Here is a 144,179-nt window from a genome sequence, read left to right as displayed (position 1 = left end):
ATTTTGTTCATTTCCAATATTCTTTCCTCTAATTTTTGGGGGAGAGAGAGGGAACAGAAACCTCTTTTATTTTGATTGATGGCCCCCCCTTTAATGTTTCCAACCTCTTAGCTCAGTGGTTTATAACCTGGTTCATATCAAAACTACCCAAGGGAGTTAAAAATTTTTTTTCAAGTGTCATAAAGCTAAACCACTCTGTGTCTGCCGCTGGGAGTTAGCCAGGGTTAACATGTGTAGAAGACTTATCATGAAAAAGGACACCTACATCCCACACCTCACAGGTAGAAAGTAGCTGTGTCCAGCTGGAGGCCGATCATCCCCCTATTCTTCCCACTTCTCCCATCCCAGAGGAAATAATTCTACTTGGGGGATGCAGCAAGTTTGAGGATGAATGATAATGAATTATATTCAATATAATGCCTTTAATATAATTCATTCTGTTGTGACAATGAATAAAATATCTAATTTCTCAACCACGTGTAGGTTTTTTGATGAGGGATAATGTGTTTTTCTCATGTCTGTTGCACAGTTCAGCATCCTTGGTCTATAATAGATAATAAACCTTTGTAGATCAAATGAATATAAGTAGCTGGCAGATCAGCAACAATTCTTAGAAACCCCAGGCATGCACACATTCCTTAAAATCCCCCAGGAAATACTCATTAAATGAAGGATGGTGGATACCCACTTACTAACACTGAACTTTTCAACGTATCACATTGTGATGTCAGTGAGGGCTTAAAGGTAATAGGTAGCTGGCCAGGGTTGGCTGATTTCACATCCTCCTGTTGCCTTCCTCTTCCACGATTCATAAGAACTTGTTATTCACCCAGTGGTTGTATGAGAGATCCTGAGATGTGTGTGCACAAGTCAGGAGGAAACGGTGTTGGGCAGAAACTTGAGTATTCTCATCTTATGGGCAACATTAGCTAAGGCAAAGAGCAAGAATTTGTAAAAAGAATTTTAGAAATTGATGCTTTGCAAAAGCCATTTTAGATATGATGTACAGATAGAAATATTCTCTGTTCTCCCATTTGACTCTATAGGGTTCCCGACTTCATCCTTCAGGCAAGTAAATGCGTCTTTGGAGATGAGCTCCTTGACCAAATGCTTGGCCAAATAATTAGACCCATTCTTGAAAGCTCTCCTCAAACTCCTTTGACCTGGCATTATGATGGAGGCACTGTTTGCTAAAACCATAAATGTTTCACTATTTTCTATATGAGCACAACGAAAAATACTGGAAAATTTGTATGTGTGCCTGTCAATATGTGGTGATTTAGAATTAACAAATAATATGCTTCATATTGGCAAGATAGAAACTATATATCTTCTAATCTAACATATATATATTTTTGTTATTGGAGATATTTGAGTCATTTGAACTTTCCATGGGAAATAATGAAGTCAGGTTTACCATGACATTTAAAAAAATTGTTATAAGCTAATTGAAGAAACTGGGTAATTCAAGGCAATTACAAACAGATATGAAGCAGCTTCTGGGGTGAGATTCTCTATGCCAGGCACAGGGCTGGGTATTAGAGGAACAAAGGTAAACAAGACACAAACCCTGCCTTCCAAACTCACAGTCTAAATGACATCATTCTGTTGCAAAAGCCCAGGTCCTATTCACTTTCATCATGTCTGTCACAGTGCTGACTCCTTCCCATTTCCATTGCTGCTACCTGATACTAGTTCCTAGTAATTCTATGTGTAGATTGTTGCAATCATTTCCCAATGACCTTCTTTTTACCTTATTATCTTTCCCCTGGCTTATCTTTAATCTAGCCAGCTGGTCCATCCTATATATGGTTGCCATATTAATCTTCCTAAAATGTGATTGTACTTTTTTCACTTCTGACTCAGAAGCTATCAGCAACGACCCTCGCCTTGTATTTCAAGTCTCTTTCTACTTTCCCAAATTTGCCTCTGCTGTTCCTCATGAACCCTGTGCTCTAGCTAGACTGGTCTTATTCACCAATGTCTGCATATGCCTGGTATGTTCCCACCGCTGCTTTTTTGTTGTCAAGCCTTCCTATCCACCTCTTTTCACCCATCTGACTCCTGTGTGTCCTCTGTGAATACGTCCAGATCTTTATGAGGCTCTCTTTGACATCCCAAACCCACAACTACATATCCCACATATAATTCCCTTGAAATCCATTATCCATACCAATTATTTGATTTGGACATTTGCTATTTTATATTTCCACATAGGTTATAAACTCTTTGAAGAGTAGGGCTATGTCTTAATCTCTTTATATCCCCCATGTTACCTAATAACATACAATGTATGTACCTTGTATATAATATCATCTTATATAATACTAAAGCTGAAGCCAATCTTAGAAGTAATTAATCCATGGGGCACCTGGGTGGTTCAGTCGGTTAAGCATCTGACTCCTGGTTTCGGCTCAAGTCATGATCTTCGGGTCCTGGGATTCAGCCCCGTGTTGAGCCCCAAGTCGGGCTCTGTGCTCAGCACGGAGTCTGCTTGTCCCTCTCCCTCTGCTCCTCCTCCTGTGTGTGCTCTCTCTCTCTCTCTCACAAATAAATAAAATCTTTAAAAACAGAAAGGAATAATTAATCCATAATATCATGACATCCAAATTGTTCACTGGCCCTAGGGCTATCTCCCTGACAAGGACCTGGGTTGGGCCCTGGTTCTTCTGGAGATAATATTTCATCTTTTTTTTTCTTTTATCAATTCAACAAAGACTTATTCTGTAGATACTATGTGTACAGAGTAATGCCAAGAACTCATCATTCCTCTTCTTATGTTGATCCTGGATACAGGGGCACAGGAGGAAAAACTGGAAAGTGAGGAAGTTCATTCTGAGAGAAGACCCTGCCTACCTGCACTACTATGACCCTGCTGGGGTGAGAGTCTGTGGTCCACAAACCCATCGCGCTCAAAGCCTCCGCTGTATCTGCTATCTGGGCCTGCCATTCTCCTTTTTGCCTGGTTTCTCTCCCCATTTTCTCTTTAGCCTCCCACTCCTTTTCCTCCTGTTCTCTTCTCCCTTTTCCTCTCCCCTTTCACTGAGAAGATGTGAGGTCTTAGGCTTTGAGACCAGCATAGGCTCAGGGATGAAAGAAAATATCACTATATTGTCACTTACTTGGTCAACTCAACATATTTTTTTTGTTTGTACCAATCTGGTATTTTCAGAGGAATTCAACCAGTCCAATTCATTGTCCTTGGTTTAATATGCACAAAAGTGGTAATTCCTCCTGTGAGCCAATTTGGATGAGAGCATTGAGTAAGTCCAGCCATTTGGGCTGTTGGCTATTCGGAAGAGGGCCTTTTCCTTAATAAAAGGAGCCAAATCTAAAGTGTAAAGACAGCTCCGTTTGGGTTGGGTCGTCAGCCTCTGCTTGTAGTACAGGGTTCTTTGATTCTGTCCTGCGAGGGTTATGCCATTGTGTCAGTTTCAGGGGGGCCAAAGAGCTCTGGAAACGTGCAGCAGTTCTCTCATGGGACATGGTGAGGCGGTCTCTCCGCCTGCCCTGCCACTTTCCTCTAGGACGGAAACTCAGATTGACTTGTGTCTCCTTGTCCAGCCTCCCTGAGTAAAGTGGGGGGTGGAGGCTCTGGAAGGGGTTTTCTTCAGTCTCCTTCTGCTCTTACCCATTTGGGATGCCCTAATCTATACCAGAGAGAGTCAGTGTGGCTTTTGCGCCTATGGGATAAGGCACATTCATACACTGGAAACATAATGAAGGACTCTTCTCTTCTCTAGGGGGAGGATCCTCTGGGAGCAATTCACTTGAGAGGCTGTGTGGTGACTTCAGTGGAGAGCAATCCCGATGGTAAGAATGAATTTTTGTGGGGCGCCTGGGTGGCTCAGATGGTTGAACGTCTGCCTTCGGCTCAGGTCATGATCCCAGGGTCCTGGGATCGAGTCCCATATCCGGCTCTCTGCTCAGCAGAGAGCCTGCTTCTCCCTCTCCCTCTGCACCTCCCCCTGCTCATGCTCTCTCTCTGTCTCAAATGAATAATAAAAAAAAATCTTAAAAAAAAAAGAATGAATTTTTGTTTGACAGAGGTGTGTCTGCTCAGGTTTCCTTCCCACACCTGGGCATCCTGACCAACAGCAATCGATCACTCACTTAATCAATCAAGCTAGGCATGAATGAATTTCTGCCTGAACACCTGGGAGAAACCAAGAGTTATTTTCTCCCAGATGCTGCCCTGGCTCTTTGGGCCTTGGAAAAGAGGAGTGGCTTTCTAGATGCCTTGAGTAAATCTTGGAGCAATGCTGAGAAAAACCTTCCCCTCGGAGCTGGCTTAGATGGAGAGACTTGTTACCTCTTGATGCCTGTAATTGAGCCATGCCATTCCTTAAAGCGGCCCTTTAACATATCCAGACCAGGAAATCTCCCACCGATTTGTGCAGTGAGTCAGGGTAGTGAGTGGAAGGTGCACCTGGTTTATAAGTTATGTCTATGCTAGTCGATTAGTGGCATGGTCTTGTGTGAATCACCTAATGAATCCGGGCCTTAGCTCCTCCTCTGGAATGAGGGGTCACACTAGTGACCTCTGGGTCCCAGATCACAAGTCGAAGATGTGGTGCATGGAATAACCATGCTGGTGTAGGCCAAATTCACAGGTGCGGGAATGAGGGGTGTCCCAGGGGAGAGGTGGTTTAGGCAGCCCCGCCCTGGTTTTGCCATGTCGTTTTGGGCTTATGATGTTATAGAGGCTGCCAGGAAAACACCACAGCTGGAAGAGCTAGATTTTTACTACTCCTGAGATCTATCTGCTCACTGTCCTCTCCTCATAGAATGATGATTTTTGATTTGATGTGGATGCTTTAAGTCACATTATTGGCCAGATTACTATTTTTCGGTCTTTCAGCAGAGACTCTAACTTAGCCTGTGGTAAAAACAAGTTCAGGCTATACTGGTGGTACTGGAAGTGGGTCTGGGTTTTTGGTTTTGTTTTTATTTTTAATATATCAGAGTCAGCTCTTAGTTCATAGTATGAGCAGAGGAAATGTATTCATTAGGCGCTATTAGAGGTACTCATTAGACACAATTGGTGTGCAAAAGTGAGAAATTTAGTTTGCTTGTAAACTATAAAAGAAAATGTTTGTCCTTGAGTATTTTGCTGATTTCTTAAGCACACATACTCATACACATGCATGGAATCATACTATGTACCTATCTATATAAATACTATATATATATATACACATAATTATACAATAAATATATATGATCATACAATGATGGTAAGTTTGAAAACCATATATTTAATTTTCTTAGGACACTAACAAACTTAAAATTGCATTCCTTACAAAAGGAGGGTGAACTGGGCGGTCTTTCCGGTGCACGCGTGCTGTCATTCACTTTCTTTTTCAGCAGTCAGGAAGAGTGAAGAAGAGAACCTCTTTGAGATCATCACTGCTGAGGAAGTTCATTATTTCTTGCAAGCGGCCACCTCCAAGGAGCGTACTGAGTGGATCAAAGCCATCCAGGTGGCCTCCCGGACTGGGAAGTGAGAATATTTCTGCAGCTCATCGTCACTCTCCCAGGGGAACCCCACGGAGAGGCTGGGTCTGGGACCTGTCCACTTCTGGTGACACATCGATGAGAAAGGGCCAGGAGTTGGGAAATTTTCGTCTGCAGAGGTTCTGAAATGTAACTAACCACATGCTGCGTCCTGTTCACCTGCACCGACCACATTGCTCACTGAAGCCTCTCTGTGTCCCCCAAGCAGATATAACAAACTGTGTGGCCGGGCTTCACCGCTTAATCTCTCCAGGCCCGAGCTGCAGAGCCAAAAGCCCTGTGATTCTAATACCCATGGAAGTGAAAATGTCTCTAGTTGCCCAGTAAGGAAGTGTCACTCTTAGGCTCAGTCTTGGCCTTCGGAACCGGATGCATTCTTCCCTTTAAATCTGTTCCCAATCTGTACTGAAGGGGCCAGGCATAAACCTCTTGTTCCCGTTTGCCACGTCCTCTTGCTCATGCATCATGAAGGAGAACTTTCTTCTTCCTTCCTCACTCTGACCAGAAACTTCCTGAAAGCGAGTGCCCCAGTGGCAGCTTTTAGGTTGAAGCCTTCTATCACTTACTAGAGCCTGGAAAGTTCTATGTTCTGAGCAAATGACCCAAGGAAACCAGGCATAGCCGAGGGTCTTTTCCATGCCCTGAAGCCACCTAGAGCTGGCATATTCCCCTCCCACTTGAGGCTGATCTGAGACACATGTATCTTCGTCCCTTTCCGGAGCATTTCTCTATCATTGATTATAATTAGGAGCGGGAACTCCAAATCTTTGAGGTTCTGTTTCAATTGAATGTTTGCAGGAAAAAGTGGTCAGATGGGTTCCCTCCATGGGTGAAGGGCCTGGGGGGCTGGACTGAAGGCAGGCAGACTGAATGATGGGCTTGGACAAAGCACTGAGACGACTTAAGTCCAGACAGAACTCACGGAGGTGGCCGTCTACACTGCAGCGCCTTTAATTCCCCGGTCAATGATACTCTCGTTGTCCCTGAGCTTTAGGCACAAGCTGTAGTTGCCCTTGCTTGGCCTCTGCAGGGCCTCATGAACCCATTACCAACCAGAGTGATCTGACCTAGATTCAAATGGGGCACCTGTTTTCAACTTTGGACCTGTCCACCAACGAATGATTCTAACCCCAGTTTGAGAAAAACCCCAGGTATGTGTGTGGAGGTGCATTTTCCAGTTTTGGGTTTCTAACTTTAAGGCTCTAGTGAGAAAGGAGAGCAGAAAATTCTTCCTGATTTTATCACCTCCTCTCTTTCCCTCCCCCAATTGTACGTAATATCCATGAAGCTACTCCTACTCCCAGGTTGTTTTCTCAATGGCCTAGGGGTAAAACGTTACCTTTCTTCTAATTCTTTAGTAAGTTGTCTTCTTAGAGCATGCACAATAGTTTTTCTACATTCAGTGTTAAACGTATTTATTAATATGGAGTCAACTTTATGTTTTGAAATAACAATGACCATGTTTAGTGTCTCTTTGGTGTGATGGATCTGATGTTTTGCTTCCCGTCGATGACTCTCCTTTTCTACACCCCACTTTCACTTCCTGAGGATAATACCATCTCTCATCTCTCAAGTCATCTCAATGACTTTAGAACATTTTTTTTTTAAAACAAAATCAGGCTATTCCAGAAATAATGCAAATATGGGGACAATAAAAAGTAAGTATCACTAATTTTTTTTTAAAGATTTTTTATTTGTTTGACAGAGAGAGACACAGCGAGAAAGGGAACACAAGCAGGGGGAAAGGGAGAGGGAGAAGCAGGCTTCCTGCTGAGCAAGGAGCCCGATGCAGGGCTCGATCCCAGGACCCTGAGATCATGACCTGAGCCGAAGGCAGACGCTTAATGACTGAGCCACCCAGGCACCCCAGTATCACTAATTTTTAATTCACAAGAACTTGATTGTAATATTCAGGCAAGCAAAATATCTATAAATGGCCATTAACTATTAAGGATACAGAAAACTATTTACATTAAGGGAAAATAAGTTTTCTACTGAAGGGCTGCTATGTATGGTTGAGTGGAATGTGTACTGTTCAACTCCAGAAGGCACTATTCACATTGCAGTCTAGGTGACTGTCACTCCTTGGGATTTGCATTACACCATCCGCAAATGTGTACCCAGTGGTATGTAGAGAATTCAAAGTGTCATTATGGCATTCTAACATGGGTAATTGATTCTTCCTGGAGAAATGAAAGTGTCACTTGCCAAAGTGGATATTTAGAGTTTAGGCATAGATGGTATGTCTGAACCTATTTGGTTAAGAAATCATGTTCAGGTCCTTTCAGGCACTTATAGGAAAATTCTCATGAGACTGAGCCTCAGGCTGATGGACATTTCCCTCAGTGATGTGGATGAAGGAATGCACAACTGGTCAATTCCTTCTGAAGAACATTTAAAGCTGGAAAGAAAAGCTGCTCAGTATTTACCCAGGGTTCCAATTTAGAGTGGGAGAAAAATAAACTGTAAAATAATCAATTGTGAAAGAATTAAGAAAGTATAAAGGGAAGGAAATGTCTTCTTACATCATGTGACTGACAGCAAGTCAGAAAAATTAAGCATTCGATCTGAGAAACTAACACGCTTTTGGGGAAAAAATAGAAAGATGCATTGTAAGGTGAGAATCTTACATGCAGATGGAGAACACAGTACTGATTTAAGATATGAAGTGTCTCTTGGTGACACACACAGACCCATACACACACACAGTGGGTAAAGTTCTACCAGCAGAAGCTCGCTTTCAAAATGAGGAGCTTGCTTAGATTAAAATAATGAGCAGTTTCCTAGTGCTCTAATGTTTAATGGTGGATATTAGAAAAAGCTAAGAGGCCCCTGGGTGGCTCAGTGGGTAAAGTGTCCGACTCTTGATTTCAGCTCAGGTCATCTCAGGGTCGTGAAATTGAGCCCCGTGTCAGGCTCTGTGCTCAATGTGGAGTCTGCTTGAGATTCTCTCTCTTCCTCTCCCTCTGCCCCTCTCCCCACTCTCTCTCTCTAAATAAATAAATAAAATCTTAAAAAAAAAACACAGAAAAAGAAAAAGCTAAACAGAGCATCGACATCATTTCCTTTGGATTTTGTGTGAAGTCTACCGTGGACAAAACCCCCCTGTTGCCACCCTACATCAGCTTTAGGGTAAAAGAAAACCACAAATGGAATTATTTAAGATTTCAGGTTTCATTTTGTGTTCTACTCTGAAAATGAAGAGTTTCAAAACTCTGTAGAGTGGATTAGGGGACATTAGAGAGAAAAGGGTGGGAGAAAGAGAAAGGTAGGAGAAGCCTGCTTTAAAAAATAAACTTAGCTTGAAATGATAGCCCTCAGTGGTTTGGGCTCAGTTTCAGGACACAGGGAAGGTAAAATTTAGATACCACTGGAGGAGAGAAATGAGGGTGGGAGGAGTGTTTATAAGGTGCAGTAAACGTCAAGGGAAAAATGCACTCGGGTGTTTATTGGGAGGTTTATGGGATACGGTGGGAAATGCAGTGGTCCTGGAGCCTGGGACCTGTGTTTGCATGCCTAGTCTGTGACCTTCTGCATTTGCAACGAGTTATCGGCTTTTTTAGGCCTACGGTAAGAATAATGATGTCGTTCTCACAGGATTGTTGTGGGGACTAACTGAAATCATAGCTGTGAGTCACCTGGCATGTGTGGAGCACTCAACAAATCTTCGTTTCCTTTCTTCTGAGCCCTCTGCCATGGAAGGCTCTGCAGCTGTGGGTTTTAGCTTTTGGTCAGTGTCACAATGGCCTGTGGATTCTTTCACTGTACACGTGCCTGAGCCTCAGCTTTAGGGATTCTGACTTCATATGTGTGCAGAGGGGACTCTATGTTTGCACTTCTACTTTTTTTTTTTTTTAATAGATGGGTAATTTTTGTCCACATTAAGGTTTAAAACTACCGGTAAACGATTTGATTCCCCGCTGCCTACAGCTGAGACATTGAGGCACCAGCCCAGGGTGAAGGCCCTTCACAAACTGGCCCCCACCTATTCCCTACCAGATTTTTCCTTTCCTGCCTTCCCTTCCAGACACACAGTACCATCACTGGTCCTTGGGACGACCATCACACAACTGTAACTGCCTCTTGTTTGCATCCTTCCAAGGCCTAGGGCTTTCTGTTTGGTGTCTCTTACTCTTCCTGCAAGAGGCAACTTAATGTTTTCGCTATTCCTTCTCTCTTTGTACTTGCCTCTACTTTCAGGTAGACCCTGTGCCTCTGAATTTCTCACCCATTATTCGTACCATCTAGTCACGTAGCATGTTGGTTGATGTTATTAACCATCCTTCCTGTTTTAGGGTTTGTGGTCTTTGGGGGCAGAAAAGTGTGTTTTCAGTGCCCCCCTAACACCTAGTTCAGTGCTTGTGCTGACAGGTGCTCTATAAATAGCTGGTTAGTAAATGAAGTCATGGCCAGTCACGGTCAGAAGGCTCCTGTTCGCTGACTTGAGAGATCACTGTAGCTATGACAGCAAACTCTTCCAGTCCGTCTGCTATCACCCACCATTCTAAGTACTTCTTAGATAGGAACTGGGTTAATGTTCATAACAACCCTACGAGATTTATGCCACATTATTCCCATTTAATGGAAAAAGAAATTGTGGCCCAGAGAGGTGAAGTGACTTGTCCCAGGTCACATAGCTAGGAATTGTCAGAGTGGGGGTTCTGGCCCAGTTCGGCCAGCCCCAGAGTTCAAGCTCTTTTTTTTAAAGATTTTATTTATTTATTTGACAGAGAGCGACACAGCGAGAAAGGGAACATAAGCAGGGGGAGTGGGAGAGGGAGAAGCAGGCCTCCTGCCGAGCAGGGAGCCCGATGCGGGACTCGATCCCAGGACCCTGAGATCATGACCTGAGCGGAAGGCAGACACTTAACAACTGAGCCACCCAGGCGTCCCTGGAGTTCAAGCTCTTAATTCCCACTTTAAACTTGCCCTTTATAATAAGAGACCGAGTTTAATTAGTGCTGACTCTGAGTGCCAGGAACTTTGCTACATATACACAATTTCCCCCCTTAATTTGTATAACAGTGATGACACAAGGCAGCTTCATCCCCGCTTTGCAAATAAAGAAAACAAGTTTGATCAAATTGCCCAAGACCCTGGGGCCAGTAGCCTAATAAGATTCAAATCCAGGTCTGAATTGCTTCTGAATCCATCTGCTTAAGTGCTCTGCTCTTGTTATCAAGGACATACTTGGTCTGTCTGACTGAGACAGGAACACCCTGCTTACTGCACCCACCACTCCTGTTCTGTCAGCTGCAGTAACATTTCCTGTCAGGCCAGACTACAACCAGCCACAACACTGGGCTCTAGGCCTTTCTTTTTTTTTTTTTTTTAAAGATTTTATTTATTTATTTGAGAGAGAGAGAATGAGAGAGAGCGAGTACATGAGAGGGGGGAGGGTCAGAGGGAGAAGCAGACTCCCCGCCGAGCAGGGAGCCCGATGCGGGACTCGATCCAGGGACTCCAGGATCATGACCTGAGCCGAAGGCAGTCGCCTAACCAACTGAGCCACCCAGGCGCCCTAGGCCTTTCTTTGTTTAAAGGAAAACCTCCACGGTCAGATACAGCAATAGAAATATCTCTGCCCTGCTGATACTGGTTTCAAGGTTTCTGAGGATTTTATGCTCTAACACACACACACACACACACACACACACACGTATTATATGTATACATACATATATGTATTATATACACTTGTGCACTTGTGTATGTACCTAAAACTTTTAAAACCTTGGGGTGCCTGGGTGGCACAGTCAGTTAAGTGTCCGACTCTTGGCTTCGGCTGGGGTTGTGAGATCAAGCCCTGCATCAGGCTCCATGCTCAGTGTGGAGTCTGCTTAAGTTTCTCTCTCTCCCTCTGTCCCTCCCCCTTGCATGCCCTTTCTCTCTCTAAAATCAATCAATCAATCAATCTTTTTAAAAAAGAAAACCTAACTTTACTGATAGCACTGGATGCACGCACAGGAAAAAAAACTTACAAAAGGGTGGTCAAAAGCCAGTTCTGCAACCCTTCACTCTTCTCTCATCTGGAAGGTAAAAAAGAGTTGAAGAGATCCGTTGGCAATTAGGGAGATTGTTTCTTTGGGGAAAACAGCTGCAACGCACCGGAATTTTCCTTTCCACTCCATGGGAGTGGTGCGTGGGTACGTCCCTTCACCCTAAACAAACTGTGAAGGGCTTCAAGAAGGTTCTGACCTTGACCTGTACCCGGTGGAGTCTGTATAGCCCAAAGGCTGGTGGTAGACCATGGCTGGAAAAAGCCTAAAGGCCAGAGGCTATGGTTCGCGGGCGCCCTGGTGGCAGAGGCAAGGAGAGGGGCTGCACCAGAAACAGCCTGTGCTCCTAGTTTGCCGGGGCAAAGGATGCCTGAGGGTTTCCCAGTGTGGGCCCCCAGGGAGAGAGGGCCACATAGGCTTTAGGAGATCCTGCCAAAGAGGATTGCCTGAACAGGGGGGATATGAGCTTGACAAAAACGGGCCATCGGATTCCCAGAGGCTGAAGGGGAACTTGTAGACAGCAGCGCCATAGGAAGTGCATCCTAATATTGTTGGGGTGGGGGGTGTCTCTGGAAACCCACCAGAATCTCCCTGAAGAGGCAGCTTTGAACCTGGGCAAGGTGAGAGGAGACCAACCGGGTAACAGCGAAGTGAAATCTTTCTTGTCCCTTGCCTACCCCCTCCTCGGTCAACTTCTGGAGAAGCTGAAGGAAGTGGAGGCAGAGGCACAGGGCAGGGAAATGGAGAGGCCTTTAGCGTGTGGGCACCCTTTCCCGCTACCGACTTCTCCAGCCTCCTGGGCCTGACCCGTGCGATACAGACTCCCTAACTCTAAATGTGGTTCGGAGCATCACATGGAATGCTACATTTTAATTACTCAGTTGAGATGGTTTTGTGACTTGAAATGACTGAGGATTTTCTATTACCTCAGAAAGACTGGAAAATATGATGGGACCTACCTGAGGGTCCGTGCCAGGATGGGAAAAATCTAGCTCCCCAGAACTGATTCAAATGGATTCTGGGAGGAAAAAAATACAGACTTATTCTGATTGCCTCGAAGGAGTCTGGCTTTTCAACATAATGGTTACACTAGCTATCGTTGTGACAGGGAGGTATTATTCAGGGAGGTCTATGGGACATTCCTGGGGGCTGCTCATGGCACAGTCCCAGCTCCCTCCCAGGAACATGGCTGGATGGCACTTCCCAGCCCGTGGAGTTGGTGTCGCCCTGTGCTCTATGACCCTCCCGAGCTCTCTTTTCTCTGTCAATGTCCACATCCACCCTGCAGCTGCTGTGCAGCCCCTGAGCACTTGCAAATGGCCAGTCCAAACCGAGATGCACTGTTAGTATAGAAGACATTCCAGATTTCAAAGGCTTCGTACCAAAAAAATGCTTATAAGTACTTAAATATAATTAAGATAGATGGTGTTAATATAAAATATTCACAAATTTTTTAAATATTAATATTTTAAAAAATTCATTGCTTGTTGAAAAGATACTATTTTGAATAAAGTGGGTAGAGTAAAAGATATTATTAAAAGTAATTTCATTATTTATTTTTACTGTTTAAAATATGGCTACTAGAAAATTTAAAATTATACATGTGGCTCACATTTGTGGCTTCATTATATTTTTATTGGATAATGTGGTTCCAAAGAGTAGTTCTTCTATCAGTCTGGATGGTTCCTAAAGTGAGGACGTCATGGAGCAGATCCTACCGTCAATTCACGATGGATGTATAATGTGAGCAAGAAATACATGTTAGCTGTTTTAAGCCAATGGGGTTTGGGGTTGTTTGTTACTGCAGTGTTAATGCCCTCACTATCCTGACTGGGTCATTGTGGAAAAAGAAAGGCAGAAGAAGTGAACCTCCTGAATATTCTATCCTCTGAAATCTCCATGAGTGTCTCTTTTGCTTCTTTAGACCCTCATCTCCATGACCAACAAACAGAAATATCAGAATCTTTTAGAATTTTCCTTATCTTTTTTTTTTTTAAGATTTTATTTATTTATATTTGACAGAGAGATACACAGCAAGAGAGGGAACACAAGCAGGGGGAGTGGGAGAGGGAGAAGCAGGCTTCCTGCAGAGCAGGGAGCCCCATGTGGGGCTCGATCCCAGGACCCTGGGATCATGACCTGAGCCGAAGGCTGACGCTTAACGACTAAGCCATCCGGGTGCCCCTTCCTTATCCTTTTAAATGGACTCTGGTCTAGTAGTAACTCAGGAGAATGGCAAATCTGGTATCACTGTGGATTTTTCTTTTTTGTCAATGTCTTGACACTCAAGGAAGATAACTTTCTGGTTGTCTTTGCAAATGAGACCAACATATGGCCAGAAGACTCATGCCCCAGTTTGGTCATTTGCTTCCTGTCACAGTGACCCTTGGATAAACAGCTCACTCTTTCAGGTAAGCCTCCCTTCCTGTTTCTCTTGTTCCCTGGACCTCTCTACAAAGTGTTCACATTAGGGTTTTACAAGGGCATTCTGAGGACTGTGTGAAGGTTATACGGAGATGGACATCTCCGGGAGAATAGTGGCAGTCAAGCTTGTTGTCATAATCCAGGGAAGACATGACAGAGTCATACCAGTGAGGGTGAGGCTGGTAAGAGTCCATTTCAGTCACCAAACAAATATTTACAGAAGGGACATCATATATCAGAAACTGTGCCAGGATAAGAAGTGGCTAAGCCTTACTCTCTACCCTCAAAGAGCTCTTAAGGTGGTATCTTCAACATCCTGTGATTGCTGGGTGCTATGACGCACAAAGAAGGGGAAATGGGCTGTAAAGCCTTCCTAGGAAATGCTGACAGCTGAGCAAAGTTTGTTTTTTTTTTTTTGAGTGAAGTCTTGAAGGATGAATAGGATTTACCAGGCAAAGAGGGTAGGAGAAAGATTTGAAAGATACTTAAGGGGAAGAATCAACAAGAAGAAGGAATCTCAGATGATTTCCAGTTTATGACTTAGCACCTGGAAGATGGTCACTTCATTGATGAGTGTAAGGAATAAAAAAAGAACAGCCTTGTTAGTGGAAAAAAAGGATGCACTTAGATAAAAAAACAAAAACAAAAACTGAGTTTAGAGTTCTAGTTAGGAATCTAAGAGTGACTGCTCACTGGTGGTTAGGGATCTACAGGACTGGAGCAAAGACGAAAGGTCAAAGCTTTTAGATTTCAGAGTCAAGAGCTTGTCTGGGGGGTATTTGAAATGATAATAATGGATGAGAATACCCAGGGAGAGCAAGAGCCCATGCATTCATTCACTCATACATTCAGTATTTACTGAGAGCCCACAATGTGGTAAATGAAGAAATGTGAGATCATCCTGGTAGATGTGTACTTTTGAAAAGAGCAGGAGTGTACTTTTCTTTCAAGGAACTTGATTGTTTAGGGGAAGTGATCAATAGCTGATAATTAGGTGGGATAGAAAACCAAGAGAACACTTTTTAAGGATGAGAGAGACTTTCTGGAATTGAAACTTCAGTTGAATTTTACCTACTTTTCAAAAAAAGCTTTTCATCAATGAGAGAAATATAACAAAAATTTCATTTGATTGTACACATAGCTGTTAATATTAAAATTTGCAGAAGTTTCAATCGTATTTATTAACGTAATTGTTCACTTCTTCCATCTGTTATCTGATTCTACTGCCCTGCAAACAATGAATCTAGGAGTCTGATGCTTCAAAAGAAGTTGATTGGACAAACTTTAATTGACCATCTCCTGAGGGGTTATGCAGGCACAGAAAAGTCAAGACTCGATCATGCCCCCTGGGACTTAGCATCTGTTTATAAAGATTAATGCCCCTGAGCTGCATAGATGATCACTGTGATGAGATTATACTTCCATTTGTAGATAATCTCTTAAAAAATAAGAAAATGGAAAGGTTGAGGAAAGTCTAGAAAACTGACTTGAGGCTCTATTTGTGCCAAATGAAAAGCTAAAGAATTTGAGCTTTTTCTTTTTCCTTGTAAGCAATGGGAGCCATTTAATAAAGGGGGCCAGGACAGAGGGAGCTTATAGGACAGTGACTCAAGGGACAGGGTAATCGGTTGGGGACTATTGTAGTTTATCTGTATGGGTGGTAATAGTATGTAGATAGTAGAGATAAGGATGAGCACAACTATTTCAAAGGAAGAATCCACAGATCGTACCGAGTGAATAAGATGGTAAGCATTAAAAGGTATTCGGGGAGGACTGTAGTGTCTTGATCTTCTGAGGACAGCAGTTCCTTAACAGAAAAAAGAAAGTCATAGAGTGAGGGCAGGTTTGGGACATGAATTTGAAGATAAGGAGTGAGGGGAGATGCAGGGATTTGCTTAGATTCCTGAGCAAAGAAGTTAAGAGCTGAGGTCTAAGGAGATGTGTTCACCAAAGGAGAATATGTGGAATTAAGAGATCAATACAGCTTTATGTCAAACTACTGGGAAGAACCATGGTGGTGATTGGGAGCAGGAAGAGGAGCCAGCAAAGGGATTGATAAAGATGTGGTTTATAGACGATGACTGTTAGAAGCCTAGGGAGAAGGGTGATTCTACAAGAAAAAGGAAGTGGTCAAAAGTGTCAAATGCATAGAGCTTAAGGAGGCTGAGGCCTTAAAAAAGCAGTTGGGTTTGGTGATTAAAGCACCATGGTGACCTTCAAAGGAACAGTTTCAGAAGGAAGTCAAGGGGAAAAGTCACAGCACAGAGAGAGTGGGGTGGGAAGATGTGAAAGGGGGAAGCAGTGGTTGCAGACTATTCATTCTAGAAGTTTGTTACAGTGAATTATAGAGTAGAGAACTGGTTTGTAGCTTCCAGGAATAATATATAACTCATTCATTTGTTTGTTCAGTAGGGCCATATTTATTAGAGCCCACTAGGTGCTTGTTCACTGCTAGGCGAATAAGGCGGGCATGATCCCCGGTATTATGGAGCTTTCATTCTAGTGTGGAGGGACAGTCTGTGAACAATGAAGACAACTTCAGATATTGAAAGTGCCATTAATGAAAATAAAACTAGGCATGAAATAAGCACATTCCCATCTATGGAAAGAAAAAGTGCATAGATCCTGAAGCAGGATTGAGTGCATATTCAAGGAACAAAAAGGACAGTGTGTGTGGTGCTTGATAAATTACAGGGAAAGTGATAGGAGACATCCAAGGGACACAGGGAAGGACTTTGGATTTTATTCTACATGCAAGAGGACAGATACCCTTGTGGATTTTAAACCAGGAAGTGACATGATCAGATTTACAACTTTCAAATTCTCTTTGGCTGCTTTGTGAAGAATGGACTGTAGAAGAAAGCAAGAGTTCCAACTTGGACACATGAGAAGCTGCTGAATAATTCAGGCAAGGGGTAAGCATGGCTTAGACTGGACTGATAACCCTGCAAATGGAGAGAAGAGGTCAGATTTGGGGAATGTGTTGGTGGTAGAATCACAATAGGTTGTGCTAAATGATGTTGAGGATAAGAGAAGACAAATGAAGGATGACTTCTAGGTTTTGGTCTGAGTGCGTAAACAGTAAAACCATTTGCTGATATGGGAAGACAGGAGGAGACGCAGATGTGGGGTGTGGTAGTGGGTAGGAGTCAGGGGTTTCGTTGTGCTCATATGTGATGAGTTTTGAGTAATAGATTGAGGGCAGGAATATGCTGGAGAGAAGAGAGGAGGAAAATGAGGAAGGAGGGTTTTGGAGAGGGTGGGGAAGGATTGGATCATGGGGCCAGACAGAGGGTTGCCATGGAAAGCAGGAGGGACACCATTGATGCAGAAAAGGACATACAGATGCATGTAGCTATATAGTCCTTTAGAGGTTGATGGGAGAGAGAAGACAAAGCTTAGGCTGAATGCCTTCTGACATCTCTCTCTGAAGTGAGTGATAAAGTCACCTGCTCAGGGGGATTTGAGTGAGAGGAACAGTTGGAGCCTGAGGACAGACGAGGTTTGGAGTAGAAATTTTGGAGACTCAGTTGAGAGTAGAAAGCATCAGTCTCGATGTAGTGCAAGGAGTGAGAAAAGCCCTTGACATCTGTCAGAGTCCTTAGTGACCCTAAGGCAGGGACGAGGAACTGGAAGGGAACAAGTCAGGCTGGGGTGGTGGCTCCAGCAGTAGGACCAGGGCATGTGTGGGAGACAGAAGGGCGCTGGTGTACTGAGTGGGGCTAAGGGGTTAGGTTTCTGGTGTAGGCGAAAGGTTGGGTGTGTTAGCAGCAGCATAGAGATGCGGCAGTGCAACTAAAAGTGGAGTCCCCACATCATCAGCATCCCCTGGGAGTCTGTTCCAGAAAGCCGGAGTTCCAACCCAGATCTCTGAGTCAGACCATGAAGTTTAACTAGATCCTGGGTGATGTGCTATGTGTGTTAAAATTTGTAATGAGCTGTTTTAGGGAATGAGGCTTTCAAAAGTTATACACTTTTAAAAATAAGAATGGTGCATTTCTGCCAAAGATCCGAGGATCTTTCTTTCTTTCTTTTTTTTTTTTTTAAAGATTTTATTTATTTATTTGAGACAGAGAGAATGAGAGAGACAGAGAGCACATGAGCGGGGGGAGGGTCAGAGGGAGAAGCAGACTCCCTGCCGAGCAGGGAGCCCTATGCGGGACTCAATCCAGGGACTCCAGGATCATGACCTGAGCCGAAGGCAGTCGCTTAACCAACTGAGCCACCCAGGCGCCCCATCCGAGGATCTTTCTTATAGATTAATTTAATACATTTACTTTTTATGTATCTTTATGTTTTCCTGATTTTAAAAAAGCATATACACTTGTTTCAGAAGTGGAAATACGAGCATGTTCGAAGAGACTAATGTTCAGCCACATTCTTAGGGCCTGTTTCAATAATAGAAAGAACTGAGTGGACTCCTGAAGGAGTATAATAAGGAAGGGCTGGGAGGCTCTCCCTGAGTTCAGTCTCTCCCAGGAGTTATCACTGGGATGCAGTTTAGTAGAAGAGCATTTACTTCCTGGTTAGATGACCTTCAGCCAGTTACTGAACTTAGCCTCTGTTTCTTTATCAGCAAAATGGGTATGTAAATACTACTACGTAGCGTTAACATGAGGATTACATTAAAAATTCACGTAAATACCTGAGGACACTTCCTGGCACATAATAAAAGCTCAAAAGGTTATTGTTATATATTAAGATTGTACTAGGGTGAGAAATCACAAAGCAAAGCAAACTTTTAATGTATATAAGATAAAAGTTCTCCTGCTTGGTGGTCTTTGGGCCACTTCAGGTATGGACCACAATTTTGAAGATCCTTATCAGCATGACAGTTCAGGAGAAGGACCCCGGAGGACTGAAGAGACGAGATACACTCCCAATCTGAGGCAAACAGTCAGGGAATAGAAGCCGAGATCTGCGCAAAGGGGGATACGATCTGAAGGCTTTGATGGGGAATTAGAAACATCAGAGCAGAAATCCCAGTCCTGGGATGGAGTACAAGTTTCTCCTGGGGCTCCTTCCACTTTTTACTTGGTGTGATGCCTTTTCTCTTTGTTCCATAAGCCCCTAGCTGCAATGTAATTGCTTTTGCAGTTAGCAGCTATAATCAACACTCTAAAAACCAGGAAATAAATTAATGCCCTCAGTTGCCCCTGACTGGGGGGATTAAACAGTTTAGAAATCCCCACTTTCTCATTGTGGCTTGCCCACATAATTAAATAAGCACTGATGAGACACTCTGATACATGTTCAGCATAATGATGTGGAGGGGTACGTGAGATGTTTAATTTGCCATGTGGCATATACAGGGTTGAAGGAGTACATACTTTCTAATGCATTGGGTATGTTCCTCTTTTTGAAAGTTCCTTTAACCACATGTTCTGCTTGAGCGACAACAACAATGTATCTATGTGTGAGGGAATCATGAAGAATCCCGGTCTTGCTTCTTTAACATCTTTTCTCTTTCCTGGGGGATGAGTGGGAGACTCAAGTTATTTTATGAACAGTAGATTTGTTTGCAAGGGCAAAGGTGGTACAATTTGGGTGGCACAGTTTTAACCACATGTTTACAATTCTTCTGGGGAAAAATGCACGCTATCATTTATTCCTTGAGGAGTGACACGTGTGATATTGAACCTTCCTCGGATTTAATAAAAGAACAACCATTTACAGAATAGGTGCCTGGGCCAGGCACTGTGCTAAGGACTGAGCAAGCCTTGTTTTATTTCAATCTCACCCTAACCCTCTGCATAGTTCCTTTTATTATCCCCATTTTACAGATGAGTATACTGAGGCTCAGGAGGGTGAAATAAATTAGCCAAGCTTACATGACTAGAATAGCAGAGATGGGATTCAAACCCCGATTTTGCACTTTTAATCAATGTTACATCTTCTCTTCTATTCCTCACACTCTTCCCCTGGGTGTCATTTGAATCCATTGCTACATTTAGCATCTACGTAGCAGGAATTCTCCAGCCTTCTACGGTTATCTTTTCTTTTAGCATCCAAACAAAATGACTCTATTCCTGTGTACCTGTATACCTGGGAAATCTGACAACCTCACCAATTTTTCCAAAATTTCTGAAGGGTGGAGAAGACTTACATTCTTTCACCCCTTCTCATTCTGAATTCTTCCTCCTATCCTAGTTCTCATCACCCATCCCTGACATGAAGCAGTTACTGTTCACTCTTTATCTATAGCCTCATGCTACACATGCACACAGTTCTCCTTCCTCTATTCCCCCGAAAACCACTCCTCTGAAGGGAGAACATGTCTGCTGGGTTCTCTGGAAAGCAGATACTGAGACAGAATTAGGAGTGGAAGAGGTTTATTGAGAAGAGGGGCAGGGGTAGTAATCCCATGCAAGATAAAAGAAAAAGGAAGTGGAGTTGGGTAGAGAAAGCCTTCAGACTGTGATGCTGATCTGACCGGGGTTGCCTTGGAAGGTGGTGACAGAGGGTAATCCTCCCAAAGGACAGAGGTTTGAGCTTTGTGTGGAAGAAGAGTGGCCCAGGATGATAATATAAATGGGCTCATGAAGTGGCAAATGGGCCATACAGAAAAAGATCATAGACAAAAAGGTCTGGGGTAGTGGTATATGGACATAATGAAAGTGGGTTTCAAGTATGAAGGTGTTTCACCCTAAAGCTTGGCCTGTTGATGTCAGCAAGTCCTTGGTCTACTACAGACATGGGAGCAGAGCGGTCACAGTGGCAGAGATGGAGGCTATGCCCAGTGCCAATGGTATAGACCTCCACTTTCCAAGGCTCATCTAGCTCCTGCCACCTCTGAATGCCCAACCTGTCAGCAACAGAGACCAATGCTGAGCTCCCTGTAGGGCTTTATTCTTCAAGGAGACCAACCAGCCCCTCGGCAAGTTGACTACATTGAACACCTTCCATCCTGGAAGGGCCAATGATTTATTCTCATAGGAATAGACATCAATTTTGGGTGTTGATTTTCCTTTCCTGTCCATAGAATCCTCAGCCAGCATCACTATCCAAGGGCTTATAGAGTGCCTGATCTAAGGCATGGGATCCTATACAGCACAGCATTCAAACAGCTGACCCAGCTCACAATGAGGGAGGTGAGGAAATGAGCCCATTACCATGGGATCCATTAGTCATATGATGTACTGTATCATCCAGGCACTTCTGGAGTGGTAGAATGTTGGAATGGCCTACTGAAAGCATAGCTAAATTGACAGCATGGAGCAATACTCTGCAAAGATGGGGACCACCATCAAGGATGCAGTGTATCAACTGAATCAGAGACCTCTATGTGACACTGTGTCTGAGAACCAATGGGTGGAAGCAGGAGTAGCCTCACCATCATGCCCAATAACCCACCAGATGGCTTGGGCTACTGGTCCTTGCAACTCTGGACTCTGCAAGTTAGAGGTCCTCATCCCCAGGCAGCATATTCTCGCTAGAGGACCCAGCAAAGTTCCCACTAAACTGCAAGTTATTGCTGCCACCTGGGCATTTGAATTCCTTGTGTCACGGCACCAGCAGGCAAGAAGCGCAGTCACTATCTTCAAACAGAATTGGTATGTATTTTTTGAAAGACACCTTTCCTGTATTTCAGAAAGTGTCCTTACATATTTTACCTTTGTATTTCCTTAGTGTATAGTTAACGTTTAAATGAACTCTATCTGAGCCTATAGAACATAAAATTCCTTTCTTCTCCCAATAAAACTTAGCACTTGCTAATGAAACCAATTGGTTTTCATAACTATCATCTCTAAAATGGGTATCAAAGCCTAGTTTGGAACTAAAAGCCGAACATTGTTTCCTTTTTTGGTAACTGGGTTCTGCTCACCCCTCTGAAGAGACTAAGGGAGCAATAAAAATTGCCAAGAATAAAAAGTGCTTCTGATAATATTTCGAATTATTACCCTGCATAGATTCATCTCATGGATATTGCATGAAAGAAACCAGCCCCCAAAGACTACATACTGCATGATTCCATTTATGTGGCATTTAAGATCCAGCAAAATTAATGTTTTTAAAAGTCAGAATATTGATTACTTTGGGGGGCATGGGATATAATCTGAGAAATTGCATCAGGGAATCTTGTAGGATGCTGGAATGTTCTATTACTTGATCTAGGAGCTGTGGATTAATATGTAAAATGCTAACCCGTTACCTGTAAGTTTTACACACATTTGTGTGCCTATCGTTATGCATTCATGTGTCAGTACTAAATGTTCTCTCTCTCCATGTGGATGCTTCACAATCTTATCACGAATTGGAAAAATATCTTTCCAGTTAATTCCCTCCCACATTCTCTATATCCTCACTCTTCATTTGCATTTGCCCTTAGGGGCTGGTTTCTTTGTCAAGTGAGCCAGCAAAGATGCAAATGTCCCCTTACTTGATTTGTTTCATGTGTTTCAGCATCATACCAAAACAAAGGTGCCAGGGATGCTGTCCCAAAGTCCACAGTGTCTGTGCATATGGTGCACACAGGTGAAAGCAGCCACTTGTCTTTTCTACTCCATCTGGGAACCTGGATGTCAGCTACAAATACTAATTGGTTAAATGCGTTGTGTACTTTCTCTTACTAAGCCTGAAGTTTTTTTTTTAAATTGAAATTTCTAAAATCAGTAAAAGGGTTAGTTAAAAAGTGAAGCCTCAAAATAAAATGTGACAATTATAGTTTATTAAAGAGTTAACTTAGGTAAATTATCATTTAAAACACTATGGACATGGGGCGCCTGGGTGGCTCAGTTGGTTAAGCGACTGCCTTCGGCTCAGGTCATGATCCTGGAGTCCCGGGATCGAGTCCCGCATTGGGCTCCCTGCTCGGCAGGGAGTCTGCTTCTCCCTCTGACCCTCCTCCCTCTCATGCTCTCTGTGTCTCATTCTCTCTCTCAAATAAATAAATAAAATCTTAAAAAAAAACCACTATGGATGTATTGCTATGAACTAAATATGGCCCCATTGCTTAATACCCAGACAGTTCTATGCTCTTCTTAATAAATTGCTGCACAATGTGGTAGCACCAATAGAATGACTTAGTTCTGCAAAATGTTGAAGAGATGGCTTGAAATGAGAAAACAAAACAAAACAACCAACTTGTTTTATGCCATTAAAAAAAAAAAATCCCTGCCTTAGATAACCAGCAAGATCAGATCAAAGACTTGGTCATTTGCTTGACATTTCAATTCATCATGCTGAATATAACCTTGCATGGGCATTCATAGGCGGTGACATAAACATATCACATGTAATCTACTCATTCTTAGTGAAATTCTTTTGAGGAAATTCAACTGGTGGAAAATAATCTGACCCACTTTGCTACGCTGAAGTCAGTTTACAAAAATAGAAATCATGGTATGAAGTATAATTGTGAAGCTAAGAACTAAATTTCAAAAAGTTCTCTGACTTCAACTTTATGAAAACAAGCTAAGATTATTCTTTTTTATCATCTGAGTATTGATAGTGTGGAAAATTGCTACAAAGGAAAGTTACTAAATGCAGTTAAACAAGAACATAAAAAAAGAAATCAAGTGATTTCAGAAGAGCAGAATTTCTTATCTTAAGAGTGGCTAGTCTAAAAACCATGGTGCAAAGATTGTATCCACATTTCAAAGTGCCTATATTTGTGATCAGCTGATTTCATTAGGAATAAAAATAATTATCTCTCTCACCTAAAGGATTTAAGACTAAATTCTGCATTATAAACTATAACAAAAATACAAGCCTGGCAGTGACAGCTTAGTGAGGAAGAAAATGCATGATATTTTAGTTCCAAATTAAAGAAGGAACCAGTTAAAAAAGGAAAATGTAACAGTGATGATATTTAGAGAAAAGTATAATTGTGCCTTGCCAAGTATATGACCATTTTCCTGGTTATCCTTAGAGGAGATTTGGATCTCCTCCAGAAGCGGAAAAGCGATGTGATAGCAAGAATAAGGTAATACTCTTTTTTTGACATTCTTTGAGATTTATAATGAGACGATGTGCTTAAAATCCAGTTAATGGGGAGAGAGAAAGGGCTTACGTTTTTCTAAGTCTTGCAAACTGAGATCATAGAGTTAATGTAGAGAGGAGACTCCCACTGGGACAGCCAGGTGGGGAGGCTAGAGCACAGAAAGGGGTGGTGGTTGACACCTGCCCATTCAAGTTCTGGGGTTGTGGGACAAGCAGAGAGAAAGAATTGGGAGGAATAGAAGTGTGCTGTGATTGTCCATCTTTGGGCCTTGGTGTAGAGAATGGGAAGAGTCAGATAAATTGAAGGGAGAGTGGGTTTCCCTGCTCACAGTTGGAGATTCTGGAAGGGACTCTTGTGTAGAGACTCCATGCCAATATGGGTGAACCAGCATAGCCAAGAGAGCTGCTGGGCGTGGCCAGGAAGAGGGCTGCTCTCATTTAGATACCAAGCCTCTCTTGGTTCCATACTGAGAGCCAGGGGGCTTGTCATCATGGCTGCCACTGGTAGGAGCAGATTGCCTCACAGCAGAATTGAAGGAAGAGCTACTGGTTGTGAGACCACATGGAGGGGAGGAGAGTCGGGGCTATAGCCAAGCAATAGCTAAAGGCAGGCCTGGTTAGCATGAGACAGTGGAGAAAATCCCATGTAAGTCAGCAGTAGAGGCTAGTAGAAAGCCCAGGACAGTACCAGCCAGCCATGCTTCAGCAGCCATAAGACCAGATATGATAGAATAAATGTCGTATGACATCTTCTGGTGCAAAATCACATGAATCCCTCTGCCCCCCTCTGCACTCTTCACCATTTTGAATGAGAACAGGATAGAGAACAATGGAAATACAAGATGGTGAGCATTTCTCTCAAAGTTTGATATTTAATAATACTTTATGTCACTGGATTGGTCTAAGGTTTGAAATGGATTGAATAGTAAACCTTTTTTCCTCTGCTGAAACTCAGAGGTTAGAGGTTTGCAACGAACACCTGATCAGTTATGTCAGCTAAATGAAGGAAAAACACTCCCAAAAGTGTTTTCTATGAAAAACACTTTTCTATAAAAACACTTTTATATGTTGTGTAAGAAAACCTATGACAATATTCAGGATAATTCAATATTTATATTTTTCAATTTGTATTCCATTTCATCTTTAAAATAAAACTTCTAATATTATATAAATGTGTATGAGATTATGTGCTTAAGCCACAATTCTATAAAAATAAGGCAAATTTGATTATCTTTCCTCAGCTGACTTTTCTTTTTTTTTAAAGGATTTTATTTATATGAGAAAGAGAGAGAGCGCACACACAAGCAGAGGGTGTGGCAGAGGGAAAGGGATGAGCAGGCTCCCCACTGAGCAGGGAGATGGATGCGGGGCTCAATCCCAGGACCCTGGGATCATGACCTGAGCCAAAGGCAGATGCTTAACGACTGAGCCACCCAGGCGCCCCACCTTAGCTGACTTTTCTCATATTCAGCTTGCTTCATTCCTATTTATTGCCATCTTGGCCCCTGAAGGCATTTGAGGTTTATGTATTCCTATATTTAAAGAAATCAAATGACTCTCTAGGAACTTCTTGACTCTGAAAGGACACAAAGGGAAGAGAGAAAAGAAAACTCATATACTAAACTCACACATTGAAACATTGAAAGGATCTTTTAGTAATTCCATGAAAAATGAACACAAATCCAATTAAAAATACATAAAAGTAGGCTTGGGAAGAATGGATTTGCCTTATTCCATAGAGATTTAGGGGAATGTTAAACATTATATGGTTCCTTACAAAAGTCAGCCTTTTCTTTTTTTTTTAAACCAGGACTGAGCCAAGAATAATTCAGAAAAGTAAAGTAATAGATTTGGTTAAAAAAATAAAAAAGAGGGGTGCCTGGGTGGCTCACTCGGTTAAGTGTCCAACTCTTGATTTCGGCTCAGGTCATAATCTCAGGGTCATGAGATTGAGCCCTGTGTTGGAATCCACACTGAGCATGGAGCCTGCTTAAGATTTTCTCTCTCCCTCTCCCTCTGCCCCTCCCCACTGCTTGCTTGCTCTCAAAAAGAAAAAATAAAATAAAATAAAAAGGAAAGAGTAAAAGGGATATAACTAAAAAATTAAAGAAACAAGGATTAAGGATAAATATTAGAGCTAAATAAAAAAGGATATAAAAAAGGATAAAATATACACTGTAAAGTCAAGAATAGATAAGGTGAAAAGTAAAAACAAAGCTAAACTAAGCTAAAGGATAAATACAGAGAACAAAAATAGAGAGGTGACAAAAGACTAAAGTGGGAAGTGCATAAAATAAAATGTTAAACCTTACTAAATTTAATTCCAAATCCCCAAGTATTTGTGGAATGAAGGTCAGAAAAAATAAGCTTCCATTACTTAAAAAGAAACAAAGCTGACAAGTCACATGAGTTACTCAGAGTGACCTCTCAGAGTGACCTCTGGGCTTAAGTAACTCCCAGGGGTTTGGGTCCCCAGCAGAGCTTCCTGAGGGCAGAGATGGTCCCAACTGCCAGGGTCTGCAGTCTCTCAAGTGCCTCTTTAATGCTAACAGAAGGCCTGTTCATCAACAGAAGGATTCAGCCTGGAGCATCACTGCTAACTAGTGTTAATAATTCTGTGGCTTTATCTCTGTTCCTATTTGCTATTGCACAAAAGTGTGTAATATGGAAAATACCAGAGGGATAATATATCTTGAGTATTAATGTATTGTTAAATGCTTTCTGCCACTTTAACCACAAAAGATATACTCCATGCTGAGATTGGCAGAAAAGACAGTCCAATCACTCTGAAGTCTTTTTTTTTTTTTTTTTTTTTTTCTGGGACAGTTTTCTCTCTCCTCCTTATTGAAAATTTCCCCAGCTAGGCTAAGGTTAAAAAACTATCCTCCTGAGATTCAGAATGGTCAAAACAATCTTAAAAAAGAACAAAGTTAGAGGACTTACTCTTCCTGATAGCACTTAATGCAAAGCTACAATAATCAAGACAAAGGGGCACTGGAGTAAGAACAGATAGTTCAATGGGATAGAATTGAGAGTCTAGAATGAACCCATGTAGCTATGGTCAAGTGATTTTCAACAAGGGTGCCAAAATCATTCAATGAGGAAGAAACAATTTTTTCAACAAATAGTGCTGGGACAAGTAGAGAGCTGCATGCAAAAGAATGAAGCCCTATCTTATACCATTTATAAAAATTGACTCAAATGAAAAGAATAGACAAATCTATGGGGACAGAAAGTAGATATGCAGTAGCTGAGGCAGGGAAAGGGGAAATGGGGAGATGGGGCATGACTGCTGATTTTTATAACAGTTCCATGAGATGAATCCTTTTGTAATCATATTACAGATGAAGATCTAAGGCATAGATAACTTGCCCACACAGTTAATAAGGGGAAGATGCAGGAATGGACTATCTCCAATGGTTGTTGGAAAGATATCTTGTACATAGTGAGCACTCACCTTAGGGTAGCAATAATTATCTATAGGCATTAATCTTGAGTGGTGACTTTTATATCAGAAACATACTGTACTTTAGGCATGGTCAGAAAAGTAGAATAAAAAACCAAGTGATATGAGATAAAATTATACATTATACTTGAGCACATTTCGCTTTCCATTTTAAGATGTGGATATTACATACACAATCCCGAAATGGATTTCAAAATTTACAAGTGACAGGTTTATTTGTAAACGAAATGGAATCTTGCACATGAATTTTGATTACCTTGCTCAACTACTTAAGGCCCCTGGCTCACTCTTTTTGCCCAAATGAGTTTCAAAGGGAAACTAAAAACATAATTCTAGAAGAGTCTTCACTGCTGGATGAATTCCTTTTATAGTCTCTTCATATAAGAGAGTTGTATTTATTGATAATGTTGGTAAAAGGATGAGAAACTTCTTGACACCTAAAAACTGTTAAACCATAAATGTCTAATTCTAAGTCTTGGATGCGACAACCTCAGAGCTCACATCTGTTACTTCAGTAGAATATACTCAGTAGAATATACAGCCCAACCTCATAGAACTATAGTATCCATGGACACTGGGCTGAAAATTTGGAGAATAAACCTATGAAAAATGAAGTAATACACCTATGTAAAAACGTCTGCACAGAATAATGACGTGGACATACTTCTTTGGGGAAAAACCCTGCAAAACTGAATTCATATGTTCTTTATTGTGCTTGTGGAAATCAAGATAGGAACCTACTGGGTGGTCAGGACAGGAGTGAAGGGCAGAGTAGGATGAGAATTCTTTTCGTTGGAGTGTTCTTTTCCCTGACAACTTTCTAGCTAGAAAAACTGTTGGTCATTTTTTAGTTATATACAGTGTTCTCTTCTGGGAAAGGCCCAGAAGATGGGCAGGACTAGTTTCCGTTCTGTCATTTACAACAAAAAAGTTTGTACAAATTCTGACTTCCGAGATTTTCCGATCAGCTGACATGGCTGAAATGAGGAACTTTGTCTTCATACGCTCAAGCTCTGTCAGAGTTTCAGCAGAAACATTGCTCCCTCTGCTGGCGGCTAATTAGCATCTACCAGGTCTCAAGGATGGTGTAGCAGAAACAGCTTCTGGGCCAGTCCTGGGGTCAAGGTCCCTTCCTCCAGGTACAAGTTGCTTGACCTTACTCAATTTACTTTGCTTCCATGAATCTCAGTGTTTGCATCTTTAAAATATTAATGTTAACACACTAGCTTTCAAGACTATTTGATGAGTAAGTGGCTATGTAAAAGTTAATCAATGGAAGATATTATTATTATTACAAGACAATTTTGGGGAAGAAAGCTAGCCTGTTCATCCAGTTTCTCAAGGTTGTAAAACATGATTTTCAATACTGTTGGCTTTCTGGATCTGAGAAAACATGCATGTGTTATATCAACCTAAGAAGCTATTGTTACAGCATGTAGAATAATAACATAATATTTGTAAAGTTTTTAAAAATTCTCAGGTGAGAAATGTCTAACTTAAATCTTAAATGTCAAACAGTCCTTTTATAAAATTCAATATCCATTGCTAATAAAAGTATTAGATAAAATAGAAATTAATGGACGTTCCTTTAATGTGATTAACATAATATATATTATAAACTGTATAATATTATAAACATATATATATATTATATATATATAATATATATACATATGAGAGAGAGAGACAGAGATTACTGAAAGAAACACTGAAAGCATCCCCATGAAGGTAAGGAACAAGGCAAAAATGTCCACAATCTTCATTACTATGTCACATCATTGTGTACTCATGCAAGGGGAAAAAAAATAGAGGCATAAGAATTGAAAGAGAAGTAAAATTCCACTTGCAGGTGATATGATAATATATCTGGAAAACTCAATAGAATCAATGATAACACTAATATAAACAAAAGAATTCAGTAGTTAGCAGGCTACAAAATCAAGGTACAAAAATCAATAGTGTGTGTGTATGTGAGTGTGTGTGTAATGATAATCAAATAGAAGATAAAGGAAGAGAAAATCCCATTTATAATAACAAGATAAAAGATAAAAATACTTGGAAATAAGCTTAAAAAGAAATGTGCAAAACTCATATGAGGAAAATTTTAAAACACTCCTGAAAGACGAATGGAAATATTCCTTGGTCTTGGATCACTTGACATCATCGAGATGCAAATTATCCCTAATTTAACACTACTCCAGTAAAACTTCAACAAGTATTTTTCCTGAAACTGGAAAATTGATTCTGAAGTTCACATGGCAAAAACACCCCCCAAACATACATGCATATATAGGAAAACCTGGGGGTGGGGAGAGATCCTTATCAATAAGGAGAGATAACTCTAATAAATACGAATAACACTCTAAATTCTCCATAATTAAAACAGCATGTCATGAGTAAATGGACAGATCTGGAACATAACTAGAAATTCAGAAATAGAACCAAGTCAAAGAAAAAAATTATGATTTGAATAAAACAGCAACTCAAATCGCTGGGGAAAAGAGAGACTTGTTAAAAAATAGTGTTAGGACAACTACACAACCATTTGAAAAAAATAATTTTGGATCCATAACATACATTCTGCTTCAGGAAAAACTCCAAATGGAAAAAATAAGCCATACAAGTACTAGAAGAAAACTTAAGTGAATTTATTTATAATTTTGTTGTTAGAAAACCTTTTAAAATATGCTCATCATCCAGAAACAATAACAGAGAAGATCACCAAATTTGACTACATTGATAAGAAGAAGGTTTATGAAAAAAACTCTGCTAGAAAAATCAAAAGACAAGTGACAAACCGGGAAAAATATAATTGCAACATACATGATAGGCAAAGCTCTAGCTTTCCGTATTTATAAAGCATTCACAAATTGAGAAGGGCAAAAATTCATACACATAAAAAACATAAATGCCTTTAAACCTATGAACTTCATTTATGACAAGAGAAAAGCAAATTAAATCTGCAGGGAAAAAGTTCTTTCAACTTCACTTATGTTTGGACAAGTTCATAATAAATGAGTAGAAAAGCTACATTGAAATATCGTTTTTCACTATCAGACTGGCAAGCATCCACAAGCTTGAAAGCATACTTTTCTGCTCAATCAGTTGAGTGAAATTTGGGCCTGAGCTGGGTATTAGATGATATCATGATTGTATGAAAGTTTTATTTCCTGGGTGTGATTATTGTGTTGTGGTTATGTAGGAGTGTGTGCATGTCCTTGAGGAACATATACTACAGTATTTATGGATAAAATACCACGAGACCTCGAAACCTACTTTCAAATACATCAGCTCAACAAAAGTGGTGTGTTTTTATTGTTGATCAGTGGTTCTTTTTTTTAAAGATTTTATTTATTTATTTGAGACAGAGAGAATGAGAGACAGAGAGCATGAGAGGGAGGAGGGTCAGAGGGAGAAGCAGACTCCCTGCCGAGCAGGGAGCCCGATGCAGGACTCGATCCCAGGACTCCAGGATCATGACCTGAGCCGAAGGCAGTCGCTTAACCAACTGAGCCACCCAGGCGCCCTGATCAGTGGTTCTTAATCAGGGACATTTGGCAATGTCCGGAGACATTTTTGGTTGTCACAACTTGGGAAGGAGGCTACTGACACCCCAATGAGTGGAGGCCAGAGATACTGTTAAACCTCCAGCAAGGTACAAGAAACCCACTAAACTACTCTAAATATCAATAGAGCCAAAGTTTAGAAACCTTGTACAGATTATAGAGATAAAGCTAACGTGGTTACAGTTGGGTAATCTAGGTGATCATACGATTACACTATTCTTTCAACTTTTCTGTAAGTTTGAAAATTTTCAAGACAAAATATTTAGAGAAAAGGGGCACCTGGGTGGCTCAGTCAGTTAAGTGTCTGCTTTAGGCTTGGGTCATGATCTCCCTGCTTAGCGGGGAGCCTGTTTCTCCCTCTCCCACTCCCCCTGCTTGTGCTCTTTCTCTGTCTCTCTCTCTGTGTCATAAAAATAAATTTTTAAAAAAATAAAAAATATATATAATCAAAGGAGTCTAGGAGAGAAAAAGGAAGTTGCATTGATAAAACAATAAGCCACACATCAGAAAACAATGGTAAAAGTCTTTTTTTTTTATTAACCTGAGAATAAAGAAAGAGAAAATTCTGCCTAGTCTACCCATTGGCAATAAAACCAAGGCACCACATTAAGTTGAGGGATTTTCAAATGTGATTTTTAGGAAGCTTCTTTTATGATTATATATATTTTTAAATATTTTATTTTTTATTATTTTTTAAAGTAGGCTCTACACCCAACATGGGGCCAGGTGCCCTTGTATTTTCTTTCCTTTTTTTTTAACTAGCCTCTCACTGTGTGATGGTCAGATACATAACCTTGTCATACTAAAACTACATCAAAATGAGCAAACTGGGAAACTATCAGCCAGTTTCTTCCCTACAGGGCTCAGAAGACCCACAGCTGAAAAAGGAGTCTCAGAAAAAAGTTACTAAAAAAAAAGTTTCCCTGACAACTTAATATTTATGGTAACATAGTGTAATTGGAGTGGTTCGCAAAGCTCCTGTTTTATCTGATTTTTTTTTTTTAAAGATTTTATTTATTTATTTGAGACAGAGAGAATGAGAGAGAGAGAGCACATGAGAGGGGGGAGGGTCAGAGGGAGAAGCAGGCTCCCTGCCGAGCAGGGAGCCCGATGCGGGACTCGATCCAGGGACTCGATCCAGGGACTCCGGGATCATGACCTGAGCCGAAGGCAGTCGCTTAACCAACTGAGCCACCCAGGCGCCCTGTTTTATCTGATTTTATCACTCATCCTGCCCTGACTGGGCAGGGACTAGGAGGTGCTGGGAAAGGCAAAATAGATTTACTAAAAAAATGGGCTGGAAAAAAAATCTTCAGCAGGGCTGAAGATAAGGATACTGGGCTTTTATGAGACCTGACTTGCATCCCTCGCTTTGCGCTATTACTTTCTTCCGTGTCATTCAGTCTTTGCCGTTCTTCATAGTCCTTACTCTTTCTTCCTTGCCCAGCATTGTTTTATTGTGCAGAGAGTATAGAATGGGTTGGTATTTTGGTAACATTTCTTCCTACTGTACTTTCTAGCCCCAGTAATTCTTGTTTTCTCTACAGCTCTTCATGCCTGATCATTTTTTACTGGAGGCAGACATTGCATAAGACAAGCTGTAGAGGCTCCAGGTGATGTTATCTCCTGCCAGACAGGGTTCACCCTGTCCTCTGCTAGGTGGAGGGGTTTGCTCACCTTAATCAAATTAGGGATGTAGCTGAATTGAGGCTGGAGCCTTTTGGTAAGACCCTCCATGGGCTTAAAATTGAGAACCTGGTCTGTTCACCTGGGCCACTGCCTCTGGTGGGTCCTCAGCTCTAATCACTGTCTCTTGAGCAGAGTGAGACTGGGGAAACTCCACTCTGCTTCCCAAAGCCTCTCTTGGCTTAACTTCTTAGCCTCCAACTCAGCAGAGCTTCAGAATTTGGCAAATGTCTTAAGAAAACTAGCCATGTATCAGACTTCATTCTCCACCTGTCCCTTATGGTGAGCCCTCACGTCTCCAGTTTTGTTTCTCCAGGATCCCCTACCCCTGGAAAGGTAAGCTGATACTCTGCAGTTTTCCATATGTTCATGTTGTGTTATTAAATTCATCGGCTGAACCACCCAGGCACCCCTGTGTTATTAAATTCATGTGAATAGAAAAAAAGTTAAACTTTGTGAATTGTTTTTTTATCCTTATATAGTTTTGTAAAAAATCTCTAGTAGTGCATTTTCCCTTAAAGTTTAATTTGTCTGATATTAGGTGTACCAACTTTTCTTTTGTTGCTATTTGCACAGTATATAATTTTCCATCTTTTTACTTTAGACTTTTTTTTTTAAAGATTTTATTTATTTATTTGAGAGAGAGAATGAGATAAAGAGAGAGGGCATGAGAGGGGGGAGGGTCAGAGGGAGAAGCAGACTCCCTGCTGAGCAGGGAGCCCGATGCGGGACTCGATCCCAGGACTCCAGGATCATGACCTGAGCCGAAGGCAGTCACTTAACCAACTGAGCCACCCAGGCACCCATTACTTTAGACTTTTATGTATCTTTTTTTTTAAGATTTTATTAATTTGACAGAGAGAGACACAGCGAGAGAGGGAACACAAGCAGGGGGAGTGGGAGAGGGAGAAGCAGGTTTCCCGCAGAGCAGGGAACCCGGTGAGGGGCACGATCCTAGGACCCCGGGATCATGACCTGAGCCGAAGGCAGATGTCAAAGACTGAGCCACCCAGGGGCCCCTGTATCCTTATGTTTTGATGTCTCTCTTATAAAATGCCTATAGTTTAAAAAATGCAATCTGGTCTCTTTATCTTTTCATTAGAGCATTTACTGTACGTATATTAACTATAATTACAGATATATTTGGGTTGAAAATTCCCATCTTACTATTTTTTGTTTATTCTGCTTGTTCTATGTTACTGTCCTTTCTTGTGTTCATTATTTTTTAAATTATTCCATTTTACCTTGATAGTTACATATTAGTTTGGTAGTTATATATTCCTTTACAATTCCTTCAGAGTTTACCATAGAGATTACTTCACATACCTATTACTTTCCAAAGCAGAACATTAATTGGCTTTTTTACTTTCTTCTCAGACAATGCAAGAAATTTAAATTTTAATCCCATTTATGTCCTCCCTACTCAAATGCCATTGTTATCCTGTATTTTAATTCACTCTGTATTTTATTATTATCTTATGCTTGCTATTCATTGAGATTTGTCCACATATTTACCACTTTTCTTGCTTTCTAGTGTTTCCTATACTTCAACCAGATGAAATCTGGGAACATATTCTTTTTACCTTTTGAATAGGAGTCTGTTCATGAAGAGCTCTCTCAAGGTTTTTTGTTCCTGAGCATGTCTTTGCTTCATCTTCCTTTTTGAGAAGTATTACCTCTGGGTACAGAATTCTAGGTTGGTGGTTTGCTTCTTCTGAAAGTTTCTTTGAAGATAACATTTCTTTGTTCTTCTTAAGAAAAAACAAACATTCAATTTAATTATTGCTCATCCAGAGGTAGTTTTCCTTTCTCTTTGGCTGCTTTCATTTTTCTCTTGGTCTTTACTTTTTAGCAGATTTACTGTGTTACAGTTTAGTGAGTATATGGTTTATTTATCATGTTTGCAGATTGTAGGGCTTCTTGAATTTATGAATTGAGGTTTCTCATCAGTTTTAGAAAGTTCATAGCTGTCCCCACTTCAAAATTGCTTCTGCCTCATTCTATCCCGTCTTGTCTTCTTGGTCTCTAAGTACACATATATTAAACCTTCGTACTTTATTAATATTTTCCCACTGTCCTCTGTTCTGTATTTTTCATTCTTCTTCTCTCCTTACTTCATTCTGGATATTTTCTTTGCTCCTATCTTCAGATTCATGAATGCTTTCCCCTCTCTTCAGCTGGGTTTAATCAGCTGTTAAATAGCAGATCACTTTTTTAACATTGCTTTTTTAATGTCCATTCTTTTTAGTTGTGGGCTCTTTTTATTATTTTCAGTCCTTTTGTTGAAATTTTCAGCATACCTTTTATCTCATTGATTACCTCAAGCTTTGTTATTTTGGAGGCTTCATCTGATAACTCCAACTGTGGGTCTTTTCTATTGTGTCTTTCTGTTTTTATTTATGTTATCATGACCCCTTATTTATATGTGTGTCTGTATGTATGTGTGTATGCATCAGACACTGATTTTAAAAAATGTTCGCAGACATAATGTGAAGCCTACAAAGTTGATCTCTTTCTCCAGGGAGGACTTTTTTTTGCTTCTGCCAGCTGTCTGGGGCATTATTATTCTGGGATCCTCACATGCCAGTTTCAGAGACTGAGGTGTTTTGAAAGTGCTTGATTCTCTTGTGAGATTTTGTGTACTTCCAGGCCACTCCCATTCCTAGGGTGGAGTCCTTCTGGGTCCCAAACTACAAGAGGGGAGTTACTAAAAGAGGGTTTCCTCATTCTCCTACTCTTATTGAGTCCTAGATTCCACTCATTGTCCTCATAATCTTGAGAAGCTTTCAGAATCTGTTTAATCTCTCAGTTGCTCTTGCAGAAATTGGCAAATGCTCCATGGTAAGACTAATCTTAATCATGGGCTTACCTCTCTGCTTCTCTTTCTTTTTCCAGAAACTGGTCTAATATTTCTTTACTACCTTGTTAGCTCTATGATGCCTTCAGGTAGAATAAATTTTTTTGCTTGAGGTTTTCAAGTTGTCCTATGTAGGCAGGCTTAGAATTAACTGTTCTACTATTAGCAGAAATGTTAAGTTCTATATGTCTAATATTGATTTCCTCTCATTTTCTAGATATTTGTATGGGAGGTGTTCCCTGTTAATCTTAGTCCTTCATGTTGCTTCAGTATAAGGGCTAAGTGTCAAAATTATAAAAAGCACTATACTCTAGTGGTTCAAAACTTAGTCTCTGAAGTCAAAGAGATTTGGGTTTAAATAGTGGCTTTACATCTTCTTATATTGATATTTAGATTAACTGCAAAATACCTCGAATATGACTTCTTGTGTTCTTTGAAAGTCTAATTATGAAGATGAAATAAGAAAATGTTACAAAGCATTTAGCATAGGGTTAGTCAAAGGGGAATACTCTAGAAACAGGTTCTTGAAAAAAGAAATTTTGGCTTTATGGGAAAATATCCTTTTTTTTTTTGAAGATTTTATTTATTTATTTGAAAGAGAGAGAATGAGAGAGAGAGAGCACATGAGAGGGGGGAGGGTCAGAGGGAGAAGCAGACTCCCCGCCGAGCAGGGAGCCCGATGTGGAACTCGATCAAGGGACTCCAGGATCATGACCTGAGCTGAAGGCAGTCGCTTAACCAACTGAGCCACCCAGGCGCCCGGGGAAAATATCCCTTTTAACGGAGAGATCTGATGATTACCACCTCAATCAAATAATCAGACTTACTCTGTCACACAGTAAAACAATCAGACATTATGTGCCTTTTAATGTGGTGCATTAAGAAGCCTATTACATCCACCTATGTATAATTGCTAAATATGTTTTACCTGAATCAAATCATGAAGAGATGATCAGACAAATCATTTACAGAACATTCTATAAGAAAACCAACCTGAATTCTTAAAAAAAAACCCCAACAAGTCAATATTCTGAAAAACAAAACCAAAGGCAGAGTGATGCTTCTGGTTAAAAGAGATTAAGGGGACATAAAAAATGATATGCACTTGTAAACCTTGTTTGGGTCCTGAATTGGAAAAAAAAAATCTATATATTTTTGGGGCCATTAAGAAAATTTAAATAAGGATTGTAAATTAGATTATATTATTGAATCAATATAAAAATTTTAGATGTGATGATGGTATTGCATATAGGAGAATGTACTTATTCTTAGGAGATGCATGTTGAAGTATTTAGGGGTAAAGTATCATCATGTCTGCAACTTAGTTTCCAAAGCTTCAGCAAAAATAAAACAAATGTGGAAATGTTAACAACTGGTATATCTAGGTTAGGATATACATAAGAGTTTTTTGTCATATATTTTTGTCATATATTTTTACTTTTCTGTGTTTGAAATTTTTCAAAATAAAAAGTTGGAGGAACATTCTTGGCATTTTCATTCAAGTTACTCAATCTCAGGTAAGTTTTTAATTCATTCAATAAAAATTTATTGAGCACTTACTGCATGTTACATACTCATAGGTGCTGGGGAGTGGTGATGAACTACATAGATAAGATCATTCTCTAATTTTCAGTTTCCTCATCCATAGAAAGGACGTAGAATAATAGCATCCCCTATAGAAGCACTATGCTTGGTTCTGAGTAGGCACTCAATAAATGTTGGCTATTATGATTAATCAATTTTCTCCACTGTTGATCTAATTTCATTTATTTGATGATTTGGGTCTTTCAATTCTACTGTAAATAAAAATGTATGCTCTTTCATCTTATGTATTATTCTTCCCATGATGTTACTAGTCGTCTTATTTTTGTTATTATTAGGGCATTTGAAGTTTTGGAGAGAAGATATTATATGAAATCAAAGCAAAGATGAAATTAAAAGTGGTTAGTGGCATATTTTTCAAATTAGGCTTTTATTTGCTGGGGTATTCTAAGGTCCAAAGTTTATTATATTCATACAGATTTTATTGGTGATTATGTTCTGGTCTAAGACTGGGTTATAGACTAGAAGCAACTAAAGAAAGGTTTCTAAATTAAAAAAAATACTAGCTCTTGAACTGATTAAATATTAAATAACACTGGAAACTCCTTAATATTCTATGCCAACAATATTCTATTTTGTTGTTCTATGCAACAACAAAACTGTGTCTATGTAACATGGTATTTTATCTATGAGTAAGAGCACTCCTTCCCTCCATTCTACTCCACCCACTCATGTTCTCAGATGCTAATGGCTTGGTCTGATAAATGTACAGTTCATTCTAGGCCCATACCATAAAATTTATCATTAAGTCCCCAAACTTTCCTTTCTGTGTAGAATGTGATCATAGCTTATAACTTATTATATAAAATAATTTTAATGCTTTAGTACTAAAAACAACCAAACTAAAGATTATTCATATAACTTGCAAAATAATACTTAAAACTCATTGAGGTGACCCAATAATTAAAAATAAGTGATACTTTTGGGTTAAGTTGATTTTCAGGTGTTTATTCCCAGACATAAAACAAAACATTTCTATTTTCCTGTTTCTCTCTTACAGCTTTTGAGAAGACTAAAACAATGATTCATGTATTTCCATTAATAGTAAGCATCCCATCTACCTTATGGGTTGCACATTGCATTTCAGTACAGTCTTGTCCACTAACAATATAGCAAATTATTTTTATTATACAATCTGGGTAGGATTAAAATAAATAATACAGAAATAATTTAACAAATCTTTATGGAATACCTACTATATTCCAGGTTTGGGGAACATAAAAATAAATAAATGGTCCCTGCCTTCAAGAAGCTCACAGTCTAACGGGGGAGGCAGACGAATTTTAATGTAGTAGACAGCTTTAAGAGTGGTATGTACAAAGAACTATGGGAACTCTATTGAAGGTCACTTAATCCAGAATGGTAGGATCTAGAGATGGTTTCCAGATCAAGAGAGTAAGTTTTACAAAAGGGTTTGCCAAGAAGAGAGTTTGGTGGGTGGGAGGGTGAGAGGAATTTCTCTAGAAGGGATTGCTAACTAGTCCTAGAGACTGCACTGCCTGATCTTCAAGGCCCCTTCCAGCCAATCCTCACCTGCTTGATCCAACAAAGGGAATTTGTATAGAGTGAGGCATCTTTCTGATATTGTGTCCATTTGTTAGATACAGGTTTCCTGGATGCTTCTTTTTTGTGCTATGGAGCACAATTTAAGAAAAAAATGCCATACTAACTTAAAATGTTTTGTAAACACTTTTTACTATGATGCTGACCACAGATTCAGAATGAACAATCTCGTATAGTGAGTACTATACCATCTACTTTTAAGAAAAAGAGAACTAAAATTAAACTGAAGGTTCCTGAAGAGCTATAAACTTAAATCAGGTATATAGCGTTCTCTAAAATAATATATATATTTTTCTTTTAAATGTGAGGAAAACAAAAAGGACCTTAAGTCCTTTGCCTTGGTTATCTACGAGGAGTACACTAGATGGTGCTATAAGGCTGTTAGAAAGAGAGCTTTTACCAAGAAAAACAGTGTGGCAGTTCAAGTGTTACCGGAAACTTTCCATTGTCCCTGAGAACAGTTCCAGGTCTGTAGGCAAGTAATGGGAATCTTAGTCTCACAAGTTTTAGCCTTCTGGTCAGGTTAATTTTAAACTAAACCACAAGTTTAACACATTTTAAAATGGGCTCAATGTTTGACAATTCAATCTGATTCCACTGAAATGGATATTTTAAAGTTATTGAAATATAAGTGTATTACACTCTACATTTAAATATAGTGATTAATTTCATTTAGGTAGTCTTCCTAGTGTTGTCTACTTCCAGTTATGAGCCTAATTATGTCTACTGCTGAATGAATCTCTAATCAGTTTCTTCAAATGGTTTCCTGAATTTTTGAATTACTATTCAGTAGAAAATATCAATCAAACTCTCTTGTCATTAGAGTACTGCAATATGCTGATACAAATACATGAAGCAATACATTTTGAAATCACTCTATCCGTATAGTATTTCCTACATACACAACATTTCATGATTCTTCTACCTTACAATAAAACCAGAAAAATTTTTATGAAAGTGCAGAATAAAAACAGTTTGACTTTCATAATATTTTCTACTTAGTTTTCTTTTAAATGTTAAACATTAAAATGGTAAACAAAAAAAATGAACCTAAGAGTCATTTTTGTTTGAAAGTCTCAAAATTACAAGATCTTTGTAATTTTCTGGCTTATCTTTCCAGTTCTGCTTCTAGAATTTCCCCCCACGTATCTACATCCATTGGGTACATGATTTTTTCTGGTAGGCTCAGAGGAGAACATATGTTGCTGTATCTGCCACTTAGCCATTCGTGTTTCACTTTACTCTTCTGGTAATTCCTCAATAGTATTACCTGAAAGAGGTAAATCATCACTGTTAAAGAATGTAGTAGGTGGTTGGTCAGTGAGTTTGTTTAAAACTAGAGGAGCTGATTGATAGGACTGAAAAGAAGATTAAGTATTTACACTGATACACACACTAATAAATGTGTTGTGTGTGTATGTGTGTGTGTGGGCGTATGTATATGTGTACATATGCAAAGTGAGCCATGGAGTTTGCTGTGAGTTTTGGATAAAGTAGAATGAAGTAGCTAACGGAGGAATGTGCCTAAATTTAGGATTTAAAAAAATGTAAAAGGATGGATGGGATGGTGTGGTTTGTAGGAGAAGAATAATAATTCAACTTCAACTCCAAAAGCCAACACACTCTGTATGCCACTCCGTCTCTGAAATCCTACCTCCTCAGGCAGAAGGTGGGGTTGGCTCAAACCTACCACCATATTGTCAAGAACACTGCAGACTACAAAGACTAAACTTACTCTCCAGGAATATCCACTTTCTAGATCATCATCTATTTCTCTTTGGCACACAGCTCTTAGAGTCAAGCAATGAGGTTTCCACAAGGAGTCACTGTTTCTTACTGTGTTATTCCAGCTCCTGCAGGTTACTGAAGCCCTGCACAAACTCCGAATGTCTAGCTGACTGAAAATTTTAAAAGTAACTTCTGGAGGCAGCAGTTCAACAAAGTTATTTTGACTCTCTTTTTTTTCCTTCTCAGCATCCACAGAATTCAATTCTATGCCAGAAACTCTTGAATTATTGTTCCTCTTGGAGTTTTTCTGCATAGTTTGATGTTTTAGCAAATTATCCTCATATGTAACCTAGAAGGCAAAGTTTAAACATACTCAGTCTCTTCAGATCAGATGACAGAACCTACTCTGAGCCAGATACGTTCTGGGTATGATTGAAAGAATCTTAACTTTCTTGACTTGAGTTTTTCAACCTGTAAAATGGGGCCAATGATGCATCTCTCCTGTGTGTTCCTAAAAGGATTAACAGGGATTATGTGTAAAGCATCAGCTTCACATCTGAATTGCACATGGGAGGCACTCAACGCATGTTACTTCCCTTCTTCTTTTAAAATGTTTTTAGTAAACGGGCTTGTTTCTAAACATTTGTTTTTCTGTTCCCAGAGAACATTATCTAAAAAAGAGAAGTGATTCTTCACAGACTACAACTTGAGTTTAGTAGTAGAAATGACTATTGTGGGAACATATTCGATTCCAAGCATTTGCCAAAAATACTTCTGAAAATGTGTATGATTCAATTCTCTTCAACTCCTAAATACTTGTCTGTGGGAGCTGATGCCTTATCATTAAGTTCTTCATCTACAATCTGTGATTTAATCATAAATCTGATGGACTTTTGTAGGGTATATAATTATTTATCTACTTGTACCTAATGGGTAGGTGCTCACAGATGACATAAATACTATCTGAAATGGACAAGAGGTTGAAGTCCAGGTTATAATGACACAAGGTCTCAAATATTCAGTTCAGTTATAAGATTAGTGGTTTAGAAATGGCCTCTTGAAGCTATCCTACATGCATAATTATGTAACTAACAACAATAAACAATGTTTGTAATTCAGCTAGGTACAGCATATAATTAAAGATGGGTAGGCTTCCAAAATCAGCTGAGACCATGGAGCTATTTTTGCATATAAAGACAGCTCATATTAAAATCAGTTTATTCCATGCTGCACTTTCTTTTGTGTGTGTGTGTGTGTGTGACAGTGCAGGAAGAGGGGTTTGTTAAATGCTTCTTTTTAATTCAGCTAATGATTATTCCCCTTTCTAGACATGTTACTCACCTATGTTTCTGGACTTGCCAAGGCCACAGTTGCTCCCATTCATTTGGTTGTTTATGATCCGAATTAGCTTTGGTGGTTAGAATTTTAATGCCTCTGCTCAACAGAGAACTTCCTCTCCAAGTTTTGGGGAAGTAAGAAAGCAAACTGATAGAAACAAATTCATGAGTCAAGAGCAAGTTTTTGCCACGGAACTCATCTCTCTCACCATCAAACAAACGAAGCCAAACTACTATATTCTTGAAAAAAATTTCATATTAAGATAACATTACCGTGCACTTAAACATTTGTTACTTTTCCCAGAATCTCAATGGTGAATAAAATGCATCTTCTCGTTACAGTTCTTCCCCAGGAGGCAAATGAATTTTTTGAATTTAACAGCTGGGGGTACCTTGGTGAGGTTCCTAAGCTCCCACTAGGCATCTTCTTCTAAGTCCAGTTTTGCCTGGATACCTGGACAACTATCCCTCTTCTGCCCCTTCTTGTTTATGAACCATATTTTGCTGAATTACCTCTCTAGTTAGGTAAGAGCTCGCCCCTTTTCCGGCGTCACAAGGAGGGAGGGATCGGGAGGCAGCGCAGACCAACCCCGCAGGTCGGAAGGAATGACCCCACATCCCACTGAGCCACCCTCTTTGAGGGTCTCGCGCAGTCTGCAGCTGCCCGAGTCCAAAGAACACGGAGCAATGACAAATAAGCGACAATAACCGTCAGCACCGACTGTCACCACAGCTCCTTAGGAGCTGAGCCGAAGCTGAGCTGTCCAGACGTCGGCTAGAAGGGAAGACCCTCCTACCTCCAGGGCCTTGGTAGCTCCTCCAGCGAATTAAATCCTTTGGAATTCGAATCCTTCGCCATAGTCCCTCCAGTCCCGCCCACTGTAGCTCCGCCTTGCTGACTCGGATTTCGTACAGGCGTAGAGAGAAGCGCGCGTTGCCTTTTGGGAGTGGTAGTTTTACCAGGGCGTCTCAGCTCAGCAAGAGAGGAGAAGGAGGCGCCAAGGACTACAAGGCCCGGCATCCTCCACGGCGGTTGGCGGTGAGAAAGGTGGGGGGGGTGGTTAACCCGGGCTTTTAAAAAATAATTTTGAGGCGGAGTGTTGGAAGAATCCCGGCGCGCGTCACTGGTCGGAAAGGGGAGGCGGGGCTCGGACGCGGAGCTGGGGCCTGGGCTGAGCGAGGCCTGGAGACACTCGAGCGGAGCCTGTGCTCCTCCTCCCCCTGCGTTTTTCTGAGGGCCTGCCTTGGCCCCGCGCGTGTCCATGGAAGGCGGAAACGGCTGCGGGGACCGTCTCCTTGCGAAGGGGTGTAGTCCTCGCCGCCATGTCCGGGGGCTTCGAGCTGCAGCCGCAGGACGGCGGCCCCCGGGTGGCCCTGGCCCCCGGGGAGACGGTGATCGGCCGCGGGCCGCTGCTGGGAGTAAGTGTGGCAGGGAGGCTCTGCCGGACCCAGAGAGCCGTGCGAGGTCCTCGTTGTTTCCTGAAGCCCTGCTCCCCGGTTCTGGCTTCCCCACCACGCCGGCCCTGCATGTCTGGATTTTAGAAGTTTGGGAGCAGGACGTTTTCCAGTCAACTTTAATCAACTCACAAACGTTTCCTTATGTTGCCTTTTAAAAAGCACGGACTTGTATTATCATTATTACATTCTTATCCAGAGGTCGGCAAACTAATGTCCCTGAGTCCAAATCCAGCCTGTTTTTATACGGGCCCACGTAGTAAGAATGGTTCTTAAGTTTTAAAATGTGAAATGTAACAAACAAAAAGCCTGCTAGCCTTTCAGGGAGAATATTGGCCCAAGGATTGAGGATATTGTCTCTTGGCCTGACAAGCTACGGTATTTATAGTAGAATCTGGCCCTTTACAGAAAAAGTTTGCCAACCTCTGATCTTATCTTTCCTAGAATAATTTCTTTTAAGCTTTTGGCCTCTTGTCGGACTGCGGGAGCCTTACTTTTACTGTAATAGTCCTTTTCAGTAATATCAGCAGCTAACCCTTATGTAGCGTGTAATGTTCCTGGCGTTGATCTAAGGACTTTACCTATACCAACTTTTTAACCCATTAAAAATCCTGTGAGTTAGGTGCTCTTATCTTCATTGTTCGGATGAGAAAATGGAGCCATAGAGTGGTTATTGAAAGGGCACACATAAGATTTTGGACGCGTAGTGCCACTGAGCTATATATTCTCCACCGTCTTTAGGATGTTTAGGAGTTTGAAAATTTTCCTGTTGCATTCTGGAATTTTATAGGTCTCTACCTCAAACATACGTTGTCGTTTTAACATTCAGCATATCTTTAGTGCCTACTTTGTGTAGCACATTCGCTGATGGTAGCACTGTGGTGTTTGTTACAAAGATGAATGAGATGTGGGTCTCTGCCCTCTAGAAGTTTTCTCTTAGGCTCTGGAGACAAACCTGTGTCGGTGAGCTAATATCAGAGTAAAGAGTGTGGACTATTATCCCGGCTAACCTCCAGTGTCTAAGTGGAACCATTGATATTAGCCTTAGGACCCTTCTCTGAGAGGAAAAGGAGTGGTAATTGGGGGTTCCGATGTGGACGTCTATCCTAAAGCGGTGTGTGTATATGTGTTCGTGTGCATATGTGTATATGCAGTAAGATTATTGAGAAAGTTAAAGTTTACGTGCCGTTAATTTTATTTATTTATTTATTTATTTATTAGCATATAATGTATTATTTGTTTCAGGGCTACAGGTCTATAATTCATCAGTCTTGCACAATACACAGCGCTCCCCACAACACATACCCTCCCCAGTGTCCATCACCCAGCCATTCCATCCCTCCCACCCCCCTCCACTCCAGCAACCCTCAGTTTGTTTCCTGAGATTAAGAGTCTCTTATGGTGCTGTTAATTTCTTTACTGGACGAGTAATTACTTAAATGTTTAGGTAATATTCTGTTACTTTTCTCCATAGTTTAACTTAAACATTTGAGAGAACTGCCTGGGAGGTTTTTTTTTCCTCCCACCCTCCCTCTTCTCTTTCTCCATATCTATGAAATTTTACAGAGTATGTGCTTCATCCAAAAATCTTATGTCTGGTGACAATTGAGTTTTGATTTGCTTAACAAATTGTATCACCAGTACAGAGTACTGTGGATCTGGTTAAAAGATCGATGAATTTTAGGCTTATGTTTTATAAACATGGCAACAGGTTACAGACTCTTTCATTGTTTGTAGCTTGATCTTTGTATTATAGGCTTGCTAAGGTGAAATGAGCCTAGTTGGTTTCTGTCTTAAAATGGTAAGGAGTAGAAAGGAGTAGAAAGTTAGTCTATCTGGTCAGAATTTTGCTTCTCCTTTTCAAATAATCATTCAGTGATGAGATTCTCTTGCCAAGTTTGGCAGCTATTAGAAGTGGTTATGAACAATGTCCTAAATGTGTTGAAGGAAAAATTTGAAGAACAAACAAATAAGTTTGTGGTTTTATTTTTTTTTAAAGATTTTATTTATTTATTTGAGACAGAGAGAATGAGAGAGAGAGAGCACATGAGAGGGGGGAGGGTCAGAGGGAGAAGCAGGCTCCCTGCCGAGCAGAGAGCCCGATGTGGGACTCGATCCCGGGACTCCAGGATCATGACCCGAGCCGAAGGCAGTCGCTTAACCAACTGAGCCACCCAGGCGCCCCCAGTTTGTGGTTTTAAAGATTTTGGAGCTGTCGTGTTTCTTTCTTTGCAGTGGTTAAAACTCAACATGATGGAGGCGACTGGGTGGCTCAGTTGGTTAAGCGTCTGCCTTCCACTCAGGTCTGATCTCCAGGACGGGGTCTTGGGATTGAGCCCTGCCAGGCTCCCTGCTCAGTGGGTCTGCTTCTTCCTCTCCCTCTGTGTATCCCCGCCCCCCCCCCCCACTCTCTCTCTCTCTCAAATAAATAAAATCTTAAAAAACAAACAAACAATAACAACTCACCATTAGGGCATGTTTCAAACAGCAGCAATTCCAGTGAGGCTTCTTTTTTTTGTAGTGTGAGAGAGCAAGGACTTAGTTAAAGTAGGAAAATTCAGGAAGTTCATTGTAAATTATTCATAATATAATGATTAATTATTACTATGTGATGATTAATAATGATGATTTTGGAACTCACTTAACAAGTCATGTTTTTTGGAGATAAGTTTCACAGGCCTCCATGGCCGTACAAGCATAAAGGTTTATAATTCCAGTGTGTAAAATGGGCTTGGTGGTGAAACAATTTGATAAGAATGTCTTTACATCTTTACAGTGGCAGGAAAACCCTTATAGATAACAGAGCACAGTGAAATTTAATTTTCTTGTGCCATTTGCTTTAGTGGGAGTCATCAGTGAACCCAAGGTCTTTGTTTACTAGATTGTATTCTGTTTTATGGTCCATACCAGTTAAAGGTTTTACAGCAGAATGAATCTCCATGGAATTATCCTGGGTGAAAGCAGCCAATCCCAAAGGTTACATATTGTATGAATTTATTTATATAACATTATTGAAATGACAAATTATAAATATGGAGAACAGATTCCTGGTTGCCAAGAGTTACAAGAAAGGGGGAGGGGAGTAGGAGGGAATTGGGATGGCTATAACATAGCAACATGAGGGATTTTTGTGGTGATGGAAATGTTTTGTATCTTGACTGTATCAATATCAATATCTGGTTGGGATATTGTATTATAGTGTTGCAAGATGTTACCACTGGGGAAAACTGGGGATATGGTACAAGAGATTTTTCTGTATTGTATCTTCCAATTATATGTGAACCTACAATTATCTTAAATAAAAAATTTACTTTTAAAAAAGTTTTACAGTACAGCATCTTAAGCAACAGAGTACCTTTAGGCCAAATTATTTGCTTTATAGTTTTTCTTAAAGAAAGCTGATTATACTCTTTTTAAAAAGCTGGTTATACCGTTAAGTGAAAACTACTATTTCTGATTTCAAATTTTCCTTTTTCTGTTTTGATAGGGATTATATGACACATTTCTCTCTGATCTTTTTCCTCCAAGGGAATAGGACAACAGAGCTATCTAGTTAGTCTTCCTAATGGCAGGTGTAATGGAATTGACTGCTTTGACTGAAAAGAGAAGAGGCCTTCAGTTGCGGGTGGAGTTAGTCAGGGGCTCTAGTATAGACTTTCCTGGCATCAGTTCACCACGTGTAAGAATGCTCTAAGTGTCCTACAAAGTTTACACAAAGTAACCAGTAACTGCTCTGGCCTGGCAACTCTGTATTATTTCTGCTTGTTGCAGAAGCTCACTGGCTGTTCTGGAATGCTGGTCCTACCTGGTCCCTAGGGATGTGCCAAGCACTCCTAGCTGCTGGATATTCCTCCTCCCCGCCCCCCACCCCTTGCCACTAGGCACCTTAATTATTGAGCCTAATACAGTGCCTGGTACATAGTAGGCCTTCAAAGCACATGATCTCTTTCTTTTCCATGTCTCTGCTTTTCATTCTACCAACCCTCAAGAAGAGCCTACTTGTAACTTAGGTGTGAAAAGGATATAGAATTTTGAAGTGAATTTAAGTGTAGTAAAGAAACAGTGCTATCAACTGCTAAAGTGTATGAAGTAACATTCATGATGGATTAAATGTTAGCATTTTTCCTATTTTATTGACTAATAATATAGTGAATTCAGAAAGTAGTTGAATATATACCAGTCAGAATGGAGGGGTGAAAGAGAAACAAGTTGGGGGCACCTGGGTGGCTCAGTCGTTAAGCATCTGCCTTTGGCTCAGGTCATGATCCCAGAATCCTGGGATAGAGCCCCACATTGGGTTCCCTGCCAGCGGGGAGCCTGCTTCTCCCTCTCCAGCTCCCCCCCTGCTTGTGTTCCCTCTCTCAGTCTGTCTCTGTCAAATAAATAAATAAAAAATCTTAAAAAAAAAAAAAAAGAGAAACAAGTTGTTACTGTCAAGAAACTTACAGTTTCATAGGTATGAGAGATAGAGGAACAGGTAACTAAACAGTGGTTGCAACCTCAAATGGGGACTGGAGCCAGGCAGGCACCTTGAGTGAGTGAAATTGGAGGGAGTAAGAAAAACAGGGATGATGGTAAATAAATCACAGCAGTGTCGTAGATTACAACTGCCTCAGTTTTGGGAAGGCCACAAGGAAAGGGATCCGTAATGTGGTCCCTGCTATTCACTTCCATACCCACCTGGTAACAGTGACCTATTCTTTTCAAGAGTAGTAAGAAATCTGGATTTTTAGACATAACCTCTGACTTTTCAAAGGTCACATTTAATTAAAAGTTTTGTTTCAGTACCATGAGCCGAACAGAAAAGAATGTTCCATGATACAGAGAGGTATAGGAAGGAACCCTCAGTCAAGATGAGGGGTCAGGGAAGGTTTTCATGAATTCAGTGACGTTGAGCTGACTTTGAAGTGAAAGAACAGTTAGAAGTTTGGTAGGTAGAGAGTCGGTGGTAGAGAGGGAAAGGCCTTCAGGCTAAGTGGATGTATGATGTATGGTTTCCTGGCTCTACGATGGAAAGTGTATGACATATTGGATGACTGGGTAGGTGCTGACTAGGCTTGTGGGATAATCACATTACATTACTGTTCCCCTTTAACTTTCAGAGACATTGCTTTTATATAGGATGTATCTTTCTTTTTTAAAATAGGGGTTATTTTACTGAGCAGTTTTAGGTTCATGGCAGAATTGAGTGCAAAGTACAGACAGTTTCCATATATACCTCTGCCTCTTCCCCTCCATACACACACACACACACACACACACACAACCTCCCTCACTATCAACGTCTTGCACCACAGTGGTATAGTCGATGAACCTATATTGACTTGTCATTATCATCCAAAGTCCATAGTTTAACACTAAGGTTCACTCTTGGTGCACATTCTGTGGGTTTTAACGAAAGTGTAATGACACATATCAACTTTTATAGTATCACATAGAATAGTTTCACTGCCCTAAACATCCTTATGTTCTGTCCTTTATTTCTTCCTCTTCCAACCTCTGGCACCTACTGAATTTTTTACTGTCTCCGTAGCTTTACCTTTTCCAGAATATTATATAGTTGGAATTATACAGTATGTATATATATAGACTTTCTTAGATTGGTTTCTTTCTTTCTTTCTTTTTTTAAGATTTTACTTATTTGAGAGAAGAGACAGAGCAGGAGCAGGAGAGAGTGGAGAGGTAGAGGGAGAAGCAGACTTCCCGCCGAGCAGGGAGCCCTATGCGGGGCTCGATCCCAGGACCCTGGCATCATGACCTGAGCCGAAGGCAGACGCTTAACTGACTGAGCCAACCCGGCGCCCCTAGATTGGTTTCTTTCAATTAGTAATGTGTGTTTAAGGTTCCTCCATGTCTCCTCATTCCTTTTTAGTGATGAGTAATACTCCATTGTCTGGATGTTCCACAGTTTATTCATTTACCTACTGAAGGATATCTTGGTTACTCCCAAGTTCTGGCAATTACGAATAAAGCTATTACAAACATCCACGTGCAAGTTTTTGTGTAGACATGTTTTTAGTTCATTTGGGTAAAAATACCAAGGAGCTCAATTGCTGGATCATATGGTAAGAGCGTGTTTAGTTTTGTAAGTAGCTGCAACTATCTTTCAATGTGGCTATACCATTTTGCATTCCCATCATAAGTGAATGATTTCCTGTTTTTCCACAATCTCACCAGCATTTTGTGTTGTCAGTGATTTGGGTTTTGGCCATTCTGATAGGTGTATGGTGAATTACTTTTCATACATATATATTCATATAAATTTCATATATATTTATTTATTTGTAAATCAAGCTCTCTAAACTGTCTCCTGGATGCTACTCAGCCTTAATATGCCATCGCCTCACATACCTCCATACCTCTTTTTGAGTTCCTTCCTCTGGTAATTGGATTCTGTAGGTAGCATTTGGGTATCTGTAATTTTAAAAACTCTGAAGATGATTCTGTTGCAAAATTAGAGTTGGAAACCTCTTCTAGACATACTAATAATGCTTGGCACAAATAATTCTTTAAGAAATGTCTGCTGAACTGAATTAAATAACTATTGAGACACTTTAATTTACCGAAGTCTCAAGTGAGGGTTTAAACCCAGTTTTGTCTTCCTAAGTTCTGCTTCTGTTTTTACTCATTATGTTGCCTCTGTCATAATATATTCATAATAAGGATGATTCTCACATTTGGGTAGCATTCACTTTGCAAGTAACATTGCAAGCCAAACAGGTTGGGTGAGTTGGGATTTCAGTGGTATCAAGTCAGCACAGTTCCATCCTATTGGCTAACAATTCAGCAACCTTGACTTAGGAGTTCAGAAGGTATTGGATTTTACTTTTTAAAATCTAAGTGATCCATATTTCACCAGTATTGTGGATTAAATAGATGTTTGTGAGGTAGCCTGATAACCTAACTACTATTATACAATTAGTCTTATGGGAAAGTATTTCACAAGTTTCAAAGACCATTTCACATCCAGTATATTAATAACCTTTTAAAGAGAGCTTACTGGAATCTGTCTAGAGAGCCTCTGGCAAAAATCAAGTTTGTTTCCTCAAACTTGCCCTTGGTTAATATCAGAAAATGAACTTTGGTACATTCCAAGTGCAATAATATTAAATACTTTGTATCAACTAACTTTTGGCATGTTGAGGAATAAGATGGACTTACTTATCTAATGTTATGACAGAGTCTCAGTGTTGGTTGAACTCTGGAGTGTGTCCTGGATCTGATAACTGGGAAGCAGTCTTGATAAGAAAATTTCATGGTTTGTCAACTGGTTTACAGTAACCAGCCTCCCATCCAAGTACTAACCAGGCCCCACCCTGCTTAGCTTCTGAGATCAGACGAGATTGGGTGTGTTTAGGGTGGTATGGCCATAGACTACAGTAACTAGTCTCTACTTAATTCAAGTCTTAATTTTAGATTTTCTTTACCTGCCACATACATAAGTTTGAGGAAAATATTTTATGTAAATTATGTCTGAAATAGATCCTGTGCTTCTTTAGGTTTATGCATTTTCTCATAATACAGGCCCAAATCCCATACCAGAGGGTTTTTTATTTTTCTCCACCACAAAAGTTTGAATTTGTCACTTTTTTATTTGTCTATTGTTGATAGAGCAAACCGGATAATCTTGTGTGACAGCACTGTAAGTTATAAAGTATTATATAAGAAAATTTTTATTATCTTAAGCATTTGGTGTGTTATGTAATTTATATTGGAAAAAACTAATCTTGCCTCTTCTCTGTTCGTTTATGTTTATAGGAGCCAGGCTACATGGGGATATTGTATTTATGAGATATATTATACCTGTCTGTGATATTCAGAAATTTCTCTAGGGAAACATTTTAAGAAAAATTAACTGCTGTTGGTTTTTCAGTAAATATATATAGGCAAAAGTGAAATGAAAGATACCATTGTATTCTATTTCAGGATCCAGTAGCTTTTCTGCTTTTTCTTTATTCAGGTTTGTTTTTTATTTTTAGAATGTTGGAAATAATAAACAAATAGGTCAGAGACCTTGATTCAAAACATCCACGCATTTCTGCTAGTAGCATAAGAGATCTTCATTTTGTTTGACTTCAGTAAATGCCAAAAATAAATATTTGGCAAACAAATCACAGTTCTTTTATGTTTTCATGTCTTTATCTTTTTTTAGCACAAACTTCATGTCTTAAAAGCAAGACATGAAGACAAGGAGAAAAGACTTGTCCTTATCATAATGCGTGAAACATTCAATTTAGACCCAGAAAATGAAAGATAAGGGATCCACATTTTATGGATACAAAAGTGATACAAAAACAGAGTCCTGTCCCCATTCAAGAAACAGTATGAAGAATTCAAGTAAAAAGGGTTGGTTTGTTCTGTAGTATCTGAAGAAGAATTGCTATCATTTTATCTGTTGTTAACAAAGGATAGGGGTGGGTGCCTGGGTGGCTCAGTCGTTAAGTGTCTGTCTTCAGCTCAGGTCATGATCCCTGGGTCCTGGGATCAAGCCCCACATGGGGCTCCCTGCTCAGTGGGAAGCCTTCTTCTACCTCTCCCTCTGCTTGCCATTCCCCCTGATTATGCTCACTCTATCTCTCTTTCTATGTCAAATAAATAAATAAAATATTAAAAAAACAAAGGATAGGGGTGATTTCAGCATTACCTGTTAGCCTGTGTATCCTTCAGCTCCTGCCATATGTTATGCAACCTTTTTAATATTAAAAAAAAATTCTTGGGCTTGAATGTTCAATTTGGTTAGCTTCTCTGACTAGCTGATCATACATGAATTTATTATTAGATGTCCAGTATCAATATAACAGTTGTTGGAGTAAAGGATATTAATCATAATTGCTTTTGGCTACAAGTAACAAATGGTGACAAACAGCAGCTTAAATCAAATTTTCTTTTGTAAGAGAATCTCTGGGGCAGTCAGTTCCAGGACCAGTGCAGATACTCAAGGAATGGCCTCTTCTGTGTTCCTCCTTTTTCATCCTTTGCAGGTGGCTTGCATGCCTACAGTCATGAGATGGTTGCTGTACTTTGAAGTGTCCCATTTACACAGTAAGAAAAGAAGAAGGCAGAGACCAAAAAAAAAGTCCATGCCAGCTGAGCCTGTTCCTGGTTATCATGAAGACAATCATCTTTCCAGAAGCTCCACTGTTTTAAAATGGAGATTTTGTTGTTTTGTTCAGGAATGGTGAGGCCAACAGGTTAAAAGATGCTTGCCATTGAAAAGATAATTTATTACTCATAGTTCCCAAGAGAAAGAAGGGCACACAGGGCCATGCGGGGCCACATGAGGTTGGTTGAAGGCAGAAGACAGAGCTAGGGGAACTGCAGGAAAGCCTTTCTTATGGTTTTCTCAGCAATGAATGGGCAAGGCAAAGTAAGCAGGTGTAGGATGGTCTAGTTTGAATAATGTTATGGGGCTCTGAGCTGTAGGGGCTGCCCCTAGTTGTCTGATGCCTAGCCCTGGGGTGATTGGGGCAGCATAAGAGCCAGGTAAAGCCATAATTGGGAGTACAGGCTTCAGATTGGTATACTCATAGGTGAGTCATTTACTGTCTCTAAGAAGCCCATAACCCTGGGAGAGGTAACCCTTCCTTAGTTCAAGATGCGAAATACCAAAACATTAGATGCGGAAACTAGAAAATGTGGTTAATACACACTCTTATATCCTTTGCTAGAGCTTGTCATTTGGCCATTCATAGCTACAGGGAATCCTGGGCACTTGGATATTTTTAAATGGGTACATTCTTATCCTCAATAAAAGTAGAATAAATATTAGTATGGAAGAAGAACCAACTAGCAGCATCTGGTACACAATGTCACATGTGAAGAAATGGCATCTAAAAGTACAGGTGTAGTTTAAAGCATAAGTTGCGGGGCGCCTGGGTGGCTTAGTTGGTTAAGCAACTGCCTTCGGCTCAGGTCATGATCCCTGGGTCCTGGGATCAAGTCCCGCAATGGGCTCCCCCTGCTCTGCTGGGAGTCTGCATCTCCCTCTGCCTCTGCGTGCCACTCCTCCTGCTTGTGCGCTCTCTGTCTCTCTCTTTCTCTCTCTCTGTGTCAAATAAGTAAATCTTTAAAAAAAAATCGTAAGTTGCAAATTCAAATGCCTGCAGAGACCAGGTATACAATAGTGAAGTGTGCTCAGTGGAAGATTATAGGGAGTGCTGGGGTCTATGGTGAGATGGAAGGTACATATACTTTTCAAAGCAAAACTTAAAAAAAAAAAAAAAAGAAAAACCTGAATGAAAAACCTGGCTACCAGTTTGTGGTGCCTAGTCTAAAACAGAGGTGAAAAAAGTTACAACTAAATAGGAAGAGGCTTATTAATTTTACTGAAATAACTGTAAATAAAATTATACTTCATTTATGTTATTTAACAATCATATACTACATTTTCTAGGTTATTTATTTATTTTTAGAGCATGCGTGCCTGTGTGCGAGCAGGGGTGAGGTATAGGGAGAAGGAGAGAGAGAATAATCTTAAGCAGGCTCCACACCCATCCACACCCATCCACACCCTATGCGGGGCTCAGTCTCACAACTGAGATCATGACCTGAGCCGAAATCAAGAGTCAGAGGCCTAACTGGCTAAGCTACCCAGGCGCCCCGAAATTGTTGATGATGTTGTGTGATCATTTTGGGAAGGTGGTGTCTGTCAGACTTCTCCAGTAAAGACACAGTTCCCTTTGTGAGTAATTTGTGCAATGATGCTTTGAGACTTCAGGAATATTCTTTTTCCCATCAAGCACTCACCTGAAAGTTAACATCCAATGATCTTTACTGAGTCAATTATTATATTGGTAGTAACAAAATAGTGATTTTCTGGTTTGATCATTTCTTCATTAGTTGGCATTCTTTTATGAATATGAGCTTTTCCTCCCAGCCCTAGCCTCAGCCCCTTTCTCGAGTTCTGTATGAACTCATGGATTATTTTGTATTCAAAGTGTGTTGTATTCCATTATTATCATTATTCATATTGATGCCCAAATTGTTCCCAATTTTGCTGGACCATTGAGCTGCTGGATGTGAGATATATTTTCATTATTTCTCAATCAAGGTGTGACTATTTTGGGGAGTGATCTTATCTGTGCCCCACTACCCCTAGCTTACCCCTAGCTTCTCACTCCCTCTCTTTTTCCCTCCCAGTTGTCACTTGACTTTCTGTTCCAGCATAGTAACATTTGGTTGCATTTGGTGTTTCTTTCCCCTCTTACATGTAAACTTTGTGGTCATCTCTGCTTCCTATTGTGCTTTAGATGTGAATATAGGTGGCTTTATTTGTTCTATTTGTTGATCTCTGATTTTTTGTATGGTGTGATTAGTATTTAGGTGGCTAGAGTTATTTGATAGGAAATTGGAATTCCTCTATTTTTAACTATTTTTATGGCTTTCTAAAGATGTGAAATGTCTGACTTTCAAATAAAGTTTTCATTTAAACAGGGTAATCAATAAACTCGGGTAAGTATTTAGTACCTTTTGAAGTATGTTATGCCATTTGTTCCTAGTCTCAATAGCTTCTAGCCAGTGCTATCTTTTTGAGTCTTTGGGTTTCTTTGCTTTTCTATAGCTTTTGTCTTTCCACTTGCAGACCAACATCAGTCATTTTCCCCCATTGCCAATGCACCGCCTACTAAGCCTTATCCACTTTATTGTCTACTGTGAGTAGACAATTGGGAATTCAGACGAGATTGGGTACATTCAGGGTGGTATGGCCATAGACTTGGGAATTCAGATAACACATCTTGTTAGACTTGGGTATGACATTAGAATAAATAGGACCAATTGAAAACCTGAAGACCTTCTGGAGCTTTCTTTAGGGCTTGATTTTCTGAGAATGTCTATTCGCTTATTAAATAGTCATTCTGCCTTATTTCCAGTTCTTTAATATGTTCTAGTTTATATTCAGTTAAGCTGATGGTAAATAATCTAAAAAATTATATTTTATGTAATGATAATGAGGGAGGAAATATAGTTTTTTTTTTTAAAGAAAGATTTTATTTATTTATTTGACACACAGAGAGAGGGTGAGATCCCAAGTAGGCAGACAGGCAGGCAGAGGCTGAGGGAGAAGCAGGCTCCCCGCTGAGCACGGATACCGATGTGGGGCTGGATCCCAGTATGCTGGGATCATGACCCGAGCCGAAGGCAGATGCTCAACCGACTGAGCCACCCAGGTGCCCCATGGAGGAAATACAGTTTTAAAAGGAAGAGTGTGCCTAGATCAGATTCCTTCTGTTCAAGTCCCAGTCCTGCTGCTTATTGGCTGTGTAACTTTAAGTAGTTGCTTAACCTCACTGTACTTGTATTTCTCACTTATAAAATAAAGATAATAGTGTCTTCTCTGCAGCTTTTGTGAAGATTAAAAAAGATAATACATGATAAATAATAAAACAGTGCCTTGGTCTTGATAAATAATTGCTATTACAGTTAATATAGTAGTAAGAATATATGGATATTTACTCTGCACAAGGAACAGTGATCTCTGTTTAATAAAGCAGGCCATCAGCTCCTTAGGGTAATCTATTTATGACCTAGCCTCCACATACCCTCTACCTTCTACCCTCCCCACACCCATCCTGAAATTAAAATAAGCCCCAATGATAATTTGTTAAAAGCTTCCTGTAGAGATGACATAAATTATTATTTTCTAACTTACTCATTATTTAGAGGTATAGTTTAAAAGGGACTATTATAGCTAAATGCCCAAATAACATTAATTTGAAAGGCTCTTTAAAAAACACTTTTTTTTGGTATGCTATAGAAATGCACAGCTTGCCATGAAATTACATTGTTATGGAATGGTATGTCCACTAGAGGTCATGTTATGCTTTCATATATATATTTTTTTCATGCTAGTGTCGGGAAAGCCTACTTCAAAGAAAGACTGAGATAGAAAAAGTCCATTATCGCTTTCTGCAAAAATATGGTTTGAAAAAGAAAGAAACCCACGCTGGACTATTACAGGAACCATCATTGCATGCCATGGTTTTATATTTGACAGTCTGCTGCAAATGGATTTGTATTGTTGAAGTTAGCAATGAGATCTTACTACCCAAGTTAGAATTAGAAGCTTCTTACTCCCTGACACAGAGTAATTTTCTTTTCTTGAAACTGTTTCTGAATGATTATATGCAGGTATAGAATCATATATGACTATTTTCCCCACATATTTATTCTTATTAATGAGTATGGATTTGGAGTGCTACCTACTCAAGGAGTGGCCTACACAAGTTACTTCAGTTCTCTAGACTTTCAGTTTCCAAATTTGTAAAATGTGAATAATAGCTATGGCAGTATTATGGTGAATCTCAACATTTAAGTGAAAGTTCTATGCAAATGATAAAATCTGCACATGGTAAATTAGGTTATCGGGTAACTGCTGGTGTTTTTGGCTCACAAGGCACACAATGGGGGAGAATATAGGAACCTCCAAATTTCTTCTCTCCTTTCTTTTTTTTTTTTAAACATATAATGTATTATTTGTTTCAGAGGTACAGGTCTGTGATTCAACAGTCATACACAATTCACAACGCTCACTATAGCACATACCCTCCCCAGTGTCTATCACCCAGCCACCCCATCCCTCCCACCCCTCTTCTCTCCTTTCTGATAATTAGTTTATATTTACTTTTCTGAACTGTTGTGGCCAACAGTGTATATACTTTAAGTGGGCTACTTTTAAGATACTTTATTTTAAAAAATGTTCTAAAAATTAACTGGAGCTGTTGCAATACACATATATGGAATTCATTCAACTGTGCCTATTTTTATATAGTCATGGTCTTACATGCAGAACTGCTCTCTGATTAAAAAAATGAGTACTGATTCCTGGTACTTTCACATTTTTGCAAATTTTGCAGAACTAATGGGTTTAATTGAATTAAGCATTGCTGTAGTCTGTTTTTACTGATAATTTTGGTCCTTAGGTGGATAATAATCAGAGTTGAAGTGATAGATACTAAGGTGATCCAGAGATGGGCCGAATAATTACGGTGTTAAGTAAAGTTTGTGCTTAACATGTTTTCATTATGTATCTGCCACAAATAACAAAGGCAATCCTAACTGTTGTGTTTATAGCCTTGCAGGGAAGGCTCAATTGGCAATTTTAGCATTTAAAGTGCAAATGATTTTTAAACTTTGGTATGCAGAAGTGCTTGTGAGGGGAAGTAGAACATTGTTGGCTCAAAACAGGAAGCAAATCTATTCATTATACATTATTATATGATATTAATATATGCATATATATTGTTTTATATATATACACACACACATATATAAATGATAATCTCTGCTGCATGTGAATATTTGGTTTTCATCACTGCCCCTCCCACCTTCCTGTTTTCTGAACTACTACTGATGGCCCTAGAGCTCCAGTGCAGGTCTGCCTGACCCTAAAACTTGTAGTCACCCCTTTATATTTACCAGACTGCTGCTCCTTAAATCCTTTTGTCATCAAAACATACTATATATTTCTTATATTTGAAAGGTTTCTTAATAAGTACACCACATACAGATTTTTTTCTCATTTTATGAATTTTATTGATAAGAATCCCTACAAAATGTCTATCTTGAATGGAAACCATCATGAAAGGTTTTGGGATATGTTAGATTCCAAGTTTGGGTCCCTGCTCTGCCATTTATTCTTCTTATGACCTTGGGCATGTCCGTTAATCTCAGAGTTGTTTAATTATCTGTTCAATGAGGACAATCATTTTAATACGCAGTTGCTGAGGGACTATTTCATATCTAACCTACTAATTTCAGAAACCTTGCTATGGGTTTTGTTGTTGTTGTTGTTACTGTTGTTTTTTATGGAGGTAGCTGTGTTTGAAATGTTTATTTTTTTTCCCCTGTAGATAACAGACAAGAGAGTGTCCAGAAGACATGCCATTCTTGAGGTGGTCGGTGGTCAGCTTCGAATCAAACCGGTATATATGTTATTCATGACTTGTTTTTAACTTTTTGCCTCTCACCTTTTTATAGCTCCTGATTAAAGTGGCTTATTTTCTAAGGTTATGGAAATAGAGAATGAATGTCAGAATATATCCTTCTTATTTCCAGAGGATAATTGGGAGATAAAGATCTAAACTTTTTAAAGTATTTATTTTCCCATAAAGCAGTGCTACATTTACCTAGTTAGAACTGTAGTGAAAGATGACTGCCAGTTCATGTATACATTATGACTGGGTATTACAAATAAGATTCTATAAGAAAGCCTGTAACTATATAATGGTTTGTTTTGGGGAGCTGAGGTAGTGACTGAAGTCACTTAAATATTACAGGGTTGTATTTTAAGAGATTTCTGTACCTCTGTGTGTAGAATTGAATATTTCTAAAATTTAAACCTTGTTCAACTTTAGGATTGCATAAATAGTTTTAATTTGAAAGTTCTTGTTGAGGGCTAAAATTTTAATTGCTTGCTTTATAGTTTGAGCATTGATGTATCATAGGGATATTAGTTTCTGAGGATGTAATGTGATTATTCCTTTCCATTTGCACAATGTGTTGTATAGGAGAATAAAACGTGTATGAGGGTCCATCTGTTTTGGACTAGATGCCGTGGCGGTAAAATTATTATGGAACGAAATTCATTAACTTGTAACATTTTTAAATCTATATGTATTTTCATCTTATACGTACACTGCCTTTGGTATCATTAGTTCTTTCTTTTACACATAAAGTACTTTTATTATCCTGTGTTGAGCTGTTTTCAAATTTGAGAAGTATCCTTTTAATTCTAGTATTGGAAAAGTTTTGAATAAAGCTGAATTTACCCCATCTCAACATTGAATAAATACTTTAAAAAAGGTTTGTATATCATTCTGCATTGTCTTCGTGTCTTGAGAAGTGCTGATATCTATAGTCAGCTCTCCTGTGAGAACCCATTTATTTACCATCAGCTGTTCATCTCTGAATCCTCTCCAACTATCCTCTTAGATGAGACTTACTAGATCATAAACTTGTTGAGTATAGGAACACTGACCCATCTTTGTATCTTTAGTATCTAGCATAATGCTGAGCACATAGTAGGTACTTAATTCATATTTGTGAATGCATGAAGAAATGCTGCAATGAGAACTATACATGACATGTCTAAAAGTGGAGATATCATGAATTTTTACAAAATTATGTTATTCCTAGCACCTAAGTTCTTTTTTTTTTTTTTTTTTAAGATTTTATTTATTTGACAGAAAGAGAGAGAGAGAGCACAAGCAGGGGGAGCGGGAGAGGAAGCAGACTCCCTGCTGAGCAAGGAGCCTGATGTGGGGCTCGATCCCAGGACCCTGGGATCCTGACCTGAACTGAAGACAGACGCCTAACCCACTGACCCACCCAGGTGCCCCCTAGCACCTAATTTCTAACACCATTTCAATGACCAACTATGGCCTAAAATAAACAAGTTTGTTTTTATTGTTACTGAAGCACATTAAGGTAGAGAATATAGGAATCTCTAAATTCCCATCCTGCCTTCTCTGATAGATCATATCATTACTTTATATTTACTTTTTTTCAAAATAGTAATTATGGCAAATAATACACATGGCTCCTCAAGTGGAATACCTACAACTTAATACTACATTATTTAGATTTACTACTCTATCATTCATGTTAACGAAATGGAGAACTTCTAATGAGTACTTACTTTTGGAAAAGTGTAACATTTAAATAGTCCTTGATGATTAGATTTCTAGTTATTTTTGATACCAAAGCAGAGAATATCAGCCCTGCAAGTAGGTTTATAGACTTTTCTAGATTTGCATTATTAGTATCCAAATCCTACTATGTATACATATATCATAGAAAATAAATCAATAAGCCAAGAGTATTCTTTATGCAACTTATAAAGACAGGTCCTTGGTCAATACCTATAATTCTTGATGTTTTTGAAGCTTTGTTTTTGTTTCAAATAACATCTGAAAAATTTGTAGTAGCAGAAGAGTTGTAGACAATGACATGATCCATTTTGAGAACTCAGCACATTTATTTGTAAGCAAATTAATCAACTGAATTGTGAAAAATTGAATATTAGATTTTCTTTTTCCATTCTTATTTACTCAGTGCTAAGAAGAAACCCTTCTTATAACAAAAGTTACACGGCATTAAATTTTTTATGTATCAAAAGTAGGCCATTTGGGAAACCATCAGTTTAACTAATGCTTGAATATTGAAAAACTTACTTATATTTATATTTTAAAAACTAGAATGTTTTCCAAATTGGCTTAATAAAGATGCTTAACTAGAGTTGTGTCTATACTTGGATGAAAAGTATTCAGATATATTTTGAACATCTATGATTATTCAAAAAAGTAGTAATAACATAAAATAAGTATACTTATATTAAAATTTTGTTAATGAAAAATTCTCTCTTTGAGTTAAACTTTATTTTTTTGTGAAGTGGGTCAAATTTCTGCACAGGAGTTTAGTAATTTTTTAATTAAAAGAAGATATCTTTTCGAAAACATCCTTCTCCTTTACTTGGTCTTTAATTAGACTGTACTCATATAAAACAACTATATGAAGTTAACAAGTGTCTTTTGAGTATTAAACTGTGGTAGATACAAAATTAGAAGCTAGAGCAAAAATTCCTCATGAGATTATAAATATGAAACTAAAATTTGGTATAATATTATTTATGCATACCTTTGTTTATACTTATCTTTTAAATATTATTTAATATAATTTATGAACTTTCTAGTAAATGTAACCTTATATACTTGGGAGAAAGATAAGTATTTTTTACCCTTTTCTTGGTAGCATTAGTTTTGACAATGTAGAATATCAAGGCTCTCTGGAGAATGCATAATTTTACATAGTCAGCAAGTTGTCAAATGGGAATTAGAACTCAGGTCCTTTGAAATCTGTGCAGCATTTTTTTTTTTTCATTATATTTCCCAAGTCAGGATTCTTTTGCCATTTGCTATTCTCTTCTTTAAAAAAAAAATTCTTGAAGTTGAAAGTAACTTGATTTTTCTTCACAAGAAGTTTTGGTGCCTTCAGTTGGATAGAATTTTACAACTGAAAGCACTCTTAGATTCAGTCTTATATATGTGGGAATTTGATTTGGGCCAGACCTGGCATTGCTTATCGGTGAACAAGAGGACTTTTCATCAATAAATGGTACTGGGAGAGTTTGTTATTTGCTTGTGGGAAAAAAATTAGATCCCTACCTCAAACCATACATACAAATCAGCTTTAGGTGGTTTAAATGTGAAAGTTAAAACTATAAAACTGTTAGATTATATAGGGAAAAAAAACCTTTGTGACCTTAGGGTAGAGAAGAGTTTTTTTTTTTTTAAAGGTTTATTTATTTATTTGAGAGAGCGAGAATGAGAGAGAGAGAGTACATGAGAGGGGGGAGGGTTAGAGGGAGAAGCAGGCTCCTCGCCGAGCAGGGAGCCCGATGAGGGACTCGATCCCGGGACTCCAGGATCATGACCTGAGCCGAAGGCAGTCACTTAACCAACTGAGCCACCCAGGCACCCTAGAGAAGAGTTTTAAAATAAGCTTTAAAAAGAAAGACTGAAAAAAATCTAATTACAGGGGCACCTGGGTGGCTCAGTCAGTTAAGCGTCTGCCTTCAGCTCAGATCATGGTCCCAGGGTCATGGGATCGAGCCCTGCATCGGGCTCCCTGCTCAGCGGAGAGCCTGCTTCTCCCTCTCCCCCTGCCTGCTGCTCCCCCTGCTTGTGCTCTCCCTCTCTCTGTCTGTCAAATAAATAAAGTCTTAAAAAAAATCCAATTACATTAAAATTAAGAACCTTTGCTTATCAAGGATTATAATGAAAATGGAAAATGTAACAGGAAGAAGTTATTTAAAACACATATAATTGACAAAGGAATGATATCCAAAATATATAGCAAATGCCTTCAATCAATGAGAAAAAGAGAAACAATCCAGTAGAAAAATGGGCTGAAGACTTGAGTGGCACATTATAGAATTGGAAATCTGACTGTTTAGTAAGTATGACGAAGGTGCTCAGCCCTCTTATTAAGTAGAGAAATGTAATGAAACTGCAATGAGATACTAACACCCAACAGATTACAAAAATGAAAAGTCTAACAATTTCAAGTGTTGATGAGGATGTAGAACAAGTAGAATAGTTATAAAGTTTGGGTGGGAGCTTAAATGTTGCAGCCACTTTGGAAAATAGCTTGATACTATTTCCTAAAGATGAAGGCATGCATTCCCTACAAGCTAGACCTCACACACACATAATAAGTACCAATAGATGTGTACAAGAACCTGAAGAGCAAAATTGCTTATATCATAGCAGAAAACTAGACACAACATAAATTTCCATCAACAATGGAATTGATAAATATATTGTGATATATTCATTTAATGAAATATCCTACAACAGTGAAGACAAATTATAGTGAAAGCATGAAAAAAATGGATTAGAGTCAGGAACATGATAATGATAAAAGCAACCTTGGAAGAATATATACAGTATAGCTTCATTTACATAAGATTAAAAATTCTACAAAATAAATATTCACTGTCATAAACTTAGGTGATAAAACCATAAAGAAAATTTCCTAAGGAAGTGATAAACATAACAATTGGTATAATAATTACCTCTGAGGGAACTGAGAAGAGACAGGGATAAGGAAAGACTCAAAAGGGACATCAGAAGTTAATATACTTTTTCTGAAACTGTATGATGGGTCCACACTTAATATCTAACCTGTATTAGGTTTTCTTTTTTTTTTTTTAAGATTTTATTTATTTGACAGAGAGATTGAAAGTGAGCACAAGCAGGCAGAGCTGCAGGCAGAGGGAGAGGGAGAAGCAGACTCCCTGCTGGGCAGAGAGCCTGATGTGGGGCTCAATCCCAGGACCCTGAGATCATGACCTGAGCTGAAGGCAGACGCTTAACTGACTAAGCCATCCAGATGCCCTGTATTATGTTTTCAAAAAATTATTATGGAATCCTTATGACATGAAAAAGGTGTAGAGAATAGTACAGTGTGGTGCAGTTCCTTCCGTAACGCCAAACTACCAAACACTGGAAGACATGAAAAAGTGTATTTATTTTTAAGGAAATGTACAATTCTAGTACTAGAATTTGATTGTTCTTTTAGAACAATATTTAATTGGGTTTTGAATTTTATTCCATGAATTATTTACACCATGCCAGTTGAAGAAAAACTGCTTCTTGGACTTGGTGATGTATGCATAGGTCCTTTGCTTTATGTAATGCTTGATTTCTTGTTTATGTTAATGTAGTTTCAACAAAACGCCTATCTCCTTGAAATAGATATATTTATTTATTCAGCTGTTTATTGTAGCTGTACCTTCAAGGTGCGATTTAGAGAAATTTAGAAAAATTCTAAACTGACCTTAATTGTGAATAGAAATGTTAAGGTCTTGAAAATAATGAGATAGACCAGCAACTTCTAATTCATTCATTTTACCTTTATGTGTGCTAAATATCATTTACTTTCTGTTCTCTAATAAGTCACAAATAAATTGATCTGCTAAAGCAGGCTATGTATACAACTGTGATAAAATTTTGAGAGAAGTTTTATTTTGAAAAGTTTTTGTAAAATTATTTAAATGAACTAGAGCAAATGTTTTGTTACAATCCTTCTGTAGGCTGTGTACTCCAAATTGTGTTTAAGTGATTAAATATTTTTCTGCTTTCCTTCAAATTAGAAATCCAATCAAATAGAAATGTAGCTTTGACAATGATAGATGAATGCGATTAGGGCATTTACTAATTTATACTTTTAAATTGGATGAATTTGTCTTTTTTTTCTCTAATACTTCCTTTTAAAAAAGACTCTAGCTCTCAGCAGTTCTTGGAAATAGTGTGTGAGGAGATAATGTTAGCTCATGAGGAGATGATGTTAGCTTTTTTGTGTGTCATTTAAATTTAATCTGTCTGGTATCAGCAGGGAGAAAATATAAAAGCAAATCGACAGTGTTGTCTATAAATGATTGCATCACCAGTGGTTAGTTATGTCCTCCGGGTAAATTCATAGCTGTCAATGCTTTTATTTCATTTTAAGAAAATCTTACTCTTTTTGGTTCTTGGATGATTGAGGGAGTAGTTCTATAACTACAGATAAATTGCAAAGGCTTAGATACATTTTTTGCCACTTAGTGTTAATCCTCAAAATATACATCTTTGAGTGACTGTGTTTTTTCTTTGCCCCAATAAAATTCCCGAGTTGTGATTGTTTTTCTTCCTATGAAATTATGAGTGTACTTGGAAAATAGCTATAAAATACTACAGTAGCTCTTCCACAGCTCATTTTGTAAAAAAAAAAAAAAAAAAAAAAGAACAAGAAAGAAAGAAAAAAAGAATGCTTTACAAATTAAAAAAAAGAAAACATTGAAAATAAGAGGAACTCTCTGGGGTGGTACACATCAATCCTTTAATGTTTATGATAATTACAAGAGAAAGCTATGGAAAACTGATTTGTATTTTAGTTCCATTTCTTCAGGGATAATGCATCCTTTGCACCACGTCTAAAATTATAGCATAATATATTTAAGTTTGCACTATATCCTATGGGTATGTTAAAAAGAACTTCCCACAAATATGCTTCTCATATAGGTGGCTCTATCTTTTATTCACTCTGAGTTTGGGTTTGCAAGTATTTTGCCTGCCCTTATCTGCTTTTAGAATCAAAGTTAACTTAGCCTTATTGAAGGAATTGGAGAGCTTTCCATCTTTTTCTGGTCTCAGGAAGACTTTGAATATTCAGAAAAATTTTAAATCCATTTAGGTCTGGTTTAGGGAGAGATTAGAAAGATTTTTAATTACTGATTGTATTTTTAAAGTATAGGTCTAATTCAAAAAGACACACACACACATTTTTTTTTTTTTTATGTCAGTTTGGTGTATATTCTTTAAGATCATTGTCAATTTTGGCCATATTTACAAATACGTTGCCATGAAGTATTTGTAGTATTCTACCAAGTTTTATGTGTACTTATGTCATTGTTTTCATTCCAAAATTTGTGTTTGTGTTATCTTTTCCCTTTTTTTTTTTTTATTAATATTGCTAGATTTTTGTCTACTTTATAACTTTTTTAAAAGACTACCCTTTGTTTTGGACTTCATGTCTGTGTGGCTTTTTAGTTGAAGTGCATATAGTTGCTTTTTGTTTTTGTTTCTTTATAGAGGGAGAGGGGGCAGGGGGCAGAACAAGAGGGAGAAAGAGAATCTTAAGCAGGCTCTATGCCCAACATGGAACCTAACACGGGGCTTGATCTCATGACTCCGAGATCGTAACCTGAGCTGAAATCAAGAGTCGGATGTTTGATCGACTGAGCCACTCAGGTGCCCTGAAGTATACATAGTTTGACAGATTTTAAAAACTTATTCAATTAGTAATATTTATTTAGGTTTAAGTTATGGGATCAAATATTAGATTAGTTATAGGAATGTCATTTTTGCTCTTGGTTCTGGAATCCCCTGTATGAACAATTTTAGGAAAAGAAAAAGATGATCATGGACCATATACGTTGGTTCACTTTCTCTTTGGATTTGCTAAATACCTAATATTTCACCACTTAAAATTTAAATGTTAAGTACATTCAACTGAGTAAAAAATACTGAAAGTGAATGTTTCTTTGACTTTGGGTTTGTGATGCCTTATTAAAGGAATGTAATTAGTTTCCTTTTTTAAAAAGTATTTTACTTTTTCTACCCTTAGAATATTATGCCTTTGTATTTAACATCTTGGCCTTCGAAAATTTAGGACTATTGTTATTTAATGTTGTTTGGAGATTCATCTGAATCTTTAAAATACTTATGAATAAGAGCATGGTCTTATCTTAGCGTATTAGAAGCAAACCTCATTTATAAAATATTCAAGGTTCAGGCAGAAGCTATGGATATTTCTGTCCTGACTCTTGTCCCTTCTGCTGCTCAACTTTCCTGACTCTGATGATTGTGGTATACTCAAGGAAAAGGAGGCTTCATTTAAAAGTCCAAGGAATAACAGGGAACAATTTCCAAGCCCAGCAGTGTGCACAAGCTCAGAATCTGGTGGTTTGTCCTGGCTCGAAAACTCTAGCCATGAGCCAGAGCCACTCTGAGAGATAAATTAGGGGTGGTTGATAGCTAACGAAAGGTTTCTAAATATTAAGTTTAAATTATAACTTGATTTTTATTTTATTTTATTTTATTTTATTTTATTTTTTTTAAGATTTTATTTATTTACTTGAGACAGAGAGAATGAGATACAGAGAGCATGAGAGGGAGGAGGGTCAGAGGGAGAAGCAGGCTCCCTGCTGAGCAGGGAGCCCGATGCGGGACTCGATCCCGGGACTCCAGGATCATGACCTGAGCCGAAGGCAGTCGCTTAACCAACTGAGCCACCCAGGCGCCCTATAACTTGATTTTTAAAAATCAAACATTCACAGTTCTTTTCAGCAATATGGTGTTACATAAATATGGTATTCCATAGCATGTCCATTCTTATGAAGTCTTGTGTATAGTTTGTAATATAACTCTGACCTATAAAATAATTGCCTACCAAATTTACATAATCTCTGTTTTACATTTCTATTTCTACTCTTTATCTCCAAATTTTATTTCACTCCTTTCTTTTAACAGATTTAAAGGAAATAGAAATGTTTTCAATTGCAGATACACATAGGAAGGATTTATGGCCAGATCCTCATGAAGTTAAATTGCCAGAACTGGATAGATTATATTCATTATAGCTTTCAACCTTGTCTTTTTTTTTTTTTTTTTAATTTGGGCATGTAGGCAGCAGTGCTTATTTTTTTTTGGCGGCTTTTGTTTTAACGCTCCCTTTTCTATATTAGTCTATGTTAGAAAACTCCTAGGTGAGGAGGAGCAAAAGCAATCGAAACAAGCTATGTTGTTTGCTTGAGATATTTGATCAAAGTCTCTCTTCCTGTAATATCTCATTTTTTAATCACACTAAGAATTTACTAGGGGAAAATAAGTATAAAAGAAGCTAGCCGTTTCAGGGATTAGTGAATTATGGATATGAAAGTTGGGGGACTCAGTTTCCAAACTGAGAATTATTTTTCATGTTTCTCTTTCCAATGTCTGATTGTCCCTCTTAAGCAAAGCAGAAATATCTTTTAACCAGCTAATTGATAACTTTGCTTTTTTCTTTGATTCCTACAAAAGTGGGAGGTGTATTTTAGCTCTTTTTCCTTTTTTATGTATAGATAATTATTATTGTACTTTTAAGTGCCAGATTTATTAGACTTAAGTCTGAGTTGGAATGAAATTGTTTTGATACCCAAATTTTGGATCAGTTCGTGTTAAGTTGTATTTTTCTCATAATGTAGAATTACACCACTGTATTCTTTTTTTATTTGTTAGATACATGCAAATCCTTGTTTTTATCAGTCTTCCGAGAAGAGCCAGCTCTTACCATTGAAGAGAAATCTATGGCGCTGGTTGAATCCTGGAGACAGTTTTTCTTTGCTAGTCGACAAATACATATTCTGTGTTTTCTCTACACACTCTGAAACAGAAATGGAATGTACTTTAAGGTAAGATTGCCTGTGCTCTCTCTCTGTCAAATAAAAAAAATCTTAAAAAAAATTTTTTTTAATAAATTTTGAAAAAATGGTAATTGTAACCTAATTCCTCAGCCATCCACAAATGCTTCAGTAAAAACCATTCTAGGATTAAACTATGTTGGCAGTATAGGAGTTACATGGAGTGTGTGTGGTATATATGTTTGTTATGTTTCTCTAGGAAAAATTTGACATTAGAAACCTACACCTCAATAGTGATTGCTCGCATATGTGGTATCCTTTTACCATCGTGTTCAGAATGTATTTTCTATCTAATAGTAACCAGGATAGGTAATTTGAAACCAACTACATTTTCTTAATCTTTTCTTTTAGCTTTTTAAATTGTATTAAGGTATTATTAACCCCTCTGGCTTAGACTACACTCACATAACTCCTCTTTCTTATAAAAATAACAGAAAATATAAAATTGGGAAAATGAGGTATTACAATAAACATCTAATATGAAGTTAATACTCTAGTTTTGTTGAGGCAGTCATTAGCAGATTATTTGCCACTCTTTCAGCTTTTAAATTATAGTCTACATAAACTGGACTTATAGAAGTAGATGGACAAAAGTATACAGAATGTGTTCTGTGATTACAGTAATATTAAATTAAAAATCCGTGACAGTAGGGGTGCCTGGCTGGCTCAGTTGGTAGAGCATGCGACTCTTGATCTTGGGATTGTGAGTTCGAGTTCCATGTCGGGCATAGAGATTACTTAAAAAAATCAGTAACGATAAAATAGAAAAATCTCCAAAAATTTGAAATTAAATAGCACATTTCTAAATAACTCTTAGGTCAAAGAGAATCACAAGGGAAATTAGAAAACATTTTGAACAAAATAATACTGAAAACAACATAAAAATTTGTGAGCTGAAGCCAAAGTAGTTCTTAGAGGGAAATTTATATTAAATGCTTGTATTAGAAGAGAAGAAAGCTATAAAACCAATGATCTTTGTTTCTACTCTAAGGAGACAGGCAGACTGGAGCAAATTAATCCCAAAGCAGATAGAAAAAAGGAAATAAGAGTAAGATTAGAAATCAGTGACATAGAAAATAGACAAATAACAAAGAAAATCAACAAAGCCAAAAGTTGGTTCTTTGAAAAGATTAATTAAATATAAACCAAAATGAAAAAATACAAATTATCAATATCAGGAATGGAAGAGAGTATATTACTAGGAATTTTACAGACCTTAAAAGAATAACGAAGAAATATTATTTAAAGCTTTATGCCAGCAAACTTGACAGCCTAAATGAATGGATACATTCCTCTGAAAACATAATTTACCAAAACTAATATAGAAAGAAATAGAAAATTGGGTGAATTTTATATTAAAGAAATTGAGGTCACAATTTAAGAATTTTCCATAAGAAACTTCACTAGTGAGTTCCATTAACTTTCTTTTTTAAAGATTTTATTTATTTATTCATGAGAGACAGAGAGAGAGACAGAGGCAGAGGGAGAAGCAGGCTCCCCGCGGAGCAGGGAGCCCGATGCGGGACTCGATCCCAGGACCCTGGGATCATGACCTGAGCCGAAGGCAGACGCTTAACCGACTGAGCCACCCAGGCGTCCCCCATTAACTTTCAAGAAAGAAATAATACCAATGTTGTGTCTTTTCCCCCCCAAATAGAAGAAGAAACTTCCATAATCCTCATACCAAAAGCAGACAATAACATTACAAGAAAACTAGACCAGTATTCTCATAAAAAATACTTCTAAGTCAAATCCAGCAATTTGTAGAAAGGGTAATACACTATAACCAAGTGGAATTTGTCTGAGGAATGCAAGGTGGATTTATGAGATAAAAATCAATGCAATTTGCTATAGCAGATTGAAGAACTGTCATTTCAACAGATACGTAAAAATAGTTTTGACAAAATTCAACACCTGTTTGTGATTAAAAAAAAAACCTCTGAGAAATCTAGAAAAAGAAGGAAACTTCCTTTCTATCTAAAACAAACGTAACAGTCAAGTTTTGGAAGTTCTCTCCCTAAGATTGGGAACAAAACAAAGATGCCATTTTGTACAACTTCTATTCAACATTTATCGGAGGTCCTAGCCAGTCCAGGAAGGCAAGACAAAGAAGTAAAATGCATCAGATTGGAAAAGAAGAAGTAAAACTGTCTTTATTTGCAGATGATAGGATTGTGGATTTAGAAAATTCTCAAGTATCTACCTAAGAAGCAAGGCACAAAACAGTATTTATTGTGTGATTACGTTTATATTACGTTCTATAATAAGCAAACGAATCTGTAGTGATAGAAATCCAGTCAGTGGTTATTTCCAGGGACACAGGAAAGCTTTTTGTGGTGATGGACATATTCTGTGTCTCAGTAAGGGTGTAGGTTACATGGATGTATGCAATTGTTAAAACTGACCAAATCGTGCGCTTCAGATCTGTGTATTTCAGTAAGTATAAATCACATCTACAATTTATTAAGCTAGTAAATGAAAAGAAATTATGTGAGGAAATGGGTTTTGATTTCAGTTAAATGAAATTCAGTAACTGTAGCTTACAACTTTACATATCTTCCTCTTCTTTTTTCTCTTATCACATATGTAGAAAGAATGCTGTTTTTTTTTTTTTAAAGATTTTATTTATTTATTTGACAACGAGAGAGTGAGAGAGAGAGAGAGAGCGAGCAAGCACAAGCAGGGGGAACGGCAGGCAGGGGAGAAGCAGGCTCCCTGCTGAGCAAGGACCCTGATGCGGGGCTCGATCCCAGGACCCTGGGATCATGACCTGAGCCGAAGGCAGCCGCTTAACTGACTGAGCCACCCAGGTGCCCCGAAAGAATGCTGTTTTTAACCAGCTGTTGAAATGAGAAATATAAAGAACTAATTTTTCTGTTACAGTAAATTTCCACAGTGGAATTATATAGTTTTTTAAAAAATCAGGAAAATATTGCACATCTCTATAAAACAAAATAGTCATTGCCTCAAAATTTAGAGTATTATATGTCAACTTTATATTTTTAAAAATTTTATTTATATCCATTCAAATAAGCTTGTCCCCTTAACATGAAAGACCAATGCTGTACCTTAAATAAATGAGATTGTGGGATGACTGAATTTTGAGTGTTTTTAGTATGGATAAAAGTAAGAATACAACCCACTTCAGCAGCACTGTACTTTTTTAGGCTATTATGAGTAATATCTCTGGTGTATTGTTGCTGTGAAGCTATGTGTTGAAAGAGGTAGTAAATATTTTGCATATGTTTTGGTAAATTGTGTGCCTGGGTTAGGGTAACCAAATTAATTGTGTTATTTTATATTTAAAAAACCTGTGTGCTTTGTGGCAGTGGTGGGTCCCTGATGCCATTATAAATTTTTTCTTCCAACCAGTTGTGAATATAAGAAAGATCTGAACAACAAAACAGCAACAATAAAAACCGAGAAAACAAAAGCTTGCCATTTCTTCCACTTTTCATTTTACTGATGTCATAATGTTTTCATGTAGTAGTTAGATTCTGTATAAGAAGTCCCATTTATAACCAATTCCGTGGGACCGTATGGGTCTGTTCATATCAGCTCTCATCAGTTTGTTCATTTCTCACTCTTTTCTGTATATATTTCTGTGAAATCATTCTGTTAGAAATACCAAAACCCATACTTTTTTGAGAAGTCAAAGTAAGAGAAAACCAAATTTAAAAAAAGATTAAACACTTAGTTTTATATTTTAGTTAATTAAGTTATGGCATATTTCATTCAGAAGCACCAACATTAATTTTGCATTCTTTTACCTCCCCAGGAGTGGATGCTCATCAAGTGTTGGGTTCTTAAATACATGAATGAAATATTGTATAACACTTTGTTTTTGATCTGAATTTTGTATCTGAATTTCACTGATGAAGAAGTACAACATTGTCTCTCTAGGGAGATTATTTCCTTTAAGACACTGTTGAGAAAAGTACAGTAAATCTTATGTCATACAAAGTTTTTTTTCAAATTGTTAAAGTTCTTAATTTTTAAGTTTCATATAAAAAGCTAATTTTAATCACTTTAATTTTGAAGAAAACAATAAAATGATGAAAATGCCATTATAGTATGATAATATGCATGTTTAGAATTGATTTATGATTTTTAAAACTTATTTCTAGATCCAGTTCATTTATGTTAGTTGCATATTTTATATTAAAGATAAGAATATTTATATTTAAATTTAATTTGGAGTATATTTTTAAGATTTAAGAATAACTTAATTGCTAAGTCTTTAAAAAGAAGAAAAGAGTTTTCTACACTACCTAGGGAAGGGTCACTATGGTGTTGTTCTGCATGAGTGCCCTGTGGGATACCTAGCACCACTCACAGCCACCAGAACAAGCTTCCTGCTGGAGTGAGGGATTCCTCTCATAACTTAAAGGGAAATTTTCACAATGTCTGGAGCCCTTGATGTCCTGCAAATGAAGGAGGAGGATGTCCTCAAATTCCTTACAGCAGAAACCCACTTTGTTGGCAACAACCTTGACTTCCAAATGGAACAGTATATCTAAAAAGGAAAAGTGATGGCATCTACATCATAAATCTGAAGAGAACCTGGGAGAAGCTTCTACTGGCAGCTCGTGCCATTGTTGCCATTGAAAACCCGGTTGATGTCAGTGTCATATCATCCAGGAATACTGCCCAATGAACTGAAGTTTGCTGCTGTAACTGGAGTCACTCCTATTGCTGACTGCTTCACTCCTGAAACCTTCACTAACCAGATCCAGGCAGCTTCTGGTGATAACTGATCCAAGGGCTGATCCTCTCACAGAGGTGTCTCATGTTAACCTGCCTACCTACCACTGCTCTGTGTAAGACAGGCCCTCCTCTGCACTATGTGGACACTGCCATCCCTTGCAACAAGGGAGCTCAATAGTGGGTCTGATGTGGTAGATGCTAACGTGGGAAGATCTGTGCATACGTGGTACCATTTCCTGTGAACACCCTTGGGAGGTCATGCCTGATTTCTACTTCTACAGAGATCCTCAAGAGATTGAAAAGGAAGAGCAGGCTGTTGCTGAAAAGGCTATGACCAACGAGGGATTTCAGGGTGAACAGACTGCTCCAGCTTCTGAGTTCACTACTACTCAACACAAAGTTGCAGACTGGTCTGAAGGCGTGCAGGTGCCCCCTGTGTCTATTCAGCAGTTTCCTGCTGAAGACTGGAGCACTCAGCCTGCCAATGAAGATTGTCTGCAGCTCCCACTTCTCAGGCCACTGAATGGGTAGGAACAACCACCGAGTGGTCTTAAGGTGCTCTTCCACAAAGGCAAACAAAATGGAAATAAGGTTGATGGAAAATAAACAGTTTCTAAAAGTGGGGAAAAAAAAAAAAGTTGGAGGATTCACACTTCCCAATTTCAAAACCTACTACAAAGCTACAGTAATGAAGATAGTATGGTACTAGCATAAAGAAAGACATATAGATCAGTGAAATAGAATTGAGGGTCTGGAAAAGCCCTTACATTATGGCCAACTGATTTTTGACAAGATTGCCAGGACAATTAAATGGGAGAAACAATAGTCTCTTCAACAAATGGTGTTGAGACAACTGGATATCCACTTGCAAAAGAATGAAGTTGGGGGGGCGGAGCAAGATGGCGGAGGAGTAGGAGACCTGGATTTCGTCTCCTCTCAGGAATTCAGCTGGATAGGGATCAAACCATTCTGAACACCTACAAACTCAACAGGAGATCGAAGAAAAGAAGAGCAACAACTGTCTCAGCAGAAAAGCGACCACTTTCTGGAAGGTAGGACGTGCGGAGAAGTGAATCCGAGGCGATATTCGGGAGGATAGACGGCGGGGAGGGGCCTCCGTCGGCCGCTTCTGGCAAGTGATAGAGCCGCGGAGCACAAAATCGGAACTTTTAAAAGTCAGCTCCGCCGAGGGACGTCACTCTGGTGGCTCAGCGGGGGGTGGAACCCTCCGGGACAGTGTGGTCTCAGGACCCTCGGGGTCACAGAAAGACCGGGGGTGCCTGAGGGCAGCAGAGCTCCCAGGTAACGCAGCAGGGAAGCCGGCTGCAGAGGCGGAGCCCAGGCGCGGGCTCTCAGCTGGGGTTGCCATTAACCGCGATCCGCGGCCCAGTCAGGCCCCTGCTCCTCCAGCAGGGACCCAACAAGCGGCAGATCCGGGGAGACTCACCTTCCTCCCCCGGGAGGAGCCGCGCGGGAGTGCACCGCAGGGATCTGCTGGGTTTGGAGACTCCAGACCGGGTCCGGTGCCAGAGATAGAAACGCGTGGTCACAGGCCAGTTGAGCACGGAGTGCAGCTGCAGACCGGGGAGACGGGAGTGACTGACGGCTTTTCTCTGGGGGCTCACTGAGGAGCGGGCCCGAGTTCTCGGCTCCTCCGGGGCGGAGATTGGGAGGCCGCCATTTTCACTCTCCGCCTCCAAAGCTGTACGGAAAGCTCGCAGGGAACAAAAGCCCCGGAGAGCAAACCCGAGCAGATTACTTAGCCGGGAGGGGGCAAGGGCGGGGCTATTCCGCCTCCGGCAGAGACATTTGGAAACCACGGCAACAGGCCCCTCCCCAGAAGATCAGCGAGAACAGCCAGCCAAGACCAAGTTTACCGATCAATGAGAACAGCAGAACTCCAGCGCTAGGGGAACACTGCACATAGAATTCACGGCTTTTTTACCATGATTCCTTAGTCTTTTAAAGTTAATTTTTTTTTTAACTGTCTTTTTGTCTTTTTATTTCTTTTTGAATTTTTCTTTTTCCCTTTTTCAAACAACATCTTATCAATCCCTTTTTTTAAAAAAAACATTTTTATTTTTCATTTTTAGAGTCATATTCTATCCCTTCATAGTAGTTACCCATATTTTTGGCTTATATATATAAGTTGTTCTCTCTTTAAAATTTTGAGATAGTTTCTTCTAACAGATTAAAATATACCCTAAATCTCTAGTATATGGTGTTCTCTATTCCCCTGCCTGATCACATCCTCTCCCTTTTTTTTTCTTTTTCTTTTTTCTTTTTTTAAATCCTCTTTCTTTTTTCAAACAACTTCTTATCAATTCCTTTTATAAAATTTTTTATAATTTCCATTTTTACAGTCATTTTCCATCCCTTCATCATATCAACCCTTATTTTTGTACATATATAAGTTTTTCTTTCTTTAAAATTTTGGGAGACACTTTCTTCTAAAAGACCAAAACACACCCCAAATCTAGTGTGTGGCACTGATCTATATACCATATAGATCATATTTGATCACATTCTGGTTTTTCTTTTGTTGTTGTTCTTTTGTTTTGTTTGTTGTTGTTTTTATCTTTATCTTTTTCTTTTTTTTTCTTTTTTTTTTTTCTCTCTTTCCCCTTCTTATCCCACTGCTTCAGGTCTTTTCTGATTTGTTTAGAGTATATTTTCTGGGGACGTGGTTACTCTGCTAGCATTTTGTTCTCTCATTAATCTATTCTCCTCTGCACAAAATGACGAGACGGAAAAAATCACCTCAACAAAAAGAACAAGAGGCAGTACCGACTGCCAGGGACCTACTCAATACGGACATTAGTACGATGTCAGATCTAGAGTTCAGAATCATCACTTTAAAGATACTAGCTGGGCTTGAAAAAAATATGGAAGTTATTAGAGAAACTCTTTCTGGAGAAGTAAAAGAGCTAAAATCCAACCAAGTAGAAATCAAAAAGGCTATTAATGAGGTGCAATCAAAAATGGGGGCACTAACTGCTAGAATAAATGAGGCAGAAGAGAGAATCAGTAATATAGAAGATGAAATGCTGGAAAATAAAGAAGCTGAGAAAAAGAGAGATAAACAACTACTGGATCATGAGGGCAGAATTCGAGAGATAAGTGATACCATAAGACGAAACAACATTAGAATAATTGGGATCCCAGAAGAAGAAGAAAGAGAGAGGGGGGCAGAAGGTATAATGGAGCAAATTATAGCAGAGAACTTCCCTAATTTGGGGAAAGAAACAGGCATGAAAATCCAGGAAGCACAGAGAACCCCTCTCAAAATCAATAAAAATAGGTCAACTCCCCGACATCTAATAGTAAAACTTACAAGTCTCACAGACAAAGAGAAAATCCTGAAAGCAGCTCGGGAGAAGAGATATGTAACCTACAATGGTAGAAACATTAGATTGGCAACAGACCTATCCACAGAGACCTGGCAGGCCAGAAAGGACTGGCAGGATATATTCAGAGCACTAAATGAGAAAAATATGCAGCCAAGAATACTCTATCCAGCTAGGCTGTCATTGAAAATTGAAGGAGAGATAAAAAGTTTCCAGGACAAAAAAAAACTAAAGGAATTTGCAAACACAAAACCAGCCCTACAGGAAATCTTGAAAGGGGTCCTCTAAGCAAAGAGAGACCCTAAAAGCAACATAGACCAGAAAGGAACACAGACAATATATGGTAACAGTCACCTTACAGGCAATACAATGGCACTAAATTCCTATCTTTCAATAGTTACCTTGAATGTAAATGGGCTAAATGCCCCAATCAAAAGACACAGGCTAACAGACTGGATTAAAAAACAAGATCCATCGATATGCTGTCTGCAAGAGACTCATTTTAGACCCAAAGACACCCCCAGATTGAAAGTGAGGGGGTGGAAAACCATTTACCATGCTAATGGACACCAAAAGAAAGCTGGGGTGGCAATCCTTATATCAGACAAATTAGATTTTAAACCAAAGACTGTAATAAGAGATGAGGAAGGACACTATATCATACTTAAAGGATCTATCCAACAAGAAGATCTAACAATTGTAAATATCTATGCCCCTAACATGGGAGCAGCCAATTATATAAGGCAATTAATAACAAAAGCAAAGAAACACATCAACAACAATACAATAATAGTGGGGGACTTTAACATCCCCCTCACTGAAATGGACAGATCATCTAAGCAAAAGATCAACAAGGAAATAAAGACTTTAAATGACACACTGGACCAAATGGACTTCACAGACATATTCAGAACATTCCACCCCAAAGCAACGGAATACACATTCTTCTCTACTGCCCATGGAACATTCTCCAGAATCGACCACATCCTAGGTCATAAATCAGGTCTCAACCGGTACCAAAAGATTGGGATCATTCCCTGCCTATTTTCAGACCACAATGCTTTGAAACTAGAACTCAATCCCAAGAGGAAAGTCGGAAAGAACTCAAATACATGGAGGCTAAAGAGCATCCTACTGAAGAATGAATGGGTCAACCAGGAAATTAAAGAAGAATTAAAAAAATACATGGAAACTAATGAAAATGAAAACACAACTGTTCAAAATCTTTGGGATGCAGCAAAGGCAGTCCTAAGAGGAAAGTATATAGCAATACAAGCCTTTCTCAAGAAACAAGAAAGGTCTCAAGTACACAACCTAACCCTACACCTAAAGGAGCTGGAGAAAGAACAGCAAATAAAGCCTAAACCCAGCAGGAGAAGAGAAATCATAAAGATCAGAGCAGAAATCAATGAAATAGAAACTAAAAGAACAGTAGAACAGATCAACGAAACTAGGAGCTGGTTCTTTGAAAGAATTAACAAGATTGATAAACCCCTGGCCAGACTTATCAAAAAGAGAAGAGAAATGACCCAAATCAACAAAATCATGAATGAAAGAGGAGAGATCACAACCAACACCAAAGAAATACAAACAATTATAAGAACATATTATGAGCAACTCTATGCCAGCAAATTAGATAACCTGGAAGAGATGGATGCATTCCTAGAGATGTATCAACTACCCAAACTGAACCAGGATGAAATAGAAAACCTGAACAGACCTATAACCACTAAGGAAATTGAAGCAGTCATCAAAAATCTCCCAAAAAACAAAAGCCCAGGGCCAGATGGCTTCCCAGGGGAATTCTACCAAACATTTCAAGAAGAATTAATACCTATTCTTCTGAAACTGTTCCAAAAAATTGAAACGGAAGGAAAACTTCCAAACTCATTTTATGAGGCCAGCATTACCTTGATCCCCAAACCAGACAAAGACCCCATCAAAAAGGAGAATTACAGACCAATATCCCTGATGAACATGGATGCAAAAATTCTCACCAAAATACTAGCCAATAGGATCCAACAGTACATTAAAAGGATTATTCACCATGACCAAGTGGGATTTATCCCTGGGCTGCAAGGTTGGTTCAACATCCGCAAATCAATCAATGTGATACAGTACATTAACAAAGGAAAGAACAAGAATCATATGATCCTCTCGATAGATGCTGAAAAAGCTTTTGACAAAGTACAGCATCCTTTCTTGATCAAAACTCTTCAGAGTATAGGGATAGAGGGTACATACCTCAATATCATAAAAGCCATCTATGAAAAACCTACAGCAAATATTATTCTCAATGGGGAAAAACTGAGAGCTTTCCCCCTAAGGTCAGGAACGCGGCAGGGATGTCCACTATCACCACTGCTATTCAACATAGTATTGGAAGTCCTAGCCACAGCAATCAGACAACAAAAAGAAATCAAAGGCATCCAAATTGGCAAAGAAGAAGTCAAACTCTCACTCTTTGCAGATGATATGATACTTTATGTGGAAAACCCAAAAGACTCCACCCCAAAACTCCTAGAACTCATACAGGAATTCAGTAAAGTGGCAGGATATAAAATCAATGCACAGAAGTCAGTGGCATTCCTATACACCAACAACAAGACAGAAGAAAGAGAAATTAAGGAGTCGATCCCATTTACAATTGCACCCAAAACCATAAGATACCTAGGAATAAATCTAACCAAAGAGACAAAGGATCTGTACTCAGAAAACTGTAAAATACTCATGAAAGAAATTGAGGAAGACACAAAGAAATGGAAAAACGTTCCATGCTCATGGATTGGAAGAACAAATATTGTGAAGATGTCAATGCTACCTAGAGCAATCTACACATTCAATGCAATCCCCATCAAAATACCATCCACTTTTTTCAAAGAAATGGAACAAATAATCCTAAAATTTGTATGGAACCAGAAAAGACCCCGCATAGCCAGAGGAATATTGAAAAAGAAAAGCAAAGCCGGTGGCATCACAATTCCGGACTTCAAGCTCTATTACAAAGCTGTCATCATCAAGACAGCATGGTACTGGCACAAAAACAGACACATCGATCAATGGAACAGAATAGAGAGCCCAGAAATGGACCCTCAACTCTATGGTCAACTAATCTTCGACAAAGCGGGAAAGAATGTCCAATGGAACAAAGACAGTCTCTTCAACAAATGGTGTTGGGAAAATTGGATAGACACATGCAGAAGAATGAAACTGGACCACTTCCTTACACCACACACAAAAATAGACTCCAAATGGTTGAAAGACCTCAATGTGAGACAGGAGTCCATCAAAATCCTAAAGGAGAACACAGGCAACAACCTCTTTGACCTCAGCCGAAGCAACTTCTTCCTAGAAACATCGCCAAAGGCAAGGGAAGCAAGGGCAAAAATGAACTATTGGGACTTCATCAAGATAAAAAGCTTTTGCAAAGCAAAGGAAACAGTTAACAAAACCAAAAGACAACCGACAGAATGGGAGAAGATATTTGCAAATGACATATCAGATAAAGGGCTAGTATCCAAAATCTATAAAGAACTCATCAAACTCAACACCCAAAGAACAAAGAATCCAATGAAGAAATGGGCAGAAGACATGAACAGACATTTTTCCAAAGAAGACATCCAAATGGCCAACAGACACATGAAAAAGTGCTCAATATCGCTCGGCATCAGGGAAATCCAAATCAAAACCTCAATGAGATATCACCTCACACCAGTCAGAATGGCTAAAATTAACAAGTCAGGAAACGACAGATGTTGGCGGGGATGCGGAGAAAGGGGAACCCTCCTACACTGTTGGTGGGAATGCAAGCTGGTGCAGCCACTCTGGAAAACTGTATGGAGGTTCCTCAAAAAGTTGAAAATAGAGCTACCATATGATCCAGCAATTGCACTACTGGGTATTTACCCCAAAGATACAAAAGTAGGGATCCGAAGGGCTACGTGCACCCCGATGTTTATAGCAGCAATGTCCACAATAGCCAAACTGTGGAAAGAGCCAAGATGTCCATCGACAGATGAATGGATAAAGAAGATGTGGTATATATATACAATGGAATATTATGCAGCCATCAAAAGGAATGAGATCTTGCCATTTGCAACGACGTGGATGGAACTGGAGGGTATTATGTTGAGTGAAATAAGTCAAACAGAGAAAGACATGTATCATATGATCTCACTGATATGAGGAATTCTTAATCGCAGGAAACAAACTGAGTGTTGTTGGAGTGGGGGGTGGGGTGGGAGGGATGGGGGGACTGGGTGATAGACACTGGGGAGTGTATGTGCTCTGGTAAGCGCTGTGAATTGTGCAAGACTGTTGAATCTCAGATCTGTACCTCTGAAACAAATAATGCAATATATGTTAAGAAAAAAAAAAAAAGAAGAAGAAGAAGAAGGTAGCGGGAGGGGAAGAATGAAGCGGGGGAAATCGGAGGGGTAGACGAACCATGAGAGACGATGGACTCTGAAAAACAAACAGGGTTCTAGAGGGGAGGGGGGTGGGAGGATGGGTTAGCCTGGTGGTGGGTATTTAGGAGGGCACATTCTGCATGGAGCACTGGGTGTTGTGCACAAACAATGAATCATGGAACACTTCATCTAAAACTAATGTTGTAATGTAAGGGGATTAACATAAGAATAAAAAAATTAAAAAAAAAAAAAAAAAAGAATGAAGTTAGACTCCTACCTCACACCATATAAAAATGGACTTAAAATGGATCAGAGCCTAAATATTAGAGCTAAAACTGTGAAATTCAGAAAAAACACAGGTATAGATCTTTGTGACTTTGGATTAGGCAGTGGTTTTTTGATATAACACCAAAAGCACAGAATGTGATACAAATGGATTTATATGATTTGTAGCCTTTTTCTTTTTTGCATTTTTTAAATTTTATTATGTTAATCACCATACATTACATCATTAGTTTTTGATGTAGTGTTCCATGATTCATTGTTTGTGTATAACGCCCAGTGCTCCATTCAATACGTGCCCTTTTTAATACCCATCACCAGGCTAACCCATCCCCTCACCCCCTCCCCTCTAGAACCCTCAGTTTGTTTCTCAGAGTCCATAGTCTCTCATGTTTCGTCTCTCCCTCCAATTTCCCCCCTTCATTTTTCTCTTCCTACTATCTTCTTTTTTTTAAACATACAATGTATTATTTGTTTGAGAGGTACAAGTCTGTGATTCAACAGTCTTACACAATTCACAGCACTCACTGTAGCACATACCCTTCCCAATGTCTATCACCCAGCCACCCCATGCCTCCCACCCCCCACCACTCCAGCAACCCTCAGTTTGTTTCCTGAGATTAAGAATTCCTCATATCGGGGCGCCTGGGTGGCTCAGTTGGTTGGGCGACTGCCTTCGGCTCGGGTCATGATCCTGGAGTCCCGGGGTCGAGTCCCGCATTGGGCTCCCTGCTCGGTGGGGAGTCTGCTTCTCCCTCTGACCCTCTTCCCTCTCATGCTCTCTGTCTCTCATTCTCTCTGTCTCAAATAAATAAAATCTTTAAAAAAAAAAAAAAAAAAAGAAAGAATTCCTCATATCAGTGAGATCACATGATACATATCTTTCTCTGATTGACTTATTTCGCTCAGCATAACACCCTCCAGTTCCATCCACGTCGTTGCAAATGGCAAGATTTCATTCCTTTTAATGGTTGCATAATATTCCATTGTATATATACACCACATCTTCTTTATCCGTTCATCTGTCGACAGACATCTTGGCTCTTTCCATAGTTTGGCTATTGTGGACATTGCTGCTATAAACACTGGGGTGCATGTACCCTTTCGGATCCCTACATTTGTATCTTTGGGGTAGATACCCAGGATTTGTAGCCTTTTGTGGTTGGCTTCTTTGAGATTCATCCATTTTGTTGTATATCAGTGGATTATTCCTTTTTATTTCTGAGTAGTATTTCCATCTATATTTTCAAATGTTCAAAAAAGTACATTTGTTGGATTGTCTCTATGTATATGTAATGAATAGTAATCCATCAACTTTGGATGATCTTACTGCACTTTGCAGCAAGTGGGAGGTAGTTGGTTCTGCTAGTATGTTCCACATGTGACCATGGATGTTCCTGTGTCAGAACAGTTAGCTTCTGACTGGACTACAGGTTTGGGGAGATTTCACAAATGGCTATACTGGCTAGAACTCCAGTAGCAGCTACGTGTGAGCATGACATCAGGATTTTATTTTTTTCTTCAAAAGCCATACTAGCTTATTTGATATTCTTGCAGTTTGCATTTTCTCTTTGGGTGCTGGGTGGGGATCTTAACTTTTATGGGCTATCTGGACAAATACTGAGTAAGGACACAGCTCTTAAGCCTTAAGAGAGATGGCTACTACCCATCTCATAAGTACCTAGTGGTTTCTAGGCCGATCACTTGGAAAGATAAATGTATTTTATGCTGATACAATGAGCAGAAGATGAAGAACATATTTTAGTCTATATATTTTATTCTAATATGCTATCATCTGCTTTTTTGTCTTGCTAAGGCCAAGAAAAGAAGCACAATTCATTAGTTAGATGTACTTGGGAGAATCACATTTATAATGACATGGTATGATAAAAGTGTTTTAAATGATTTTTTATTTTGTTTTGTAGAAATAGTCAGATGCTTGATGAAGATAATATACTGAATGAAACACCAAAATCTTTCTCAGTTCACTCGCCTGATGAGACAACTCGTGCCCCACAACTGGAAAGAAGCACAGAAATAGCTAAGACCCAAACTACTTCTGCAAATAGTGAGGTCAGAAATTTAAGATCTCATCCATCTGTAACATATTCCTTATTTCAAGGAGAGAAAAGACAACTGAAATTGGCCATATCATGACAATATTACTGGCATTGCTGTTTTTAGGTTAAGCTGTACAGACTACCACCCTAGTCTACCATGTCAACTGATAGAGATAATGAATTTCTTTCCTTGAGAAATTGGAATAATTCAGTCCACACTTGCAGATAGGTTTTTTTTTAATGGTAGTTTCCTGCAAAGTAAGTAATTTTACAGTTTCATTAAGGCTGCATGATTATTTTTAGTAATTAATATATAGTTGCCTTTTTAGTGTTTCCTAGGTGAATGTAGAGACCTCAGTAAGCAACAGTCAAACCCTGCACAGAGGAGAAGAATCCTTCCAGCATGGATGTTAACAGAAAATCTCAGTGATCAAAAACTTTCAGCACCAGTCAGCAGCGGGGGTAGGTTTTGTTTCGAAAACATTAAGCAGAATTTGGAAGTTTTTCTGAAGAAATGGAGACAGACTAGTGGTTGTGTAAGTGTATCACTTACCTAACATTTTTTTTAGATGTGTGCATGAAGTCTAACCTAAAACTATTATGTCATTTATCATACACCATCCTGCTAATTACCTTTTGATTTATGTGCTGGACTTATATTAATGTAGATTTTTCAAACATACCTGTTGGTATCATGTCAGTGATAACAGGTCAGCACAGTAAGAGCTTTCTAAATTAATTTAATTAAATAAAAAACTGCCAGGCACACACTATTACGTGCTGGAGGATTCAAGAGGACCTCTGTCCCAGCACAGCTCACTGTCAAGGCAGATAACACAGTGATTTATGCCAGCTGTTGGGCATTCCCATTGATTCGAGATTGTGAAAACGTTTACTGCATTGTCTTAGTCTTTTATTTGCAACTTTGTAGCCATCTTGGGTTTAGTTTCTATTGACTGCTTGTTTTCTTTTATATGGGTCACATTTTCCTGTTCTCAAGTTTAGTAACTTTCAATGGGATATTGGATGTTATGAATGATACAGAGATTTTTTTATTTTATGTTCCTCTGAATAAATATTTTTGTTTTAATAGCGATTAATTTGGCCTAATAGGCAATCTTCTTCTAATAGGCAACTAATTCAGACCCTGACCTCTATTACCCCTGTTGTGGTCAGCAGCCACAGCCTCTGCTTAGTTCTAGCAGCTCCTAGCTGCTGCTTGTCCTTGCACGTGTGGCTCAGCAGCCAGTGAAGGACTTGGGTCAGTTTTATATGTAAATTTTAGTTCATGGCCCTCTGAGGCTTCCTTCCTCTCAGTATTTTATCCCTAACTTTCTACTTGCTCTACCAAGCCTCAAAGTCTGTCCTCTGACCAGTTAAACCAATAAGGCTGCTTTCTGCCACCTGTGGATTGGGAGATGCCCTGGGTTGGTTGGGGGTGGGGAGCCACAAATTCACAAACCTCACAGGTTATACTTAATTTTTTTGGTTCTGCCTTTTTCATCACTCTGCAGTGCCTTCAAACAGTTGTTTTTTTAATATTTTGCCAAAATTTATACTGGTTTTATTTGGGATGATTAATTCAGTCACACTACTCTGCCATTTTACCCCAAGCACAATTGAATATGTACTGTAGTTGAATGTTACTGCTCTCACTGCTTCTCATACTCAATATAGTGGTCATAGAAGCAGTCTCAAGATTTTGATCCCATGTTATATACAAAATATTCCTTATTTAATTCTAGTTTGGAATTTAGTAGGATCAGAGTGACCTCTTGGGAAAAGTAGGTTATATATTATATATTGTGAAAGATGTAATCTGGAGAATTTTCATATATAAACCCAAGATTTCCTGGTAAGAGTTTTATTCCAGTACAGTGGTTTTCAAACCTCCACCACCCATCATTACATGTGTAACATTTTTATCAGTAACATTTCTCATTAAACGATGTAATTTCTCAGTTTGCCGGAAGGAAATGGGGAGTGATGAATGGTCGTGGAGAGGGGGCGGGCACTTTCTCTCAGTAGACCAGTTTCTCTAATATAGGAAGAAGAACTTCGACTGACCAAAAATTGGACCAATGTCAACTGCCTCCCTGCAAGCAAGTCCTTTTCTTTCAGAGTTGTTCTGCGTGGTAGCTGCTTCTGTGCTACCACTATTAGATTGCTTATAATAGTCCAAAATACATTTTGCTTCAAATTAAAAATAACTATTAACTTTTACTAGCCAGATGTACCATGTAAAATATGAAGCACCTTTTGAGTACTTCACCTTAAAAATGCAAAGGATAGCAATTTGCCTTTGATTTGGACAAGAATATTATATAATACCTGATGTACTTAAAATGCTAAAGCTTAAAATAAGATAGAAAAGTCTTTGGATTCTGGCATGTCTTCTTTCTTATAAGCAGAGTTTGGAGGTACTTGTAAGAGCGAACTTAGGTTACTTGATTCCTTTAGAGCCTGAAAGAGTTAGAAATACACATAGGACAGTTCAGCGCTTGAATCCAGCTAATTAAAAATCAAAATAATTTGACTTTTTCTGCCGTGTACTTTATTATTATTGTTGTTGTTGTTTTATTTGTTTAAGTAATAAATCATCCAGGTCAATAGACCAATCTTAGAGATTTTAAAAAACCAATTTCTAGGATGCATTTTGGACTCATTTAGAAGTAGGTTACTTTCTTACGTCTTTTGCAGCTTTAGTACTATACTTTGTTCATTGATATCTATTTAGATTATCTGATTAACTTGATATTTTAGAACCCTTTGTATCATTAGGTACAGAACAGATAACGTGAACTGATGTTAAATGACTTATCTAGGATCATGTACTAAAGGCCAGAGCCGTAACTGAGATCTAGATCTGTCTGACTTCAGAGCCCATGCCCTGAGCTGTGACACTATATAGCCACCTAAATTTACCCTTTCTCTGTTGTGGTGTTTTTATTCTTTTCTGTTTTAATATGCCCTTGCATTCTCTCTTAGGTCTTTTCTCGTTTAACTCTTGGTTTCATCCTTAAATGTATCTGAATATTTGCTGTGATCAGGCTGTCCCTTTTGTTTTTCAGCCAATATAGTTCTAGTTTATTTTCTGGGTCCCTAGATACTAGCCATTGGATGTTATCATGAGTTTCTCAGGCCTGGGCTAAAATTTTCTCCATGTCCCTTAGTGATTCGCAAGTGAATGTATTTGGGCATGGGCTTTCTGATCTTCTCTTCTCTTCTCTTGGCTTCCAGTCATCTCTGTTCCCTTAGCCTTCTAGGCTCTAGGACAAGTTATAATTCCTGGGCTATGACACTCATGTTAGATTGCAGAAGGAGCTTTTAATTTTTTTTTTTTTAAGACTTTATTTATTTGACAGAGAGAGACACAGTGAGAGAGGGAACACAAGCAGGGGGAGTGGGAGAGGGAGAAGCAAGCTTCCTGCCGAGCAGGGAGCCCGATGTGGGGCTCGATCCCAGGACCCTGGGATCATGACCTGAGCCGAAGGCAGACGCTTAACGACTGAGCCACCCAGGCGCCCCGGAGCTTTTAAATTTTTAAATCATGCTACTGTGTAGTACGCTTCTTCTCCCATCTTCTAACCCTCCAACATGGAGTCGTGAAAAGTGGCACATGCTGAAAAAGGTTGAAGTAGTCCCCAAATCATCGTTTGCATTTAATTTTGTACTGAATATTTTCCACATGACCACTCAGTGCAGACGATAAATACTGAACTGACATTCTGTTAATTTGACTGTAGCTTAACTTTTACTTAAAGTGCTGGTTATTCTGTTTACTTTATTTCCAGCAGCCCTGCTAAATTATCTAATTAATTCTCATAGTTTTTAAGTCTCTCAGATTATCTAGCTGTACAGTCATATCTACAAAATTATAATAATTTTGGCTCTTCTGCTCTATCTACTGCCTTTAAAAAATTTTATTTCATGAACTAGACTGTATAAATTTTAAATAAAAATGGATAAAATTGGTAGCTCTATCTTCTTCCCGATTTTAATAGGGATTCTATTAGTATTTCAGCATTAAAATGATTGGTACTCAGTTCTGATTCTCTTACCATGTTTTGGATGTTTTCTTTTTTCATTTTCTTATTTTTCCTTCAGGAATAACTATTGAATTCTTTGGCAAGTTTTTTGGTGTAGATATAGTCCTGCAAAGGGGTGGATGGGGGTTGGAAGCAGGGGAGGGCATAGGCAAGCAGTGGGGTGGGGCGCTGGGCTAAAAAAGATAAAAGGAAAAAAAGAAATAGTCCTGCATTTTCACCTGTCAGTGTAATTAGTGATGTTGGTAGATTTCCTAATGTACACCACACTTGGGTTCCTGGAATAAGTCAATTTGTCATGATGGCTTATTATTTTTAAGCTCTGTTAAATCAAAGTTGCTGATATTTAGTTTAAAACATTTGTGTCTGTATTCATAAGTGCATAGTGTTTTCCTCCATGGGTGCCATCTATGTCAGATTTTAGCATTGAGCTATGTGGGTGTTGTATACAATGAACTAGGAGATTTTTCCATATATGCTCAAGGACAGTTTGAATAATAGGAATACCTGTTCCTTTAGAGAATCTTTTAATATCACAATCTGGGCCTGGTTCCTACTTTTAGTAGCTGATAGTTCTAGCATGCGAATAGGTAAGTTAGACCAGTAAAAAATGAATGAAACACCCAGAAACAGATCAAATTAACACATAGTTAATATTTAAAAATTATCAGTTCAAATTGATAGGGAAAGGAATTTTATTATTTTTATATTATGTTATATTATATTATTATTATAAATGATGTTGGGAAAATTAGCTTTCCATTTGAAAGAAAACAATATTAGAGCGCTACCTCGTACCATATTCTTAAATTTTTATTGAATTAATAATCTTAATGTAGAAATTAAAACTATTAAGGCATTTGAAGAAAATATGAGAATGATATTTTTATTACTTCTGGGAGGCTTTCTTAAGATGATAGGGAGCCTGGAACCATCAGGGGAAAATTGACAGGTGCATTTAGGTTAAAAATGAAAAGAAAAAAAATCTGTGTGCAGAAGACACTATAAACAAACCAGAGGCAAGTAGCAGACTGGCAAACCTACTGGAAGATAATATCTGTCACAATTACAAAACATAGAAGGTTAACAATTGTTTACTTAGTAACAAAAAGGAAGGTAAAACTCAGAAATTTTGGACATAGTATATGACATACTACAGAAGAATAAATACAAATAGGCAATAAATACATGACTACTTCGCCAGTCTTTCTTACATATTTAAATATACAATGCTCTTTGATCTACAAATTCTAATTCTACGTGTTTATCCCACAAGAATAATAGCATTTATAGTTTTAATCCGTGTGTGTTTACACATATGTATTTGTAGGTATATTTGGTTAACCTTAGCAAGTTGTGAAGGATACACTTCAAATTGTTAATATAACTGTTAGGGTAGTTCTTTTGGAGGATAAAGTTGGATGGATGTGATCGTAATGACATGTGTATAGTGTAGCTATCTGTCATTCATGCACTGTTAATGTAATGGCTCATATAAGTAAATGCAACTAGTGATATTAAAAATAAAGTGATTTGTTTTAACAGATTTTCTTTTATATTACAGTCATTTAACTGTACCTATTCTGGATATAGAAAAATATTTGGTATGCCAGATTTGAAGATTGTTATGAACTAATTAAGCTATTTTATTTACTCTTTTAAAGAGCAGTTTACAACAATATCAAAATGGCTTCTTCCTATGCAAAAAGAAATTAGCTCTGGTCCTTAGAAGGAATATTTGTAGTACAGAACTTGGAATTTTGAAGAATATTTTAAATATATATTTTTAATTTTGTGATTTATTTTATTTTATCTTATTATGTTATGTTAGTCACCATACAATACATCATTAGTTTTTGATGTGGTGATCCACGATCCTTTGTTTTTGTATAACACCCAGTGCTCCATGCAGTACGTGCCCTCCTTAATACCCATCACCGGGCTAACCAATCCCCCCTTCCCTCTAAAACCCTGTTTGTTTCTCAGAGTCCATAGTCTCTCATGGTTCATCTTTCCCTCCAATTCCATCCCCCCCCCATTTTTCCCTTCCTTCTCCTAGTGTCCTCCATGCTATTCCTTATGTTCCACAAATAAGTGAAACCATATGATAATTGACTTTCTCTGCTTGACTTATTTCACTTAGCATAATCTCCTCCAGTCCCATCCATGTTGATGTAAAAGTTGGGTATTCATCCTTTCTGATGGCTGAGTAACATTCCATTGTATATATGGACCACATCTTCTTTATCCATTCATCTGTTGAAGGGCATCTCGGCTCTTTCCACAGTTTGGCTATTGCGGACATTGCTGCTGTGAACATTGGGGTACATATGGCCCTTCTTTTCACTACATCTGTGTCTTTGGGGTAAATACCCAGCAGTGCAATTGCTGGGTCATGGGGTAGCTCTATTTTTAAATTTTTGAGGAACCTCCACACTGTTTTCCAAAGTGGCTGTACCAACTTGCATTCCCACCAACAGTGTAAGAGGGTTCCCCTTTCTCCACAACCTCTCCAACATTTGTTGTTTCTTTCCCTGTCCATTTTTGCCATTCTAACTGGTGTAAGGTGGTATCTCAGTGTGGTTTTGATTTGGATTTCCCTGATGCCTAATGATGATGAACATTTTTTCATGTGTCTGTTAGCCATTTGTATGTCTTCTTCAGAGAAGTGTCTTTTCATATCTTCTGCCACTTTTTGACTTGATTATTTGTTTTTTGGGTGTTGAGTTTGAGAAGTTCTTTATAGATCTTGGATACCAGCCCTTTATCTGTAGTGTCATTTGCAAATATCTTCTCCCATTCTGTGGGTTGCCTCTTTGTTTTGTTGACTGTTTCCTTTGCTGTGCAGAAGCTTTTTATCTTGATGAAGTCCCAAAAGTTCATTTTTGCTTTTGTTTCATTAGCTTTTGGAGATGTATCTTGAAAGAAGTTGCTGTGGGCGATGTCAAAGAGGTTACTGCCTATGTTCTCCTCTAGGATTTGGATGGATTCCTGTCTCACATTGAGGTCTTTCATCCACTTTGAGTTTATCTTTGTGAATGGTGTTAGAGAATGGTCGAGTTTCATTCTTCTGCATGTGGCTGTCCAATTTTCCCAGCACCATTTATTGAAGAGACTGTCTTTTTTCCATTGCATGTTTTTTCCTGCTTTGTCAAAGATTATTTGACCATAGAGTTGAGAGGGTCCATATCTGGGTTCTCTATTCTGTTCCATTGGTCTATATGTCTGTTTTTTTTTTTTTTAAGATTTTATTTATTTATTTGACATAGAGAGACACAGCGAGAGAGGGAACACAAGTAGGGGGAGTGGGAGAGGGAGAAGCAGGCTTCCCGTGGAGCAGGGAGCCCGATGCGGGGCTCGATCCCAGGACCCTGGGATCATGACCTGAGCCGAAGGCAGACGCTTAACCGACTGAGCCACCCAGGCGCCCCTATATGTCTGTTTTTATGCCAGTACCATGCTGTCTTGGTGATCACAGCTTTGTACTATAGCTTGCAATCGGGCAACGTGATGCCCCCAGCTTTGTTTTTCTTTTTCAACATCTCCTTGGCGATTCGGGGTCTTTTCTGATTCCATACAAATTTTAGGATTGTTTGTTCCAGCACTTTGAAAAATGTCTTTGGAATTTTGATCGGGATGGCATTGAAGGTATAGATTGCTCTGGGTAGCATAGACATTTTAACAATGTTTATTCTTCCGATCCATGAGCATGGAATATTTTTCCATCTATTTGTGTCTTCTTCAATTTCTTTCATGAGTGTTTTGTAGTTCCTAGGGTATAGATCCTTTACCTCTTTGGTTAGGTTTATTCCGAGGTATCTTATGGTTTTTGGTGCTTGTAAATGGAATCGTTTCTCTAATTTCTCTTTCTACAGTTGCATTGTTAGTGTATAAGAAAGCAACTGATTTTTGTGCATTGATTTTGTATCCTGCCACATTACTGAATTGCTCTATGAGTTCTAGTAATTTGGGGGTGGAGTCTTTTGGGTTTTCCACATAAAGTATCATGTCGTCTGTGAAAAGAGAGAGTTTGACTTCTTCTTTGCCAATTTGAATACCTTTTATTTCTTTCTGTTGTCTGATTGCTGTTGCTAGGACTTCTAGTACTATGTTGAACAATAGTGGCAAGAGTGGGCATCCTTGACGTGTTCCTGATCTTAAGGGAAAGGCTCTCAGCTTTTCCCCATTGAGGATGATATTCGCTGTGGGTTTTTCATAGATGGATTTTATGAACTTGAGGAATGTTCCCTCTATCCCTATACTCTGGAGAGTTTTAATCAGGAAAGGATGTTGTATTTTGTCAAATGCTTTTTCTGCATCAATTGAGAGGACCATGTGGTTCTTCTCCATCCTCTTATTAATGTGTTCTATCACATTGATTGATTTGTGAATGTTGAATCACCCTTGCACCCCGGGGATAAATCCCACTTGGTTGTGGTGGATGATGCTTTTAATGTATTGTTGGATCCTATTAGCTAGGATTTTGTTGAGGATTTTGGAATCCATATTCATCAGGGATATCGGTCTGAAATTCTCCTTTTTGATGGGGTCTTTGCCTGGTTTGGGGATTAAGGTAATGCTGGCCTCATAGAATGAGTTTGGAAGTTTTCCTTCTGTTTGTATTTTTTGAAACAGCTTCAGTAGAATAGGTATTATTTCTTCTTTGAATGTTTGGTAGAATTCCCCAGGAATCCATCAGGCCCTGGACTCTTGTTTTTAGGGAGGTTTTTGATCACTGCTTCAATCTCGTTACTGGTTATTGGCCTATTCAGGTTGTCAATTTCTTCCTGTTTCAGTCTTGGCAGCTTATAGGTTTCCAGGAAGGCCTCTATTTCATCCAGATTGCTCAGTTTATTGGCATAGAGTTGTTGATAATAATTTCTAATAATTGTTTCTATTTCCTTGGTGTTAGTCGTGATCTCTCCCCTTTCATTCATAATTTTATTAATTTGGGTCCTTTCTCTTTTCTTTTGGATAAGTCTGGCCAGTGGTTTATCGATCTTATTAATTCTTTCAAAGAACCAACTTCTAGTTTCATTGATCTGATCTACTGTGTTTCTGGTTTCTAATTCATTGATCTCTGCTTTAATTTTAATTATTTCTCTTCTAATGCGTGGCTTAGGCATCGTTTGTTGCTTTTTCTCTAGTTCTTTAAGGTGTAGAGTTAGTTGATGAATTTGGGATTTTTCCATTTTTTTGAGTGAGGCTTGGATGACTATGTATTTCCCCCTTAGGACCGTCTTTGCAGTATCCCATAGGTTTTGGACTGATGTGTTTTTGTTCTCATTGATTTCCATGAATTGTTTAAGTTCTTCTTTGATTTCCTGGTTGACGCAAACATTCTTGAGCAGAGTGGTCTTTAGCTTCCAAGTGTTTGAATTTCTGCCAAATTTTTTCTTGTGATTGAGTTCCAGTTTTAAAGCATTGTGGTCTGAGAATATGCAGGGAATAATCTCAATCTTTTGGTATCGGTTGAGACCTGATTTGTGACCCAGTATGTGGTCTATTCTGGAGAAAGTTCCATGTGCGCTCGAGAAGAATGAGTATTCTGTTGTTTTAGGGTGGAATGTTCTGTAAATATCTATGAGGTCCATCTGGTCCAATGTATCATTCAAAGCTCTTGTTTCCTTGTTGATTTTCTGCTTAGATGATCTGTCCATTGCTGAGAGTGGAGTATTGAGGTCTCTTACAATTAACGTATTGTTATCAATATGACTCTTTATTTTGGTTAACAGTTGGCTTATGTAGATGGCTGCTCCCATGTTGGGGGCATAGATATTTACAATTGTTAGATCTTCTTGTTGGATAGACCCTTTGAGAATGATATAGTGTCCTTCTGTGTCTCTAATTACAGACTTTAGTTTAAAATCTAATTTGTCTGATATAAGAATTGCTACCCCAGCTTTCTTTTGAGGTTCGCTGGCATGGAAGATGGATCTCCATCTCTTCACTTTCAGTCTGGATGTATCTTTAGGTTCGAAATGAGTCTCTTGTAGGCAGCATATGGATGGGTCCTGTCTTTTTATCCAGTTTGCAACCCTGTGCCGTTTTATGGGAGCATTTAGGCCATTCACTCTCAATAGAGTGATTTAGGCCATTTAGGCATTTAGGCCATTCACACTCTCTAGGCCATTCACTTTCAATAATCACTCTGATTATTGAAAGTGATTATTGAAAGATATGAATTAATTGTCATCATGTTGCCTGTGAAGACGTTATTTTTATAGATTGTCCCTGTAAATTTCTGTTGTGTATCACTCTTGGGGTCTTTGTCCTTTTATAGAACCCCCCCCTTAATATTTCTTGCAGGGCTGGCTTTGTGGTCCCATATTCTTTAAGTTTCTGCCGGTCATGGAAGCTCTGCATCTCTCCATCCATTCTAAATGAAAGCTTTGCCAGATAAAGTATTCTTGGCTGCACGTTCTTCTCATTTAGTACCCTGAATATGTCTTGCCAGGCCTTTCTGGCTTGCCAGGTCTCTGTGGATAGGTCTGATGTTATTCTGATGTTCCTCCCTCTGTACGTAAGGAATCTCTTCCCCCTAACTGCCCTTAAGATGGTTTCCTTGGTTCTAAGATTTGCAAGTTTTACTATTACATGCCGGGGCGTTGGCCTGTTTTCCTTGATCTTGGGAGGGGTCCTCCCTGCCTCTAGGACGTGAGTGTTTGTTTCATTCCCCAGATTAGGGAAGTTCTCAGCAACGATTTGCTCAAATACATCTTCTAGTCCTCTCTCTCTCTCCACTCCCTCTGGGATTCCAATTATTCTGACATTGGAATGCTTCATGGTGTCACTTATTTCTCTGATTCTATTTTCATGGATTCTGAGTTGTTTTTCCCTGGCCTCCTCTTTTCCGTTTTTATCTATTATATTGTCTTCCAGGTCACTTATTCGCTCTTCTGCCTCAGTTACCCTAGCTGTTAGATTATCTAGATTGGATTGGATCTCATTGAAAGCATTTTTAAGTTCTGCCAATTCACCTTTTATTTCTGCCCTTAGAGACTCTATGTTGCCATTAATTGATTTCTCCATTCTAACCATTGTCTTCACAATTGTTAGCCTGAATTCCATCTCTGACATCTTGGTTATATCTGCATCCATTTGTAAATCTGCAGCATAAGTCATAATCTCTGAGTCTTTTCTATTTTGGGGGCTCCTCCTCCTAGTCATTCTGTTGATGGATGTTTGAGGGAATGTATAGAGTCCAAATTATTGATCAGAACCCAAGCAAGATGCATCTGTTTTCTTGGGACCTTCGGGTTGCTGGCCTCTTGTTTTCCCAGCCTGTCTTCTGCGGGAGGGGCCTGCCGCGCTGTTACTCAGGCAACCCTGTTTGGGTGGAGTTGCCCTGCCCCCCTGTGGCGGGGGATGGGCTCAGTGGGGATCAGTCTTTGGGGCTTTTCTTCTCTGGCGGCTTTCCCTGGTGGCTTTCCGCGTCTCTTCCACGAGTCAGAGCAGAAGAGACTGTTTCCAACCCTCTGACTCAGAGCAGAGAGCCCGCAGTCTGTTCTTCAGTGAGCTCTCCAGGCCACACTGTCTCCGTTTCTGTCCATGCTGCTATAAACTGCAGCGTCCTGGGTCGTCTGCCCTTCTGCAGAGCTCCCAGTCTTGCCTCCAGGTCGGGGCACGTCTCTGCCCTTTGTGCTTCTAAAACCGCCAGCCGCTCGTGTGCGACCCAGCTGCTCCGGGTTTCTGTCCCAGGGGCTGCCCTAATGTCCTTTCCCTGCTGCTAGCGGTCTGCGAGTCTGTGCCCGTCCCCAGTGCGCGAGGGTGTCGCTCACTGGCGGTGTAGGATCCCCACAGCCAGGCACCCTCCCGCTGCCATTTATCCTCTGGTATCTGCCCACGGAATCACATCACGGCTCCCCTCTTCTACTTCAAAACCAACTGCCTGCAATATTCTGCTTGTAGAGATCCAGATCTTCTTACATCTCAGGCTGGTTTCGTGGGTGCTCAGAGTGGTCTGGTGGATATCCAGCTCAATTCTGGGGACCAGTTGAAATAGGGTCCCCTACTCCTCCGCCATCTTTTTTCCAAAACCCTAATTTTAAGATTTTTAAAAAAGATTTTATTTATTTTAGAGAGCGAGGGAGCGTGCTCGAGGTAGGGGGAGGGGTAGAGGGAGAGAATCTCAAGCAGACTGTGCTGAGCGCAGAGCCCTAGCTGGGGCTCAATCTCACGACTCCGAGATCATGACCTGAGCCAAAACCAAGAAAGAGTCTGATGCTTAACTGATTAAGCCACTCAGGCACTCCTAATTTTATGATTTTATGTACATGTATGACACTTGGAATATGGTAAACTGCCATTTGGGCAGATGTTGTGTCTTAATTTACATTTTTAGTTCTTAGTATAGTAAGCAGTACTGTTAGTTGATTATTTCTCTTCATTTGACTAACTCATGTCTATTGTAGCATTTGGACATTTGCTGCATGAAGCTGTATAGTCCTGACAGTTTCTAAAATGATATGAAATCTTCCTAATTTAGATTCAAAGCAAATATTTGAGTAATTTAGGTAAAGTTTAGTTATTGAATAGTTTATTCCTAAGTTTCTTATGTAAATACATTATGTTTATGTTGGTTCAATTGACTTCACTGTTAAATAATGTGGATGGTATTTCTTTCCTAACTTTAATGAAGGACTGTTATTTCAGGCCATTTGAATATCCTTTAGTACAAATCTGAGCAACCTTAGCCCTTGAGCCAAATCCAGCATGCTGCCTGTTTTTGTCAATAAAGTTTTACTGGAACGCAGCTATGCTCATCCCTGTATGTATTGTCTGTGGCTGCTTTTGCACCAGAAAGGCAGAGTTGGGTAGTTATGACAGAACACTATATGACCAACAGAACTTAAAATATTTACGCTCTGGCTTTTTGTAGAAAAATTTGCCAAACCTTGCTTTAGAACATTAGTGACTATGGATTGCCTTACATACCTATATTCAGGCTCTCAAGGGAATCTTTGGACCAATTCTGTTTATGTTCACAATTCATTTAGTCAAACATTTATTGAGCACCAGTTTTTTTTTTTTTTTAAAGATTTTATTTATTTATTTATTTGAGACAGAGAGAGAGACAGAGAGCATGAGAGGGAGGAGGGTCAGAGGGAGAAGCAGACTCCCTGCCGAGCAGGGAGCCCGATGCGGGACTCGATCCCGGGACTCCAGGATCATGACCTGAGCCGAAGGCAGTCGCCCAACCAACTGAGCCACCCAGGCGCCCTATTGAGCACCAGTTTTATGCTAGACACATTTCTAGGTGCTGGAGATACCAGGAGGGAACAGTGAACAAGACACATAAAGTTTCTGTCCTCGTGAAGTTGTTATTTGAATGTAGGGGAGACAGATAATTAAACATGAAGACTGTCCTCTTAAAAAGAGTAGATTTTTTTTCTGATTAGAGGGATCATGGATTTATTAACAAAATATGATACTGACTTAGGTTTGCCACATATATTGAACCTAGGGTAAATATTATATGGGGTACAGTGTCCATTGTTATTGAGACTTGTTTTCGAAATTGGTGAAGTTTGTGGAGGTCACTCTTGCTTTTGGGTTGTTTTGGGTTCTTAATCTGTTATTAAGTTGAATTCCTCACTGCAGATGTTAGGGGCTCAATAATTGTATGACATATAATTTTATGTCAAATTCATTGGATAGCTATATGTTAAATTTTCTGTTAGAGAAATTCAGTGCTAAAATAAAAGACATATATATTTAACACATATCACATACTCTGCTATATAGTTTATATATCACACCTCGTTTACTCCTAGTAACTCTATGAGTTATTATTATAATTCCTTTCTTTGGGATGATAAAACCAGAGTTCAGGGAGGCACGGTGAAGCAGTTCAAGGATGGCACCTGTTCATATTAGCATCTTGGCCTGGCTCTCTCCGGGGCTGGAGCTCCAGGCCAAAGTGCTGCTTAATACTTTCTGAGATTTGCAAATAAGTGTTTTCAAGTTGGCATTAATCTTAATGGAACTTTACTTTTAATTGCCCTTTTATCCTTTTTCTTCTTTCTTTTGACATTTGAAGATATAGGAGATAATTTTTTTCTTCTTTTTCATTGTGTGTTTAAGATAATAATATAATCCAGGAAAGTGGAAAAGAAGGAATCTGCAAAGATAAAACTCAAGTAAACGTAACACAGCAAGGAAGAAAGCGATTAATTTCATCAGGAAGTTCAGAAAGTACATCTGCAGAACAAGACACAGGGAAAAAGTGCAAAAATGCTCATCAGGAAGAGTCTGTCACTTCATACAAGGTGATTTTTTTTTTTTTTTAATTTGGGGGTGCCGGGCTGGCTCAGTTGGTAGAGTGTGTCTCTTGATCTGGGGGTTATAGGTTTGAGCCTCACATTGGGTGTAGAAATTACTTAAAAATAAAAATCTTTTTTTTTTTTAAGATTTTATTTATTTATTTGACAGAGAGAGACACAGCGAGAGAGGGAACACAAGCAAGGGGAGTGGGAGAGGGAGAAGCAGGCTTCCCGCTGAGCAGGGAGCCCGATGCAGGGCTCGATCCCAGCACCCTGGGATCATGACCTGAGCTGAAGGCAGACGCTTAAAGACTGAGCCGCCCAGGTGCCCCTTAAAAATAAAATCTTAAAAAAATTTATTATTTGATCATTCGTTTTCTTCATCAAGTGTTTTAGATAAGAATTGATTATATGTTGTATACAGCAAGAAAAAAACAGAGCTGTTCTTTATTACTCAGTTTATGAAGATAAAAAGTAGCCCAGATTTTTTTGGCTTACTAAAATTAATATAGTACTTGCTCTGTAGAAAACAAATCTATTTAATTTATAAGTTTTCAGGCTGGAAAAAAAGTGGAGACCACTTGACTGGTTGTAATTGGTACCTTCATTCTGAAAACCTGGTTTCTTTTATTTTATTGGTCATTCTCAGACTACACGTAACCACCTTTTTCTTGATACCTATGAAGAACAACTGATAGGCTAGTTCTTAATAGCCTGTTGCAGGATTACTTCTGGGCTAATTTACAGTATTTGGAAAAATTCTCTTTCCTCTTTCAGTTTTTGCTAACTCACTAGAATGGTTTGACTGACTTAAGCATTCTTTGACACTGGGTACTTAATGAAAATGGGGCCTATTATTGGATGCCTTTAAAAAAAGAGAGAATAGGAGAGAGAGCTTGCAAATGAGTGAGCAAGCCCAGGGCAGGTCAGGTATTTTTCCTCTTAAGAGAGCGGTGGCTTTAGGTAATAGTTTTCGTGATCGTTACAAGCTCCATGGGTCTTCATCTTTTTAGTGTCAGTGGGAGCCAAAGGAGTAGGACTGGTTTTAGAATAGTGTACACTGGGATGATTGAAATGCTGTCAGCTTTTCCGGAGGGTTGGGCCTTTTATAGTACTCGCTTTGCTCTGCCTCCTCTCCCTTTAGAAAAGATCTAGCTTCTCACTGGATCCTTTCTTCTAGGTAGGGAAATGGGGTCTAATCCCTATTGGGTCAACTCCTTGGCTTACTTATGGAGTCAGGTTTAATAAATGAAAACATTTTCTGACTCACTTGTATTGACCATAACAAGTTATTAAGATAAAACCTGTTTAACTTTGAGCCCTAATATGCTCTATTCTCTGAACATATTAATATGACTGCCTGTTTTTTTCAAAAAAGAAGTTTTTTTTTTTTTTTTTCCAGAAGAAAATCTGTAGTATACGTATTTTGCTGTTTATCCCAACCCATTACCCAAGTTTGGCAATGACAAGTGAAACTTAAGAAACACTTTTCTTAATCGATAGATTGCAGAGAGGAGCAGTAAACAGATCCAAGATATTCGAGGTATTTGTGAGATTTTGATGACACATACATTGGACTGCCTACAATTTTGTGACTCTACTAATGTCTGGTCATGAAGATAATTGCTCTGAAATTGTCCATATTTTTCATTAATTCTCTTGCATCTTTCTGCAGCTCCTTATGGGTTATGTAATTGTCCAGTTTGGGAGTGAACATGAGGGGCTTGAATCTACTAACTTTAAAGAAATAATCTACATAATTTACATAATCTAATTAGGTCTCTGTTATAAATGACAGAAGGAAGCCTAACTGAAACAACTGAAGCAAATAGTGTTATAAAGTGTATTAACTGTTGCTGGGAAGCCAGCTACCCTAACATTTAGTGACTTAACAATGTTTTATTCTTATAATTCTGTGAGTTGGCTGGGCTCAGTTGGGCATTTCTTTTGTGACGTCTTTTTGGTGTTGAGCTGGGCTACATTCAACTGGGAACTCAGCCAAGGGTGGAGCATCTGAAATGGCTTCACTTGCATGAATAGTGCCTCCATGAGGGTTGACTGAATGGCTGGTGGCTGGCTGGGCCTCCCTTTCTCCACTTAACCAGTAAGTAGTCTAGGCCAAACATCTTCACCTGACAGCTGGATTCCAAGGGCATCAAAGTAGAAGCAACTATTCTCTTAAGGCCTAGGATTGGAACTGGTACAGTGTCATTTCGGCTGCATTCTTTTGGTCAGAGCAAATTACCAGGCCAGCCTGGATTCAAGGGGAGGGGATAAGAACTCCACTGCTTGATGGCAGGAGTAATTTGTGTATAAAGGGATGGGAGGAATTGCTGGCAGTCATCTTTGATAACTATCACATAGAGGAATAATTCAGTTTCCAGAATGGAAAGGAAAACAGCAGGAAATATAGATCATAAAGACCAGCTGGGACAAGGGACTTGATCAAAATCATGTTGGTCTGTGGTTTTCCCATTTTCATCTCTCAAATCATCCTTCACTGCTGATGACAGGCTTGCTTCACATGGTGTACAACACGGGCACTGGTAGCTCCAGGCTCATGTCATCTCATTTTTCAACTTAAGAGGAAAAATGAGAGTTTCTCTGTGGTTGCTTCTGTGGTAAGTTCTAGGGACTTGGATCATGAAATCTCCACTTAGACCATTCACAGTGCTCAGAGAGATGAAGTAGTATCATTATCCCTTTTTGGGTCATGTGTACACCCATTATCAGACAGATGGAGGAAAAGGGGTCTAGAAAGAAAGAAATAGTAGGTATTGTATTTTGGGGGCAGGGGGATACTATAGTTAGATCTGGATAAATTCAGAGAGGGGGAGAAACTGGTAGTTTTTAAGTTGGTCGGGATTAACCTAACAAATGAGGTTTGGAATGGTTGGAAACCCTTGGGATATACCATAAGGTGAAAGAGCAGATGTGAGGAAGAAGGGACTTTTAAAATTTCATGCATCTAGAGGGGATTCTCTTGTTTTGACTTGGCCTCTGGTGAGCAGTCAGGTGTCAACGTGGTCAGTTAAGACAGAGAACCAAATTGAAAAGAACTCAAGCCTTTCTTCACTTAGTGCAACAGGCAAGCAAAAGGGGAAATGACTTGTCAGCTCCCCAGTGTTCCGTTTTGTCCCATGGAACAGCACTCAGCAAGAGTCAGCAGCATAGGTGTGGAGAATCCTCTAACTGCTGAGGAGCCCTGGACCAAATGCTTCTGCCTCTTTCTAGACAAGGATGAAGGAGAAGAGGAAGAGCTAGGAGTGAAAAGATACGAATCAAAGTACAGAAAAATGCCTCATCCAAAGCTCCCCATAGGGAGGATCCTTGGGAAGGGCCTAAGCCAATCACACACCCCTCCCCCACACCTACCAAAGAGACCTCTGGATGGAGGCATCTGGGCTAGGAATGCACAATAAGCATGGCTAACCCACTGAGGCTTGAGTTCTTGATTGCAACTCTCTCCAGAAAACTGTAACACACTGGCTTTGCACCATGTCTGTTGTGGGGAGGGCAGCTTCCCCCTTGAGGCCTGCCAGCCAAAGCCTTGAAATTGTCTAAGCTTGGGCCTGAAGGATCATAATAGGACTTTGGCCTAGAGCCAGACTCCTCAGTCTGCACCATGCTCTGTTGACTACTGTTCCACATAAGTTCCAGACGGAGAGGCCTGAGTATCCTCCAGCCAGCTGCTGTCTATTCCTTTTAATCTGAGTTAGAGTCCCTACCTTGAATCCCATCTGCTTTTCTGTTTTTTTTTTTTTTTTGACTGTATAGCATTGTATTTTGTTTTCCTTTTTTAAAATTTAAATTCAATTAATTAACATATAGTGTATTATTAGCTTCAGAGATAGAGTTCAGTGATTCATCAGTCTTATATAATACCCAGTGCTCGTTACATCATGTGCCCTCCTTAATGTCCATCACCCAGCTACTCCAACCCCCATCCCCCCACCTCGCCTCCAGCAACTCTAAGTTTGTTTCCTATGATTAGGAGTCTTTTGGGGCACCTGGGTGGCTCAGTCAGTTAAGCGTCTGCCTTCAGCTCAGGTCATGATCTCAGGGTCCTGGATTGAGCCCTGCATCGGGCTGTCTGCTCAGTGGGGAGTCTGCTTCTCCCTCTCGCTCTCCCTCTGTGTTCTCTCTCTCTCAAATAAGTAAAATCTTAAAAAAAAAAAAAGTTTCTTATGGTTTGTTTCCCTTTCTGATCTCATCTTGTTTTGTTTTTCCCTCCCTTACCCTATGATCCTCTATTTTGTTTCTTAAATTCCACATATGAGTGAGATCATATAATTGTCTTTCTCTGATCGACTTACTTCGCTTAACATAATACCCTCTAGTTCCATCCACATTGTTGGAAATGGCAAGATTTCATTTTTTTTTAAATGGCTGAGTAGTATTACATTGTATATATATAACACATCTTCTTTATCCCTTCATCTGTTGATGGACATCTGGGCTCTTTCCATAGTTTGGCTATTGTGGACATTGCTGCTATAAACATTGGGGTGCAGGTGCCCCTTCGTTTCACTACATCTGTATCTTTGGGGTAAATACCCAGTAGTGTAAGTGCTGGGTGATAGGGTAGTTCTATATTTAACTTTTGAGGAACCTCCATACTCTTTTCCAGAGTGGCTGCACCAGCTTGTGTTCCCACCAACAGTATAGGATGGTTCTCCTTTCTCAGCATCCTCGCCAACATCTGTCATTTCCTGACTTGTTTATTTTAGCCATTCTGACCGGTGTGAGGTGGTATCTCATTGTAGTTTTTATTTATATTTCTCTGATGCCCAGTGATGTTGAGCATTTTTTCATGTGTCTGTTGGCCATTTCTGTGTCTTCTTTGGAGAAATGTCTTCTGCCCGTTTCTTGATTGGATTATTTGTTCTTTGGGTGTTGAGTTTGATAAGTTCTTTATAGATTTTGGATACTAGCCCTTTATCTGATAAGACATTTGCAAATATCTTTTCCCATTCTGTTGGTTGTCTTTTGGTTTTGTTGACTGTTTCCTTTGCTGTGCAAAAGCTTTTTATTTTGATGAAGTCCCAATAGTTTTTTTTGCCTTTGTTTTCTTTGCCTTTGGAGACATGTCTAGCAAGAAGTAGCTGTGGCTGAGATCGTGAGGTCATCCATTTCGAGTTTATTTTTGTGTGTGGTGTAAGGAAATGGTTCAATTTCATTCTTCTGCATGTGGCTGTCCAATTTTCCCAACACCATTTGTTGAAGAGACTGTCTTTTTTCCATTGGACATTCTTTCCTGCTTTGTCAAAGATGAGTTGACCATAGAGTTGAGGGTCCATTTATGAGCTCTCTATTCTGTTCCATTGATCTGTGTGTCTGTTTTTGTGCCAGTACTGTAGTGTCTTGATGATTACAGCTTTGTAATAGAGCTTGAAGTCCAGAATTGTGATGCTGCCAGCTTTGGTTTTCTTTTTCAACATTCCTTTGGCACTGTTCGGGGTCTTTTCTCGTTCCATACAAATTTTAGGATTATTTGTTCCAGCTCTGTGAAAAAAGTTGATGGTATTTTGATAGGGATTGCATTGAATGTATAGATTGCTCTAGGGAGCATAGACATTTTAACAATATTTGTCCTTCCAATCCATGAGCATGGAACTAAGGTCTCCTACTCTGCCATCTTGGAAAGTTAATCTTTTCTGTTTTGATAGGCTTGACTAGACATTGTAGAAGGTGGCATATGAAGCTAACAATTTGTAATAATGTAATCTTACCTCCATTTCCAACCCCCCATATTTGTCTGACCCAAATCTAAATTTCACATTTATGTCTTTGGGTACTTATATTAATATGCCCTTATTTGAGCCTTGGGACTGATTGTAGTAGGTGATATGGCAGGTGGAATGATCTTGACCTCTAGTTCTAGCTACAGGGGTCATGAGTCCCTAAGTCACAGTGGGAGTCTTAGCTAGTTAACCCTGGGCAGCCCAGAAGTCCATTCGGGCGGTAAGATATTAAAGAGATATAAAGAGGAGAAAAATACCCAATTCAGAATATCCTGAAGATAAAGGCTATTCTGCCTCATCAGAGTGCTATAGTGATTTATTTGGTAAAACCAATAATTTAGCAAATGTTTATCTCAGGAAATATGAATCTAAACAACTGATTGTAGAGAGCCATGTACCCCTGTTTGTTGTTTGGTTGTATCATTTTTTTTTCTTCCAACTTAAAGACTGCAATCAGGGTTATTCAGAAAGGGGTTTTTTTGCTTGTTTTTTTTTTTTTAAAGTCATCCAGAATATCAAAAGGTCCAGGTGTTCAATAAAGTTTTTAAGGCATTACCAAAAAGGTTGTTTATTCCTGGAAGCTGGTTGGGGGAGGGGTGGTATTTTGAGAGTATCTTCATTGTCTCAAGCATCCTAGATACCTTGGCTTGGCTGTTTATATTACGTTATTGTTTGGTGGAAGGTGTATCTTTGAGGGGAGGGGAAAGATGCTTATTTAATCGCTTTGAAGGAGATGTTTGTGTTAGGTGTTGAAAGATGGCTGGCATGCTAGCAAACAGGGTTAATGAGGAGGAGAACTGTCAGTGAGCAGCATAGTATGAGCGGAGGCATAGAGGCAGGAAAGTGTATGTGGCCTGTGGATGTACATCTGCACTGGAGTGTCATGTGCGTGCTTGCATGGGCACATGTGCGGATGTGGGTGGGTGAGACAAGGGGAGGAAACTACTGCAAGAGACTGGGGAACAACTCAGGATGGCACTTGATGCCAGACTGTGCAGAAGTCAGGACTGTACTTTACGGCCTCAGAGACTTTTTGAAGGTTTTTTTTTTTTTTTTTTTTTTTGACAGAGAGAGACACAGCAAGAGAGGGAACACAAGCAGGGGGAGCAGGAGAGGGAGAAGCAGGCTTCCTGCAGAGCAGGAAGCCTGATGCGGGGCTCAATCCCAGGACCCTGGGATCATGACCTGAGCTGAAGGCAGACGCTTAATAACTGAGCCATCCAGGCGCCCCATGAAGGGTTTTGAGAAGGAGAGTAAGTGGCCAGGAAGATGGCTGTAGCCACCATATGTAAGATGGAGGCAGGAACTGCCTAAGAAGCTGCTCTGGGAGGCCTCAGGGAATGAAGACCTGAGCTAGATGGTGGCACTGGGACCAGAAAGAAGTAGAGGGATATGAGAGACATTTTGGAGATAGAATTAACAGAACCTGATGACTAACAGCATATTGAGGAGGAGGTACTGAAAATGTTCTTTAGGGGCGCCTGGGTGGCTCAGTAGGTTAAGTATCTGACTCTTGATTTTGGCTCAGGTCATGATCTCAGGGTCATGAGATCAAGCCCAGCGTAGGGCTTTGGGCTGGGCGTGGAGCCTGCTTAGGATTCTTTCTCTCCCACTCCCTCTCCCCACTCCTCCCCCTTCCCCAACTCCCCCCCCCCACTCTCTCTCTCTCTCAAAAAAAAAAAGAGGGCTAAGAAGAGAGTTCTATTATAGTTGTATTATTTGGAAGCAAACTTGCAAACAGTGCATTTAGAGTAGAGGAGTATGTGGAGGTGGAGGCTTTGACAGCAAGAGCCATTTCCAGTTTTGCTGCCTGTACTGTATGTATATGCAGTTGTGCTAATAATTGCTGATGTGAGTGCGTTGGCTGCTAGGTATCTCATTTCTCTCTATACACATGCCTGCTGTGAAGTCTTACTCATATTTCTTTATGAAAATAGCAGGGGAGATGAAGACTAACTTATTGCACAGCCATCTCTTAAGTAAGGCTGTATTCCCCAGAGCTCCACAGTATTGGTTTACTACATCAAAGAATTCTGTACCCTTTGCTTTTCTGATTGGCCACTTGATACCATTTATGGCATGGCTCTCATCAGCTCCACAGAAACATCTTTTCATTCATTCATTTATTCAGCATGTGTTCATTAAGCAAGTAGTAGTGATATAATGGCATTGATAATGCTATTAACTAAAACAACTTAAACACACACACACACACACACCCATTTATTGAGCTCTTATTATGGGCTAGAGACACAACTAAGATATACTTATTTCATTTAATTTTTAGAAAATCCTGGAAAGTTGATTGATAATATCCCCAGTTTACCGATCAAGAGACCTGAGACTCTGAAAGTTGGAATCAGCTTGTTCAAAGTCAAAAGTTAGGAAATGGCTAAATTAATATTCAAGATATGATTTTTTTACTTCACAGACCATTCTAATAATCATTACACTAAGTAGTCTTTCTGTTATATGCAAGACAGTGTGCTAGAATCTGGGATAAAACGTGAATAAGAGATAGCTGATTAGGAGCTCATAGTCCTGTAGGGGACATGATTCAAAATGATGAAATAATGTTGACACCACACTGATTTTTCTGCGGGCTTTGGGGGCTGCCTAAGGCAACTCCTAGGGAAGGGATCCTCAAAGAACTGATCTGAGCTGAATCTTAACAGAAGAGGAGTAGGCATGAACCAGGTGCAAAAGAGGTAGAAGTAGGAATCCATCCAGGTAGATGGGCAGCAGGTACAGGAGCAGAGGAGGTACAGTAGCCTGCTGGGAACTATTGTTCTTAGAATTCGTGGTGTAAAGCCAGGTGAGGATGGAGCTGGCAGTGGGGACCTGTCATAGAGGGAGGACTTTGAAAGGATTTTGGCCACAAGGATAATCCTGGAAGCTCTTTAGAGGAGAGATTGAAAGAGAACAAAATAAAAGACAGGGGAATAAGAGAAGAAATGAGGACATTTCAGTCAAGAAATATAGAGAATCTGATCCAGGTTGGTGGCATTAAGGATGGCACAGAGGCATTGGGTAAGAGAAATATTAAGAAACAAAACTGCAGAACTTATTGCTTGGGTCTGAGCAGAATGAGGGAAAAGAAGGAGTGAAAGGTAGACTTCCAAGTTTCTGGCCAGAATGAATGGAGAAGTTACATTGGCAGAAACTTTGGTACAGAATACAGGGGGAGGACTTCAGTTTTCACATTTTGAATTTGAGGTGCATTGGATATTGAGGAAGAAATGTCTAGTTAGTGGTTGACTGTAAGTTTGAAGCTCAAGAGTGAAGATGGGGCTGGAGGTTGGGATTTTTTAATCCTTAGTATGTGGGTGCTAATGAGACTAATGCAGGACCTTTAAGGCAACTTATTATAATGTACAGACATTCTTTCCAGGGACAGCAAATTACCTCAATGAACTTGTATTGGGCATAAGTTCTGTAGCCTGTCCCTTGTGGTACATTAAAACTTCAGATGGTTGGGGTGCCTGGGTGGCTCAGTCGTTAAGCATCTGCCTTTGGCTCAGGTCATGATCCCAGGGTCCTGGGATCGAGCCCCGCATTGGGCTCCTTGCTCAGCTGGGAGCCTGCTTCTCCCTCTTCTGTTTCCCCTGCTTGTGTTCCCTCTCTAGCTGTCTCTCTCTCTCTCTGTCAAATAAATAAAATCTTTAAAAAAAAACACAACAAAACTTCAGATGGTTGAAGGGCAGGGGAGGGCTTGCTAGGCAAGTTAATAGACAATTTAATAATCTTAATAGTACATTCCAGCCATTGCCAGGCACCAAGGTCACCTTACACCAGCTCCATGCGCCTTGATCCCTGAGGCCTCTAGCATATATTTTTATAGTATAGAGAACCCCATTTTTTCTAACATGAATCTTCAGCCTCCCACATTTCATTCTCCACCTTTTCATCTAAGCAGTGTAGGTGCTTATAAAATATGGACCTCTCTGCCTTTCTCCTGCTTCTTCCAAGTACACAGCACTTTCCATCTTTTCTGTTCCCTCACTTGCCAGTTCAGTGACTTGCTCTGGCTTATGAGCTTTGTAATTGGCACAGGACAAATTTATGTCTCAGCAAACTTACAAATTACTGCATGTAATGGATTTTTGGGATCCTTTATAAATAATTGAAACCGTGAATGTTAAATTCTTGAATGCCAAGGGTCTACTGAGTATCAATATTTCATGAAGTTCCATAAAGGACATTATGAATTCCAGCTTTTGTGCCTCTTAAAATATATTTGAGAACACCTGACCCATAGTATTGATATCTGTGACTTTATCATTCCTTTCTCTTTTAGAATAAATTAGTGTGTTTAACATATTCTTTGTGAAGATTTAAAAAAAAACAATAGAGGGAGTTGAAATAATGTTAAACATGTCTTATCTTTTATTTTCTTTGGTTTATTTTCTATTTTTTAAATGGCAAAAAAATGCATGCTGTTATCAAAAAATAGAATGTTAGAGCATGTGGAGTATAAAGTGGAAATCTTGATTTGCCTTATCCTTCAATCCCATTGGCCTTACTAATATTTTGGTTTGTATCCTTCTAAACCTTTTTGTTTGAATTTATACAAGTAAAAACATACATAGGTAGACAGGGTTTTTTTTTTTTTTTTAAAGCTAAATGGAATCAGTGTGTGTGTGTGTGTGTGTATGTAAAATTCTTGTTTAATTAAAAAAATTCTTATATGAAGAGAGAGATCTATTCATTTTCAACCTTTGCATAGTGTTTCTTGGTAAGAATGGATTCTAATTTATTTAACTGCTTCCCTAGTTGTGTCCCTTTTTTCCCTATAATAATTGACAGGATGTTGAGTGGGATTTTTTTACCCTATCATCCCAAAACTGCTACTGAGGCCCAAAGCTGGGGACAAAAGTACTAAGTATAAGTATCTCATGATTGAAAGGACCCCCCAGCAGTGAGAGTCAAGCCTTTCCCTGTGAGGCTTATTGAAAAGTATAAGAAGGGTTCACCATTCCTACCACCAGGCTTTGTATAAAGAAACCTGAGAGGCCAGAAGATTTTAAGGTTTGGGGGAGTGCTCTGTTTGTGGGGAGACGTTATGTTCTCTCTTTTTAAAACCAAGAGAGAGGCACTCCAAGACAATTGACTGTGGAGTTTAGGGATGTCAACAGAAACAAGAGACTGGCATTTTATTGGACATTTGCTTAGCCAAGGGATTGCTAACCTGCCCTGTTTCTACCTAAACAGGGAAAAAGAAAATTGGTGAGTTGACCCAGTGGGTACCTGCCAAGAGGGGAGGTGGGTCAGGATTGCCCCATTCCCACCCCAGAGTTCCAGTCCCTGGCATGTGTCAGTTGGTCCTATAGTGGAGGGAGATGAGATTGGGGTGTAATTGAGCAGCTTGGGAGAAAAGAGTATGTGTTTTAGAGAGGTGTGGCATGAATACCACTGAGGGTTAGCTCCAAGAGGTAGCCAAATTGCTTTTCCCATCGGTTGTTTATTAGTATACAAGAAACATGGTAAGAACTAGGTTCCTTTTGCAAGGTTTTCAGTCAGTTTGGATAGCCTTTTAAAGTTACGTGCTCTGTTTTTTAAAAAAGAAAAGACTATCGGGGCACCTGGGTCGCTCAATCGGCTAAGCGTCTGCCTTCGGCTCAGGTCATGATCTCAGGGTCCTGGGATTGAGCCCCACTTTGGGCTCCCTGCTCAGCAGGGTGTCTGCTTCTCCCTCTCCTTCTGACCCTACCCCCTACCCCCGCACATGTTCTCTCACTCTCAAATAAATAAATAAATCTTTAAAAAGACTATCAAAACATTTAAGTAATTAGTCCCAAAGAAGTCATGCTAATTAGTATCTTCTCAGGAAATGTGAACCATTGGATATTAAGTGATATCAACACTAGCTTTCTCCAGATGGCAGCCAGCATATACGAGTCCTCGGTTAAAAATGTTTTGCTTTTTTTAAATTTTGTTTTATTTTATTATGTTATGTTAGTCACCATACAATACATCATTAGTTTTTGATGTAGAGATCCACGATTCATTGTTTTCATATAACACCCAGTGCTCCATGCAGTGCCCTCCTTAATACCCATCACCAGACTAACCCATCCCCCCACCCCCCTCCCCTCTAGAACCGTCAGTTTATTTCTTGGAGTCCATAGTCTGTCATGGTTCGTCTCCCCCTCCAATTCCCCTCCCCCCCATTTAAACCTTCATATATACCTGTTAGGTTGTTGGCACATCCTAGTAGTGGTTACCAGGAGGACTGAGGTTTATCTGAGCTATGTTTCCACTCCACAGGAAGTTAACTAATTAAGAAGTCATTTTTAATAGGATACGAATAGGCTTACTGTTTGTCCTGGTGGTAAGTACAGATTAAAAAGGTTCTGCAGTGCTAATGAGAATGTTTACTTGGTTCAAAACACCTTTCTGATTAAAATGAAACTTTTATTCAAACCACTTCAAAGGAATCATATTTATTTTCTGAGTTTGTCATAACACAGCTTCATCCAAGTTTTTCTATGTGAGGGAGGAGCAATTTTACCATTCAGCTAAAGGGAAAAAGTCATGATTATATTTAGAAGGTAGAAATAAAGTATTGCAGTAACAGAAATTATAAAGACAGTGCAAGTTAAGAGCATGACACATTATTGAATGGGAAATTTAAAAGACTAGTAGTTTTTTGGGGAAAGATTACATTCAAATGGAAACAAAGTTGTATTCGCTTATGTTTCATTTGTATTTTTCTGGTTCTTTTTCAGTGAATGTTTGATGTGATTGTAAAGGTTTGATACAGCTATATATTTTCTTTTTTTTTCTTCTTTTCTTTTTTAAAGATTCTCTTTTTTTAAAGTAATCTCTACACCCAACATGGGGCTCAAACTCAGCCCCAAGATCAAGAGTCACATGCTCTTCTGACTCAGCCAGCCAGGCACCCCTGTATATTCCTTTTCTAATAACTGTAGATTGTTTTAAAGTTACCAAATTACAGATATGGAAAATGGCATTTTTAATAACTTTAAAATGTGAATCTTAAAGTTTTAAAAACATATATATTGAATGAATCTTGCAGTTTCACACCTTTTTACCTAAGTTTACATATTTCTTTTAAAACATATTTATTTGTAATATCTTTTTTCTGATTTGTCTTTGTAGGCAATGCCAAAGTCATGTTCTGCAATCTCGTTAAGTAATGTAGAGGTGAATGATATGAAGGCTAGTATACAGAGAAATGAAATCCCAATAGAGGAACTTGGTAAGGTTCCTGAGCATAAAAGTATTGTGAAAGGAACACAAAGTAAAGAAGGCGAGGAGATGAGCTGTTCTGAGAGTCACTTGAGTGCCCAGGACAAGTACTTCCATGAGGAGTCTCAAGGATCTCCTCCTGAGTCCAGCTCTGATCTCTCCAATCTTGAAACTTTGCATGCAAAGGCAACTGACTCAGTTGCACAAGGTTCTGAAGAAAACAAGATCAAGAGGACATCTTGCATGTATGGGGCAAGCTGCTACAGGTAAAATGAAATTACAGGTAGCACAGAATTCCATTATTTCTGTAGGAGGTAGCTATGTAGTATATGTGTATTAAAAGCCTAGTAAAACACATTGGCCTAAAGGTTAAGAGCTTTGTTATGTTTCTACTTGTTTACACTTTCTCAGTATTCAGTCCTGCAAATCTTGCTAGAGGCTTTCAAGATACAGTGGGGAAATTAAATGTTTCATATGTAGACATACTGATTAATGCAAGGACATGAACTAGGGAATCCAGACTTGAGAATTGAATCACCCAGACCTAAATGTCTACTTATTTAATGTCTTATTTAGGTATTAGAAAGATGGCCTCATAAATAGTTGTAGTATATAATTTAACTCTCAAGAGAATTGTAAGTTGTATTTAAGGCATCTTACTATACTTGTGCTTCTCCTTTATATTTTTCTAATTGTGCTTTTGAATCACCAAGATGCTTTTATTTTGCTACCATGAGGGTTCTGTACCAACCAGATGTCATGAGCTTTATTTTTAACAATGTAACACATTGGTTCAATTTCTGGAATAATTAGATGTGTATTGCTTGGTTTCCTGCTATATCCTATTAATTATTTTTTGTAGTATATCTAGAACTCTAGTATACCCTATTATTTTTTCTGACAGTATATTTGCCACCCTCATAGGAAGAATCCTGTTCATTTTCAACACTTCAGTCACCCTGGTGATAGTGATTATGGAGGTGTACAAGTCATGTGTCAAGATGAGGCTGATGACCGACCTGAATGTCCCTATGGAGCATCTTGTTATAGGTATGTACACCTGAAATGTTAGGTTGTCCTCCTTTTCTCAATCTCTGTTGTATATTCAGAAGAAATTGCAGGCAGCTTCTCACTTCAAGCCTTTTAGTCTTTAAACTTCCATAGATAGTAGGTTTTCATTTTGTTAATAAAATTATAATGTTTCTTTTAGATAATTATAAACTGTTGAGTTAACCTTGTAAATGCCTGACATTGTTCCTCATTTCTAACTTTCCAAAATGCAAATCAGATAACTGAAAAGCTGTCGATGCTATCCCTTGTACACTCTATCCAGACTCCTTAGTGTGACATAAATCAATTCAGGATGTTATCTCTGCTTTCCTCAACTCTTATCACTCTGCCATTCTTGCCAACACATGAAACTTGATCCTAAAAGAAGAGTGCCTTCTCCTCTTTCCTTTCATAGAATCTTTTGCCTGTCTGTATCTTGCACAGTAGAATTTATCTTACGAGATTGTGTTTGTTTCTTTACTGGAATGGCATCTCCTCTAGACAGTGAGTTTCTTGACAGCAAGGACTGTTTTATCCTTGTATCTGCAACTTTGTTCAATGAATGAATGAACTTGAAATAAATCAAACTACCAAGCAAAGAAGTGATTCCAATCTTAGAGAGCTTTAATTCCAGACAGCCATCTTTCTTAGATAAATTTGGAACAGTTTACTGAAGCTACTGGTCTGTTTGAAGTTGTCACTATTTCTATGATTGTGGTTTTCAGTAAGAAGGCAGAATAATCTTCTGAGCTTGGAAAGAAAAATCGAAAAAAGAAAAAAGCCCTACCTTGTGCCAGAACACCTGTGAGGCCAGTTATCTCCCCGCCAGTCCTTCTGTTTCTGTTTTGTTTGCCCTTCGAGTGCCCTTGACACTGTTCTTTAGAAAGAGAGGTCAGAGAGAGACTGCGCTTCCTCGAAGCATCCTGAATGTGATCCTGCAAACAGTTCTGTCTCTCGCTTCTAGCAGTTGAGGTGCCTCCATACCTGGCTTGGCTTCCAGGCTCGGCTGAGCTGCAGGCCAACGGTTTCCAAACCTGGTCAACCGTCGGAATCGCAGCAGGGAGCAAAAAAAAATAAAAGGGGGGGGCACCTGGGTGGCTCAGTCGTTAAGTGTCTGCCTTCGGCTCAGGTCATGATCCCAGGGTCCTGGGATCGAGCCCCACATGGGGCTCCCTGCTCCGTGGGAAGCCTGCTTCTCCCTTTCCCACTCCCCCTGCTTGTGTTCCCTCTCTTACTGTGTCTCTCTCTGTCAAATAAATATATTTAAAAAAATCTTTAAAAAAGAATTATTTGAAAATTGCTATGTTTCATTCCAGCAGAACATCTTGTAGACCTATGCATATACAGGTGACATATTCATGAAAAAGGGGCGTTGCAGGCATTGATAAAAGTATGAATTTTTAAAACTAATTTTATTGAGGTAAGGGTATCTATCTGGAGAAGGAAAATTGGAACCTTATTTCATACCATAGTCAAAAACTGGATTCCAGATGGATCATAGAACTAAACGTGAAAGGAAAAAAACAATAAAGCTTTAAAGATATGTATAAGAATATTATTTCATGATCCCAGACTAGGAATTGTTTTTTAGAACAAGATATAAAAAGCAATAGCTAATATGGAAAGCATTTAATTATTTGACTACATTAAAATTAAGATTTTTTTATACATCAGTAGACACTATTAAGAGAGTGAAGATAAACTACAGGGTGAGAAAAAAAATTGCAACCACATAACTGACAGTAGGCATATATCCAGAATACAGAAAGAAGACTTACGAATTGCTGTTGGTTTTCTCTTAGTGACATGTACAGGCTTTTTGTCCAAGAAATGGTGAATTTCCTTAAGGTGAATAAACTTATGAAAAAGTACTCAGTATCATTATTAATTAGGAAAATTTCACACACATACACCCCCTTGAAGTAACTAATTCCTTGCTCTCATTTATTCATTCATCACATATTATCCAAAGAATCTTCAAATGCCAAGTACCGATGAAACAATGTTGAGTGAGTTTACTTGTAGAACAAATGTGTGTGTGTCTCTCTCTATCTTTTTAAAAATAAGACAGCCTTTCACAGCTCGTGGCACAATGGCCATATACCTTTTCATTTTTAGGGAATATTTTAGGGAACTTTTGTAATGCAGAATTTTATACATCTACACAAGTGGGGTTAGTGTAGAACAAGTTCCAATGAAGCCATAACTCATTTTCAAGTCTTGGCCAGTATTGTTTCATCTATACTTCCCTTTCTTCCACCTGCTACCTCTATGCCTAGATTATTTTGAAGTAAACCCTTGATATTGTATCTTTTCATCCCATTTTATTCATGGGTATCACTAAAAGATAAAGACTATAAAAATATGCTATGACACCATTATTAAACAAATATCATTTAGATCCTGTCAGGCATCCCAGTCCTCTTATAGTTGCATTTTCTTCCTTTCTTTCTCCCTTTCTCTTTTTCTTTCTTTCTTTCTTTCTTTCTTTCTTTCTTTCTTTCTTTCTTTCTTTCTTTCTTTCTTTCTTTCTTTTTTCTTTCTTTCATTCATTCTCTCTCTCTCTTCCTTTAAAAATTTTTTTTCTTTGAATTAGGATCCAGTTAAGGTCCATATATGGCAAAAGGTGGCCATGCTTCTTAAGTTATTTAATCAATAGGTTCCTCTTCATTTTTTTTTCTTGCAATATATTTGTTGAAGAAAGCAATCATTTGTTCTGAGGAGTGTCTGATTGTCTGGATTTTGCTAACTGCATTACCAAATTGTCATTCAGTATGTTCTACTGTATTTCCTGATAATTGGTAATTAGAACTAGAGACCTGATCAGATATCATTTCTAAAAATTGTAAAAGTTGTCTGGTCTTACGAATATCATGTCCCTCTTAGTCACTAAAATACTTCTTGCTGTAAAGTCTACTTTGTCTAATATTTACAAATGTTTAGGGATTGCTCTAGATATACTGTTATTATTGATTTATAGTTTAGTTTCATGTGGTCATATAACATTTTTTAGAGTTTAAAATTTATTGAGATTTGGTTTTGGTCCAGCAGATGGTCTATTTTTGTTGAGACATACTAGGTGCACTGAAATATATATTCTGTGATTTGGGGAATAAGGTTCTATAGTTGTCAATTTGGGCAGATAGTTTTAGTGTGGTTCATATATTTATTATCTTTGCTGATTTTTTTCTGTAGTTGTTCTATTAGTCACTGAGAAAAGGATGTGAGACTCTCCACAGTAATTGTAGGTTTGTTTATTTCTTCTCTTAATTCTGTTTTTCTTAATGCACCAACTGTGGTCTTTCCTCAGTGGAAAAGCCTTAAAAATGGGAAACTCACTCAGAGCTGCTCTCTTTTTCCATGTGTGGACTCCCTTCTGGTTTCTGCCTGCTTTTGGTAGCTATCCATTTCCTTAAGATTATTGTTTTTATACTTTTAACAGAGTATAATTGTTTCCTGTGGGAGGTTTGGTCTGATACATCTCCTCTGTCATTACCAGAAGTAGAACTCCTATTTTGTGTGATATAATACAGCTGCTCCAGATTCTGTTGGTTAGTGTTTGTGTGATAATATTTTTCATCCTTCTATTTTCAACTTCTGTCCTTATATTTAAAGCATGTCTCTTACAAATGGCATATAATTGGTTTACTGGTTTTATTTTTACTTTTCTTTTTTTTTTTTTTTTTTTTTTAGATTTTATTTATTTATTTGGCAGAGAGAGACACAGCAAGAGAGGGAACACAAGCAGGGGGAGCGGGAGAGGGAGAAGTAGGCCTCCCGCGGGTCAGGGAGCCTGATGCGGGGCTTGATCCCAGGACCCTGGGATCATGACCTGAGCCGAAGGCAGACGCTTAACGCCTGAGCCACCCAGGCGCCCCATTGGTTTTATTTTTAATCCAGCCTGATAGTCTGCTTTTTCAATGGATTGTTTAGTCAATTATATTTAATACAATTACTGATATTTTTAAGTTTAATTTTGCCATTTTGCTATTTGTTTTCTATTTGTCCCATATATTCCTTGTTCCTTTATTCTTTTTCTGACCTCTTTTGGATTAAGCAAATGATGTCATTCCATTTTTTTCTCCTCCATTAATTTTTTATTTATAAATTCTTTTTTTTCAGTAGTTACATTTGATTTTAATAGGCATCACTGACTTATTACAGTCTACCATACTGTGATTCTTTTACCACTTCTGAAACAGAACAGTAATCTTTTATCAGTTAAAGTCCATTTACTTCCTCCTCTGCCCTTTTAAAAAAATATTGCTGTCACAATTTTTACCTTTACACATGTTAACTTGTAAGGCATTGCTCTTGTTTTCTTAAATTTTAAGCATCAGCATTCTCATATTTATTGACACATTTATCATTTTGGGTGGCCTTCTTTTATTTCTGAAGTTTTATCCTTTAATCTGGGATCATTTTCTTAGTCTTAGGAACGTCTTTTAGTATTTCTCTAGTGAAAATCTTGTGGGAAGGGATTTTTTCAGCTTTTATGTGTCTGAATATGTCCTGAATGATCGATTGCTTGGTGGCTCTTTTCACTGGGTGTAGAATTCTAGCTTGGCACCTTTGCTTTTTTTTTTTTTTTTTTTATCACTTTAAAGACATTCCATTGACTCTTGCATCCATAGTTTCTGTTGAAAGTTACTTGTTTGTCTTATTGTTGCTTTGAAATTAACATGGCTTTCCTCTGGCCATTTTTAAGATTTTTATCATTGCTTTTTTTTTTTTTTTTTAAGGTAAACTCGACCCTCAACATGGGGCTCAAACTCACGACCCCAAGATTAAGAGTCTCATGTTCTACCAACTGAGCCAGCCAGGTGCCCCTCATTGCTTTTACTTTCAACAGTTTAACTAACATGTGTTTAGGTATGATTTTTTTTGACATTCATCCTGTTTGGGGTTCATTGAGCTTTTTTGCAGGTTGTTGTCTTTGTTAGTTTGAGGAGATTGCTTAGCTATTATCTCATCTCTCAGATATTGTTCTCCCCCATTCTATGTCTTCCCTCATTCTTCTCAAATTAACCATGTTAAGTCTTTTGACTATGTCCCATATGTCTCTTATATATTATTTTATTCCTTCCATTCTTTTTTTTTTTTACCTCTGTGCTTCAGATTGGATATTTGCTGTTGCTTGTCTTAGAGCTCAGCAGTTCTCTCTTCTCATGGGTCTAAGCTGCTGATAAACCTATCCACAGATTTCATAATTTCAGATATTGCATTTTATGCATGTTATCTTCCATCAGTGAGGCCCCCCCTCCCTGTTTGGCAGATGGGGGTAGTCATCTCTGTCCAGTCAGAGATTTGGGTAAGTAATACCTATGTTGTTATTTTAATAAAACTCAGTCTGCTTTTGGTTTGTCCATGTTTCTTTGGCATGACTTGTCTAGACTTTTGACAGAAAAGCAGGTCTCTGTCTTCTTAGCTCTGATACTTCCCTTTGGATATTAGGCTACCACCCATACATCCTAAAATCTGGCACATTTCTTGAGAGGAGACTAGTTATGTGTTTGTTGCAGATCCTTTCTCCCTAGTGGGACTTCATCTCTGAAACACGATATGAATTAGAGATTTCATTCTACCATTTTGAAGTTTCAGACACAGACCTTAAACCTCTCATACTTTCCAGGAACTCAGCAGTTATTTCTTAGGAAGAATCAGCCTTGTGTTTGGGGTTCTTTTAGTTTTCAGATTGTCATGACAACCCCATGAGACCATGAAAAGCTCTGCAAGTTTCTCTTTCCTCAACTAGAGTTCCTCCAAATGACTCAAATCTTATTCTTTAGCCCACACCAAGAATTGGCAAAGACCTCTAGGGAAGAAAATAGCCAGTGATTGTCAGATAACCTAGGAAGGGCTTTTTCTCCGGAATTTTAGATAATCCAAAATTCTCATTGCTCCCACAGTTCTGTTATAAAAATAATTTTTACAGTTTATCAGGGTTTTTTTCCTAGTTGTTAAGATATTGGCCTGCCATGATGTCCTATGTCCTTCCCAGAAGCAAAATCCAAATGTGCCTATTCTTGAAAAGAATGAATGTAAAATATAAAACCTTCCTAAGAATAATCAAATGTCAAATACTGTCAAAAATAATGTCAAAAATTGCTGCCTCCATGTCATCAATCTCTTCAAGAGAGTTCAGAGCAGTGAGTAATCAAGAGAAATTACTCCAATGCCAGTGACCCACATATGCTAATAGAAACTTTCAGATCTAGATCTAAATATATTTATATATACATAAAGTGTATTTTTTTCATCTGTTGAGCTGCTTAGTGTCTTGGTTCAACTTGCAGATAAAATCTGAAGATTTTTTCCCTTGTTAATTTTTTTTTTTTTTTAAGATTTTTATTTATTTATTTGACAGAGAGAGACACAGCGAGAGAAGGAACACAAGCAGGGGGAGCGGGAGAGGGAGAAGCAGGCTTCCTGTGGAGCAGGGAGCCCGATGCAGGGCTCGATCCCAGGACCCTGGGATCATGACCTGAGCTGAAGGCAGATGCTTAACGACTGAGGCACCCAGGCGCCCCTCCCTTGTTAATTTTAATTACAGTTCAGAGAGACTCTTGGAGAACGTTAGATATGATCGCTTACCCTGACTACTGTTTTACAAATAAAGGAGTGGGAACAAGAAAGGTTAATGAGTTGACTAAGACTCTAAAGCCAGTGAGATGAAAACCAACTCTCTTCCCTCCTCCATTCCAGCATTTCTCTGTGTCAGGGCCTGACTACACCATTGTTATTCATGACTGGCTGACTGGCTGGCTTCCTTCCTTCCTTTCTTTATTTTTTTAAGATTTTATTTATTTTTTTGAGAGAGAGAGCACAAACACGGAGGAGGGGCAGAGGGAGAGGGAGAAGCAGACTCCCCACTGAGCAGGGAGCCTGATGCAGGGTTCAGTCTCAGGGCCTGGAGATCATGACCTGAGCCAAAGGCAGATGCTTAACTGACTGAGCCACCGAGGCACCCCTATTCATGGCTTTCTAAAGTATTAACAGTGTTTGTTTTTTATTCAAATGGCAAAGTTTTGAGTTTTTTGGAGTTAAAAAAAAACCTCTAGATAAGTTACGTTGATTGAAGAAATTGTGAATTTTTCAGATTATCAAAACAATAGAAGAAACCCTAGTTATGGAAGCATGATATATAGTTATATACTCTTTCTTGACACCTTATTATTATTATTTAGGCAAAAAACATGATCTAGTAGATGTCATTGATGATAATATAACATCACTTTAGTTTTAGCAATTTACTCTTTAACAATCTTGATTTGCAAGAATATATCATTTTTTTAAAAAATATTTATTTATTTGAGAGAGGGAGAGAGAGCGAGTGTGAATGTGTGCACTATGCAAGTGGTGGGAGGGACAGAAGCAGACTCCCCGCTGAGCAGGGAGCCCACAGTGGGCTCCATCCCAGGATGCAGAATAGGTCAGAATGTGGGAAACCAAGAATAAAGAACAAGGAAGAGAATAATAGAAAATATCTGATTAGCTGGGGCCACAGAGTCAACCTTATCTGAGGTGAGAAAAAACAAGGAAGTAAGTATAGAGCCCAGAGTTGGTATGGCATTTGGGGGTTGGCAGACTGGATATATTGTGTTTTGGGTCAAAGAGAGCATTTATAGGGACTTGAAAGTTATCTAAGTGTTGGTTTGCTGACATGCCACCCCAGGCAGGAGTGATTCCATCTTGGGACTAGATTTTTATTGCTACAGTGCTAGAATATAAGCCTACTATATTAGAATGATAAAATGTTCTAATTTGGTTTACTTAAAAGCAAGTTTTAATGTAAATGCATGCTAGATTTTTCCTATAGCCACAGAAGAAAAATACCGAAGTCTCACAGATCATAAAATAACCCACAAAAATCAGCCAGAAATTATTGTATTTACAGAAGTAAAAAACATATATATATTCTAAAAGTAGAGCCATGATAAGCCTGTTTTCCATGATGGTTGACGCATTTGGAAGGGAGATGAAATTTATGGCTGAAACACTTTTATTTGCTTTTTATCTTTGAAAATTTGCCTTCACGAAACAGGATAAGAATTATTCTCAAGTAAAAACAGTCTCTCAAGTGAAATACTGAGTTGGTTTTTTGTTTTTTGTTTGTTTTTGCTTTCCAGTTTTACCCTCTAATCCCTTAAATGTGTGCAATTCAGTTTCTCTTTTTGAAATATATACGTGATCTCAATTGTGTACAGTATACTAAATAATCGCAGTTTTATACTATGTCAGCTACCTAAATTTATATGATACTGTATTTCCAAGTATTGCTGTCTATGGTCAAAGTTTTTATCACGATAGAGCAAATATGAAAATACCAAAGTACACATATATGGATATATTTCATTTTCAGCCATTCAGAAAAACAGATATGAATCACATTTTAAATGCATGCTATAGTAAAAATAAAGATTCCTAAAGCCCATATAAGAGGTTGATGTTTAAAAAAGATATTTAATTATTAAATTTTATTCTTTTCTAGACTACAGGTATTACTAAAATTTTCTGACATTATAATTTTTAAACCTCACAAAATTAAATTAACCTGAAAAAATGGTAATATGAAAGAACTAGTTAATGTTGTCATTTTAAGTATCTTGCCCATTAATAAATCTGATTTATTCCTTTTGTGCTGTACACTATAGTCAGAAGACTTGCTCAGTTTAATGCATTTGATTAGCTTAAGGTACTTGTCTGAATTAGAACATTAGATACTTAATGTCTAATATAACCCAGTGATTGTTGTGCCTGCCTCTGACTCATTCACTTCCTCTGGTGTGTAATAGGATTTTATGCAGTGCGTTACTCCTGTTCTTGTTTGTTAAATTAGGCTCTAACTTTAGAATATATATACACTAAAATGAATGGAATCCATCTTCAACCAGTTTAGTGTAAAAATGTAAAGTCAAACTCACATACATTTGCCTCGGACTTAAAAACTTAAGGCAGGTATGTATTATGCAATGAAAATGTTGATGCCTTGATGTTTTTTGGAAGCTAATGACCTACTTTTTATTTTTTTAATTATAATACCTTCTAAGAGGGATGACGTAAGGAAGTGTATTAGTTATCAACTGTAAGTGCTCTCACTGTAATGAATCTGCAACGTGATCTGTGTAGTTGAAAGAACACAGTGTTTTGCAACAAGCATAATTCATTTTTTAAAAAATATATTTGATAGTAAATTCATTATCTTTTATTTGCTGATCCAAATTTATAGCTATGATCTAAAATTTTTTGCTATTTCCTCTTTTTAATTTATTTATATTTTTTATTTAGAGAGAGTGCGTGTGCATGTGCACATGAGCCGGGGTGGGGGTTGGGGAGAAGGAGAGGGAGAAAGAAAATCTCAAGCAGGCTCCACACTCAGGTTGGAGCCCAACATGGGGCTTGATCTCAGGACCCTGAGATCATAACCTGTGTCAGTCGCTCAATCGACTGAGCCACCCAGGCACCTCTCTTTTATTTTTGAAAAGTGTTCCAAATTATTGCAATATTATCTTAATTGATCATATGTGCAGATGTATACTTCAGACCAGAAGATACTGATTTTGGGGAGCTGCTTCATAAAAATTAAGAATGTGTGTTTAATGTAAATCCATATTATTTTATGTGAGGCAAAATAAATAGGTTTTAATAGGGAAACTCTAGTTGTCTGGTAGTTGAGATTCCCAGAATCAATCATGTGAGGCCATCAATCATTTTTTTAAAAAGATTTTATTTATGTATTTATCTGAGACAGAGCAAGAGAGTGAGCGAGCACAAGCAGGGGAAGTGGCAGGCAGAGAAGCAGGGAGCAGGGAGCCTGGAGCCCGATGTGGGGCTCAATCCCGGGACCCCGGGATCATGACCTGAGCCTAAGGCAGCTGCTTAACCGACTGAGCCACCCAGCTGTCTCAATTATTTTATTTACAGTTAAGAATAATCAAAGTTGTTAGAATCTTAATCCATTTTTATAGGATCTGCATATAGAGGAAATAACCTATCATTGTCTGCCATGCTTGCAGTTCTTTAATCATGTATAAGAATATCATCTTAGAAGAAAGTATCTTAGACTACATACACAGGCCTTAGTTATGCAGTTTTACATAAGACTTGGCTATAATTTTTTTTAAAACTTCATTTAGAAATAGTAGTAATGACATCAATTATGTTTATGTAGCCTTGAAAAATGTATTGGAATGTCATGTGGTTTTGTTTTTCTTACTCCTTTATTTGAATATGCACCTATTTTCATAATGAGAAAAAATTTGATTTTTTTTGTTACGTATAGTATTAATTGCATGTATGTGTAAGAATTTTCAGAGTTATTTTGGCATGGGTAGTAAAGGTAATCATGTTCAATTAACAAATTGGCTACTTTGTATTATCTTATTCTGGTTTACTCTTTTATTATTTAATAAAGACCATATTTACTAGCTCTTCTTTTTCCTCTAAATTTTGGGACTTAGATATTTGATAACATAGGATTTGTGCTTTTGCTTTAGGTTTTAAAATAGATGTTGACTTTCAAAAATGCAAGATATTCTGGAATGAAAACAAAAATATAGTATGATCACTTATTCACTGAGCAAATATTGAGCATCCAACATGCTAGTAGTCACTATTACAGAAGCGGATGTAAAATAGTGCTTCAGATTCATTTAAAATTTTGTGTATTAAGTTACTTAATTAAGTTACTTTGGGTATTAAGTTACTTCTTTGGAAGTAAACAAAAATAAAAAGTATGATTCTGTTCTTGTTACCATTGCCTAGTTAATCTTTAGGTAGCTCTTTATGGTGGAGAGATAATGTGTTTTTTAAGTCGGTGGACTTGGGTTCTAGATGGTTGTACCAACTCTGCAGCATAACTTTGCTTGTCATTTTATTTTACTGGGCTTCAATTCCTCATGAAAACATGGGAAACTCAGAGGTTGGATCATTTGTGTTCAAGGGTCTTACACTGAGTAATGGCAATATCCAGAGCAGAGAGCAATTTATTCATGTCCATAAAGCCAGACCGGTCATATTCCTGGTCTGTTCTTGCTTAGCCTTCTTTGCTACCTCCTCTTCTTTTTCCCTACCTGTAATTATCACTGAGCCACAGGGCTCAGTTCCCTGAGTGAGACCCTTCTCTATATTTGTTCTTACTCCTGGTGGCATCTGATTCAATTAAATGGCTCCAGACTCGTACACTTGGTTGTAAAATAGGTAGTTCAAACTTATTACATCTGAAATAGAACTCTGGATTTTTATCATGAAAACAACTCTTTCCCAAGTGTTCTCCACCTGTGTAAATGACTTCACCATTCACACAGTGTTTAGGCCTCAAACCTAGAAACAGCCTTGATTTTTCTCTTTTCTTCATGTCACTCATTCAGTCCATCAGTGGTTCTTGCCATTTCATCCTTGAAAATATATTAGGACCCTGAGCACTTCTCTCTTCCCCTACCTCTACCATTGTAGTCATAACCACCACATCTTACCTCTGAAGTACTGCAGTAGCTTCTTAACTGATAACCCTTGTTTCTCCTCTTGCCTTCCTGTGGTTCATTTTCCATAAGCAACCAGAATAATTCTCTAAAATTAAGTCATATCATGTTTTCTTAATCAAAATCTCCCAGTACTTTCCCACGAAACTCTTTACCATAGCTTGTCCTTCTCTGACTTCATTTCCTACTGTTTTCTTTCTCATTCATTCTCTTTGAGCTTTATAAATCTATATGTTTTTCCAAATACCTAGCTTGTTTCCTATCTCAGGGCCTTAGCAAATTTATAGACATTTTACAGACACTCTTCCTGGAGTGTTTTTCTTCAGATATGTATTTATACCAATACCAATATCATTAAAATCAGAATTTTTTTTGGAAAATGTATATTTTACAATATAATGGCTCCTGAAACCCTGGTGTGGTTATGGGTGTATAGTGTTATGTTTAGAAACCAAAGATTACCATTAATAAGTAATAGTAATGCAAAAAAAAAAAAAAAAAACCAACTCAGAAAGAATTTTGAGGCCTGCTAAGTTACAGAAAATGCCATTGTGAAAAAGATGGATGTAAATCTTTTATGAATGAACTCTGAGTGTTTCCATTTAGTATTAGGAAAAGTCCTGGGTGGAATTTGGCATTATCCTTGAAAGTTATTTCAAATGCTCATATGCCGCCAAAGAGCTGTACAAAACTGCCACTTAGCCCTAACCCAGGGTTATATGAAAAAGACATTCTGCCTTGTTATGAAATGACTGATTTTTGCAACTGAGATATGCACAGGTGAATGTTAGAAGATATTCCATAGGGATGCCTGGGTGGCTCAGTCGGTTAAGCATTTGCCATGGGCTCAGGTCATGATCCCAAGGTCCTGGGATCAAGTCCCATATGGGGCTCCCTGCTCAGCGGGGAGTCTGCTTCTCCCTCTTCCTGCTGCTCCCCCTGCTTGTTGTGTGTGTGTTCTCCCTCTCTGACAAATAAAAAAATTTTAAAAAAAAGAGAAAATATTCCATAAAAATGTGAAGTATGATGGGGAAAATATTCAGTCATAATAATACATATTATTAAAAACAAAATTCAGCTATTTAGTATTAATTGGAAAGTACTTTTTCCCTATATTTTATTATTTAATAGACTTAAAATTTTTTATTTTTTTCAGTCCACATGCACTTTTTAATTGGTAATTACTTTTACTGGCACACAGAGTTTCCAAACGTTGTTGGCTATCTCAAAGTAAAATTAATTTCTGTTTCCATAAAAATAGCTGACACGTGGAATATACTTAATAGCCTACAAGTGTTTATGCATATTACTTCATTTAACCTTCGGAACAGCCCTGTGTGAGCTAAGCAGTATTATCCCTGCTTTACGGATAAGTAAATGGTGACTTGGTTTATAGGACTTTGCCTGAATCACACAACCAGTAAAAGGTATAGTTTGAATTCCTAATTAGCTCTTCTGATCCTGAAACCTGAGCCCCTTCCATAGCAATGCCAGTGATCCAAAGTTCAGCCAGCCAGATGAGAACAGATCCAAGACACAGTGGCATCTATCTCTTAAGCATTTGTGAAGGACTGTGTGTTCCTGTGTTCCTTGCATGATTGACTGACTAGAGCTAAGTGTCTGGTGATGTTGACCAGTCAGTATCTCAGGAACCTGATTGCGGTGGAGTCTGCTTAATATGATTGCTACATTTTCATTGTTTCCTGGGGAAGTAACATGAATTGTTAATGGCAGGAAATTCTAACATGTTTTAGTGTTAGGTTTGCATAAAAAGATTCAGTGAGTACTTTGATTATTACCTTTGTAAGTGTGAATACAAAGCAGTTTCAGCACATTGACATTCTTTTCAATCTAATGAGAATAGGCATTCTCTGGCATATTTCCAGTAGAAAAACTGCTTTTCAAAGGATAGGGTTCTGAAAACATCAGGATCCATGGATTAGGTTTACTATAAAAATATTAACTATTAACATGAACTCAGAAACACTTATTATCAGTCTAGAAATTACTAGAAACTGCTTTTTGTGCTCCAACCAATGAGAATTTTAAACTTCAGTTTGTATTGTGTCAATATAATATTGACAATATTCTGTCAGGTTCCTTTCAACAGTTATTTTAAGAAATAATAGTAAAGTTAGCAAAAAAAGTTTCTTTTTTCTTATTAAATAGGAAAATATAAAATATTCCATCATTTTGGAAACTCATGTAAAAGCTTAATTAAAAAAACTTTTACCTTAAAAAAAATCTACATTCTAGTAGATGAATTTGTTAAAACTAAATTGGAAGTTTGGCCTCTAAAGGTGGAAAAGTACTAAATCGACTAGTTTCTTCTGGTTTCCATTAGTCTTATACTTGTCTTTTTTTTTCTTCTTTTTTTAAGATTTTATTTATTCAAGGGCACCCGGATGGCTTATTCAAAGGCACCCGGATGGCTCAGTCATTAACCGTCTGCCTTCGGCTCAGGTCATGGTCTCAGGGTCCTGGGATTGAGCCCCGCATCAGGCTCCCTGCTCGGCGGGAAACCTGCTTCTCCCTCTCCCACTCCCCCTGCTTGTGTTCACTCTCTCGCTGTCTCTCTCTCTGTCAAATAAATGGATAAAATCTTAAAAAAAAAAAAAAAAGATTTATTCATTTGACAGAGAGAGAGCACAAGCAGGGGGAGTGGCAGGCAGAGAGAGAAGCAGGCTTCCCACCGAGCAGGGAGCCCGATGTGGGGCTCGATCCCAGGACCCTGGGATCATGGCCTGAGCCGAAGGCAGACGCTTAACTGACCAAGCCACCCAGGCGCCTGTATACTTGTCTTTTTATGAAAATAGCAAGTTCTCCTAGGAAAGGATGGAAACTATTATCAGAGCCTTAGAAACATCCCCGCCCCCCCACAAGGCAGATGAAAATCTGTCCATGGAGCTGAAAATCTTTTCCTTTTCTGAGTACAAAATTTCAAAATACACTTTTCTGCTCTTCCTTTCAGAATATACAAGTGTAAAACTTTTTTGCTTATCTTTTATTCTGAAGTGGTTTGCCTTTTTCCTAGGCAGTATGTGAGGTTAGATTATGTAGGTGGGGTTTGTGAGTGCCATTGTGGTTGTATTTCAAGATAATAGAGAAGGGGGAACTATCTTCTGCAACCTTAAGGTTGAATCAGTACCCCTGCCCTCACCCCATTTGCCTTTAAAAACAGTTATTCTCACTTTCAGTCTCTCTGGTGGTGATAACTGTTATCAGCAGTCTTTTAACTGGTATTTGGTGCATAAACTGTACTTGAGTCTCTGTATCCATTTTCTGTACTTTTTTTTTTTATATGAGTGTAATTGACACACAAGTTACATTAGTTTCAGGTGTACAACATAGTGATTCAACAAGTTTATGTATTATGCTATGCTGACCACAAGGGTAGCTACCATCTGTTACCATATAACCTATTATAATATCATTGAGTGTATTCCTTATGTTGTGTGTTTTATTCCCATGACTTATTGATTCCATAACCGGAAGCCTATATCTCCCACTCTCCTTCTCCCATTTTCCCCATCCTCCCACTCTCCTCCCTTCTGGCAACCATCAGTTTGTTCTCTGTGTTTATAGGTCTGATTCTGCTTTTGTTTGTTTGTTTATATTCATTTGGATTTTTTTCAGATTCCACATATGAGTGAAATCATATGGTATTTGTCTTTCTCAGTCTGATTTATTTCATTTAGCATAATTTCCTCTAGGGCTATCCATGTTGTTGCAAATGGCATGATCTCATCCTTATTTATGGCTATATAATATTACAGACAGACAGACAGACACACACACCACATCGTCCTTATCCACTTGTCTATCGACAGACTCTTAGGTTGCTTCCATATCTTGGCAATTATAAATAATGCTACAGTAAACATAGGGGTGCATATATCCTTTCAAATTAGTGTTTTTGTTTTTTTTGGGTAAATATCCAGTTGTAGAATTATTGGATCATATGGTATTTCTGCTTTTAATTTTTGAGGAACCTCCATGCTGTTTTCCACAGTGGCTGCACCAATTCACATTTCCACCAACAGTGCACAAGAGTTCCTTTTTCTCCACTCCTCACCAACACTTGTTATTTGTTGTGTTCTTGATTTTAGCCATTCTGACAGGTGTAAGGTGATACCTCATTGTGGATTTGATTTGCAGTTCCTTGATGATTAGTGATGGTGAGCATCTTTTCATATGTCTGTTGGCTATCCATATGTCTTCTTTGGAAAAATTCTATTCAGGCCCTCTGTCTATTTCTGTACTTATTTTTAAAGACTGACATTCACTTACTTGAGACTTTCTAAAAGCAGCCTTTGAAAGAGGCTGTAGTAGCAAACAAGACCATATTTAACTGTTCAATAAATTTTTTCTTAATTATTAAGGGCAAAGTGGGAAAAGTTAGGACTGCTTGGAACCTGAAAAATATATATATTAAAAAGGACCAAAAGATTTTAAATCTCAGAAGACTATAAATAGTAATAGTAATAACAACAATGGGGCATCTGTATAGAATTGTTAACACTTGAAGAATCTCACAGAGGTGTATGGAATTTTAGTGTACTAATCTTGCTACTTATCAATAGGTTTGACATTTTTTTCAAAACAAAAAGCTACCAGTGTATTTAATTTTACCACACTCACACAAAAAGATTTTTTAAAAGGTTACCAAAAATACTCTCAAATGACCAACAATCTTTTTCTAGGTTACTGATGAAGAATAACTTTGGTATTAATGTCCCTGTCCCTCATGTTTCTGTTCCTCCTCCCCTGAAGTCCAGCATTAATTGCATTTTCATAAAGACTGCATTCAACAAGTCAGTCTTCCCACAAATCGTCCCTGCAGCTTTGTTCACGTGCAGCTCTCTTGGCCACATTGAAGTTGTCCAGTTTCTTTCTCTTAACTTTGAAGTGTCTTTTCCATTAAGAGGTCAGATTTGGGTTAATTATTCCAAATGCACAATCTTTTGTAGAATCTTTTTCCACTTTTCGAAACTGTTGAGTTATGACCCTAATTAACTGTGTGGTTGCAGTTTTGTACTGTGTTAAAGGCTCACAGTGTATGAAAAGTGATCCCCCAAAAGAAGAGATATTAGCAATAAGAAATGTCTCTGACACCTGACACAGAGCCTGACATATAATTAGTGCCCCATGACTATTTATTGAACCAATGATGGATGTGTCAATGACTAACATTAATTACTTACAACCTATCACGTCCTTGGACTAAGGACTTGCTCTGTATTCTTCATGAATCCTCACAACAGCTTTGTATGAGCTGTGCACTTCAGCACATACCTATTGTCAGTGTACCCCAGCTCTCCTATGTCAGTCCCCCAAGAGAGGTCCCCATCAAGTGGGTCATGATCGACCAGTTACTGCTTTGGATTTTTGCTGCCTGGGCAGTTTTGCATTATCTGGAGAGTGCTTTATATATAGTGTACCCCAACACTCATTTAACTAATAAAATAATAGAAGAGATCATAGGTACATAAAATAAAAAATAGATATCCAAACAGTAGGTTCTGTATGACTTTGGAATATGTCGTATAAATTTCTCAATGCAAATTGACTTTTGTTTTCTCCTAACAATTGAGGATCTTTAGAGACATGACTTAGATGCTTGTCTTTGGATTCAAGAAGACCCTAAAAGTATCCTTTTAGACATTACAAACACATACATACACACACATATTTGATACTTTGTGTTCTATGTTTTATACACTATTATACATTTGTATGTTTATATATGTGATATATGGCATTGACATTTTAGAAATACAGTGTATCATATTTTGGGAATATGATATATTGTACTTCATCTCATACTGTTTTTCTCCAGTAAGTCATGAGGGAAAAACTTTTGTCTGGTTCACCAGTATAACTTTGCATCTAGAAATATGCCTGGACTGTAATAGGCACTTAATAAATGTTGTAATTAAAAAGCAAATGCTTTGGGGGGTGCCTCGGTGGCTCAGTCAGTTAAGCATCTGTCTTTGGCTCAGGTCATAATCCCACGGTCCTGGGATCAGCCCCATGTCAGGCTCCCTGCTCAGCAGGGAGTCTGCTTCTTGCTTTTCCTCTGCCTCTCCCCTTGCTCATGCTCTCTCTCAAATAAATAAATTCTTAAAAAAAAAAGTAAATGGTTTGTACAGCATGGTGACCATAGTTAACAAAAAAAGTGAATGCTTTTCAATAAGAGGCTTATTGGGGCCTAATTTTATTTGTAGGTTAGTGAGTGTTCTTGTTTATTTTTGTTGTTGTTCTTGTTCTAGTTTAATTTAAATAGTCCTACTAATATTTAGTGATTGGAAAACTAGGTCTTAGTTTTGATTTCTCCTTTTTTTTTAGGAAGAATCCCCAGCACAAGATAGAATACAGACATAGTGCACTTCCAGGTAAGTAATTTTACTTCAGGAAACAAAATGAAATATTCAAATGATTCTCTTGTTAAACCTAGGTACAATTTCCAGTTATGTGAATTTTTTTTTATCTCTGCTTCTATGAATTTGCTGATTTTAATGATTTTCCTTAGATTAAAAAGAGTGATAAATTTTTTGTACACCAAATGTTTTCTACAATCATTGCACAACAATATATTTATCCTTATATCTTTTAGAATTCTCTCATTGACCAGTATCTGAAAACAAAATCTCAAACTAGCCTAAGTGATAATGAGAACTTACTGACTTCTTTAAGTGAAAAATCCAAAGTGTGGATGGATTTAGAAAAGATTTACTGCTTTGGCTCATTAGTAATGTCAGTAATGTCACCAATGACCCAATTTCCTTTCATCATTCTGTCTTTAGAGGGGGTCATTATCATCCTAAGACTGGCTCTTCCCCCCACAAAGGGACTATATGAATTACTGGGATCACTGATGAGTTTGTACCACCCCTGGAACTAGGGTAGGGTCTCCTTCTTCAGAACCACAGGGATGCCTGACGGAAACTAAAGTTTTGGGGGAAAGAGAGCGAGGGAGGACAGATACCAGAGAAGCAACCATCAAATGTCCTTCAGTCCGAGGTGCAGGCATCCATTCTACCTTCTCTTTTCCCAGTTCCAAACTCGAATACTTTTTACCTTTAACAAATTCTGGCTTCTTCATATCATTTATATAATGCAGAGGCAAATTTGGCACACAGTATTTCTGCCCACAGAATGAGAGAAGAAAATGCATATTCTGTAGGCTATGACCCCATGCACATGTATGTGCATAAACACAGCCCCCTTGTAACCAAGTGATAAAAATAAGGAATTTCACCATAAGAGAATTCCATTTGAAATTTCTCATTGAAACATACTTTTCGTGCTTTAGTACTTCAGACACAACTCATTTTATCTGAGCTAATAGGTTATAGAGGTTATATGTTATGTGTTATACTTTTTTTTTACTGGGGCTATATCTAATGATGTAGCATTTCTGGTGGTTAAATAAACTTTCTTACCAGGAGTCATGTAATGTATGTTGATTAAAGCATATTTTATTGGCAAGGTTTAACACTGTCCCATGATAATGCATTTGACACATCTGTATCTTTATAGAAATAAGAACCATTTTCCTAGGGGCGCCTGGGTGGCTCAGATGGTTAAGCGTCTGCCTTCGGCTCAGGTCATGATCCCAGGGTCCTGGGATCAAGCCCTACATTGGGCTCCCTGTTTGGCGGGGAGCCTGCTTCTCCCTCTCCCTCTACTGTTCCCCCTGCTTGTGCTCTCTCGCTCTATCAAATAAATAAATAAAATCTTTAAAAAAAAAAACCATTTTCCTAAAAACTATCAATGTGCATCAGATGGCATAGTTTAATCTGAGTTTTCTTTGAAAAGTCTCTATGAATTATCATTAGGGAATCTTCTGAAGGAAGAACATATTTTTACAACTGACTTTTTTTAACAGAAGCTTTTCATTTCATTGGAAAGCCAATTTTTATAAAAGTGTAGATATTTTTAAGCAACATTTAATTTAATTTTTTTAAAAAAGATTTTATTTATTTATTTGTCAGAGAGAGAGGCAGAAAGAGAGAGCACACACAAGCGGGGGGGAGCGGCAGGCAGAGGGAGAAGCAGGCTTCCCGCTGAGCAGGGAGCCCGATGCGGGGCTCGATCCCAGGACCCTGGGATCATGACCTGAGCCAAAGGCAGACGCTTAAGCTACTGAGCCACCCAGGCATCCCAACATTTAATTTTATATTTTTAATCTACTTTTAAGGGTTGTTATGTGGCGATATTGTCAGAACACTCTTTCTACTCTAAAACTTATAAATTAAGGTGTCTGGAGTATTTCCAATCTTAAATTAAATGTTGGGGTCTCATATTTCTTAATTTAGAGATATCTAACACTGAATTCTAACGTCCTTGTTTTTTTCATCTCCCGAATCCTTCAAGTTTAACATCATCCAAGATCTTAATCTCGTTTATATAGATTCAGTATACACTTATTGATTCATTATTGTGTCTTCCAAGTGAGCACAGTTAACAGAGATCCGTGAGACCCAGCTCTGGCTCTGTGTGCTTGTGGCAGGACGGTCTAAAATCTCTGAGGAGAGGGAGGAAGCACTTTCTGCTGGGGCTTACCAGGGTAGAGCACGGTGTGGGAATTTAGGCTAAGTTGGTCGTTAAGGTGGTTGGATTTAAATCATCTTTGTTTCTTAGCTCTGTGGTCGGTAGATAGAAGATATCCCAGAAAAAGTGAGTCATGGATCAGTGAAGGACATCGAGGTAGAAGATGGTAAGTGGTGTGTGGAGTTAGCAAGTGGATCAGTTTAACTAATACGGAGAGTGTCTGTAGTTACCGTGGATGATACTAAAAAGATGTATGGAGGCCAGATTATAGAAGCTCTTGAAAACTAGACTAAGATGTGGGTGCGTTGGCATGTAATGGTGAGGTGGTATTTTATCCAAATCAAGTTGGTAACAATGAGCCATCTGAGTTAGAGTGGGGAAAGGTTTCTGATGTCAGGCAGTTGAATAAAGGGCCAGAGCTAGGGTGGCTACCATGAGAATGGAAAGATAGGCATGGATACAAGTGAGATTTTGAAGGAAAAATCAGTCAGATTTGCCAACTAATTGGTTTGGGGCCTGAGATGACATAAAGGAAATAATGATGCCTCAGAATTATAATACAATTTATCAGGAGACTGGGGATGACATTTACATATCATAGAGATCAGGAGGAAGAGCCAGGTAGTTGTTGTTGTTGTTGTTTTAATTTAAACATGTTGAATTTGGGCGCCTGGGTGGCTCAGTTGGTTAAGCGACTGCCTTCGGCTCAGGTCATGATCCTGGAGTCCTGGGATCGAGTCCCGCATTGGGCTCCCTGCTCGGCAGGGAGTCTGCTTCTCCCTCTGACCCTCCCCCGTCTTGTGCTCTCTCTCAAATAAATAAATAAAATCTTTAAAAATAAATAAATAAATAAATAAACATGTTGAATTTGAGGTGGGGGTATCATAACTACACAATGAGACAATAAAATTTAATATGGTACTGGTGTTAAAATAACTGCATTGAACTCTTACTATTTAACTTCTGATTTGTAGCACTCCTAAAACATTTCTGTCTACAGAGTTCTTCCACACATGTAACAATTTATGTAGTGTATTTTTTTTTTTTTTGTAGGTTTGACTGCTGTCATCTCTTAAGTTTCTTATATATCTAATTGGTTTAAAATTTCACTAACTTTCCACACTTTTTTTTAGAATTGCTGTGGTTTTGGCACAAAATACTGAATGCAAGAGTAATCAATGCCAGGAAAATTTTATTTTATACTTTCTTAGCTACCTTACCTGTTGACAACATTAAAAAAAAATTAGCACCAGCATTTTATTATCTGATTATTGGAGTCATTCTGGCTTTTATTATTATGTGATATGCGTTATTCTAGGCTATAGGTACCATCCATGGCTGAAAATTTTTTTTTAAAGGTTTTATTTATTTATTTGACAGAGAGAGACACAGTAAGAGAGGGAACATAAGCAGGGAGGGGGAAGCAGGCTTCCCGTGGAGCAGGGAGCCCGATGTGGGGCTTGATCCCAGGACCCTGGGTTCATGACCTGAGCTGAAGGCAGATGCTTAATGACTGAGCCACCCAGGCTCCCCATGGCTGAAATTTTAGAATGTTCTACTGATAGTTATTTTAATTTCTCTCTAGTTCTGCAGTTGTATGCACACATTTGCTTATATATTCTTTTCTTCCAGAAGTAGAACCCAAAAGTTCTAGAAAGCTATTGTGGAAATTAATGGAACTTAAATGAGATTCTATAAACTGCTGCTTAGTGTGGGGAAATTGGAGAGATTTGGGGATACAAAAAAGGCTAGTGCAGTGGGATTTAAAAAGAGGAATAAACTTCATGTATAATAAAGTAGATCAGAATACACAAGCTGCTTTTCCAAGGCTAAACTATGACTATCCAGCTAGTAGCTTGGTGCATGAGAAAGATGTGTCTTTCGTAGTAAAATGAAGTATTTAAAAAAGTGTTTATTCTTGTAGTATGTAGTAGATTTTCATCTTTAGAATATTGGGCTAAAAGTTTTTTTACTTAATGAGAATTAATATCCTAATTAGTTCTCAGATTTACTGGTAAAGAAAGGAAAATAAAATCTGAAGAATTATGATGTTAAGCTGTAAATCTGCTATGAGGCATCTCTTAGATGTCATCTAAGATGACGATCTTAGATCCTAACACCAGAAATCTGTTTGGAAAAATCAGCACTTTGGAACGATCTTTTCTCTCTGTAAAAATCAACATTTCTTCCAACATGCATTTGACACAGTGTACTCTTCACTAGCTCTTCAGACTTATGTTCTTAGGGTAAGAACTGGTCGTGAAATTTTAAACCGTAAAGAAAAGGTTAGATACAAACTTAGGAATTGTTATTCTGATATGACACATCCCTCCACATGAACAGAAATTAAGAAATGACCACAGCCTAATATCAAATAGTTAATCTTCTGTTGTTTTGAATACGTTAAAAGAGTTTGTTACTTTCCTTTTTTTTTTTTTTTTAAAGATTTTATTTATTTATTTATTTGAGAGAGAGAGAATGAGAGAGAGAGAGCACAGGAGAGGGGGAGAGTCAGAGGGAGAAGCAGGCTCCCCGCTGAGCAGGGAGCTCGATGCGGGACTCGATCCTGGGACTCCAGGATCATGACCTGAGCCGAAAGCAGTCGCTTAACCAACTGAGCCACCCAGGCGCCCAAGAGTTTGTTACTTTCCTAAAGGCGGTTCTTTTCCATCATGGAAGTCCAGCATTACCCATCAGTTTTTAAAACTAAGTGACCGCCTGTCCTGTGCTGCTTCGTGCAGTCAGGCTGTCATCCCTACGTTCCATATGACTTCACTGATTTGGAGAGAAAGTGATGATTCCTACTTTGGCCTTAAAACTAGAACTTTGGAGTCAGAAAAGATTTTTGAAGTAATTCAATCAACATCCTTTGACTCAGAGATAAAAACATAAATTCCATTAAGCCATTAAGTTAAGTGACTTGTTCATTGTTTATGGGCTTGTTTATGACCTAGATCTTTGGGCTTCTACTCCCCAGTCTATCCTCTCTCTTAAACCACAGCTGCTTTTTAGAAACTTTCTGTTGGATGAGGGGGATGGACAACCACATAAAAACAGCAATAACTATCAGCAAGAAACTTCTAGGTGAAGATAGAGAAAAAAAAATTATTTCATCAGAGTTCACCTCGATTTGGAAGAAACAAGCACACTTCTGGTTTCTTAGACACACTCAAGAATTATATTTCAGGGGTGCTTGGGTGGCTTACTTGAATCAGACTCTTGATTTTGGCTCAGGTCATGATTTCAGGCTTCTCTTTGGCTGTGTGCTGGTCATTGAGCCTGCTTAAGATTTCTCTCTCTCTCTCCACTTCTCCCCCCAGCCTTGCACACACACTCTCTCTCTCTCCCTCTTAAAAAAAATTATATTTCAAATCAGCTAGTCATTATTTAAGAAAATGTTATGTGTAAGCACTTATTTTTTTCAGAAATGCAATTATGCTATTTAATTCTGTGGAAATCTACAAAAAATAACACTAAAAATTATGTTTTGTTATTGAGTAAAGAAAATTAAACAGTTCCTGGCTGTGTCTCCTGTTACTATTTTTGTACTTTAATAAGCTTTTCACCAATCATGACATTATCTGTACAATACTGGAGTCTTGGCTTGGGATCATCCATGATGGGATTCCTCATGTATGTTACCTGGTTCTCTAACCAGCAAGCTTCCTTGTATGAGCTTTCTTTGAAATTTTTATATAGCAAACAGTGCTACTAGCAAGGTTTATGTGAACTTTATTAGTTTTATCACTTTAAATCCAGCTATTCAGATACCATACTATATGTTTCAGCTTGCCCAGTTAGAGAATACATGCATGGGCTTTTTTTTTTTTTTTTTTTTGCTTTTGCTTATATCCCTTTTGCATAAAAACTTAATTGTAGGGGCGCCTGGGTGGGGCAGTTGGTTAAGCGTCTGCCTTTGGCTCAGGTCATGATCCCAGGGTCCTGGGATCGAGCCCCGCATAGGGCTCCCTGCTCGGCGGGAAGTCTGCTTCTCTCTCTACCCTCTGCCCCTTCCCTTGCTTGTGCACTCTCTCTCTGTGTGTCAAATAAATCTTAAAAATAAAAAATTGTATGCTAAAAACAGGCATTTTATTCCTAGGTTAGGTGCTAGCCATATTTAGTTCAGAACCCTGCGTCCTGAGTTTATTCCCATGATTCAGGAAGTCATGTAATAATTCAGATCAACAAGTGTGCTTATTCAAAGCATTTTCCAAGTAAGTCACGTTTCACTATCTGCATAGCCTAGTTACACTGAAAGGCAGAAACTGTTATTTTTCTAAAAACACCTTCAGCAATTAAAAAAAAAAGGTAAGCTTCCATCTAGCTGTCATTTACACTGTGGGATATTTAAAGTCACTGATTGAATTTGCTAAAGAGGATCCATTGTAATTGATTCCAGACAATAATCACATGTCAGCGTTCAGTACTCTGTTAAGAAGTGTCCACCTGGCGCTGCTAACGCAGGACATAGAGCTGACTTTGCCTTTGTCATGAGCTGGCTCTTCAGGTGCTTTTACTTAAGCACGAAATGCCTGTTCATGTGAAGTACAATGGATGAAATTTGACTACCAGCTACATGGAGTTCTGTTATGGGTGTTTTTTTTTTTTTCTTAGATTCTGAACCTCCTATTTAAAAGAATATGAATGTGATGTTTATATAAATGAAGATTTGATAGATACAAACAATTTTTTGAGGAATAACATGACCTTATTGCTCAAGAAATTAGCCTGCCCAGTAAGTTGCTAAAGCTTTCCAGGGTTCATTGAAGCTTCAAGCCCCTTCAATTAGCAGGACTTAGATAAAAGTCTTTAATGTAATTCATTGTATTGACAGGCTAGTGATAAAAAGTGTAGGTTATAATAAGGGTTTCTGTAAAACTAAAGGTGTTCAGCAGTTGATTTGCAAATTGTTCATTTGTTCATCCAGTCATATATTTAACAAATATATATATTAAATGTCTTCCATGTGTTAGACATTGTTGTAGGAGCTGAGGATACAATAGAGGCAAAGCCTTGCCCTTGTAGAATTTTACAAAGGTGGACAGTGTAAACAACTATATGACATCATATAGTGATAACTGCTGAGAAGAAAAAGTTGTGTAAGAGGACAGAATGGCAATGTTGTGTGTGGTGGGGGACAGGTGCCACTTCAGATAGGATGGTGAAAGGACTCTGATAATTTGACATTAGAGCAGAGGCTTGAAGGAGAGAGCAAGACAGGTGATTATCTGAGGGAAGAATATGCCAGGCAAGGGGAATGGTGCCTCCAAAAGCCCTGGAGATGATCCTGCTTGTCCTATTCAAGGAGCAGTAGAAAAAGGGTATGAAACAAAGAGAATAAGGAAGGAGTGGCAGATGGGATCAGAAAAGCTAGCAGTGAGCTAGTTGTGTAGGGTCTTAGAGGCCAGGACCTCCAAGTCAGGACTTCAGATTTAATCCAGAGTGAGATAGAAAGGTATTGGACGGGCACCTGGGTGGCTCAGTTGGTTAAGCAACTGCCTTCGGCTCAGGTCATGATCCTGGAGTCTGGGGATCGAACCCCCTTCAGGGCTCCTTGCCTCGGCGGGGAGTCTGCTTCTCCCTCTGACCCTCCCTGCCTGTGCTCTCTTGCTCTCAAATAAATAAATAAATAATCTTAAATTAAAAAAAAAAAAAAAACAACAACAAAAGAAAAAAAAGATATTGGAAGGTTTTCTGGCTTCTCAGTGGAGAATAAATAAGAGTGGAAGCGAGAAACCAGTTGGGTGAACATTGGAATTGACTGAAAAAAGAAGATGATGGTATGGGGACCAGAGAATGGAGTAGATGTAGTGAAAAGTGGCAGATAGTTTTTGATGGCAGAGCCAATAGGATCTCTTGACACATTGGATATTGGGTTTTCAGTGGAGGATATTCAAGGATGACTCCAAGGTTTCTTGGAAGGTTGGAGAAGTCATATACTCAAGACTGATAAAAGAATGACTAGATTTGGGTGAAGCACCTCAAGAGTTGTGTTCTGGGAATATGATGTTTCAAGATGCCTGTTCATTATGCAAGTAGAGAGAACCCATAGGCAGTGAGATAAAGGAGTCTGGAATTCAGATGGTGGTCAGGGCTTAGGATATACATTTGGGAACTTAGGATTTAAGACTGGAGTGTGTTAGAGAAGAGATCCCAGCCAGAAACTTGAATATTCCAACATTTAGAGACTGGGAAGATCTGAGGAAGAGCCAGCAAAGGAGCCTGAGAAGGAACAGCCAAATAAAGCAGGAGGAGAACCTGAAGGTGTTTCAGCTTTATATATGTTTTTCTTTTTAAAGATTTTATTTATTTATTTGACAGAGAGAGACACAGCGAGAGAGGGGACACAAGCAGGGGGAGTGGGAGAGGGAGAAGCAGGCTTCCCGCTGAGCAGGGAGCCCGATGCGGGGCTCGATCCCAGGACCCTGAGATCATGACCTGAGCCAAAGGCAGACGCTTAACGACTGAGCCACCTAGGAGCCTCTGTATATGTTTTTCTTGTAAATCTGCTAGGTTAATTTCTGAATCTGAGAGGAGACGCGTTACTGAGATGTCACTAGTTATATATATGAGATACTTCCAAAGCCAAATGGCCAAGAACAGAGACGTTGACGGTCTTTCCTCCTCCCTCCTTCGCCATCTGCAAAACTACGCTCGAAATGTTTTTTAACTGTTTCCCATCATAAAAGTTTTATGGGAAATTGAGATTAGCTAGACATAAAACATGCCCTCAGGATGTGTACAGGAGATAAGAAATGTTTACAAATAAATACAATGCTAGATTTCCCTTAAGGCACTGGTGTGCTTCTTATGCTAATGAGAACTGTGCAAATCATTATGTAGCCTTTTTAGCCTTGGCTGCGGAGAAACTCAGGGAGAAACCTGATGCTCAGTTTCTAATAATTATGTTAAAAATGAAGGTTGACATGTTTACATTCTGGTTTTTATGTTCTTAGTTTCTACTTTTATTTGTATTTTTTTGTGACCTCATTATTATAAGCTGTCTCAAATCCTCTCTGGAAATGAATGGTGATATTAAGAAAAATGTAAATGTCTGGGCTGTGAGAGTTAAGAGGGCAGATAAATTACCTTTTTTTTTTTTTGTCATCATTTCTTCCTCCTCAAATTTCTTGAGTTTCATTTAAGTTACATCTATCTATTGCATGTGAACATTTTAGGAAGAAGTTAAGTAAAGCATATACAAGAGTACAAACAGTAATTTTTTAACCCGTATATGTGGTGTTGATCATAGGGATTGTCCCCTGCCATTCAGAGATTTCCAGATAGAATCTTCCTACTTGTTCCTTAAATGTTCCACATCATCCTAGAGTCTCTCGCTGCTTATTTTAAAACATGCCTGTTGCTTGCAATGGAAAGTAAATAAAACAGAGTGGGATGAGGGAAGAAGTGGATTTGGAGACCGAAGAATTCTAGTATTATAATTCTAGTTTTATAATATTACTTAGAAATCTATAAATTCTGTACTATTATTTAGAAATCTATAAATTTTAATGGCTGTTACCATAGCAATCCTGATATTTTCAGTAATCACAGTCCCTGAAATATGAACTGTAAGATCTATAAAACCAAACGTTCCAAAGTGTATAGACTCATATTTTCTCATTTGATCACAAACATGGTGTGTTAATCAGATTGTGCCAATTCTCCTGTGACCACAAACTGTCCCCAGATTTCAGTGCCTCACAGCAATAAATAGGTGTATTTCTCCCTCATGTTTCGGCTGCATGTTAGCTGTGGCCTTGTCCGATGTGGGTTCTCATCCTGGAATCCAGGCTGAAGGATCATCCCTGAGCTGGGATGGGACCTGAGGGAGATGGTGGCAGAGGGAAAAGGACAGCAGCAGAACCACAGAAAGGCACTTAAAGCTTCCCGTTGAAAGTTGCACAAACTATTTCCATCCACTTTTCTTTGACCAAGTGTGATGTCAGTGGGGTTGGTTAAATTAATCATGTCACAGGGAGGGACAGTAAGTACCTGGGACAAAACTATATTCTACCACCCTGAGGGTAAGGTAGCGTGAATATGATTATGATATTATTAAGGAACCATTATTAGGATTCTCACAGGACATTTTAGTTTCAGGAGCCTCATGGTAGGAAAAGTTAGAAGTCTAACAAAGAGTAATTTTAGCCCCCTTTCTAGAAATTTGTGGTGGTTAGTGATGTCTTAAGTAAAATTAATTCTTCTTGTCAGAGAAAGACATTTTACAGTTAGATATCTCTACTCCTGGGTTTGAGTGGCGACTGATATGTTGGCTGCCAAATTCTTTTTTTTTTTTTTCAGTGAGAAGCGTATCAGATGAAGACAGTGATAATGTTGGGCAACCCAATGAGTACGACCTCAATGACAGCTTTCTAGATGATGAGGAGGAAGAATATGAGCCAACAGATGAAGATTCTGACTGGGAACCAGGACAGGAAGACCAAGAGAAGGAAGATGTGGAAGAGCTTTTGCAAGAAGCAAAAAAGTTTATGAAAAGGAGAAAGTAACTTTTTTCTGAGATAATATATGGCTCACAGTTATTCTGTATGGAAAAAATTCAGGTACTAAGGAGGCACTTAAGCGATAATTGTTTTCCTTCTTTTGATAGTTATGACTTTGCTGTTGACTGTGCAGATGAAACATTGATATATCAACCTTCGATGCAGTGGGTGGAATTTGTTTTGTTGCCTTGCTTTTTCTATCCTATTTAAAGCATCTGGAAATAGGAAGCAGACAGAGAGTTAAAGAGAAATAATTGATATTTTTCATGTACTTTGTGTGTTAGTAATAAAAAGTAAAAGCCATGGGTCACACAATACTTTGACCTTGTTTCTTTTTTCCAAAGATTCTATCTTTATAGAATACGAGGCAAGCAGAACCAGGAAAATTACATCATGGGTGGGAGCGCATGCGTCTTTTATTGCTATTGAAGTAATTCTTCAAGCAGAACCAGGCTTTAGAGAGTGACAGCCATCATATAATGGCTATTATTTTTCTAGTACCCAGGGTATGAGCTTTACAATTTCATTTACTACTTTTGTTCTTTGAAACTCGGGGAAATGAGTATCAAATGGATATTGAAAATATATTCAACTAGACCGTAGAAATGTCCACCCTGCAGGCAATGTTATTTCGTGCCCCACATCTGTAATTTACTCTATGTCTGAATTTAAAAGTAGAAAAAGTCAAAGGATTTGACAGTTTCTTTTTCAAACTAAAGTCCTGCATGGTTATTTTAACTCTCAATGTTCCTTCTTTACATGAAAAGATCTAGAAGTGATTTTTGACCATCGTTTTCTCAGATGACATTAGGTTCTTTTGTCCCCAGATGAAGGCAGCAAGCTGTCTGCTAGTATTCAAGATTTCAAGAAGAAACCCTTTATTCTCCAGTTTTATGAAGTATATCTCTGTTCTCAAACTACTCAGGCCCTGTAATACTCTTCATTTTAGGTGACTTAGAATTTTTGAAATCCAGTTTCGAATCTTTAATAGCAGTTGGGTATGGGAACACCACAATAGGCACAATATTGAAATCATAAATCGCTAAACCAAAAGTGTCCTAATATTCATCTAACACTAATATTTTCTATTCTAAGAGAACCTAGGAATTTATAATTTAAAAGAGCAAGACAGCTTTATAATTGTTCTCTTAGTGTTTTTTAATGTCTTTCAAAGTTAATTATGTAATACTAAAATTAACTTAAACTGGCCAGGACAAGATAAATATTTCTTTAGACTATTATTACCTATTATTCTGACTTTGCCTCTGTTATTTAGGAACTGATTTGCCCCTTGTAATGTCCCTTTAGTCTTGGGGGCTTGACAGACGTATGAAAAAAATCTTTGAACTCATTTTCATCCCTGCACTGACTTAATCCTTAAAGGGTTGTTTTTTTTTAAGATTTTATTTATTTATTTGACAGAGGGAGACACAGCGAGAGAGGGGAACACAAGCAGGGAGAAGCAGGCTTCCCGCGGAGCAGGGAGCCCGATGCGGGGCTCGATCCCAGGACCCTGGGATCATGACCTGAGCCGAAGGCAGACGCTTAACGACTGAGCCACCAGGCGCCCCTTAAAGGGTTTTTTAATCCACTCATAGATATATCCCCAAAACACTTGAAAATGTGTTCACACAAAAACTTGTACACAGTGTCCATAGAGGCATTATTTATAACAGTCCAAAAGTATAGGAGCCTGGGTGGCTCAGTTGGTTAGGTGTCTGCCTCTTGATCTCAGCTCAGGTCTTGATCTCAGGGTTGTGAGTTCGAGCCCTGTGTTGGGCTCCACGCTGGGCCTGGAGCCTACTTAAAAAATAAATAAATATAAATAAAATTGGTATAATAGTCAAAAAGTGGAAACATCTAAATGCCTATCGGTTGATGAATGGATAAACAAAATGTGGCATATCCCTACAATGGAATATTTTTGGCAATGAAAAAGAACTGAAGGATTGATACATGCTATAACATGGATAAACCTTGAAAAGGTTGTGCTAAGTGAAAGAAGCCAGCTGCAAAAGGCCACATATTATATGAACTAATTTATATGAAGTATCCAAAATAGGCAAATCCAGAGAAAGTAGATTAGTGGTTGCCAGGGGCTGGAGGAGGCAGGGACAGGAGGTGACTGCTAATGGGTACAGGGTCTCCTTAGGATTGTTAAAAATGTTCTATAATTAGTGGCGATTGTTGCACAACTCTGTAAATACACTAAAATCCACTGACTTGTACACTTTCAAAGTGTGAATTTTATGGTTTGTGGATTATGTGTTTTAATAAAGCTGCTATAAAAAGAGAATGCAAAAGGTGACACTAGTCTTTCAGAAAGAAAAAAGCATTTAATCAGAATATTCTTCTTGGCAATAATGTGATAGCTCATGGTAACTTTTTTTTAGAGTGGGGAGGGGGGCTGAGGGAGAGGAGAGAGAGAATCTCAAGCAGGCTCCACACCCAGTGTGGAGCCCAATGTCAGGCTCATTCTCACAACCCTGAGATCATGACCTGAGCTGAAATCAATAGTCAGATGCTCAACTGACTGAGCCACCCAGGCACCCCTCATGGTAGCTGTTTTTAAATATAGTCTGATGTGGCTTCCATAATCATCCCGAAGACACTTTTCAGTATAATATATAAATGTATGACTTAATTGACTAGAGTGTAGTGAGCATTTGCCACTTGGAATTGGACCATATTTAAATCTGAGACTTATAAAAGAGAGGAAAACTGATGACATTAGCTTGTCAGTGGGTACAAGAGCAATGTTAACAAAAACTTGATTCTTAAAGTAATTGCCATCCTAAACCGCGTATAGGAGCCAACTCTCCCTATCATGGGTGTTCACAGAATTTAAACTATATCTCAGCCAAAAATTGTACACAGACATTTCTTACCAATGTGCTTAATTCTGAAAGCAAATGTTTTTTGTTGACTTCTTGTTGGAGTTGGGGGGCTGGTTCTGGGACCTTGGGAAGCTGAGACATGAAGATTTTTCAGTGACACCCAGACCCTGCTTCTGTTTTTGCCCCAGGTTGAGGATGGCCTTGTCAGTACTGTTGGTTTCTAGAACTGGAAGATCCCTAGTGGTTGTAAACATTCATTTCATGTCATTGAAAGCAAATAGATTGCGAGCATAATTTTCCAAGAATGGTGACATAAAGCTGGGAATAAATAGACAGTGACTTTCTTCCAATTAATTGTGTGCAGAGTTCAGTGTCACCAACACACCCCGTGGTGGGAGAAACCACACACTGACATGCTGCATCCAACCCTGCTCTGTTGAGACCACCTTGTTCCTATTAAGTTCTCTTTCTTGAGTAGGAATCTATAATGGGGTGTGTGGTGTGTCTGTGTCTATGTATGTATTTTCCTCCTGCCAATCTGTAAACCATACTTACGAAGCTCCTCTACAATAGATACTAAGAGAAAAGGGATAAAGATGAATTGCTGCTGACATTATGACTGGCTATCCTAATACAATGTATGCAACCTTTATTATCATAAGCAACCACAGTTGTGCTTTGTTGTGCCCAAGACCCTGTCTAGCACAGAACGGCATAGAATCCCTGTTTCCATGTGCTTACAGTCTATTTGGGAAGCTGGATATTTATTCATTTAGTAACAATGACTACTGCATACTATGGGGGTTCAAGGGAGAAAAAGACATGGGGTCTATAGTCACAGAGTTTACAAAGGCAATGAGGCAATTAGCCAAATAACAATGGGTAAAATGGGACTAGTCAGAGAAGGGAATGCTGGATTATAATCTAAATATCCCGTCTTGCTGCATATTGAAATATATTCTCAATCTTGAGGAAAAGCCTTTGTATGAGGGAGTTACAAGCTGAATTAGTAGATTTTTTCATAGAACACAATTTTTACTTGAAAGAATGATTAGAATAGCAGATATGCTATGGTTATTCAAATTTGAGTATTTGGCAGATGTTTCCTCAAAAAAGTACAAAGCGAGCCTGTTTTTTAAGGAAAACAACCAACAGTATTTGTTGTAATTGTAAAACTTGAGCTTTCAAGCAAAAATTAGAATTTTGGAAAATCTGTATTTGTCACTTGTGAGCTTGATAGCTTCCCAAAGCTTTCAAAACTGTTATCATGGTAATATAATATAATGAAGTGTGTCGACATTTGGAAGAGCTGCAGAAGTGAGCAAGCCAATATTTTCCAAATGACCAGTGTGTGTTACAAAATCAGGGATGGGTAAAATCCATTCAAAGCAAAAGATAGACCAATGGAATTTAATGTAACAGAGCCTGTCTGTATGGTTCATTAATTTAGTTTCAGACTACATATTGTAAATAACCTTTCAGAAGCTACCATTTTTCTAACTTCAGTGACATATCAAAAATAATATCCATAATTATCTGAAAAGCCTATTAAAATACTCTTCCTTTCCCAAGTACATATCTGTGTAAGGCCTACTTTTCTCTATATACTTTAAGCAAAACAACATATGAGAGTAGATCCATGAATCCAGCTATCTTCTATTAAGAGAGGCATTAGAAAGATTTATAAGAAAATAGAACAATGCCACTCATCTCACTAAGTTAAAAAAAAACTAGTTGTTTTTCATAAAATACATTTTTTGTTTATTTTATTATTTTTCATTATTTTTAAAAATTTTTAATTGTTATGTTAATCACCATACATTACATCATTAGTTTTAGATGTAGTGTTCCATGATTCGTTTGTGTGTAACACCCAGTGCTCCATGCAAAACGTGCCCTCTTTAATACCCACCACCAGGCTAACCCATCCTCCCACCCCCCTCCCCTCTAGAGCCCTCAGTTTGTTTTTCAGAGTCCATCGTCTCTCATGGTTCAATTTCCCTCCGATTTTCCCCCCTTCATTCTTCCCCTCCTGCTAT

General features: G+C 38.7%; 3 protein-coding genes across 6 annotated transcripts in view; 2 read left to right on the top strand and 1 right to left on the bottom strand.

The window, feature by feature from the left end:
* Positions 1-5,652, top strand: part of PLEK (pleckstrin) — a 25,955-nt gene extending 20,303 nt beyond the window's left edge. Inside the window, exons 7-9 of one of the 2 annotated variants that reach the window (XM_045884868.3) lie at positions 2,797-2,880; positions 3,744-3,813; positions 5,371-5,652. In XM_045884868.3, coding sequence (XP_045740824.1) covers positions 2,797-2,880; positions 3,744-3,813; positions 5,371-5,507 — 291 coding nt within the window. In that variant the 3' untranslated portion in view covers positions 5,508-5,652. Of the gene's footprint in view, positions 1-2,796; positions 2,881-3,743; positions 3,814-5,367 lie in introns of both variants that reach the window. The other variant, XM_045884867.3, reaches the window with a different exon arrangement.
* A 32,334-nt stretch (positions 5,653-37,986) lies between these two features.
* Positions 37,987-42,565, bottom strand: FBXO48 (F-box protein 48). The gene is made up of 4 exons (XM_045884866.3): positions 42,485-42,565; positions 41,692-41,835; positions 40,358-40,699; positions 37,987-39,892 (listed from the first exon to the last, which is right to left on the bottom strand). The coding sequence occupies exons 3-4, from the start codon at positions 40,661-40,663 to the stop codon at positions 39,731-39,733; spliced, it is 468 nt and encodes a 155-aa protein (XP_045740822.1). The 5' UTR covers positions 40,664-40,699; positions 41,692-41,835; positions 42,485-42,565; the 3' UTR covers positions 37,987-39,730.
* Positions 42,566-42,814: 249 nt separating this feature from the next.
* APLF (aprataxin and PNKP like factor) lies at positions 42,815-141,606 on the top strand. 3 transcript variants are annotated; one of them, XM_064572417.1, is made up of 11 exons: positions 42,815-43,106; positions 57,992-58,063; positions 67,460-67,632; positions 82,312-82,459; positions 82,776-82,908; positions 96,579-96,763; positions 109,624-109,979; positions 110,638-110,763; positions 128,592-128,638; positions 130,890-130,965; positions 139,104-139,269. In XM_064572417.1, exons 1-11 carry the CDS (start codon positions 43,011-43,013, stop codon positions 139,120-139,122), a joined length of 1,431 nt encoding a protein of 476 aa, XP_064428487.1. In that variant the 5' UTR covers positions 42,815-43,010; the 3' UTR covers positions 139,123-139,269. The 3 variants fall into 3 exon arrangements, 2 of the variants coding, with proteins under 2 accessions (XP_064428487.1, XP_064428486.1); XR_010405653.1 differs by lacking the exon at positions 130,890-130,965 and adding an exon at positions 126,353-126,421 and having other exon boundaries at positions 42,816-43,106; positions 139,104-139,194; XM_064572416.1 differs by lacking the exon at positions 130,890-130,965 and having other exon boundaries at positions 42,818-43,106; positions 139,104-141,606.
* The last annotated feature ends 2,573 nt before the right edge of the window (positions 141,607-144,179 follow it).

This window comes from Mirounga angustirostris, unplaced genomic scaffold (assembly GCF_029215605.1).
Source record: "Mirounga angustirostris isolate CCGP_5_RB_7025 unplaced genomic scaffold, mMirAng1.0.hap1 SCAF_10, whole genome shotgun sequence".
In the NCBI taxonomy this organism is placed as follows: Eukaryota; Metazoa; Chordata; class Mammalia; order Carnivora; family Phocidae; genus Mirounga; species Mirounga angustirostris.
The sequence above is the reverse complement of the archived record's forward strand: the minus strand, read 5'-3'. Positions and strand labels throughout refer to the sequence as shown.

Excerpts from the sequence above, each read along its gene's own strand:
- APLF (XM_064572416.1), top strand. The coding sequence starts at position 43,011 with ATGTCCGGGGGCTTCGAGCTGCAGCCGCAGGACGGCGGCCCCCGGGTG. Across the intron at positions 43,107-57,991 it reads GCCGCGGGCCGCTGCTGGGA|ATAACAGACAAGAGAGTGTC; the intron begins GTAAGTGTGGCA and ends TTTCCCCTGTAG. Across the intron at positions 109,980-110,637 it reads TATGGGGCAAGCTGCTACAG|GAAGAATCCTGTTCATTTTC; the intron begins GTAAAATGAAAT and ends CCACCCTCATAG.
- FBXO48 (XM_045884866.3), bottom strand. The coding sequence starts at position 40,663 with ATGCAGAAAAACTCCAAGAGGAACAATAATTCAAGAGTTTCTGGCATA. Across the intron at positions 39,893-40,357 it reads AAAGTGGATATTCCTGGAGA|GTAATACTATTGAGGAATTA; the intron begins GTAAGTTTAGTC and ends TACCTCTTTCAG.